Here is a 144,179-nt window from a genome sequence, read left to right as displayed (position 1 = left end):
ACTGTACTGTATTGAAGCTCGAGTCAGTATTCAAAATATTTTTAAATAAATAATTATTTTGAATGTTGTTTCTGATGGCCATTGTAAATGAATGTATAGTTTTAGTTGACACACTGCTAATATACTCTCTTTATTACATCAACATTTAATATTGCGCATGCGCATATATTAATGTATAACTTTATATAAGGTTAATGCACTTTAGATTATTAATTAGTTCAAAATGGAGACTAAGATAACAAACATATGTGCTAAATTTAGTACAAATTGTGAAATTAATTTAGAAAATATATTTAATAATGAGTTTTATTATATATTTACAAGCAAAAAATTTAATAAACATAAATTTAGTGGTCTAACAGCTAAATATGAGAAAACTAAACTAACATTTATGATATATAAAAGCGGTAATATTGTAATTACAGGAGGTAAATCAGAAAAGGAAATATCAGATGCGGTTTATGATTTTATTGTTTACCTTAATTTACTTGAATCAGATATAGGTATAGTTAAAGATTTAGTATTTACAAATTACTGCGTTTCATCAAAATTTGGTGAAAAACTGGATATAATAAAATTGGCAACAGAAAGACCTAAACTATGCTTTTATCATGTAGAGTTATTTGTAAATGCAAAATATTATTTTAGAGAAAAAACATTTACATTAACTAGAAATGCAAATGTTTTTACTACAGGCATTAAAAAACCGGATACAATAAATGATTTATTTAATAGTCTGTACATTGAACTCAAGCCATACATATTATAATGACATCATTGTTAAATAATGCGCATGTGTGACAAAGCATTATATATAGTCCATGATTGTAATAGTTATCATCAGTTACAATGTCTGAACAATGCGAACACGACTCTCTTTTCACATCCTTTTGTATTACATGTGTTAATAAAAATTTAGATTATTGGAAGAAAAAGCATAGAAATTATGAAAATTTTAGAATAAAATCATTTAAAAACTGGCCATTAAATATATCTAAAATAAAACAATTGACAAAAACAGGCTATTATTATACAGGCTTCGACTCAAAAATTAAATGCAATTTTTGTAGTGCTGAACATATAGTTACAGATTTATCATATTTATTTCTATTAGAACATGAAAAAGATTGTGATTTATCTGAAAATCACCCTGATAATATGCCCGATATGGAGTTAAATAGCCTATGTTGGGATCATTTAACTGCCGACATGAGTGATATTGGCGTTACTTCATCAATTAATTATATTCAACATTATTTTTATGAACTAAATAAAAGTAAAAATATACAAATGCATTATTTAATAGAAGAATTTGATGAATGGTTTAATTATGAACTGAGAAATAAACCTAAACCTAACAAAAAACAATCATATGACACTTGCCAAGTTCTCACGCTTGGTAAATATACTCCCCTTTCCTAAAGCCGGTGCATATTAATGCCGGATATCTTTCCTCCTGGTGCATAATGCCAGGCGTAAGAGTCATAAAACTCTACGAGTTGACTCTATAATTACTTTTTTAATGTATGTATGTGTGTGCGTTCTCTGCTATTTGGTTGACTGCACTCTATAATAAGCTTTTTTATGTTGACGTAACCGGCTTTTACTGCTTATTTAATTACTTTGTGTGCTGTGGTGTATCTCCGTACTGCATCTCCTCTCTAATACCCTCCGGATATTTGGTTGAATGCACTCTATAATTTCTTTTATGTTGACGAAACTGGCTTTTACTAGTTAATTACTTTAGTATTCATTGATGCGTGACTGTACTGACTCTCTATTACCCTCCGGCTATAAAATTGAATGATCTCTATAGCTGCTATTTTTGTGTGCTTTTAGTGGTATATGTGTTCAGTGATGCGTGACTGTTTCCCCTTTCTATTACCCTCCGGCTATATTGTTGTCTTTATATTTTTAATGAGTTTTTACTTTAATTGCTTTAGTATTTAGTGACGCCTGTACGACCTCTTTTCTCTATTATCCTCAGGATATTTGGTTGAATGAACTCTACATTTTTATGTTTAAGCAGTGTTAGTAACCGTTTTTTACTGGTTATTTAATTGCTTTAGTATTCATTGATGCGTGACTGTACTGACTCTCTATTACCTACAGGATATTTGGTTGAATGAACTCTACATTTTTATGTTTAAGCAGTGTTTGTAACCTTTTTTTTACTGGTTATTTAATAGCTTTAGTATTCATTGATGCGTGACTGTACTGACTCTCTATTACCTACAGGATATTTGGTTGAATGAACTCTACATTTTTATGTTTAAGCAATGTTTGTAACCGGTTTTTACTGGTTATTTAATTGCTTTAGTATTCAGTGATGCGTGACTGTACTGACTCTCTATTACCCTCCGGCTATAAGGTTGAATGTATTCTATAATTACTTTTAAGTTGACGTAACTGGCTTTTACTGGTTATTTAATAGCTTTAGTATTCATTGATGCGTGACTGTACTGACTCTCTATTACCTACAGGATATTTGGTTGAATGAACTCTACATTTTTATGTTTAAGCAATGTTTGTAACCGGTTTTTACTGGTTATTTAATTGCTTTAGTATTCAGTGATGCGTGACTGTACTGACTCTCTATTACCCTCCGGCTATAAGGTTGAATGTATTCTATAATTACTTTTAAGTTGACGTAACTGGCTTTTACTGGTTATTTAATTGCTTTAGTATTCAGTGATGCGTGACTGTACTGACTCTCTATTACCTACAGGATATTTGGTTGAATGAACTCTACATTTTTATGTTTAAGCAATGTTTGTAACCGGATTTTACTGGATTGTACTGCTTTTGTGTTTAGCGCGACTGTTTCTCCTCTCTATTACCAGCAAGATATTTAGTTGAACTCTATAATTAACTTGTTTTGTGAGAACATTGAGTCAACAGCCTATAATAGTTGGTTTCCAAAACTATATAAACTCATGATATTAAAAAACAAAAATCATTCTAAAGCTTTCATTCAAACAGACAACTACTAAAATGTCTCTCAATATGGATATTACCAATGAATGCTCTCTATGCTTTGAACAGGGGCTCGATGTTGAGTCTTTTGATCACTTGGTCCCAACAAATTGCTCCTACAAAGTCTGTTTTAATTGCTGGGATCAGGCAATAATCAGACAATTCGAAAATTATGTAAGTATATTATTATATTTTAAATAAATATTGATTATTAATTTTTATATTTTCTCTTTTTACAGAAAAACAGCAGTATATTTGAAGACGGCATCCGAAACTACAATTATTGCGAGTATTGTCAACAACGCTCGTACGCCTTGGATATGCCTCAAAGGGACCAGCCAATTTATCAAACATCTGGCCGACTAAATTATGGCGTAATCGAGGCTGAGGATGACGAGTGGGAGCAGTCTGTCTATGCCCCTATGCGAGAAGCAGCCGAACGCGATGAGTTGCGTTGGGCTGCCGAAGATAATGCTCCTCCGCGCTTTGCTGGTCCTATGGTTGACCCCTACGTTTATGATAGGATTATAAGTATCCTATCAAACAATTCGACATCAAATAATTTAACTTCTGATGGCGAAGAACCAATGGACTCTACTGACGAGTCCGATTCAGATGACGATGACATTACAATTATCGCCGAAGTAACTAACGGCGTCTACTATCCTTATTAATAATATTTATATAATCTTTTTTTATATAAACTTTTACACTTATATATATTTTATTTATATTACAATTTTTTATAAAACAATTTTTTATAATGTAATACTTTTATAATGTAATACTTTTATAATGTAATTTTTTAAATAAATATTTTTGAAAAAATACTTGTCTTTTATTTGTGTGTGTGTGTGTGTGTGTGTGCTTAACATATAAAAGTTTTTTATTTAGTTATATGGCTTTGAACATAGATATAATAGGGATTTTCGGTAGGTTCGGGTAGCCCGTCGGGTGATCTGCGGACAAGTTTGGTTGGTCAAATGTGTTCTTTGGATGTATCCTAACATATCTAAAGTGGCTCAAGTGTTTAATTACGTTGGCTTTTCTAGTTATAAGCGTTTGAATTTAGCTATAATAGGCATTTTCGGTAGGTTCGGGTGGCTCGTCAGGTGATCTGCGGACAAGTTTGGGTGGTCAAATGTGTTCTTTGGATACCTACTAACATATCTAAAGCAGTTTCAATGGTAATTACGTTGGCTTTTTTAGATATAAGGGTTTGAATTTAGCTATAATAGGCATTTTCGGTAGGTTCGGGTGGCTCGTCGGGTGATCTGCGGTCAGATTTTATTGGTCATATGTGTTCTATGGATGTCTTCTAACATATCTAAAGTTGTTTCAATAGTTAATTACGTTGGCTTTTCTAGTTATAAGCGTTTGAATTTAGCTATAATAGGCATTTTCGGTAGGTTCGGGTGGCTCGTCAGGTGATCTGCGGACAAGTTTGGTTTTTCAAATGTGTTCTATGGATGTCTACTAACATATCTAAAGTTGTTTCAATAGTTAATTACGTTGGCTTTTCTAGTTATAAGCGTTTGAATTTAGCTATAATAGGCATTTTCGTTAGGTTCGGGTGGCTCGTCGGGTGATCTGCGGTCAGATTTTATTGGTTATATGTGTTCTTTGGATACCTACTAACATATCTAAAGCAGTTTCAATGGTAATTACGTTGGCTTTTTTAGATATAAGGTTTTGAATTTAGCTATAATAGGCATTTTCGGTAGGTTCGGGTGGCTCGTCGGGTGATCTGCGGTCAGATTTTATTGGTCATATGTGTTCTATAGATGTCTTCTAACATATCTAAAGTGGTTCTAGTGTTTAATTACGTTGGCTTTTCTAGTTATAAGGGTTTGAATTTAGCTATAATAGGCATTTTCGGTAGGTTCGGGTGGCTCGTCGGGTGATCTGCGGTCAGATTTTATTGGTTATATGTGTTCTATGGATGTCTACTAACATATCTAAAGTTGTTTCAATAGTTAATTACGTTGGCTTTTCTAGTTATAAGCGTTTGAATTTAGCTATAATAGGCATTTTCGTTAGGTTCGGGTGGCTCGTCGGGTGATCTGCGGTCAGATTTTATTGGTCATATGTGTTCTATAGATGTCTTCTAACATATCTAAAGTGGTTCTAGTGTTTAATTACGTTGGCTTTTTTAGATATAAGGTTTTGAATTTAGCTATAATAGGCATTTTCGGTAGGTTCGGGTGGCCCGTCGGGGCATCTGCGGTCAGATTTTATTGGTCATATGTGTTCTATAGATGTCTTCTAACATATCTAAAGTGGTTCTAGTGTTTAATTACGTTGGCTTTTCTAGTTATAAGGGTTTGAATTTAGCTATAATAGGCATTTTCGGTAGGTTCGGGTGGCTCGTCGGGTGATCTGCGGTCAGATTTTATTGGTTATATGTGTTCTATGGATGTCTTCTAACATATCTAAAGTTGTTTCAATACTTAATTACGTTGGCTTTTCTAGTTATAAGGGTTTGAATATAGCTATAATAGAGCATTTTCGTTAGGTTCGGCCGGCTCGTCGGGTGATCTGCGGTCAGATTTTATTGGTTATATGTGTTCTATGGATGTATCCTAACATATTTAAGGAGGTTCTAGTGTATAATTACGTTGGCTTTTCTAGTTATAAGGTTTTGAATTTAGCTATAATAGAGCATTTTTATTTATTTTACCGAAGTTTGCAGAGGTCTAGTGGACTGAATGTTGGTTATTCACTTCGGGAGTTGATATGGAAAGTTTTATATGATACTCTAGAAGATAAATACAAATTATTAAGTGTCTGAAATCCCTGTTATTTAACCTATTAAACTTTTAAAAATATATTATATATATACCTGATGTCTATAATAGTATAGTATTTGTTATTAATTTTAATCAATAATGGATAATTTTTGTAGAAATTTAATTACAATATATGATTATATTTTGTTTAGTGCGTCATTATTACGTAATTTGTGTATTATTTGCGTAATTTGTGTTGTTTAACATTATTTGTTTGCGTAATTTATGTATTATTGCGTCATTGTATTATTGCGTCACTGTTATTGCGTCATTATTATTGCGTCACTGTTATTGCGTCATCTTTATTCCTATTGGTTGCAACTACGTTGCGTATACATATTAGGGAGGGGTTTATTTTTCCCATGTTAAAATCGTATACAGAATTATAAACCCATCATTCCTACTTATTATTATTTTTCAATTTTTATATATTTCAATAATAATTACAGTAAAATAATATATATATATATATTGTCGGCCAATAGGTCCGGCATTAACGGTGAATAATTGACCGCTTGTTTAGCGATTATTAAAACATTTATTTAGCGAAAAAGTTAATACAGTAGTCGTAGTAATCATAATAATAGTAATAATAATATACAGTATATATATATAGAGAGAGAGAGAAAAGAGAGACACCTATGAATCGGTCGACATTTCCCCGATATTTCAGGCGTCTGGCCAGCGATAATAGGCCGTCTCGACGCTGCGGACGCCATCTAAACCGGTCGCCATCCAAACGGCCGAATCTTCGGGCTTTAATAGCCACACAAAGGCCTCGTTTGACCGAATCTCGGCAAAGACGAAGGGCAGCTCCGCTTTTTCGAATCGGTCGATGACCTCTTCGGCCGCCGCAACCGAACTCAACGTAAAAACGAAACGAACGACGATCTTCGGCCACTCCTCGGGAGCCGAAAGGGGCGGATCTCGATTGCCGGCGCGCTCGACATAACAAAAATCGCCCGAAACACAGCCGTACACGGCGTAGATTTGACGCGGCGACACATATCGGGTGACGGACGGCGCTCTGGTCACAATTCGGTCCCGAATGGACATCCCTTTCACGCGTGAAAACGACTCCAAGAACGACATAATCGGCAGTTGTGTTGTTGTTGTTGTCGTCGTAATGGCGTTACACTTACGGTATGATTCGGTATTAAATGACGTTCGCTTGTAGTAACCGGGGGTCACACACAAAATGCGTGACGTTTTTACGACTTTTGCTATTTTCGTCATTTCTTTGCCTATTTTGACCGGACTTTCGCTGATATCAACCGTTTGACTTCGGGAGTCGTCCGTAAAGGACGTAATCGGTAATTTCGATACCGGGAAGCGATTTGTCGCTAACTTTCGTGTTTGACTACCGATTTCAACCGAATTTTCAATTTTTTCGATATTATCGATGTTTACTAACGACGTACAAGCGGTGTAAGCGATGTTAACGTAATTATTCGATGAATTAACGGATTCTTTCGGTTTTTCAGCAATTTCTTCGGTGTTTTCTATCGTATTTTCGTCTGAGAAGATGGTATCGGCTCTGCGATAGTATTTGCGGATCAGCGACGCGTGAGACGTGATTTTGCGGATCTCTTCGCCGGTGTTGACGTCCAGATGAGCGATAACATACGTTTCAACGCCTTTCTTCTCCAGTATAACGCAAGGGGCGATGAAACTATTCGTGAATTTGTCGCGAATCGGGTGATTGTCGGGTATCCGGTATTTGACGTAATCTCCGACTTCAAACGCTGACTCCCGATGTTTACCATCGTGTTTACGCTTATTAGACGTCTGAACACTTCGTGATCGTTCGGTCGATAGTCGTCTGGCCTCCTCAACGGTACAGTCAGGTGTGTCCACATAATCGGGAACAAAGCCGAACTGTAAATACCGTGGCGGGAAACCAGTTACCGAATGCGGTTGATTGTTGATGGCAGCCGTTGCTTCGCTTAAAGCTGAAGACCAACGAAGACGCGGCTTATCGTTTAACACTAAACGGATGTTCTGAGCGATGGCACCGTTGGCTCTTTCGCACAAACCGTTCGCCTGCGGGTGATAGGGAGCGGTTAGTAGTGGTCGAACACCTTTCGACTCCAAATACGATTTATAGCGATTAGACGTGTAATTCTTTCCGTTATCCGATAGTATCGCTTTCGGTTTGCCTACACTATCGAATAGTCGGGACAAGACGTTGATCACGGCTTCCGTGGTGTTCCTCTTGACGGCATTCGTCCAAACGAATCGCGAATGATGATCGACGACTGTGATTACGTATTTTGCGGCTGTATTGTCGGCGGCACGTCCTATGACGATGGTGTCGATAGCCCAGACATCGTTAGGTTGTGACGGTGTCTCAATAGGACGGCATGTTCCGAGAGTTGGTTCACTTTGCGGTTTGACGCACTAACACACGTGACATGACTTAACGTAAACAGAAACGTCTTTATCACGGTTTGGCCACCAATAGCGGGCTGCAATTATACGGACGGTTTTTTCGAGACCAGGATGATTCTGGCCGTCATGAGCTTCTCGTATAACTGCGGGAATTAAAGAGGACGGAACCACGAGCTTATCGAGGCCTTTATAGCGGACGATAGCGAGTCCATTGCGGTACTTGAGTTTACGAATATCGTAAACGGCTATCTCTGACTGACGGGTAACGAAGTGATCGACATCAACGACATTACAGTGCGGATAACGGGACAATGCGTCTGCGGCTTGATTTGTGACGCCTGGACGATATTTAACGGTGAAATCATAGGCGCCCAGCGATACACTCCATCGGTATAACATCGACGACGGGTTCTTGATCTCTAGCAACCACCGCAACGCCGAACAGTCTGACCACACTTCGAAGTGTTCGGACTCTAAGTATTGGCGGAAATGAGCGATAGCTTTGACAACAGCGAGGCATTCAAGAGCTGATGCGGAGTATTTCGATTCAGTATCGCTTGTCTTTGACGACCAATAAGCGATTACATGTAGCTTATTGTCGGCGTCCGGTTGCATCAGAATTCCGGCCAAGCCTTTAGCACTGGCATCGGTCTGTAAAACGATTTGACGGTTCGGATCGTATATTGCGAGAACCGGTGACGAACAGAGAGCGTGTTTTAACGATTCAAACGCTTCTTTTTGCGGTAAATCCCAGACAAACGTTATGTCTTTACGACTGAGTTGAGTCAACGGGCGAGCAATTTCGGAGAATTTCGGTATAAAGTTCCGGTAATAGTTAGCGAGTCCGACGAATCCTTGAACTGCCTTAACGTTGGTTGGCGTCGGAAACTCTTTGATAGCCTTTACTTTAGACTGTGATGGGCGCACAGCTCCGGCGGAAATTTCGTGTCCTAAGTATTCGATTGATTCGACGAAAAATCGGCATTTTTCACGTCGTAAACGTAGACCTTCGGCCTGAAGACGTTGTAATACGCGGTCTAAAGTGATGGCGTGTTCTTCACGTGTTTTGCTATAGATAACGATGTCGTCGAGGTATGTCTCGACTCCATTACCGATAAATTCGTACAAAACGCGTCTCAACTCTTGTTGACAAACGCTGGCGGCGTTTTTAAGACCAAACGGTAATACCGTAAATTCGAATAAACCGAAACTTGTAATAAACGCTGTCTTCTCGGCGGAATCCGGTGACAACTCTAGGTGCCAATAGCTCCACGCGACGTCTAGCGTTGTGAATACGGTTGCACCGGCCATTCGGTCGATAATATCCTGTATTAGGGGCAACGGCTCTCTTTCACCGATTGTTATAGCGTTTAAGGCACGATAGTCGACCACAGGACGGAACGTGCCGTCTTTTTTTGGTACTAAAAACATAGCCGAACTATACGAGGATCTGGAACGGCGTACGAGTCCTTTTTCAAGTAAACCGTTGATGTGTTCACGCATAATAGCTTCTCTTTTCGGTGCCAATCGGTAAAATCGGCTGTGAACAGGAGCAGAACCGGGTTTCAAACGAATTTCGTGTTTAGTATTGCGGATGCGTCCGATATCTTTGTCATCACGACAGAAGACGTCATATCGGTTGATAATCCCGGAGACTTCGGATTGAACGTCTAATACGGTATTTGTCGTGACTATTATAGCATTACACGAGTAATCGGTGACAGTTGAAGGTCCGGCTTTCGGCATCAGTCCAAACAAACGCCTGGCATCCTGTCCGATGAGGGCTTCGTGATTGCTGTCGTCTACCACGTGTAGCGTAAGATATTTCGATTTATTGGCGATAGTTACGGATATGTGAGCGCTTCCTATCGTATATACTGTTCCGACCAACTGTTTAATAGCGATGGCTTTTGACGGATCGGGACGTAGACCTAGTTTTCGCGCAAGTTGTCCAGAAACGATCGATACCGTACTACCTGAGTCAAGAAACGCCTTAAAGTGTATACCGTTTACCTTTACATCGAAATAGTCGTATTCTTTAACCATAGCGGTGTTGACATCAGCTGATGATGAATCGTTGTTTCGGCTTTGATTTCCCGATTGATTATCGGAACCGTTGCGGTTCTGTCTAAGCGGGCATTTCGAGTGCCAGTGGAACTCCCGTTTCCCTGCGGCCAAACAGTATCGGCACGGCTTATTGGGCGGAGTATCGGTGCGATCATCTTTCGGTCCGATTTTCTTACGATTTTTGCGTTTATCATCGGCACCGGTGACTACGTTTTCTCGTGCATTTGACGGCTGTCCATAGCGTCTCGACTTCGACGATTCGATACCCAAAGCGACCTCAAACCAATCGGCGGGTGTCTTGAGTCTCGAAGCGCCTAATAGCTGCCGATAGCTATCGGGCATACCGTTAGTTAGCATTGCGACGGCGTTGGCGTCTTTAAGACCGGCCTGTTGTATAAGGCGACGCATATCGTTGTAATACGTAGTTACGGTCTCATTCTTGTTTAGTGTGCGGCGGGTGGCCTCAATCAACGGGTTAGTTGACTGGCGGCTGAATCGAGTGATCATTAGAGTGCGGCAGCGATCCCACGTCATTGTTTGCCAATTGGGTTCCACTTCTTCGGCCATCCAGGACATGGCTTCACCCGAGAGATGTCTGGCGAGAGCTTTGAGTCTCTCTCTATCGCTGTCGGCATCGATGGTAAGGAGCGAAAACATGCGGAGCCACTCCTCTATCGTTATGTTTGCGTCGGGACCGCTATATTTGTCGCATACCAGGCCGACAATACGACCCGTCGGCTGATATACGTGTGGTATAGCGTTGTTGTCGTTACCGTAATCATACCGTATCATAGCTGATGCCTGTTGTCGGCCCGTTTCGTTTGAATTACGATTACTTCCGGTATTGCGTAATCTCTGCTGAACTCGTGATTGCGACGGTTGGATCTGATCGGCGGTTGACATCTGAGAGAACTGTTCGATAACAGTCTCAGTGTCCGATTGGTCGATCCAATCGCCCGTGTGATCGGTGCTCTGCGGAACTGTAATATGGCGACGATTGCGAACACGTGTCGTAGGTGTGCGAGGATTGCGACCTCGACTTCGGGTGTTGTAGGCGACCGGCATTGTAACGATAGATACGATAAGTGATTAGCGGTTGCGTAGGTTATCTGAGTCGACTGCGCCACTAAATGTCGGCCAATAGGTCCGGCATTAACGGTGAATAATTGACCGCTTGTTTAGCGATTATTAAAACGTTTATTTAGCGAAAAAGTTAATACAGTAGTCGTAGTAATCATAATAATAGTAATAATAATATACAGTATATATATATAGAGAGAGAGAGAAAAGAGAGACACCTATGAATCGGTCGACAATATTAATAATTTCTTAATAATTAAATTAAAAATAATATAACTGACATTATTATTATTATTGATATTAGAAATAATACATTAAAATAAAATTATTTATTAACTGTAAAACTATTAATTATATTTTAATTAAAAAATTTCGTGATATTTTTCTGAATTTATTATATAAATTTTTTATTATTATTTTATTATTAAACTTTCAAACTTTTCTAGTAATAGTATATATACTGTATAATAAAATCATTATTTAATATTTATTTAGACTACACTAAAAAATATTTATTAAATAAATTTTATACTAATAAATATTAATCAGTATTTATTTATTATTTTTAAAAAATTACTTAAAATATAAAATTATTTTATTTTATTAAAGATTAACTTTTTTTTTAACTTATAACAAAAACTTAAATACTATAGCTAGTTAATTATTTAAAAATATTTTATAATAATATAGTTTTAATGAATATTACAATAATATAATTAATTTTTTTCTAGTTTTTTATGATAAAATTTTATATAGATATTAGTTTAATATTAAAATCTGATTTTAAATATTTTTATTATATTTACTAATTAAATTAGAGTTATAAATATAGTATAATATTTTAATAGCAGTTAAATTTATATCATATTAAATTTTAAAAAAATATTTTATAAATTATTAGTTAAGTATATATATAAGCAGTAGACTGTAAATTATCTAAATTAAACTTATATACAGTATATTGATATTAATATTATATCAATATTAATTGATTTTTAATTAAAGAAACACTACATTTATAGACTTTTATAAAAAAAAATTAAATTTATTATTATAATATTTAATAAATAAAAAATAAATTATATCTACTTTCATATATTTAATATATAAATATAATAACTAAATAAATTTTATTTGTATAAGTTTGAAACTTTTAACTTGAATAATTTAAAAAGCATTTAAATCTTATAAATTTATTTAATCTAGCAATTAATAAATAAAATATATTACTCTAAATATTTATTAATTAAAATACAATAAATATTTGTAAAAAATAAATAATTAATTACTAGTTAGTAAAAAAACTAATGGCAAATATAATTAGAAATTTTATTTACTTTATACTAATGTTTCTAACATTAAGTTTATGTATTATACAGTATATAAATGATAATGTATTGACTAAAAAACCAATACACAAAAAAAAATTAAAAGAAACTAAATACTAAAAATTAATAAATAATTTTTATAAATATAGTAAAACTATATATAAAAAAAAAGTTTTATAAAACTTTTTATCATAAAATTCATTGAAAAAATAATCACGAAATTTTCTAATAAAAAGTTTATTATTAAACTTTTTATTTCATATTATTTCTAATTAATCACAAAAAAAACTTTACAAACAAAACAAAAACTTTATTTAATAATATTTATCTTTTATTTGATATTTTAATATTTATTAGTTAATCGTAACAAAAGTCAAAAACAATATCACGAAACTCTGTAATTATAATATAATTTATATTTTATATATATATATAAAAAAATCTATTATTGAAATTTTACTCAAATTATTTCCAACTTAATAATAATATTATTAATATTATTTAATATTATTTATAATTAATTATGTAAAACCTGTATAAAACCGGTATATTTTGAATAAACTCATGTATTAATAGATTTAATAAAAATATTATTTAAATTTAATAAAAATATTATTTAAATTTAATAAAAATATTATTTAAATTTAATAAAAATATTATTTAAATTTAATAAAAATGTTATTTAAATTTAATAAAAATATTATTTATAAACATAATAACTGAATAAATTTTGTTTACATTAGTAGAACGTATCTTTAGTTAAATAGACAACATTTGAAAAATTTTAATAAATCCTATAATAATTTAAATTAAAACTTTTTTAATCAAAAGTCAAATAATTATTTAGTTATAATATTAATATATTACTGTAAATATATTGTTATTAAATATATAAAAAAAATTAATAAATCTTAAATACTAATGGCAAATATAATTAGAAATTTTATTTACTTTATACTAATGTTTCTAACATTAAGTTTACGTTTAATACAGTATTTGAATGATAATGTATTGACTAAAACCTATACAGAATTACATGAAATGATTGAACAATTTAATCGTCAAAATTGGATATCTGTTTACAATACATACGATGACCTATACTATAGACGTCGACCATTGGATAGTCGTAAACGTATGGTTAGGGTAGTCCTAATCAAAGTCATACTATTGTTGAGTGCATTGAGATTTATGATAATCAGTCTAACAGATGATCGCCGGGTGCTGGCACTGGTAGGCGATTTTATTGGTTACTATGTCCAGGATAATCGTAATAGAAAATTAATTGGACTATTATTGGCTATAATTGTTTTATTTTGTTTATTTACTATAAACGATTGGCTAATGAAAGACCAAAATTTTGATAATCCCAAAACTCATCGATTTTGGATATATATGTATACATTGAAATACCCATCATTGAAGCAGCAGCACCATTACCTAAAATATCATCGGCTTAGTTATGCAATCAATAAATATTGGTTATTCATATTAAATCTAGTCATACCTATATTAGTAGTCCAACATTATATGAATTATCTATACTCTATAGTGTTATCAATTGGCGTACAAATTATAATACTTTGGCTAATTAAGCATGATGATGATAATTTATTTAAACAACAATGGCTATTGGCTACAATTATATGGACCCTGGTATCTATAATAGGCATWCAACATTATTTTGCAATATTTTTCTACTATTGTCAGCTATCGATTGTATCTATTKGCTATATATTAGTAAAATTTTGGGAGATTAGCCAAAAATTTAATAAATTAAAATTTCATCATGGTAGATTATCAATAACAACAATTAGCAAGCTAATGTCGTATATTGATGAGCATCAGTATGCTAGTAAATTACTAAAAGATACTAGCTCATATTATTCAACCGTATTACTTTGTATATATTATCTATGGTATACATTGTTAATGTTTGGCATTTATATTGTATCTAATCGTCAGATGCATGTAATTAATAGACTAATAATTTATTTTATAGTTAGTTCACAATTTTTGTTTGGCTTATTAGCAGCTGGTTTATTATGTTGGCTAAATCAGCTAGCACATAAACCTAGGAAATTAATATATTCAATGTTAATTAAATTGGATACTAGATTGTCGATTGTTGACAGATTGAAAATTACGAAATTTATTGAACGACTATCCGATGATTGTATTGGTTTTTATTGTGGCGATTGGTTTCCCATAACCGGTTTAATTGTATTTCAATATCTATTTGTTTTGGCCAACAATTATACATTGTTTTTAACAATTTTAGGCTAATTATATATATATATATATATATATTGTTTTTGAAAATATTTATACACTATATATTAATTTAATTGTTTTCTGCTAATCTACTAATATATATTAAATTAAATGTTAATTAAATTATATGTTATTTGCTAATATTCTAATGTATAATACAATACAATATAACTATATATATTTATATATATTTAAATATATATTAAATAATTTATTGATAAAAATTTCTAGTTATCTTTAAATTTCAAAAAATAAATTTTTATTATAATTATTATTTCACTTGAAATAATAATAATATTAACTTTAATTATTTTAGTGCATTATGAAATTATTACTTTATATTATAGTATTACAATTAAATATTATATAGAAATATAAAAGTATTTTTATCTACAGTAAAATAAAATATGCTAAACTATACTATACTATATTTATATATATATATATATATTATTAAATAATTTCATAATTATAAAATCTATATAAAAAAATATTAAGAAATACAGTAGAAGTCTATAATTGTTTTGTTTTTTTTTTGCTTAAGAATATTATAAAAATATAATAAAATAAAATAATTATTATTATTAAGTTGGAAGCAATTAGACTAAAATTTCAATAATAGATTTAAGTTATATGTTATAATTACATAACAAGTCTATTGCTTAATTAATTATTTTATACAGTAAAATAATATATATTTATATATTAATAATTTCTTAATAATTATAATAAATATAATATAACTGTCATTTATAATTTATTGATATTAGAAATTAAATTGAAATTAGTCTTAAATTAAACATTAAAATAAAAGTTTTATTTAACTATTATATTTTAATTAGAAAATTTTGTGATATTTTTCTAAATTTCTTAATTATTTTTTGTTTTATATAAAAACTTTCTAACTTTTCTAGTAGTAGTATATATGAAAAAAAATCATTATTTAATATTATTAGACTACAGTAGAAAATATTTTTAAAATAATTATCACTATAGAAAATTTTTACGCACATGAGTAACAAAATTTACTTTTACAGGGGAATTGTAGAGCTCTTTACCATAATTCGTGACCCAAAATAAGGCGTGCCAGTAACCATGGCACCATTAGTGTAACATAAAAAAGTCTAATTGTTACTTAACATTAAATTAAGTTAATCTTAAGTAACTAAGTAACTGTATTTGATAACAAGTAACAATAAAACTACAAACTAAATCAAAGTAACAATGTTCGATTAGTGAATTCATTGACATTCAAAGAAACAATGGTACTTGACTTTTAGTTAAGAAACAATAATACTCAGAAAACAATTGATACTCGCGCAAGAAACAATAATACTTACACTTAAGTAACGCTGTAGCTTAGAATTAGAAAGTAGTAATGTTGCTCAAAATCCAGTGTAGCTTCGGATCAAGCAACATTGCTACTTGTAGTCGGTGATTTGCTTTGCTAGTAACACTGTTTCTTACCAATACAGTTTAGTACTATTGTAGCTTAAGTTGCGTTTATTGTATACTGACGTAATTTATGAATATTATTTTTTATTATTGGTACAAAAAAATACGAAACCAAAGTAACATTAATTCTTAAATATATTCATAAGTAACAATATTTTTATAATAATAAAAAAAATTATGATTATGATAAATGTTTATAAGTTTATATTAAAAAACTAAATTACTTAACTTTAATTAGTAAAAAAATTTATTAATATCATTTAATAATAATAATAATTGATTAATTGTTAAATAGTAAATAGTATTTAAATACTAACTTAATTGTCGATACAGTTGATTAGTTTAAACAATCAATTTTTAAGCAATGGCCGGCCGTCTCAATGGTTTCATCGTAACTAATACTTCAAAACCTAACCAAAAGCCTCCAGTTTCGGGCGTATAGACKATTGTTTTGCGGAAGTCTTTATAAATAATATATTAATAACAAATTTCTTGTTTTTTAATTTTATATATCAATTTATTATTAATATCAGTAATTATCACTTATTACATACCATACACTTGTTGTTGTAATAGTCATGAATACCATAAAATTTGCATTACTTGGCCTTACGTGATGATCGGCGCCGACCAACAGTTTCTGGGGTTGTGTCAGACATATCCTGTGTTTCAAATGAAAAAAAAATTAAACTATTGAATTTAATACACAATTAAAATATTTTGATGAGATAACCAAATGGCCGATAAAATATATACAACTAATACATAATATTAGTGTTTTAAAAGAAACTGTTACGCAAAGTTTAAATTATGAATTTTGATTTTTTTGTTTTTACCTAAAATACTGTAATCTGATTGGTTAATGAATTATTACTATGCTAAACAGTCTAACCTATAAGTCAAATATAGATTATAACTATAATACATAAGTTGATATATATAATATGATATTAGCAGAGTATCCCATCAAATGAAGTTACATTGATACTGAATAATAACTTTGCTTAGCCTAGTCAGTGTTCCTATGTTTCTAAGAAACAGTTCATCGGCTGTCAAAATTTTATCCTTATTATCATCAGAGGTTACCCACTTAGGCGACAAATGACTGGCTAATGGTGACGATCCAACATTACTACTTCTACTAATCAAGTAAACAGCAACTGATGTGAAACAACGGCGGATGTTGTATTATAACCAAACCATTTGTGATATCTATTTCTATTTGTGACGGCGGCGGACTCTCAGAGCGGACATCTTTAGTCACACCCTAATAATTGTATTAATGTTTTAAGTTTTTATTAGTTAATTGCAATGAAATAAAAATAAATTAAAAAAATATATAAAATAATAACAAACCTTTTTGTTTAACAACACATTTGTTTAAATATAACGGTTAATGTTTTGTTTTGGTTGCGTCAACAATAATAAAATAATTTTGCTTAAAGTAATTATGTATTTATTTGTGCGCTTTTTTGTCAAATTAAACTCTTACTCTAATAAATACGTCACATATACATCACATGACATAATTTTATTGGCAAATAGTATATACATTGTTTCCTAGCTAAACATATTTTTAAGTCCACACACGTCATAGTCTATACAAGTGCCATCTGCAGTTGACAATTAGTATGAATATTTTATTGTACAGTAATAATATTACTTAATATTTATAGCAAAAGTAACAAAATTTCAACGAGAGTTGAACTAGTGAGTAATTTTATTGTTGTACAACTTTTTATTTCAGAAACATAATTACTTTATCAATATTTTTACAATAATTCAAGTAATTTTGTTACTTATTTTTGGTAAACTCCTACCCCTACGTCATGAGATACAAACAACTCTCCAATCTAGCGCTACATTACTGTTCTCTGATTGGTTGACTAGAAAAAATTCACAAATACATAACGATATGAAGTTACTTTCGCAGCGCCTCTGACGTGGGAGTAACCAACTACTGCATGTGAAGCAAATGTGCGTAAAAATTTTCTATAGTGTATATACTAATCAATACTTATCAGTATTTATTTATTATTTTCAAAAAAATTAATTAAAATATTAGATTATTTTAATTTATTTAAAATTAACTTTTTAAACAAAATTCAAAAAATTAAAATACTATGACTAGGTTTATTTTATTATTTAAAAATATTTTATAATACTATAGTTTTAATAAATATTACAATAATAAAATTCAAAAAAAAAATTAAAGTTTTTTTTAATAAAATTTTATAAAGATATTAACTTAATACATTAAATCTATATTTAAATATTTTTATTATATTTAGTAATTAAATTAGAGTTATAATATAGCATAATATTTTAATAGGAGTAAAATTTATTTCATATTTAATAATAAAATATTTAATAAAATATAAATTAATTAATTATAAGCAGTAGACTGTATATTAGATAAATTAAACTTATATTAAATAAATATTAATTGATTTTTTAATTAAAAATGCAGTATATTTATAGACTTCTATAAAAAAATTAAGTTTGATATTTAATAAATAAAAATAAATTATATTTAAAAAATCTACTTTCATATATTTGATATATAAATATAATAATTCAACAAAATTTTAATTGCATTAGTTGTTAGTTTTTACTTTAATTATTAGATTTAAAAGCATTTTATATGTAAATAATATATATTTAAATCTAACAATTAAAAAATATTTTATTATTAAAATACAATAAATATTTGTAAAAATAAATAATTAATTACTCTTTAGTTAAAAATTATGGCAAATATAATTAGAAATTTTATTTACTTTATACTAATGTATCTAACATTAAGTTTACGTTTAATACAGTATCTGAATGATAATGTATTGACTAAAACCTATACACAATTACATGAAATGATTGAACAATTTAATCGTCAAAATTGGATATCTGTTTACAATACATACGATGACCTATACTATAGACGTCGATCATTGGATAGTCGAAAACGTATGGTTAGGGTAGTCCTGATTAAAGCCATACTATTGTTGAATGCATTGAGATTTATGGTAATCGGTTTGATGACAGATGATCCCCGGGTGCTGGCACTGGTAGGCGATTTTATTGGTTACTATGTCTAGGATAATCGTAATAGGAAATTAATTGGACTAGTATTGGCTATAATAAGTATATTTTTTTATTTTGTATAAACAATTGGCTAATGAAAGACCAAAATATCGATAATCGACTAAATCATAGATTTTGGACATATATGTATCTATTGAAATACCCAGCATTCAATCAGCAGCAGCACCGGTACCTAAAATATCATCATCGGCTTACCTATGCAAACAATAAGTATTGGCTATTCATATTAAATTTAGTCATACCTATATTAGTAGTACAAAATTATCTAAATTATCTATACTCTATATTGTTTTCAATTGGCTTACAATTTTTACTACCTTGGTTAATTAATTATGATGATGATGATGATAATTTGTTATTTCAACAACAATGGCTATTGGCTACAACTATATGGACCCTGATATTTACAATTGGTTTGCATCATTTTTTTGCAATACTTATCTATTATTGTCTGGTATCAATTGTATCTATTGGCTATATATTTGTAAAATTTTGGCAAATTAACCAAAAATTTATTAACCATCATTATTATCATGGTAGATTATCAATAAAAACAATTAGCAAGCTAATTGCATACATTGACGAACATCAGTATGCTAGTAAATTATTAAAAGATACTAGCTCATATTATTCAACCGTATTGATTAGTATATATTATCTATGGTATACATTGTTAGTGTTTGGCCTATATATTGCATCCAATCATAATATGCCGATAATATCAAGACTAATAATTTATTATTTAATTTTTGTACAATTTTTGCTTGGCATATTAGCAGCATGGTTTTTTTTGCACATAGACCATTGAAATTATTGTATACAAAATTAATTCAATTGGATACTAGTTTGTCGATTGTTGACAGATTGAAAATTACGAAATTTATTGAACGTCTATCCGATGATTGTATTGCTTTTTATTGTGGCGATTGGTTTCCCATAACCGGGTTTATTGTATTTCAATATCTATTTGTTTTGGTCAATAATTATACAATGTTTCTAACAGTGTTTGGCTAAATAATATTAATTATAATTATTTTTTTTTTATAAAAAAATATTACTGTTTATTGATTTAATTGTTTACTAAATTGTTAAACAATAATTGTTAATTAAATTTTAATGTTATTTCTAATTAATTTTTTTCAAATACAATTATATATATATATGTATTTTTTGAATTGTTTACTAAATCTATTTATTTTGTTAATTAAATTAAATGTTATTTTAGTACATGTATATTTATTTCTACAATATTAATAAATACTTTTGACATTTAATACTAAATTTGTTATATTAATAAATATATAATAATATAATTTATTGACAATAATTTTCATAATAAAAAAAATTATTTATTATTAATTTTATTTTGAAATAATAATAGTAATAACATTAATTATTTTAATGCAGATAAACTTATTTAATCTATAGATATATATTAATATTTTATTTTTAATAATATATTAAATAATATTGATTAGCAAATTACTATATTGTATGTTAAATATTATTATTATTATTATTTTTCCACAGAAATAAAAATATAATTATAACAATAATATCACGAAAATTATTAATTTTTATTGAAATTTTATTATTAGTAAAAAAAATTAGTTTCCTAATAAAATACTTATAAATTTTTGTATTAATATACGCTTTATTAACAATATTATAGTTATAATATAAGCTATCTTTTTTAAACTTTGATAACATTTATTAAATCTATTCATAACTAGATTATTTAAATAATATATAAATAAATAAAAATATTTAATTTTATAATAGATAGCGAATATTTAAAAAAAATAATAATCATATTTATATAAAAAATAAAGACAAATAATATTAGAAATTTACTATTATTTTCGATTAATATTTATATTTAATTAAATTTACGATAAAACAATATCTGAATATTTAATTTAATTAATAAAATAATACAAATATAATACTAATAATATAAGACAAAATATAATTAGTAATTAGTAATGTATATTTTTAAAATATATATATATATTAAACAAACCATTGACTAGCATTTTTGTGTCTCATATTTTTTGTTTGTATATATATATATATAAATTATATATATTGATTAAGTTTATAAAATCATAAACTTTACATTTATATAATTTGCTATAAATTTCTATTAATATATAAATATATATAATTTTATTGCTTAATAATATTACTAAATAAAATATAATATTTGTTATTGAAAATAGACAAAAAATAAAACTAAGCAAGTTAAAATTAATTTTTAGTAATTTTTATTAGCATTTTTGTTTTAATTATTTTACAAATTTTTTATTTGTTTTTTTTTGTGTATTAATTCAATCCATCAAACATATTAACACACATTACATAAATATTGAACATAAAAATAGGAAATTCAATAATAGATTTACTATCAAAATAAAATAGTTGTCCACAGTATAGGCCAATCCAGGGTCCAGTAGACAATCGTTCAATCAATGACTGTATGCTTAGTCTATGCATAGGTGACATCCCTATAGGACGTCTGGCTGCCAAATAACCGTACAACAGGGGCAATGGACTGTAAACATGTTCAGTAAATTTACGCAATAATATAATACACAGTGTAGCCAGTAACAATTGATATATGAATATTACGTAGATGACCAATCTAAATACCAATCTAATCGATCGATATGTAAACCAATAGTATAGATAGACAATCATTGAAAACCATAGAAAATAGACCATCAACGTCCAGGTGCTCAGATATTGATTGCAACCATAGACTAGTTTAGTTAGATACTGGTGCTCATGTATGGCTTGAATTAATAGTTTAACTTGATGATTATTATGATTATTTTTATTTAAACAATTGACTACTAGTTTCGTATATTGTCGAAAGTTTCGGGAATTTTCCATAAATTTTACTATTAAATAGATCAATGAGATTACGATCATGATAAGTATATAACATGATATTGTACACGTATGTACTAGGCTAATTGCGACAATTATGTCCCAAAAAATTAGCATGCTAATCGATCCAATTGTTTCCATGATACAATTATTAGAATTCATAAATAATAGAAAACAATAGGCTACCATAGTTAGTAAAAAATAACCTAGACACAATATGAGATTAATTAGATAAATAATTGGCGATTGCATTAATAACCGGGTCAATAGCCGGGTACTTGATTGAAACGTTTTTTGACTTGATGATTTTAATGAAAATTTTAATCGGCCATTTTTCATTGCATACATGTACGACCACCAGTACCTATAGTAGCTACTGGTGCTACCATTATTAGTGATAGTATCCTGATATAGCCAATCGATAGCCAATAGACACATAAACCCGGGTATCATTATCATGATTATAGTTAACAACGATTCATAACCAAATTGATTGGTTATATTGCCAACTAGTTTAAGCACCCGTGGATTGTTTGACCACTCACTGGCTATGAATTTCGTGATCATTAACAGCGAAATCAGTTTCAATACCAGTGCCCTGAGTAGACGTTTCCCATGAACGGGTCGACCATAGTATTGGTCATCGATTGTTTCATAGGATGTTATATAATAGCGACGATTGAATTGTTCAATAATAGCAAACGTGTCGTACATTATATTATTATTACTGTTTTTATTATTGTTATTATTATTATTATTATTACTTTTATTATTATTATTAATTTTATTATTATTATTACTTTTATTACTTTTATTACTTTTATTATTATTATTACTTTTATTATTTTTATTATTAATGTCAAATATTGCCAATTTTATTAATTGTACAATTAATGTTGATGTAAATTTCATAATAATTTTTATATTTAATAATCTATTAACTAAAACCAATAAAAATTTAATAAAAGTTTTAATTATTGTTTTAACAATTTTAATCATTTTTTTAAATAAATAAAATATTTATAGAAAAATATTATTATTATGTTTTAAAAAGTTTATTTAGTACAATTTATATAATATATCCCATTAAGTATTATATGATTACTTAGTTTCTATTGTTATTATGACTATTTATTTTGATAATATTCAATATAAATTTAAATATGATTAATATAAAAATAATTGTAATATATTGTATATATTAAGTAATATTTATAATAATAATAATAATAATAATGTCAAATGCTAATTAATTATTGGCTATTATGCTTAATTTAGTTTAATAATTATTAATTAGCGTGATAAGTATTTACAAAAACAATTTTTTAAAAAAAAAAGTTTGTTTTTATAGAATCTATGTGTGTGTCTGTCTGTCGGTCTGTGTGTGGATTTCCGCAATATTTTTTTGAGGTTTTATTTTAAATAAAAAAATTCTCATTATTTTAGTTTATGATAAAACTATAAAAAAAGATACAAGTCTACTATGTTTAGAAATATAAACAAAATAGTGATCAAATTTTTTTATTAAAAGTGCAAGCTAAAATTTTAATTTTTTATAATAAATGGTATATATATAACTTTAGTTTTCAAATGTAAAATATGCTTGTTTAAATAATATATGTAAATTTTAACTTTTTAATCGTTATCATAATAAAAAGTGGTCGTCAAAAATTATTGAAACTTGAAACATTTTACATAATAAAAATTTTATACTTACATAATATAACTAACTAGTTTATATTAGATATATGATTAAAATAAAAATAAAATTTTAGTACTGTATTAATATATGCTACTATATAGTAAATAGTAGAACTAAAATTTTCTACTGTTTAAAAGTTTCTAACTGGCAATGCTATTTTATATTTGAAAACAAATACTAATATAAATAATTTTATTATCATATCTATATTTATTTAATAATAATTATATTTAATTATATATACCAATTTTACTATATTGTATTATATAAGTATTAGAAAACATATTTTAAATTATTTAAGTATTTAATATTAAAATTAAATTCATAAATTTATAATTAATTTGATAACAACGGAAAATTAATTTAATTAACATGTAGTATAAAAATTATAATAAAAATTTAAATAAATAAATAACAAATAAAAAATTAATCTAACTATTTATTAGTATACAAAAATTAGTATAAAAAATACTAAAATTATATTAAATTTTTTTATTATTATTTTTTTGATTAATATAATAATAATTACTAATAATAACAATAATTACTAATAATAATAATAATTACTAATTGTAACAATAATTACTAATAATAATAATAATTACTAATAATAATAATAATTATTAATAATAATTACTAATAATAATAATAATTACTAATAATAATAATAATTACTAATAATAATAATAATTACTAATAATAATAATAATTATTAATAATAATTACTAATAATAATAATAATAATTACTAATAATAATAATAATTACTAATAATAATAATTAAAAAAAGAAACATCATAATTAACTAAATCATTAATTATTAGTATTATTATTTTTAAAAAAAATTTAATAATTTAGCAAAACAAAAGTGAGCATGTTGAATTTAAAAAAAAAATACATTTTTTTATTATCCAAATCAATCAAACATATTAACAAACAGTACAAATATATTGAACATAAAACATGAAAATTCAATAATAGCATTGCTATCGATATAGAATTGTTGTCCACAATAGAAACCAATTTTCGGTCCAATAGTTAATCGTTCAATCATTGATTGTATCGATAGTCTATCTTTAGGTGACATCCGTATCGGACGTCTAGCAGCCAAATAACTGTACATCAGGGGCAATGGACTGTAAACCATATGGATAAATTTCCTCAACAATATAATAAACATTGTACCCAGTATCAATTGATAAGCAAATAGTATATAGATAACCATTCTCAATAGCCATGTAATCGATCGATATGTATACCAATAGACTAGATAGACATTCATGGAAAACCATAGAAAATATAGCATCATAGCCCAGTTAGATAAATATTCATTACAACCATAGACTAGTTTAGTTAGATACTGGTGCTCATTGATAGCTTGAATTAGTTTACCTGGATAATTGAAATTATTATGATTTATACGATTAGCTATTATACCAGTTGATGATTGGCGAAAGTTTCGGGAATTTTCTATAAATTTTACCATCAAATAGATAAGCGATATCAGCATTACTGTAACTATATATGTTGAAACTGTACATATTTGTATTATACTAATTGCAACAATCGGGTACCAAATAATTAGCATGCTAATCGATATGATTGTATTATCAATATTATTATTATTAGCTAGACTATTTATTATGGCTAGTATAGTTACTAGAAAATAACCTAGACACATTACTAGATAAACTAGATAGCTGATTGGCGATTGTATTAATACTAATGTCAATAGCCTGCTACTACTAGTAAACATAATTTGACTTGATGATTTTAATGGATATTTCAGTTGGCCATGTTTCATTGCATACAAGTATGACCACCAGTACCTATAGTAGTAACAGTAGCTACTGGTGCTACCATTACTACCAGTAGTGCTGATAGTGTCCTGATATAGCCAATCGGTAGCCAATAGCCACATAAAACCAAATGTTATTACTATTATTATATTAGCCAATAGTAATTGATAGTCAAATTGTATGGTTATATCGCCGACCAGTTCAAGCACCTGGCGATTGTTGTCAGTCAACCAGCAACTGATTATGAATTTCACGATCATTATAAGCCATATTAATTTCAATACCAGTGCCCTGAGTAGACGTTTCCCCTGAACGGGTCGACCATTGTATTGATCATCGATTGTTTCATAGGATGTTATATAATAGCGTCGATTGAATTGTTCAATAATAGCAAACGTATCGTACATTATATTATTATTATTACTGTTATTATTATTATTATTATTATTACTGTTATTATTATTATTATTATTATTACTGCTATCATAATTAATATCAATTATTGCCAATTGTATTAACTGTACGATTAATGTTAACGTAAATTTCAAAATAATTTTTATATCCAATAGCCTATCAACTAAAACCAATAGAAATTTGATACACGTATAAATTATTGTTTTTATAATTTTAATCATTTTTTTTGATAAATAATAATAAAATTTTTATTAAATAAATAAATAGTCTAATTAATTGATAATATAATATGATTTTTATTTTTAATAATTAATTGTTTTTTTTTATTATTATAATTTCATATATTTTTTCATATTTAACTACAACAACAACCAAAAAAATACAAAAAATCTAAATATATTTTATTAATAAAATTAATAACTTATATGTATTTATTAGTAAAATCTAGACTAATGTACAGTATTTATGGAAAATAACAAAAAAAAAACTATGATATAAATAATAAAACTAAAATTTTCATAAATAATTTCATACAATACCTGAATAATTAAGTAATTAATTTTTTTATTACTTAACTACTAATTCTAGCGTTTTTGTTATAATTATTATATAGCGTGAGTATTAGAATTTATTTAAACAAACTTTTTAAAAATATTTTTTTCTGGATTGTAAATGTGTGTGTGTATGTGTCGTGTGTCTGCAGCATTTTTTTTTTGTTATTAAGTTTTGAAAAAATTATTATTCTAGTTAAAATATAAAAAAAATACAGTACATTGAATAACCATAAAACAAAAATGATTAATAATATAGATAAAAATGGATAATGTATTGCAGTTAAATTTAATCAAAATGGCCGCCAAACTATTTATAAAAAAGTGATTAACTGATTATAAGTGTTGAACGTTTAATAATAACTAATGATTTTTATGATTATTATTAAACATTGATATATAGTTTCTAAAGTGTATTATTAATTTTTTCAATGGTTGCATTCAAATTTAATTTTTTTATCTTTAATATTTTCAATGTTAAATAATTTTTATATTATATTAATTATATAATTCTATTAATATGCTAATAAATAAAATTTTCAGGCTTTAAACGTTTTTAAACTGGCAATGCTATTTAGCATTGTCTCAGTTGGTTTTTATCAGTAATTAAATATTAATATATAATTCAATTATGATTTCAATATTTAGTTTTATAATAAATAAAATTGAATTATATATTGTATTATACACTCAAATAACAAAAAAAAAACTATATTTTCAATATTATTTGTTAATTTCAATAAATACATTTATATAAATTTTTATTATTAAAATAAAATCACAAATTTTTTACTTAATTATATATTTATAAATAATAATATATATATATATATATAAATCAAATTTAGCAAGCAATATAATGATCATTATACAAAAATAAAATAAAATAAATGTTTTGAAACTAACAATAATATTAATTACGATAGAATAATTAGTATGAAAAATAAATTAATAAATTACAATCAATTATTATATGTTATTGTTATTTAAAATAATAAATTAAATATTAATAATCTAATGAAAAAAACAAATAAAAGCAATAACAAATATTAATTATCTAATAATAATTAGGTATTATTTATTTTTATTTTTAAAAAATATGAAATAGTTTTTTTTATAGTGATATTGTTTTAAAATAAAAATTGAATAATAATAATAATAATAATAATAATTAGATATAGAAACTGAATTAAAAAAAACAAATTAGCTAAAAATATTTTACTAAAAAAAACTATTAATAGTAAATAATTTTTTTAAAAAAAAATACTTAAACAGTATAAACAAAAATTAAATAGTAGTAATAAAAACTTAAACAGCATTTTTCAACAACAAAAAAACAAATAAATTAATAATTAGCCAAACAATTGCAAAAACAATATATAATTGTTAGCCAAAACAAACAGATATTGAAATATAGCTAAACTGGTTATCGGAAACCAATCGCTACAATAGATAGCTATACAATCAGTGGATAACCGGGCAATAAATTCATCCACTATTATGCGATCCCTGAGCGACAACATAGTAGCCGGTGCTCCAGAAGTACTACCAATACTACTACTACTACTACTACTACTACTAGTAGTAGTAGTAGTAGTAGTGGTGGCCAGATATCGGTACATTGATTTAAGTGGCCGATGAGCCAGTTTGTTGAGCAATATAAACCATGCCGATGCCGACAAACCGATTGATAGTTGCGATAAAATAATACCAAACATAACTAAACGATAGGTTAGGCTAATATCTGGACGTCGGGTAGCACCGTATAGTGTCAATACAATAGCCGTATACCATAGATAGTAGGCAATGGATATACAGGTACCGAAATACTGGTTACACGAGCTAATCAATTGTCTAATATACTGGTGTTCGTGTATAGCATGGATTAGTTGTCTATTACTACTACTACTAGTAGTACTACCTGAGCTATAGAGGAGAGCCTGGTCAAATTTTTCATTAATATCCCATAGTTTAGACAACAAATAGACAATCGATAGGATTATCACCATAAACATATAGACCATTATGGACCATATATGTAGCATACCTATTACTAGTATGACTGTCCACAGTAGGATAGCCATTAGCGATAATAGACTACCAATAGTAGTAGTAGTAGTCGTGTTAGTATAGGCTCTAATTGTTAATACAATTGGTGTCATTATATAGGCTGGCCACCACCAATAAAATATACCCAGACCTATATGTATACCCCAGTTGAGCAAAATTTGATAATACTGTTGCCGATCATAACTTATGGGATATTTCAATCGCTGGTATTTCATGGCAAACATATAGCGCCAAAAATTATGATAACAACTATTATTATCCATTGATAAGCACTGGTAGTCCTGGACTAACCAATTCCCTATACATAGTAACCAAAATAGGAATAACATCGATAATAGTAGACCTAGTATTACACGATTTTTATCGCCAAAATAATAGCCAATAATACTATCGCCTACCAGTGCTAATACATGGGGACTATCTGTGAGTCCTATTACCATAAATCTCAAAACATTTAACATGACTATAGCTTTCATTATGAGCACCCGTACCATACGTTTCCTATCAAGTGATAATCGTCTCAGTTGTAGGTATTGGTCATCATATGTACCGAAAATTGTTATCAAGTTTTGCCTACAAAATCGTTCAATCATTTCATGCAAATCAGTCATCGATTTAGTCAATAGCCGATCGTTGATATACTGGGCTAATCGTAGACTAAATACTAGTAAATACATTAAATAACTAATAATTCCCATAATTTTTTGTTGTTGTTGTTATTATCAAATATTATACTAAATTACTATAAGTATTATTTTTATAAATTAAATTAAATTACTTAAACTTTTTTAGTTTTGAATAATAATAGAAATAATGTCTAATATTTATTAAATAAATTTATATAAAGATTTTCTATAATAATAAATAAATTGATAATAAATGCTAATTATATTTCGCTAGAAAATTACGAAATCATTATCAAAAAATAAATAAATAAGTGATTTAATAATTATTTTTATTTTGTTTTTAACTTATTTAATATATATATATATATATATATATACAATATATTACAGTACATACTATTTATAAATATAACGCAAAATATTAATTAATTATTACAAATAATTTTTTTTCAATAAAAACTATACAACAAAAATATTATGATTAATATTATTTTCAAATTAAATATTTGACATTTAAATAATATTAGTAATACAGTAATTAAACTTCAAGTTATGGGAAAATAATATATATATACAAAAAAATTATGAAAATATTTTTATATCAATTAATTTCATAATCAATAATAATTATTATAATTATTGCAATTAATATTTTTTAGATTAATTTATTTTTAACATTTACTGTAAGAATATTTAATTAAAAATAAATAAATAATTAAAATAAGTATAAAAATTATTTTTTTTTATTTATAGTATTTAATTACTAACCAAACAAATTGAAAAACAATAGATAAGTATTTGCCATAAAATATATAAATTCAAATATAACTAAACTAGTTATCGGAAACCAATCGGAACAATGAAAACCAATAAAATCATTGGATAGCCTATCGATAAACTTATCAATCATTAAGTGATCCCTGAGCCCTAACCTACTACTAATACCACTGTATTTAGTAGTAGTAGTAATACTACTACTACTACTACTACTACTACTACTAGTAGTAGTAGTATTAGTAGTTGTAGACATCATCAATAAATATCTATACATTAGTTTCCTGGGTCTATGCGCTAGCTTATGTAGCCATTTGAATGTACTAAATGCTACCAATCCTATCAGCAATTGATTGCCTACAAGTGCATACATGGTCAACCGATATATAGGTAATTGATTGCTACGTTTGGCACCGTATAGCGAAAACATCATAACCGTAAACCATAGATAATAGCCAATCGATATACATGTGCATAGATATCTATTGACTGCATTGCATAGATTACTTATATACTGGTGCTCATCGATTAGCATGATAATATTATAACTACCAGTGTCCATTTTATTAGTAGCATGATAAAATTTTTTATTTATTTCTATCAATTTACAAATCAAATAGCTAATAGATATGATAATCATATAAAACCAATAGTACATAACCGCTTGTATATGTATTATACCCATAACCAGTATAACCAGCCAAATGATTGTCCAATAAAATTGTTGGCTAACTATCCATTGATTAGTATTATTATTATTATTATTATTATTATTATTATATACATAAGCTATAATTGTTAAACATATTGGTATTAATACCATATATGGATAATTTAGTTTAAATATTAATTGTGAACCATTTATACCCCAATTCATTGAATATCTATAGGATTTTTGTTTGGGATAACTGAGCGGATATTTTAAACACTGATATTTCATTTCATACATATAATGCCAGAAATTATAGCTAAACTGATCATTAAGTTGATAATAGTAGTAGTAGTCCTGGACTAACCAATTGCCAATACATATGAACCAAAATAGATATATTAAGCCAAATATTGGTGCAATAATTTCGGGTATATCTGTATAATATATGATCAAATCATTGGCTACCAGTGCCCCAACCAATGGATTATTATTGCCTATCAGTCCTATAGGCAAAAATCTAATCGCATTCAACATGAGTATGACTTTCATTGCGAGCACCCGTACCATACGTTTCCGGTCCAGTGATCGGTGTTGTCGTTGGTATAGGTGGTCATCGTATGTACCGAACATTGTTATCCAGTTTTGCCGATTAAACTGTTCAATAGTTTCGTGTAATTCAGTAATTGTTTTATTATTATTAATATTATTGAATGCCTTATCGATAATATTCTGTAGAAATTGTAAACTTAATATAATAATCATTAATAGATAATACAATATATTTCTAATAATATAAGCCATTATTTAATTTATTTAATTAATTTTTTTTGTTGTAAAAAAATATTATGATTTATAATTCACTAAATAATATTACTAACTATTAATAATATATTTATATTATTTATTTTTTTTATTATATTTCAATTTACTTGTCACATAAATATATTAGTTTAATAATATATATATATATATATATATACTGTATTTATATATTTAATAATAACGCAAATAATAAATTAAATAATTATAATATGAATAAAAAAAATAATATTTATTACAATTTTTCTTTGAATTAGATATTAATGAACTAAAAATATATATTAATATTATTATTATTATATATATATATATATATATATATATATATATATATATATATATATATTGCTTATGTTATAATGATTACTATAATTACAAATAAAATTATAATAATTTATTAAATTTTATCCCACATATTATATATTGTTTTAATATATATATATATGAAACGGTTCCCAATCAACGCTTATATGTATTTTGTTTAATATTCTAGTAATTGTTTTTAAACGCTATTTATGCACAAAGTTTTGATACCAGTGCTGCCTTTTCACACGTGAGCTGAATAGTAATGGAGGACTGATACCAATGGTATAGTCAGAGTAGTGTTAGCTTTTGAAGTGCACAGTCGGTTGGCGGGTGAGTGTGTAAGACAGCTCGGGTTTAAGTCTATTATATTGATTTATGTTATAATTATACGCTTTATATTGATTGTGATATTTATTAACTATTAATAAAGTATTGTAAATATTATACACATTGTATGTGATATAGTAGTCATAGCTTATGGTGATTATAGTGATTGCAATAACAGAGTATGATAGCTAAGCCGCCGCAATACTAGTCTCTAAGCTCGGGTCCAAAGCTGGTCACTGTATAGGCCACACCTTTACCGCATCGCCCATAAGTGGTCGCTCATCTGAGGCTATAAGCCTACCTATTTAACGGGAGAAAACTAAGCGGTTCGGAGGCCAGATTCCCGAACCTATCGCAAGCTATCTGCTACAGGAGTGGGCGTACCGGTTGGTTACCACCGTAGCAGATATTACCGTTACATTTTTGGTGGAGGCGCCCGTTCTCCCTGTTTCGTGGACTGCAGTGACATCCGCATGAGTCAAGGGTTACGCAATAAACCGGATCTCGAGGAAAGACATCGCATAGCTGAAGAAAAGAAAAGGTTACGCAAAGAAGAAAGAGATAGACGTAAAGCTCAAGAGACCGCAAAACTTATTGAATTTAGTTCAAGTGATAGCGAAGAAGACAAATACACCGATTGTATACAAACGCTATTTGAAGACAAGATGGCAGATAAGGCCGCAATCGATGCCGCTGTCGCTAAAGCTATGGCAGATCTAAACGCTAGACATGAAGACACGATAAAACAGCTGATAAACAATATGAATACAAAGCATGAAAATGATATGAGAGAGTTGAAGAATGAAGTGCAAAGGATGGCACTAAACGCAGACGCCGTCAAAGCTCAGCCAACAGCCGTAAACTCATTGGATATGTCAGAGCTTATCAAATATTTAACCGAAAAGGAAGAAAAAGAGAGTCACCACAAGTCGCTGATGACAAAGATGCCAGTGTTTGATGGTATTCAAAGCAAAGCTCATGAGTGGTTAAATACATTCACATTGAAATCGGATAGCAGAAGCTTATCTAAGGAACTGCGTTTGAAAGGGGTTGGCGAGTGTATGAGTGGACCAGCTATTGATTGGTATTGTGATGCAATCAAAGACAATGATGACGTTAAAACATGGGATGACTTTGACAAAGCTTTCAGACGTCGGTACAATTTGGGAGATACAGCTGACATATTGCTGTTCATGCAAGCAAAGCGCCGATTGGATGAGTCGCCGTCAAACTTCGCTTCAAGAGTAAAAACATTAGCTAAAAATTCTTCTATAAAAGATAATAAAGTAATAATGGGAGTCATAATGGATAATATGAATGATATGGTCTATCGGGAAGCGATTGAAAATTTTGAAGACCCGGATAAAGCTGTGAATGCACTCCTAAATCGTGAATTAACAAGAAATTGGAAACCAATTGGTGATCAAAGCAGTGAAAGCTATGGTATTAAGTCGACATCAGATAGAAAGCGGGAATGTTATTACTGTAAAGGAGATCACTTCAGATCTAACTGTCCTCAGCTTCAGCGTAAAGATTTTTACAATACATGCTATAATTGTGAGCGCAGTGGACATCTCACTAGAGATTGTAGAGCACCGAGAGATGCCAATCGTATTAACGCTAACAGAGAACAACATAAGAAAATTATTGAACAACGCAGAGCTGACAGAGGTGATAGTGGTCGTAGAAACGATAATCGGGAATCAGATCAGCCGAAAGTGGACATTAAGTGGAAACCAAAGCCAACAATTGATGATCGCGAAGCTAATGAAGATCGAAGATATGAGTGGAGGACACCATCTAATGGAGGAAAGCTTTCATCGTTGTTATGGCACGGGAATCACGGAAAACAAGTCAACAAAAATGTGGACGACATTCAAAGCAAAATTAAACGCACAAACGCTATGATGAAAATGTATTTGGGAAGCGTTGTAACTTCAGTTGACATGACATCAAAAGCTGAGTCAGATATATATAAAGTTACGTCAGATGAAGAAGATAGCGAAAGCGACACCACAACAGCTAACAATGTAATCGATGACAGAAAGCATGAAGAGATCCATAAAGACGAAGAGAAAGGCGATCATAAGCTTAATGACAGTCGAAAGAATCGGAAGTCGTCACGAAAGCGAAGACCAAAGAAGCCTAAAGATTACGCTTTAATTAAAAATAATTCCTTAAATGAAAGTAAAAGCAAACCGGAAGATATCAAAGGTTCTGAAGCTTTAATTGTCGGAGAAATTAAAGCGAAGAAAAGGGGAAAAATTAAAGATAAAAACTAAATTATTTTGCATTTGTTGTGTTAAAGCCGTTAAAAGCGGAGTTTTATTGAATTAATTTTTAGTTTTTATTAAGCAAAGGAAAATAAGTGTTGAAAGCAAAACAAGAAAAGCTATGTCCAGGAAGTTATGAAAAAGTACCGCACAGTTGGCTGAAGAGAAGCTACTGTTAGAAGAAGCCTATAATTAGTATCTACTGCAGAGGTGTCAGTAGAATCACCGGAAAGCCCGTCGATTGGTTCGGCGATGATATAGATTTTATTCCAGTGGTTGACATCACCGAAGACCTCAGAGTAGGGGCAGCTTAAGGTTATTGCAAAGCCTTAATATAACGCATCGATGGGCCAAAGGGCAGAGGTCAAGTGGACGCACTTAACGCTAGACCCTATGGACGCAACCATTGATTAAGCGGATGCTAATACAAAGCTTTTAGACAACGATTTTATAGCAATTGAGAGGACAAGAGAAAGCTTTACAGACACGGAGGAAGTGGTTAGCCGTTTAAGTGAGTTGTCGAGCGTTTATTGGTTAGTCCAGGTGGACACGGGATTTATTTGCACCAATCAACAGGAAGCTGACGGAACTCAAAGCAATAGCAACGGTATCGCAGAGCAATAGCATATGTAAAGCTAAATGGGAGGACTTGGTCGAGGACGTCCAAGCGAAGAAGAGGGGGATGAAACGGTTCCCAATCAACGCTTATATGTATTTTGTTTAATATTCTAGTAATTGTTTTTAAACGCTATTTATGCACAAAGTTTTGATACCAGTGCTGCCTTTTCACACGTGAGCTGAATAGTAATGGAGGACTGATACCAATGGTATAGTCAGAGTAGTGTTAGCTTTTGAAGTGCACAGTCGGTTGGCGGGTGAGTGTGTAAGACAGCTCGGGTTTAAGTCTATTATATTGATTTATGTTATAATTATACGCTTTATATTGATTGTGATATTTATTAACTATTAATAAAGTATTGTAAATATTATACACATTGTATGTGATATAGTAGTCATAGCTTATGGTGATTATAGTGATTGCAATAACAGAGTATGATAGCTAAGCCGCCGCAATACTAGTCTCTAAGCTCGGGTCCAAAGCTGGTCACTGTATAGGCCACACCTTTACCGCATCGCCCATAAGTGGTCGCTCATCTGAGGCTATAAGCCTACCTATTTAACGGGAGAAAACTAAGCGGTTCGGAGGCCAGATTCCCGAACCTATCGCAAGCTATCTGCTACAGGAGTGGGCGTACCGGTTGGTTACCACCGTAGCAGATATTACCGTTACATATATATATAATTTAGTAATTTTTATTTAGTTTCATTATAACATATTTAATATATATTTATTTTTAACAACAACAAAAAAATACTAAAAAAATTTTATTAATAATAAAATAATATATTAAATAATAACTTAATTGTTAATAAATATTTTTCCACAAAATATTGTAGAAATATATATATATATATATATATATATATATTTATTATTATTATTATTAGTAGTAGTAATTAATTAATAATTTACGTTATATTTATCAATAGTATGTACTGTACTTGTATTTTAATATATAACTTAAGTAAGTTATATAAAAAAAAATAAAACAAAAACCATTATTAACAACATTTTTATTATAATGATTTCGTAAATTTATTGAGAAATATAATTAGCATTTATTTTTATCATTTGTTATAATTATTTATTGCTAATAATTTTATTTATTATTAAATTAAAATATTTTTTTTCAGATATCTATTAGACATTATTATACAATACTATTTTAATACTTTTTTTCTAAGATTTAATTATTTATTTTTTTAATAATAATTTATAATTATATGAAATAAAATATAGAAAAAATTATGGGAATTATTAGTTATTTAATGTATTTAATAGTATTTAGTTTACGATTAGTCCAGTATATCAACGATCGGCTATTGACTAAATCGATGACTGATTTGCATGAAATGATTGAACGATTTTGTAGGCAAAACTTGATAACAATTTTCGGTACATATGATGACCAATACCTACAACTGAGACAATCATCACTGGATAGGAAACGTATGGTACGGGTGCTCATAATGAAGGCTATAGTTATGTTAAATGTTTTGAGATTTATGGCTATAGGACTTACAGATAGTCCCTATGTATTAGCACTGGTAGCCGATATTATTGGCTATTATTTTGGCAATAAAAATCGTGTAATACTAGGTCTACTCTGATCAATGTTATTCCTATTTTGGTTATTATGTATTATGAATTGGTTAGTCCAGGACTACCGGTGCTTATCAATGGATAATAATAGTTGTTATCATAATTTTTGGCGCTATATGTTTGCCATGAAATACCAGCGATTGAAATATCCTCTAAGTTATGATCGGCAAATATATTATAAATTTTCGCTAAACTTGGTTATACCTATAGGTGTGGGTATATTTTATTGGTACTGTCCAGCCAATATAATAACAACAATAGTAGTGTCAACTATAGCCTATGCCAACACTACTACTACTACTATTGGTAGTCTATTATCGCTAATGGCTTATCTATTTTGGACAGTCATACTAGTAATAGGTATACTACATATATGGTATATAATGGTCTATATGTTTATGGTGATAATCCTATCTATTGTCTATTTGTTGGCTAAACTATGGGAGATTAATAAAAAATTTGACCAGGCTCTCCACTATAGCTCAGGTAGTATAAGTAGTAGTAGTAGTAGTAGTAGTAGTAGTAGTAGTAGTAGTAGTAGTAATAGACAACTAATCCATGCTATACACGAACACCAGTATATTAGACAACTGATTAGTTCGTGTAACCAGTATTTCGGTACCTGTATATCCATTGCCTACTATCTATGGTATACGGCTATTGTATTGACACTATACGGTGCTACCCGACGTCCAGATATTAGCCTAACCTATCGTTTAGTTATGTTTGGTATTATTTTATCGCAACTATTACTCGGTTTATTGGCATCGGTATGGTTTATATGGCTCAACAAACTGGCTCATCGGCCATATAAAGCAATGTACCGATATCTGGCCACTACTAGTAGTAGTAGTAGTATTGGTAGTACTACTGGAGCACCGGCTACTATGTTGTCGCTAAGGGATCGCCTAATAGTTGATGAATTTATTGCCCGGTTATCCACTGATTGTATAGCTATCTATTGTAGCGATTGGTTTCCGATAACCAGTTTAGCTATATTTCAATATATGTTTGTTTTGGCTAACAATTATATTATGTTTTTGCAATTGTTTGGCTAATTATTAATTTATTTGTTTTTAATTTGCTTTTAAATATTTTTTTATATAAATACTATTTAAGTTTTTGTTAACACTAATTAATCTTTTTTAAATATTGTTTAAGTTTTTTTTAAAAAAATAATTTACTTGTATTGTAAATATATTATAATTAATAAATAGATAATTTAAATAAAAACATAACATTATTAAAATTATTAACAAAAAATTTTACAACTATTACAATATTTATTATTTTTTTAAAAAAAATAAATACAAATAACGCAAAATATTAGTAATTAATAACTAAAAATAAGCTAAATATAAATATTTTGACATTTAAATAATATTTGAAATAAAAGTTTCTGAAATATAATTTAAATTAAAGAATATATAATTGAAAATTTTTGAATTATAAATTATAATTTAATTATTTATAATTATTAATGTAAACAATCTATTAAATACACAAGTAATTTTATTTCATTTTTTTTTTGAAAAAAAATTTATAAACTTAATTACTATATTGCATGATAAGTACATTATATTATATTTTATTATTTAATATAATAATTTATTATTGTCAATAAAAAAAAATTTACATTTAGGTAAAAATTTATTATTAAAAATAATTCAAATATTAACTATATTAAAGTATTGGTAGATTTAAAATTGAAAAGTTTAATAATTTTTTTATTAGTAAAAATAATCATATAAACAGTAATAATAAATATATTAATTATAAATATATTAACTGTAAAATTTTGCATAATTTAAAATTAAATACTATTTTTTTGACAAAAAAAATAATAATAATAACTAATAGCTATTAGAAATTTATTATTTATTATACATTATGTATAACTACTATTAACTATACAATACTATATTAAAAAAAACTATAAAAAAATTTTAATTTATAATATTAATACTAATAATTTATTTATGTATAATATTTGATAATATTTAATAATAACAACAACAAAAAATTATGGGAATTATTAGTTATTTAATGTATTTATTAGTAAAATTACGAAATCATTATCAAAAAATAAATAAATAAGTGATTTAATAATTATTTTTATTTTGTTTTTAGCTTATTTAATATATATATATATATACTGTATATATATTATAGTAACTATTTTAGTACATATTATTTCTAAATATAACGCAAAATATTAATTAATTATTATTAATAATTAATAAAAAAAAACTATACAAAAAATTAGTACAGAAAAAATACTGTAATTAATATTATTTGCTAATTCAATATTTGACATTTAAATAATATTAGTTGAAAATTAAATATTATTAGTACAGTAATTAAACTTCAAGTTATGGGAAAATAATATATACAGTATATATACAACAAAAAAATTATGAAAATATTTTTATTTCAATTAATTTCTTAATCAATAATAATTATTATAATTAGTGCAATTAATACTGTATTATTCTTTCATTGTGAGCACCCGTACCATACGTTTCCGGTCCAGTGATCGATGCTGTCCTGGATATCGGTGGTCATCGTATGTACTGAACATTGTTATCCAATTTTGCCGATTAAACTGTTCAATAGTTTCGTGTAATTCAGTAATTGTTTTATTATTATTAATATTATTATTGAATACTTTATCGATAATATTCTGTAGCAATTGTAAACTTAATATAATAATCATTAATAGATAATACAATAAATTTCTAATAATATTAGCCATTATTTATTTATTTTTTTTTTGGTTGTAAAAAATATTATATTTTTTTTGTAATTCAATGAATAATCTATTAATTACTATCTCTTATTAATAATAATTATATTATTTATTTATTTTTATTATATTTCAATTTACTTGTCAAATAAATGTATTAGTTTAATAATAGATATATATATATATATATATATATATATATACTGTATTTATATATTTAATAATAACGCAAATAATTAATTAAATAATTATAATATGAATAAAAAAAATAATATTTATTACAATTTTTCTTTGAATTAGATATTAATGAACTAAAAATATATATTAATATTATTATTATATATATATATTGCTTATGTTGTAATGATTATTATAATTACAAATAAAATTATAATAATTTATTAAATTTTATCCCACATATTATATATTGTTGTAATATATATATATATATATAATTTAGTAATTTTTATTTAGTTTCATTATAACATATTTAATATATATTTATTTTTAACAACAACAAAAAAAATACTAAAAAAAATTTATTATTGTATATTATTTTTCCTAAACTTTAGTTTCAATTAATGATTACATTAGATTAATAATATTTTTTTCAACTAATATTATTTAAATGTCAAATATTGACAAATAATAATAATTACAGTATTTTTTACTATTATTATTATTATTAGTAACTAATTAATAATTTGCGTTATATTTATCAACATTTTTATTATAATGATTTCGTAAATTTATTGAGAAATATAAGTAGCATTTATTTTTATCATTTGTTATAATTATTTATTGCTAATAATTTTATTTATTATTAAATTAAAATATATTTTTTTCAGATATCTATTAGACATTATTATACAATACTATTATTATATAATACTATAATTATAACTTTATTTCTAAGATTTAATTATTAGTTTTTTTATAATAATATATAATTATATGAAATAAAATATATGAAAAAATTATGGGAATTATTAGTTATTTAATGTATTTAATAGTATTTAGTCTACGATTAGTCCAGTATATCAACGATCGGCTATTGACTAAATCGATGACTGAATTGCATGAAATGATTGAACGATTTTGTAGGCAAAACTTGATAACATTTTTTGGTACATATGATGACCAATACCTACGACAACAACGGCATCGATCACTGGACAGGAAACGTATGGTACGGGTGCTCCTAATGAAAGCTATAGTCATGTTAAATGTTTTGAGATTTATGGCGATAGGAGTTACAGATAGTCCCCATGTATTAGCACTGGTAGGCGATAGTATTATTGGCTATTATTTTGGCGATAAAAATCGTGTAATACTAGGTCTACTATTATCGATGTTATTCCTATTTTGGTTACTATGTATAGGGAATTGGTTAGTCCAGGACTACCAGTGCTTATCAATGGATAATAATAGTTGTTATCATAATTTTTGGCGCTATATGTTTGCCATGAAATACCAGCGATTGAAATATCCACTAAGTTATGATCGGCAACAATATTATAAATTTTTGTTCAACTTGGGTATACTTTTAGGTATGGTTGTATTTTATTGGTACTGGCCATACAATATAGTAACAACAATAGTCGTGTCAACTATAGCCTATACCAACACTACTACTACTACTACTACTACTACTATTGGTAGTCTATTATCGCTAATGGTTTATCTATTTTGGACAGTCATATTGCTAATAGGTTTACTACATATGTGGTCCATAATGGTCTATATGTTTATGATGATAGTACTATCGATTGTCTATTTGTTGGCTAAACTATTGGATATTAATGAAAAATTTGACCAGGCTCTCCACTATAGCTCAGGTAGTACTAGTAGTAGTAGTAGTAATAGACAACTAATACATGCTATACACGAACACCAGTATATTAGACAATTGATTAGCTCGTGTAACCAGTATTTCGGTACCTGTATATCCATTGCCTACTATCTATGGTATACGGCTATTGTATTGACACTATACGGTGCTACCCGACGTCCAGATATTAGCCTAACCTATCGTTTAGTTATGTTTGTTATTATTATTTGGGAAATATTAATCGGTTTGTTGGCATCGGTACTGTTTATATGGCTTAATAAACTAGCTCATCGGCCACTTAAAGCAATGTACCGATATCTGGCCACTACTACTACTACTACTACTACTACTAGTAGTAGTAGTAGTAGAATTGGTAGTAGAAGTACTGGTAGATCACCGGCTACTATGTTGTCGCTCAGGGATCGCCTAATAGTGGATGAATTTATTGCCCGGTTATCCACTGATTGTATAGCTATCTATTGTAGCGATTGGTTTCCGATAACCAGTTTAGCTATATTTCAATATCTGTTTGTTTTGGCTAACAATTATATAATGTTTTTGCAATTATTTGACTAATTATTTATTTATTTGTTTTTTGAATACTATTTATAAGATTTTTTTTTTTGAAAAAAATAATTTACTTCTAATATTATTTTAGAAAAATAATTTTTTTTATCAATTATGTTTTTTTATTCAGTTATAATAATAATAATAATAATAATAATCGATTTCTAATATAAAGATTTTTATTATTGTAAATATATATATATATATATATAAATATCAAAAGTAGATAATTTTAATAAAAATAGAATTGAATTTTATTTAGTATTTTAATTTATTATTTATAGAAATATTTTTTTCAACTAATTAAATTTATTATATTATTATTAATATAGATAATATATAGAGAATTTAATAATTAATAAAATTATATATTTATAACATTAGTATATTTACTTATATATCTTTCTATTTATTTCAAAATATTTGTTTATTATTATTATATCTAATATTATTTAAATGTCAAAATATATATTATTTTCATAAAATAATTTATTTTTTGTGTACTAATATTCAGTTTATTTAATTGGTAAACCAATAAAAACATTATGGCTATCATATATGTAGTAGTATAGTCCATATGATTGTTGTCGGCGGCAATACAACTAATTGTTGGCTAACTGTTTCATGATTATTATTGAATACATAAGCTATGAATGATAGAACTATTGGTATGAATACATAATAGAAATAATTTAGATAATATATTATTTGTAAACCAATAATACAACAATTAATTGAAATTTATAAATAATTTTTGTTTCGTATAACTTTCAATCGGATAATTTAATCGCTGATAATTTCATTGAATACATATAATGCCAGAAATTATGGCTTAACTGTTGATCATAACTAGGATAGTAGTAGTCCTGGACTAACCAATTGACAATTAATACAAACCAAAACATATGCAATACCAATGCAAATATAGGTCCAATGATTTCAAGTTTATCTGTATAAAAACTTAGGATATCATTGGCTACCAGTGCCCCCAACTAATTGGTTATTATTATTATTGCCTATCAGTCCTATCAGCAAAAAATCCTAATCGCATTCAACAGTGAGTATGGCTTTCATTGTGAGCACCCGTACCATACGTTTCCGGTAGTCCAGTGATGTCCGCCGCTGTCCTGGGTATCGGTGGTCATCATATATATATATATATACCGAAAATTATTATCCAATTTTGCCGATCAAACTGTTCAATCAGTTTCGTGTAATTCATTAATTGTTTTATTGAATACCCGATCATTCAGATAATGTAATAATTGTTTACTTAATGTAATAATTAGTAATAAATAATATAATAAATTTCTAATAATATTAGCCATTATTTATGTATTTATTTATTTTTATTTATTTTTTTTTTGTAAAAATACTATATTTTATAATTTACTAAATAATATTTATATTAATTATTTTTCTATAACTTTTGATTTGAAATTTACTGTCACTTAAATGTATTAGTTATATAATATATATATATAAATATAGTTTTAATAATAACGCAAAAAATTAATTAAATAATTAAAATAACAATAAAAAAATATTTATTACAATATTTTATTTGAATTAAATATAAATGAACTAAAAATATATATTAATATTATTATTATATCAATATATACAGTATATTGTTTATGTCGTAATAATAATTATAATTACAAATAAAATTATAATAATTTATTAAAATTTTCCTCACATATTATATATTGTTGTAAAATATATAAATATAATTTTATTAATTTTTATTTAGTTTTATCATAATTATGAATATATATATATATAGCATAATATTTTTATTTTTTATAACAACAACATCAACAAAATTTATTAGTTAATTAAATAATATAAATATTATTAAATATATATATTTTAATTTTACAATTATTAGTGCAATTAATAGTTTTTTTTTATTATTTAATAATTTTTTGTTTTTAGATTTATAAAATATTTAATTTATATATATATTTTGTTAATTGATCTCACTACAATAATGTATTATTATTTAATTAACCAAGCAAATTCAAAAATAACATATAATTGTTTGCCATAAAATATATAAATTCAAATATAACTAAACTAGTTATTGGAAACCAATCGGAACAATGAAAACCAATAAAATCATTGGACAGCCTATCGATAAACTTATCAATCATTAGTAGATCCCTGAGCCTTAACCTACTAACTCTAGGCATAGTAGTAGTAGTTATAGTATTATAATTACTACTATGACTACTACTACTACTACTACTACTAGTAGTAGTAGTAGTACTAGTTGTCATCATTGTTAGATATTTATACATTAACTTTCTGGGTCTATGAGCTAGCTTATGTAGCCATATAAATAAGCTCAATGATTGTAGTCCTATACATACTTGACTGCCAACCAGTGCATACATGCTCAAACGATACAGGGGCAATAGTTGGCCACTGTGGGCACCGTATAATGTAAACATAATTGTCGTATACCATAGATAATAGGCAATCGATATACAGGTGCATAGATATCTATTTGTATGATTGCATAGATTACTTATATACTGGTGCTCTAGAATTAGCATGGTAATATTATTTATATTACGCTTATCTAGGGCATATTTGAATTTTCTACTAATTTCAAACATTTTAATTAGCAAATAGCCAGCAGATATTAAAAACATGGTAACCCCATAGTACATAATAGCTATCAAATGTATTATACCTATAACTAATAGTATAGTCCATATGATTGTTGTCGACAATAATACACCTAATTGTTGGCTAATAACTGTTTCATAATTATTATTATTATTATTATTGACATAAGCTATGAATGATAGACCTATTGGCAGGAATACATAATACGGATAATTTAGATAATATGATATCTGTGAACCAATAATACACCAATTCATTAAAATTATAAATGATTTTTGTTTCATATAACTTTCAATCGGATATTTTAATCGTTTGTATTTCATTTCATAAATATAATGCCAAAAATTATAGCTTAACTTATCATAACTATGATAGTAGTCCTGGACTAACCAATTGCCACCACATAGTAACCAAAACATGAATACCATTGATATAATTGGACCAATAATTTCTAGTTTATCTGTATAATAATCTAGGAAATCATTGGCTACCAGTGCCCCAACCAATGGTTTATTATTGCCTATCAGTCCTATCACCATAAATCTAATCGCATTCAACATGAGTATGGCTTTCATTGTGAGCACCCGTACCATACGTTTTCGGTCCACTAATCGCCGCTGTCCTCGGTATTGGTAGTCATCATATGTACCGTCAATTGTTATCCAATTTTGCCGATTAAACTGTTCAATCATTTGAAATAATTCACTGATTGTTTTATTGAATACCCGATCATTCAGATACTGTAATAATTGTAAATTTATTGTAATTATCATTAATATGAAATACAATAAATTTCTAATAATATTAGCCATTATTTATTTATTTAAAAAAAAAATAAACTATTATTTTAATTTCAAATATTATTAATTCAATTGATGTTTATTAATATATTTAAATCAAATATTTTTTTTTTAATTAATACACTATTACTTTATTATAATTTATTGGCATTAATTAATTTATTATATATAATATATAAATAAAGAGTAATTTATAATGAAAAGAGTGTTTTATGTATAAAATTTAAGTTTTAATAACGATATTACTTTTGTTTTTTATATAATTATAAAAAAATATTATTTATTTTACTTTTATATTGCCATAATATTTTTTATTTTACTGTAATTAATAAATACAAAAAAAATATTAATTATTATTATTATTATAATTATACAGTATTTTTAAAATAACAATCCAATAAATACTAATAATAATAACGCAATATATAAATTAAAGCATTATATCTAATTAATAATAATTAAAAATAATAATAATTAATAATAATATAATGAATTTAAATAGAAAATAATTAATTGATTTAAATAATTACTTTGCACTTAAATAAATGAAATGTTTTTATTAGTTTAATTTATTTCTAGACTAAAAAATTAAAAAATAAAATAAATTATTATTGAAAATATTTATAAAAAAAAATATTTTTTTTTTTAAATATGTTGTTTTCAAACTATACTATTATTAAATGTCGTTTAAATTTTTATATAATATAAAAATTTTATTTAATATGCTATTTATGTTGTTATTTTTGAAGCATTGAAAAATAAATGCTTTTAAAAAATATTTATTAACTAATAAACAAAATATTAAATTTAATATTAATTAAATTAGATATATATATAATTTTTATTATCAAAATTATTGCCAACTCATTTTTTTAATTGTAACAAACAATATACAATTAATAATACATTGACTTAATAATAATTATAATTTATAATAATATTATTATTAATACTACATGTATATTATGACATTAAAATAAAAATAATTTTTACCATTATATAATAGACTGTATACATATAGTTAATAGTATTTTTTCAAAAAAAATAAATAAAATAAATATTTAATATTTTAAATAATAATTATTGTTATATTTATTTATATAACTACAAAAAATAATTAACATGCTAAAATTACTTGTTAAATTGTTTGTTGCTACTATTATAGCTATGTCGATGATTTTATCTAGCTCAAATATTTCAATGTGTATGACTGTGCCCAACACTACTACTACTACTACTACTACTACTACTACTACAAGTAATCATACTGTCCAACAAAATAGTCTACTAATTGGTAACTGTCCGCCATGTTGTATGTATCAGAGCCCACCATGTTTTTTTGAATGCGATTGTCCATGATGAATTATTTATTATTTTAATTTTTACTAATTATAACTAACTAATTATAATTAATTAACTATAATAATACTAACATTATTTTTATTATTTTATATTTTCAAAATAATGTCAAAAATTAATTATTTTTATTTATGTTTTTAATTCAAATAAAATGTTAATGTAATTATCTTAAAATTAAAAAAAAATTATTTAAATTTAAAACTTATCTAATACTATATAATATTTTTTTTTGTTTAATAAGTTTTCATATATATAAAAATATAAATTTATTAAACTTGAAAAATTAAAATAAGCTGTTTATTAAAAATAATAAAAAATACAAAATTAATTAATACATTTTAACTTTAAACATATATTGTTAAATCAGCTAAATTATAACAATTATTTAATATAGATATACCAATAGATAAAATTTTAAATATAATTAAAACAATTTTTAGTTAACAAAAAAAATAATCCAGATCAATTTTGATTAATAATTATTTTATTTTTTAAAATTAATTTTATTATTATTTGTTAGAATCATATAAATATTTCAAAAAGTTTAATAAAATCATTAAAATATAATTATTGTCAAATCATTTACAACTAACTTATAATTATTACCTATAATTTATATCTAAATTATGAAATAAATAATTGGTTTTTTTCTAATAACTAATTAATTTTATAAAGTTAAGTAATTTAATAATATAGTAAACTTGTTTAAATGATAAAACTAATATTTGAATTATTACTTAAATAATAATTAAGTTATAGAAAATTTTTAATTATATTAGTTTATAAGCTACTATAAGCTACATCCAAAATTATTATTTTATTTAAATTTATTTTTAAAAAATTAATAATATATGATTAAAAATTTTAATTATGAATAATTATTTATTTATAATTATGATTATATAAACAATTTTTTATATAAAAGTAATTTTATTTTATTTAAATAAAATATTAATAAATTTAATGCTAAGTACTTTATATTATATATATATATTAAATTTATTATTGAAAATAAAATAATTTTACATTTACATAATAAAAATTAATATTAAAGTAATGGTAGATTTCAACTTAAAAAAAAGTTTAATAACTTTTTTTTAAGTAAAAATAATCAATAATCAGTAATACTATAATTTTCTGTAATGGGTCTAACCACCACCCATAGACCATCATGGCTATGGGCACTGGTAGGTTGGGGCAATTTAATCGGCCATTACCATAATACTAAACAATTAGCATCATCATCATCACATTTATTTATAATGATTGTTGGCTATATAACCATATTATTAGTTTATTGGCTAATATTACAACTACAGGATCTAAATCTAAGTGATAGTAATAATAATAATTATTGGCAACTATTAAGTAAATTGAAATTTAAAGATCGTTTAACTAATAATAATAATAATAATAATAGTTTTAAGTTAAATCGAAAAAATGAGAAAATTTATCATAAATTTCTAGAAAATTATCTTGGTAAACTATTTCCATTGCTTATAAATTTAACATTACCGCTATGGTATACAGGTAGTTTTATATTATCAATTATATTACCAATAACCAATAATAACAATTTACCAATATTATCATTATCATCATCATATTATTACTTATTATTATTATTATTACTACAATTATTACCATGGTACATTAATCTATTAATAACAATAAAACATTTAATAAATTTTATACACTATATTGTATTAATATTTTCCATACCATTTCTATATTTATTGTTAAAATTTCAGGAAATTAATGGAAAATTTTCGAGATTATTAAAATTTTCAACTAATAATAATAATAATAATAATAATAGTAAAAATAATTTCATAAATATTAGATTATTTAATATGGCTATCGATGAACATCGATATTCAAGTAAAACGGTTGAAATTGTTAGCAATTATTGGTGTCGACCTATATATCTGGCTTATACAACATGGTTTACAATGTTTATCTATGCATTTTATTTGATTGGTAACTATAGCCTTGATAAATGGTCCAAAATGATAATCATCAATATAACCTTGGTACAATTGTTAGGCTATCTAGTATTTATTAGAAAAATTATCTGGTTAGCCCAATTGGCTCATCGATCGCTACCCTGGGTATACAGTTACGTGCAATGCCTGACCAAACATTATAGGCAATCACCCAATAATCAACATCATCAGCACCGGCATCTGAGGACAGTTATGTATTTGTCGTCAATCAGACATCAATTGTTTGTACAAAATTTTATTGAACGACTAGGCAGTGGACCGACAATTGGTTTATATTGTTATAATTTGTTTCCGATAACTAGCTATGAATTAATTCAATATATATGTATTTGTTTCAATAATTATACGCTATTTATTGAAATGTTTAATAAATAAAATAAATAATTGTTAATAAATAAAATAAATAATTGTAAAATTAAAATAAATAATTGTAAAATTAAAATAAATAATTGTAAATAAATAAATAAATAACTATAAAAATAATTACTAGGTAAATAACTGTAAACAAAAAATAATAATAAAATTATTATTTAATTAATTAAATTTTATTTTATTTATTTAAATTTTTTGTTGGTGTCAATCATTCAACCAAATAATGTCATAAATAATACAAAATTATTAAACATAACAAACGTATAGTCAAACAGTGCTCGGCTATCGATAGGAAACAAATTTTGGCCACAATTCAGTCCAATGGTTGGCCCAGTAGTTAGCCGTTCAATCATCAGCTGAACGGTTAGCTTATCCCTGATGGACATACCTGAGGTACAGTTAGCTAATAGCCTGTAAAGTATAGGTAGTGAACCGTAAGCTAGTTTTGTAAACAGTTTGATAAATATGACAATAGCTATGATTAGACAAATTTGCCAGACAATCATTATGACCATGATCAATCTAAATACTATGGGTGTATCCAAACGTGTTGTACCATATAATAGTAGGGTAACCATAGTAAACCATAGATAATATAGTAGAAATATCCAGGTACTTAAATATCTATTGCAACCATTGATGGTCAATCTACATAGATAACTGTGCTCATGTATTGCATTGATTAGTATGTGTATTTTTTGAGTATAATTTAGACTATTATTATTATTAGATGATGATGATGATGATGATAATGCTACTAATACTACTAGACGAAACTTACGGTAATTTTCCCAAAATTTTAACAATAAATAACCCAGGGCTATTTGAATTATCAGGGCCATATAGACAACAATAGCGTACAATTGTCTAATTGCAACCAGTACAATTAGTTGCCATACAATTAGCATAGTAAATTGTAACAATATCATTGTTATTGTATTAGTGTAATAATAATAATAATATTGTTTTATAAATGCTATCAATGATAAATAAAAATGACCAAGTACAGTTACTATAGCTATTGAATTACTTAATATACTGTCCATCAATATACGTGTTAGTTGACTGGAAATATATTGATAATAATTCATTAATTGTCTATTGATTATGGGATATTTTAAGCTAGCATATTTTACAGCAAACATATATTGCCACCAGCACCTGTAGTATGTGGAGTAACTATGGTAACTAATTATAGTATCCTGGTAAAGCCAATTAATTGATACTAGCCATAGAAATGCTATGGCCAATGCTATCAATAAATAGGTAACAAATTGTTGACTATTGCCAAACAATTGCTGATTAAAATCAGTTAATACCAGTGCCAGCACCTGATGGTTATGGTATCCACTAGTATGACTAGTATAGCCAATTAGTATGAATCTTAAAATAACAAGCAAACATATTAATTTCAATACCAGTGCCCGATATAGACGTTTCCGATTAATTGGTTGTCCTGTATATAGTGCTATGTATTGATCATCAATTTTATCAAAACATGTTATATAATATTGACGATTAAATTGTTCAATCAATTCAAATGTTTTCAAAATTGATTGATTAGTATTGTTGTTGTTGTTGTTGTCAGTCTCTAGCGATAATAGTTTTGTAATAAAATTTTTATTATTGTTTTTACCGATAATTGTTTGCAGTTTGAAAATATTTTTAATAATTATAATTATATTTATTAATAATTGTTTAATTATTATTAGTTTTGAAAATAAATTCATAATAATTCTAATAATTAGCTTGATAATTAATTTGATAATGGTTTTTAATATATGCATTTTTTAAATTTTTTTATCAATATAATAATTTTTTTTAAATTAAAATTTACTTAATTGTTATTGAAAATAAATAATAATTATCAACTAATATTTTTAATATTAAATTATATATAAATTATTTATTACTGTATTTTAATTAAATAATAGATTAGATTTAATTATTTAATTATAAGATTAATAGTTTTTATTTAAATAAGAATTTATTATATTTAATATATTTTTAATAGATATAAATATAAATTTAATTGTCATATTTTTACTATTATTATTAGTAGTAATGAAATATAATATATAATTATTACATTTACCTTGATGTTAAAAAATATTTCTTTAAATAATATTTTTAAAGCTATAATTAAATTAATTTTAATAAACATATTATTTTGTTATAGTTTTTTCTCTAATAAAACTATAATTTTAATTAGAAAATTTCGTGATATTTTTTTATGTTATTTTGAAATTAATTAATTTTATAATTTTTATTTTAGAAATATTATATTATAATATAAAAGTAAAATAATATTAAAAAATACTGTATTTATTTATAGTTATGTTTTTTACAGTATATGATAGCTTAGTATTGAATTCAAGTAAATACTATCTATTGTTATCAATGAAAAAAATATTATAAAACTTTTAATTGTATTTTTAGTCATTAAAATATATTTACAAAAAAAATTATAACTAACAATCACTATTCATCATACATTTAAACTATATTTTGTAAAATTAAAAAAAACTAATTTTATCTATATTTTTTGATAATGTTTAATATTTTTATGTATTTTAAAAATAATTGATTTTAGATAGATAATTTTTTTTCACAATATTATTGAATATATTTATGTTTAGTATAATATAATTTAAAAAACAATATTATATTTGATATAATAATTTTTTTTATAAACATATTTATAAACTAAAAATATAAACAATTAAAACTTAATAGTATAACTTAATTAAAATATACAATTTATTTTTTTTTTGTTATTTATATTTAATTTATCCCCTAATCAAATAATTTTATAATTATAATTATCTTTTACTTTATTATTGTTTATAAATTTATTTTTTAATTTAGGAAATAATAATAATTTATGAATACATTTATGTGTCTCTAATTAGTGTTAATTTAATTAATAATATATTAATTACTAATATATTTTAAAAGTTTATATAGATTTTTATTGATTGAATATACTATTGCATCAAAAATAATATTTTTTTTTATAAAAACGTATGTATTATTAACATTAGACATAAAAGTCTATTTTATTTCATCACAAAAAAATTATTATCATTTTATATATATTTACAGCTAATCTAATTACAAGGTTATACAATATTATATTATATAAATATTTTATATATATATTACATGTTTTAAATGTAATCAAAAAAAATCACTGGATATGCGCTGTTGTTATATAATAATAATAATAATAATAATAATAATAAATGTCAAACAATTTATTTTGTTTGTAAATTACATTTATTTAATGTAATAAAATGTATTAAAAATATATAATGAAAAATACAGTATAAATACATGCATAAAATTTTTGTCTTATTATTATTATTAATATATATTTCTATTGTTTTAAATTAGAAAATTATATAATATTTTCCAATTAATAAATTAATAAATTAATTGTAATTATTTAATAATAAAAAAATATTTTGTGATTTATTATTATTATTATTTTCCCCCAAAAAAATATGTTATTCAAAAAAGAGCTTCGAGGTAATTTTTGTAAAAAAAATTAAAAATAACATTTTAATTATAAATTATTTTCATATAATTTTAAAAATTTTTAAAATTGAATAATTTTAATATTAACAATATTTAACAATAACATTTTTAAAAAAAAAATTAAACTATAGATCTTTATTTATCAATGGCACCTGGTGAAAGTCGACTACAATATTGTAACAATTTCCGTGCGGTAATTCACTAATATAGGTTGAGAGATAGTCCTCTGTTAAAGTCGCGCTTACTATCACCTTCTCCAGCGGTAAAGTTGACACAGAAGCTACACGGATCATCATCACCACGATGATGACACCCTCAACAACAGTGATCGCAACGCATTTGCATTTATATTCATAATTTATAATTCAAAAGTGCCTTATATGTACTAAAATTATCACTTACAAAGTAAACCTCACTTAGCTTTGATTATGTCGAGCCGTTACGATCCTGCCGTTTGTTCCGCTGTCTCGTTGTTTGACATCTCTTGTTTACTATCTATACTCACGATATACACTTATAATACATACCGATTACTTACTCTAACTTTATCATACTTAACCTATGTCCGACTCTTCAGTCAGAACTACTACTTAGATCTATGTTTTCATAGATCTAAACCCATTATTTGACTATTACAGTCTGCAAATATGTCTCGATCGGTGTTTCCACCGAGAGACAAACCTTAAGGTAACATTTCTGTTACCTACTAAATCTATGTCTCGATCGGTGTTTCCACCGAGAGACAAACCTTAAGGTAACATTACTGTTACCTACTAAATCTATGTCTCGATCGGTGTTTCCACCAAGAGACAAACCTTAAGGTAACATTACTGTTACCTACTAAATCTATGTCTCGATCGGTGTTTCCACCGAGAGACAAACCTTAAGGTAACATTTCTGTTACCTACTAAATCTATGTCTCGATCGGTGTTTCCACCGAGAGACAAACCTTAAGGTAACATTACTGTTACCTACTAAATCTATGTCTCGATCGGTGTTTCCACCGAGAGACAAACCTTAAGGTAACATTTCTGTTACCTACTAAATCTATGTCTCGATCGGTGTTTCCACCGAGAGACAAACCTTAAGGTAACATTACTGTTACCTACTAAATCTATGTCTCGATCGGTGTTTCCACCGAGAGACAAACCTTAAGGTAACATTTCTGTTACCTACTAAATCTATGTCTCGATCGGTGTTTCCACCGAGAGACACACCTTTGGATAACATTTATGTTATCAAATATACCTAAGACTGACTATTTCAGTCTGAAACTATGTCTCAATCGGTGTTTCCACCGAGAGACAAACCTTAAGGTAACATTACTGTTACCTACTAAATCTATGTCTCGATCGGTGTTTCCACCGAGAGACAAACCTTAAGGTAACATTACTGTTACCTACTAAATCTATGTCTCGATCGGTGTTTCCACCGAGAGACAAACCTTAAGGTAACATTACTGTTACCTACTAAATCTATGTCTCGATCGGTGTTTCCACCGAGAGACAAACCTATTATACCTAAGACTGACTATTTCAGTCTGAAACTATACCAGGATCCGAGGTTTGCCTCGGATCAAAGCCTGATCTGCACTCCTGCAGGTCGGCATACTCTACAGGTCCTTCCTATGCTCCCATAGGCAGACCTAGTACAAGCCAAATCTACGCTCCCGCAGATTGGCATACCTTAAACTAAAACTTACTTATGGTTGAATCCGTGCTGAGTTGCTGATGTAGTCCGCTCCTGTTTCCGTTTGATGATGACTTTATTATTAACACTAATACTTACATTATTAACTCTGATAATCATACTTACTTAATTAACCTTTAAATTACTTCGCTAGCTTACACTTTCTTAAGGGACTCAGGGCCAAAGGCCCGAGCCCCTCGAAACACTTACTCTTTAGTTGTGTTAAATCCCTTTATTTATGTGTTTCAAGTATAAAAAACAACTAGAGTACAACACTTCACGTCTATTCACTCTGAAGACTTGATGAGAACTCTCTGAGAGTTAGTAAAACACTCAACTCTCTTCACAGTGAAAACATAGCGATCACGCATGTATGCGCTGTCGACTTATTTTTCTATTACTGACTTTTCAATATGACGTGATTATACCTAATTGGCTATACATCTAGTTTCGTATATTTAATAGTTAAGCCCTATTTTACCTCTACACCCATTATTCTAAATGCAGTTTAACTCAAACTGAACCTATAATTGATATATCTTTATGGAACCTAAACTTATACTATTTTTCATATAACATTCTCGTTATATTTATAGTATTCAAATAAATCTAAGAGTACCTGTGATAATCATTAGGAGCCGACATCGGCCAAAACAAGATTAGCCCTCTCACCGCCTTAATCTTGACCTAATCCACGTGGTATATCACATTACCCATCCCATTAATAAAACTCGTGTCCTCACGAGTGAAAAGACGTTTACAAAAAATTATAAGATAAACCATTACCACTTATATAAATAAAAATAAAAGAATAATTAAAACTAAAGATAAACTAATTTAGTCCAACAGGCTCTTCATTTTTATCGATGTCCTTATCAGGTTTTTCTTCAATTTCTTCAAACTTATTTTCCCAAGTCCAGAACTCATCTTCCTCGTTAATATCCTGATAATACGGTCTAATACGATCAATTGTTGCTTTAATAACACTGCCAGTATTCACATCCTGAAGAGTATATGTTGTTCCAAATTTATCAATCACTTGCAAGGGCCCTTTGAAAGGATTGAGAAAGCGTTCACTTAGTCCTACTTTTCTTTCTTTTTTGTAAACTAAAACATAGTCCCCGACGTTAAACTCGTCAGACTTATGTTTTTTATCATAATTATACTTTTGCCTCAATTTGGCATTAAATAAATTTTGTTTAACAAATGCACGTGCTTCTTCAAATCTCATATGGATTTCTTCGGTTTCTCTGAACCGGGAAGGTAGGTCCATAGCAATATCAATAGGTAATCTTGGGTGTCTTCCGTAAAGTAAATAAAAAGGACTTTTCTGAGTGCTGGCTTGTTTAGCTGTATTTAAAGCAAATACCACATAGGGTAAAAATATATCCCAATCATTTTGCTTAACTGAACAATATAGCGCTATCATGTCAGTTAAAGTTTTACATTGCTTCTCAGCCAAACCATTGCACTGGGGATGATAAGGAGATGTAAACACGTGTTTACTTTGAAGAAGTAACATGACTTCTTGTATAAAATCTGAACAGAAACTTTGTGCTCTGTCTGTTAGTACTTTCGCTATAGCTCCATGTTTTAAAACTCCATAAGTTACAAAGAATTCAGCTATAACTTTTGCCGTCGAATGAGTTGTAGACATGGCTTCAACCCACTTCGTATAGTGGTCTACCATAATAATAATGTATTTGTTACCACTATCACTCTTCCTTAGAGGGCCTAAAAAATCTATTCCGACCAATTCAAACGGTTGTGTTGTGATAATTGGTGTTAAATACCCTCTTGGTAAACCAGGTTCTCTCTTTCTTGATTGACATTCTCTACAAGTGAGAACGTATTTACTTGTTACTTTCTTAATTTTAGGGAAATAAAATCGTGATATAACTTTTCCATATGTTTTATCAATACCCAAGTGTCCCGACATGGGATCTTTATGTAATTGATAAAGTATTTCATTCCACATTTCTCGTGGTAAACATAAAAGTTTGTGTTGTATACCATCTTCCAATGTATGCTTTCTATAAAGTATATCATTTTCAATAAGATAATGTATAGATTCAGTTATATTTTTATCTATAAGACTCTTAATAACGCCTTGACACCATCTGTCTTTTTTCTGTAGATCAGATATATTTGCTATTTCAGTTTGATAAAATTCCATATCTTTACCAATATCTGCTTCTTCATTTAATGGATATCGAGAGAGTGTGTCGACATTTTTTTGTTTAACTCCCGATTTATATTCTATTTCTAGTTGATTCATGAAAGGTTGTAATCTTAAAGCCCATCTTTGTAATCTACTATTTAAATCTTTTTTAGTCAATAACCAACATAGTCCATTATGATCAGTACGTATAGTAATCTTTTCGAAAGAGACATAAGTTTTAAATTTCTCTAATGCCCATATGATTGCATAACATTCTCTTTCGGTAGTCGAATAATTTCTTTGACATTGGTTAAGTGTTGCACTTGCATACTGCAATACTACTTCTTTATCTTCTTGTTTTTGGGCTAGTATCGCGCCAACACCATAACCACTTGCATCAACATATATGATTATAGGCTGGTTTTCTTTGTAATGTCCAAGAATAGGTGGATGAGTAAGTTTATACTTAATTTCTTCAAACGCTTCTTGACATTTTTCATCCCATTTAAATTCAACATTTTTAGACGTTAGAGTCGTAAGAGGTTTGACAATACTAGAAAAATTCTTAATAAATTTTCTGTAAAAATTAGCAGTTCCTAAAAATGATTGAATATCCTTGACTTTATTCGGAACTGGAAATTCATCTAATGTTTTGGTTAGAGCTGGATTCGGTTTTATTCCTTCTCTACTAATAATAAATCCAAGAAACTTCATTTCTTGACATACAAAAGTACTTTTTTCAGGATGAATTCTCAAATCATATTGATCTATACGCTCGAACACTATCCTTAGATGTTCAAGATGGGAGTCGAAATCTTTAGAAAATATAACCACGTCATCCAAATACACACAAACAAATTGATGTAAAATTCCTTTAAATACTTTTTGCATAAATCTCTGAAACGTCGAAGGTGCATTTACTAATCCAAACGGCATCACATTGAATTGATAACGATTATGATTAGCAGTAAAAGCTGTCTTTTCTTTATCTTCTTCTTTCATAGCTATTTGCCAATAACCTTTTGCCAAATCAAATACTGATAATATAGGTTTGCCTTCCATAAGATCTAATAAATCTTGTATTAGTGGTAAAGGAAAGACATCTTCTTTAGTAATCGAATTTAATTTTCTATAGTCTAAACAAAATCTTGATTTGTCTTTTTGATGTACTAAAACGATCGGGTTATTCCAACTCGATTGAGATTCTGATATAACACCATTTTCCAACATTTCTTGAACTTGTCTTTCAATTTCTTTCTTATCAACCCAACTATATTTATAATTTCTTAAATTTAAAGGTTTGGCGTCACCCGTGTCAATTTCATGCTCTATTCCTTTTGCGGTTTTTAGATCAGAAAATTTGAAGGCAAATATTTGCGAAAATTCTTCCAACAAAGTGGTAATTTTCTGTATCTCTTCATCTATTGTCGTTCCAATTTTAATAGTAGAGATAGGTTTATCAACATTCAGATTATAAAATGAAATATTACTACAATTATCCATTTCTTCAATTTTTATAAGATGTCCATGATCAACAGCGTTTATTTTATTAAAGAAATCCATTCCGAGTATAATTTCTTCGTTTAAATTTTCCATATATAAAAATTGTTGATAAAAAGTTATATTAAAAAATCTAATTTCTATGTTAGCCATTTTATTGATTATTATATTAGAACCATTCACCAGATATACAATAATTGGATCACATTCAGTGCTCTCAATATTCAAGCTATTAGCAAAAATTGGATTAATATATGTTTTCTTTGAACCTGTGTCGAATAAAGCATTGATTAAATGTCCTATAATAGTAATAGGATAATATAAGATATCTTTAGACGAATTTGTGAAATAAATTGCTTGTGATAGATGACCATCTTTATCATCTATCGCATACATTAGTTTTTTGGATTTTCTTGTCTTTTATTAGGACACTGTCTTGACATATGGCCTATTTTGTTGCATGTATAACATCTTGGACCGAGTTCAGACAATTTTCCTTCTGGTTGAATACTCTTAGGTTCAGTTTTAGCTTCTTGGTTAGTAATCGGTCGTGGTTGATTTTGATAATTATTTTGGGGTACATTTTGATAGTTATTTCTAGCAAAGTTTTGATTGTTTTGGTAATCACTTCTCGGTGAATAACTTCTGTTATTAAAATTACGTCTTGGTTGATCGATGTATTGATTTCTGTTACGATTGGGTCGGCTTTGATATTCAATACTCTCATAGTCACGATAAGAGCGACTCCAGTTATTGTTATCAAATCTTGAACGATTTTGCATATTAGGACCTGGACTCATATCAGCAAACCTTACTTGTCTATTAAAATTACCTCTCTGTTGTCTATTAAATGGGATATTGTCTTTCTTCTGATTAAATGTATTTTGCTTCATCGAGCGACTCATAATCTCATTCTGACTTTTTGTAGCACACTCAACATTATATATGTCTATTATGACATCTTGTAGTTCTTCCATATTTCTTGGATTTCTGTCCAAAACTTTTTGACAAATCTCTCTATAGAGATTTCCATGAAAACCATAAAGCAATTGATTCTTTTTAGCATCAAATGTCATGTTTTTGTCAACTTTTCTCATATATTCCAACTTATCGCAAATGTATTTTTGAATGTCTTCTTTTTGCGGATCGAACTTTCTAGATAGCATATTATGAAAATCCATTGGACTGTTCTTTGTACCACTGAACATCTTAGTCAGTTTTTCCTTCAAATCATTATAATTAATATCTGGATTCTCGTTAATAACTTCCAAACAATATCTCGCTGGATCCATGGCCATATAAAATAGTAAATGATTTCTTTTGTCATTTTCGTTAAACCCATTAGTTAATGCGAATATCTCATATTTAAGAAGCCAATTTTCAATCGGTATGGATTTATCATACTTTTCAATCTGTGGAGTCTTCTTTCGAGATACACTTACCTCAGTCGTGTTTATTCGAGGAAATTCACGAGCATCAGTTTGGATTTCGATGTCTGATCGATTATGACCAAAAGAGCTTCGATCCATTATACTCTGGTCGTCATCTACCGCATCTCTTCGTGGATTTCGATAGATTGGAGCGTTGGGATCTGCTCTATTAATATCTAACTCAGTATATGAGACTGACGGTCTTAGCGAAGTAGTCATAGTTTAACTTAACTCACAATTTTGTTTTTAAAATTAATTTTAGAAATAAACAACAAACGAATGAATGCTTAAAACTAAACTTTATTTCTCAAAAGTATCTACTTATATAGTCTTATAACTATTTCCCCTCCACCTTTATAATAATCATATAGTTTCTGCGCATTAGATTCTTAGTTAACACCGCTTATACTGTTATTAACCAAAGAAACATGCGCTATGCCATAATTGGAATTCATTTTGAATGCGAGAGGTTTTCCATCAAAAGGCTTATTTGGTCCATATTTCCAATTTATTTCTTTCGTTTTGATTCGGATTACTTTCCATTCTGAATCTTTGTTTACATTTTCTCCTTCATAAATGTGTATGTCTTCTGCGAACTTGAGAAGTCTTATACCATCGCGAACCACTAAAAACCAAGTAAATTTGTTTTCCACTAATTTCAAAGATTTGATTGGTTTTCCTCTAAATCCATGAATTGCATATTTAATCTGTATATTTTCAATTAGATTATAACATAATTTGTTTTGTTGTTGTATAATTTTTATAATCAATGTCCAGTTTGTATCAATTTCATGAGAATTTACAAAAGATCTGCCTATATGATTTGTTATATAGACTTTTCGAAACCATGTCATCTTAATTAAGATTATTAATGCCGATATCAATAAAACAATCAATACAATGTCGATAACTGTTTGCAGATCAACAGGAATAATTTCATATCTCATGTTGAATAACTGTATCGCATTTATTTTTCTCGTTGTAATCACCTGAATCGTTCCTACCGTAGACCAAATATTTGTTTTTGAAAATATACCAATTATCAAAAATAACGAAAAAAGTGTCTGAAACATTCCGCCAATTCCTCTGAACATACTTTTGAATGAATACTGATATCTTATCTTTCTCGCGTCATGTTCCATAACTTCAACAGCTTTCGATAAATTCAGATTCATGTTGTATAAGTAATTTGAAAATTTTGTAAGATAAGTAGTATTCCATTCAAGAAAAACATCATCTGCTTTTTCATCAAAGGCTCTTACAATTTTGTAGTTAAATTTGGATAAATTATATTTTGAATTTTATATTCTGACTCCTGAGCTGTTTTCTTGAAGGCGGTCATTAGTTCAGAATGAAATGTTATATTTTGTAGGTCAAGTGTCGCTCGTAATGTTTTTGAGAATGGTCCATGATAAAGTCTATTAAAGTTAGGCACACTAATTGTACATCCTTTTTGTAGATCTATAACTTCTGCAAAATTTTCTACTGTAAAACTTTTAGGATTACTGTCTTCACATATGAGTGTATATTCGGGTACCAAATCTTTATGAACAATATAGCGATCTCCCTGTATGTATATCAGCTGATATTCATTTCTAGTTCTAGGTTGATAACCACAAAATTGTACAATTTTAAGTTCATTCCATTCGAAGATTGCTTTATTACACTCTGTTGCTTGCGTGATTTGATTAACCCGAAATGTAAAACAAACATATTTATGACCAATGTATTGACATTCCATATCATTCCTATCAATTTCAGCCAAAATTTCGTCTTCTTTGGTATTTAATAACCAAACTTTTTCATTGGATTTTATCGAAATTGTTGGGTCAGTAGAACTAATATTTAAACAATTACTAGATAAACATGAAAATGGTAGGAAATGCGGTTTATATATCTTATATTTCCTTTGCGTACCTCACCTTACTAACGGTATCCTTAAGGAAACGTATACATAAGTTAAATTAGCGTTAAAATTCATTGCTACTAATGGTAGAGAGTAATATAATTCTTTCTCTTCATAGCTAATTGCAAAATTAAATTGGTTATCAGAAGCAATCATAATCTCACTTAAAATTGCATTTAGTTTCTTCCAGCTTAATAAACCAGGACTTAATTTTCCCTCATATAATGTTGAAAAAATATTCTCAAACGTTTGAATGCCATCTAATAACAAAATCATTTGGTTCTGTAATAAATTATTTTCCGAAAGTTGAAAGTCTCCATATAATGATAATAATGTTGACATATATAAAATATTCTTTATACCATTTAATGTATTATTAATGATACCAATTTGATTAACTGTATAAGTTTTTAATTTACTCAATTTAGCATCAAATTGTTCCATTGCTGATGCCACCTCTTTTCCAAATCCATCCAATTCATCTTTTAATATCTTAACTGTATCTGTAACGGTATCTAACTGTCTTTCCAAGGCTCCTATTTTTTCACCTAGTTCTTTTCTCTCGTGTTTTCCATTTATAATTTCGCTTACACCGTATACTCCAGCTGCTATCACGGCTCCTACCGCCATTTCGATAACTACTCGTTTTTTACGTATCTGTCTGGTCCTAAAATCTCTTAGTGCATTTACTATAGTCATTTGGATTTGAGACTCAAATTCTATCATATTGTTCATTATAGCATTGCAGGAATCGTTTAATGATGGTAGTAATTCTTTCAATTCTTGTCTAGTTTCACCATATTTATCTTCAGTATCTATCAAATCCCATAAGTTTTTGTTTTTAAATATTTCACATAATCCAGTTGGTTCAACTGAAGTCAATGCAAAGTTATTGAAAGGAAATGGGAACCGAAATATATGAATAAATTCGTCTGAAAACGCATAAAGCGTTCCAATTTCATCATATTGTATTCCATGCATTCCTGCTTTAATAAGATATGTTGTGTTTTCAAATCTTGATTGCATATAATTTTCACTAGGCTGTTGTGAACTATCGATCACTTGATCTTGAGAGTGTAGCAATAAGCTGGATGTTTGTTGTTTTAAATTTGCATAAGGTATTAAATACGGTGCTACAGATTTAGATAGTCTAGGTGTTGTCGAAATCTCTACGGCCTCAGTGTAAATTTCTTGAATTGATGGATCATCTATGTGAATTTCATTTGTTGGCTGCGATGCGTCAATCAATTTATCTCTAGGTGGTCTGCTGGTTATTGGAATAGGTTTAAAAGGAGAAGTAATTGAATATAATTCTATAATTTTTTGGTTAAGATCATAATAATCGGTAACATTAACCGTTTCATTGTTATCATTGGTAGCTATGTTAGAAATCTTTTGTGTTTGGACTTCTACGGCATCAGTAAAAATTTCTTGTAATTCTGATTTATCTAGGGTCGTATCATCCGAATCATTTAATGGATCTCCAGTAGTAATATTAAATTCAAGAGGATCGAATTCCTCTTCGATCAAAGCTTCCTCCCTCTTATCTAAAATTCGTTTGTCCTCAAACGAGAGTAGTTTTCTTGTTTTAATACTTGCTGTCTCACGTTTAATAATTTTCTCAGGGTGATCCAAATATACCGTTTGTCTAACCGTCGCTGTCTGACAGACAGTTGATTTGGGAGCTAATACCTTAGTAGAGGTAAAAACGATATTTATTTTTTCAGTTGTAGTATAAGTAACATTTATTGGTAATACACTAATTATACTCTCGATATTAGTAACGGTGTTATTAATATAAGATGTAGTAGTTTCAATATCTGTAACAGTTTCATTGATATAAAAAGTAGAAATAACAGTATCGGTTATAGTATTGTTAATGTAAGATGTAGTAGTTTTAACATCTGTAACGGTGTCATTAATATAGGAAGTTGAGATTAAAGTATCTGTTGAGATAATAGTCGAGTAATTAGTTATAGTTTCATAGATTTCTTTTATACTCGGTGTTACAACTATTTCCGTTAAAACTTCTGGGGTTAATGCAATTGTGACATTATTAGTTACCGTTTTGGGTTTAATAGTTGTTGTATAGTTATTTTGTACAGTTTCGGTGACAATTATGTTACTACAATTGGTAATTGTTTCCGTCTTACTGTGATATAAAGGCGTTGTAATAATACTAGTTTTGATAATTGGTTTCTCATATATCGTTCTATTAAATGTAACCGTTTCTGGTTTCATCTTAATAGTTTTTGTATGTGTTGAATTTATAGTAACGTACTTTTCAGGTAAAATTGAAGTTAATGTAATCGGCTCTATATTTTTAGTTTTAGTTGAAGTTATTGTAACTGGTCGTATTCTTTCTGTTTTAGTTGATGTAATTGTATCGGTTACCGTAGAGAAATTGAGTAAATAAGTGTAGGTTTCATGAATTATTGGTAATTTAAATTGTTTCGCTCGACAAGTTTCTTTGGTAATTGTCGTAGTAGTAGTCAAAGGTGGTAATGTGACAACACTGCTAACGATGTTATAAAAAGTATATTTTGATATATCGGTATAAGTCACATTAGAAAAACTATATGATGTTATTGTTGAATAATCGGTTACCGTGTTAACAAATTGTTTCCATGAGGTTACAGTTTGTAACCCAGTTGTAGTCGTTGTGGTCTGTGGTTTTTCTATTATAATCGATTTCTGTTGGATAACTGATGTCGGTTGATATTCGGTTTCTTTTATCGTTTCAAAACTAGGTTCAATATGAGAAGCGATACCTAAACGTCGTGTATTAAATTTTTCTGATATGTTGTTGCTTCGAAATTCAATTATACTCATAAGAGGGAAATAAAGAAAAACTTGTGAATCTTCATTCTTTTGTGTTTTTAAATTATGAAGAAATATAATCTTATCAATTTGTTTTATATTTTCACATTTATGTAAATTAGTACTAGACATAAATGCTGGCTGTACGATAACATTTTCATTTGGTATATCTATTAATTTGCAATATTCGTCGTAGATTTTTGTGAAAGTATCATTTATTTGATTAACATAAGGCATGTAAGCTTTGCCAGTTAATAGATTTTCATAACCTTTGTCTACGAAAACTTGTTCAGAAAGTGTTAGCACCCAGTTTGAATAAACTGAATTGTCTTTTCTGAATAATTCTTCTTTTGTCCAAATATTATACTCACAATTAAATGTTTGCGAAATGGGCACAGCTAAAGTATATTTGTTTTTTATTTCAGAGTTGGAAACGGTTCGTGTGTTACAATAATTATTTTGAATAACATAGCTGTCGTGATTTAAAACAGACTTTAGTTCGTATGCTCGATTAGGTGGAAACAATTCACTACTCGCTAATAAAGTTATTTCAACATAATCAACACGGAGACAAAAACTTAGTTTTATAATCAATAAAAATAAGATGATTAAATTATACATTGTGAACAGTAACTATAGCCACAATTAAAAATATTTACCATCCAATTTATTATTGCGTATATATCCTCCGTATGATATAAGTATACATATAACACAATATATAAGAAAATGATCATAGTGACACATAACATCTTTCTTAAAAACAAAATAACATTTACTTTTATAGTATATTTTTTTAAGAACATGCGCAATAAATTTGTTTAGAATTGACAAATAGGTTTATCTTAATAGATAAATTTATTATTTATTTGTTTACAGATAATAAAATTAAAACAAAACTTTATAAATAATTATCATTATAACTTTAAAAAATCTCTATTAATCTTTTGATTTATTCTAGTTTAACAAAAAGATCCGAAAACTTTTCGTAAAGTATATTCATCCATCGTTCAAATTTTCTGATATCTGTTGAGTCGTAACAACTACAGCGATAACAGATTCTTAAGTGTTCATCAGTATCTTTTAAGTCAACTTGGATAGTCTCTTCAAAATCATTTATTTTACTAATTAGTATATCCATATCAAGTAACGCTTTGTTTTGATCATTACATCTTGAAAGAATAGAATATTTAACATTGAAATACATACCAATACATTTAATAGCTCTTAATTTTTCGTTAACTACATTTCGGTCCCCACTATTAAGTCTTCTTTTCAGATTGTCATATTTTTCACGTATTGCATATCCCAGATGTATAAATTTATACGCAAAATTAATAGCTTTCTCATCGAAATTTTCTACTAAAATGATAGATTTCTTCGTTGAACTGTTATATCGTTGATTAAACAACTCACATACATTGAAAAAATGACTATAAAGTAATCTGTTTGTTCGATTACATATAGAGCATTTTATTAGATGTCGTTCAAAAATCACTATTTTATCGATAACTGGATATTCGATTATGTAGATTAAATCAAACAACTCGTTAACTAATCCATTAATAATAATGAAATGTTGTCTTTCAATCAATGCTTTAAGTATTTGATTATATTTGTGAATACACATTTGGAGTAATATTTTAACACGCACATTTTCGTCATTTATTATAAGTAATGAAACTCTATTATATTCATTAACTAAAGAAACTTTAAAATGAATAAATTCAAAAAACTGTTGAAAATTTCTTTCTAAACCACCTCCTGCCATGTCCAAAAGTAATAAAAAGATGTACGAGGTAGTAATCGATTAGGTTGCAAGAAAATATCGTGTGATTAAATGAGAAAATTTTGTCATGTTTACACTATTTTATACTATTTTTAATGGAAGTAAACCTGTTTGACAGCTTTCAGTAATTACATTTTGAAAAACTTTTTTATAAAACAGCTTTACATGTTTCTATACCATATTTGATTTCAATTAATATTTCAATGAAATTAACAAAATACTAGCATTACTAATAAATTAATTCTATATTACATCTTTGTAAAATCCTGATCATCTTGTCAAAAACTATAATAGATAGAAAAATGATGTAAATTTCATTTTATCTGTCTATTAATTCAGTACAAAGTACTGTCAGCAGAATATTAATTTTCTTAATATTTCCTCGATATTCCCTCGTGAATTACATATTTTTATGAAATTTTCTATTGTAATTTCTTAACTAAAAGAAATATAATTTTTTCAATATAGCCATTCATATTGAAATTAAAAATTACCTCGTGCGGCAAATTTTTTTTTTTTTTTTTTTTTTCATTTTTTAGTTTTTTGTAAATATCTCAAAAACTATAATAGATAGAAAAATGATGTAAATTTCATTTTATCTGTCTATTAATTCAGTACAAAGTACTGTCAGCAGAATATTAATTTTCTTAATATTTCATCGATATTCCCTCGTGAATTACATATTTTTATGAAATTTTCTATTATAATTTCTTAACTAAAAGAAATATAATTTTTTCAATATAGCCATTCATATTGAAATTAAAAATTACCTCGTGCGGCAAATTTTTTTTTTTTTTTTTTTTTCATTTTTTAGTTTTTTGTAAATATCTCAAAAACTATAATAGATAGAAAAATGATGTAAATTTCATTTTATCTGTCTATTAATTCAGTACAAAGTACTGTCAGCAGAATATTAATTTTCTTAATATTTCCTCGATATTCCCTCGTGAATTACATATTTTTATGAAATTTTCTATTATAATTTCTTAACTAAAAGAAATATAATTTTTTCAATATAGCCATTCATATTGAAATTAAAAATTACCTCGTGCGGCAAATTTTTTTTTTTTTTTTTTTTTTTCAATATAGCCATTCATATTGATTTTTTAGTTTTTTGTAAATATCTCAAAAACTATAATAGATAGAAAAATGATGTAAATTTCATTTTATCTGTCTATTAATTCAGTACAAAGTACTGTCAGCAGAATATTAATTTTCTTAATATTTCCTCGATATTCCCTCGTGAATTACATATTTTTATGAAATTTTCTATTGTAATTTCTTAACTAAAAGAAATATAATTTTTTCAATATAGCCATTCATAGTGAAATTAAAAATTACCTCGTGCGGCAATTTTTTTTTTTTTTTTTTTTCATTTTTTAGTTTTTTGTAAATATCTCAAAAACTATAATAGATAGAAAAATGATGTAAATTTCATTTTATCTGTCTATTAATTCAGTACAAAGTACTGTCAGCAGAATATTAATTTTCTTAATATTTCCTCGATATTCCCTCGTGAATTACATATTTTTATGAAATTTTCTATTATAATTTCTTAACTAAAAGAAATATAATTTTTTCAATATAGCCATTCATATTGAAATTAAAAATTACCTCGTGCGGCAAATTTTTTTTTTTTTTTTTCATTTTTTAGTTTTTTGTAAATATCTCAAAAACTATAATAGATAGAAAAATGATGTAAATTTCATTTTATCTGTCTATTAATTCAGTACAAAGTACCGTTAACAGAATATTAATTTTCTTAATATTTCATCGATATTCCCTCGTGAATTACATATTTTTATGAAATTTTCTATTATAATTTCTTAACTAAAAGAAATATAATTTTTTCAATATAGCCATTCATATTGAAATTAAAAATTACCTCGTGCGGCAATTTTTTTTTCTTTTTTACTTTTTTAGTTTTTTTGTAACCCGTTTAGCAACTTTTGTACTTAACAGGTCTAACAACTTTTATATTTAATTCCTTTATGCTTATTCAATTTTAGTACTGTATGATTCAGTTTTAAAATAACTTTTGAAGAGTCAACATGAGTGGAATAAAGAGAATTGTTGATATTCGAAGAGTCGGTGCGTCAAAAGAGTACTGTGTTTGTTATAATATCGAAACTTTAACTAATGGTGATTGGATTCAAGAAGTTGATTTCTTTTCTATTTTATCTGATAACCGTCTCATTGACCAATTATACCTAATTTTTATCCATTGGTATTTTTCCTACCGTCACGGTATCATCCCATATATCATGAATAATACCGTAATATATGATCGTGATATGAGCATTCCTAATTGGCAGACCACTATTCCGCCATATTATTCATGCTTATTAAATCAAAATGGAAGAGCTATGAAACTGTTATTCAAACGCCTTAAAAATTGCCTACTCTACGAGGCTTTTAATTTTACCATTGGATGGACAGATTATCACTATGGCGATTCCATTATGGATAAAAAGGTTGGCACAATAATGTTTTTTAAAGATGTCCATCAAGACTGGGGCAATAACTATCTGTACGATCGAATTGTCTTGTTTCGTCTCATTGTCGGAACAAATTGTATCAATCAAAAGGATACTAAACAATTGAACAAGACACTCGAAACATTGGATATGGAAGGACATCGTCTCACCAATATCAACGTTGTTGCAAATTATTATAAAGTACTTTTTCCTGATAAAGTCTTTGTATTTTTATATTGTTGTAAAAATGATTTGGTTTTTGATTATTTCCTCGTGGGAATTGTCCGTAAAAATCGTTGTCAAGTAAGCTATAAGTTATTTAATTAAACATTTTACTTGTAATAATTTGATTTTTTTTATAGTCATTATTAGATTTTGATTTTTGGTTGCCAGGCCATCCGTTACTTCCCAATGGTATAGAGCATCAATCCTTAGTATCTCTTTCAAACCGATTCAAATTGGCTTGTAAAGTACCTATTAACCTAAAGGTTCATTATTCGAATATTGTCTCAAAGGTTGATTCTTTAATTCAATGTACTGAGTTTGTCGCTAAATTACTTGATAAAGAGACAACTATTGTATCAATTGATTAATATATTATTTGATTTAATAAAATTTTTCAATTATGATTAATAAATATTTAATTTGTTATCACATCATTTAAAGTATGAATTTAGTAAGCCATAAACTAAGGTATGTATTTAGAAATAATTCGACTTAACATTAATCGTGATGTAGACATGTGACGTTAATCCCATAATGAATTTAGCATATCGTGACGTAAAATTCATCGTGAGATAAGTATATCCTCACGTAATATTCATCGTGAAATGAATGTTATGACGTAAAATTCATCGTGAAATAGGCGTTATGACGTAAAATTCACCGTGAATTAGACATATTGTGACGTAATATTCATCGTGAAATAGAAATTATGACGTAAAATTCATCGTGAAATAGACAAATTGTGACGTAATATTCATCGTGAAAAAGAAATTATGACGTAAAATTCATCGTGAAATAGACATATTGTGACGTAATATACATCGTGAAATAGACATCACGACGTAAAATTCATCGTGAATTAGACATTCTGACGTAATATTCATCATGCCGTAGACGTCACTACGTAAAATTCATTGTGTAGTAAACGTTGTGACGCAATATTCATTGTGACGTCATCTAAATGGTATATATAACTGGTTTTTAAAACAAGTTAACTGTTTGTTTTTCTCGTATACATATATATATTTCTTTTATACTCATTGTATAACTAACCGTTCATCAGTAAACATGGCTCTCATTACACAGTTTGTTGACAGACGGTATTTTGATGATGATTATGAGTATTATGTGGTAATAAATAATCTTAACATCAGAAGAGGAATATGGTTAAAAAAAGAAGAGTTTAAAGATGACCTGGATCGTAGTAGTCTCGTTAACGAATTATTTACTACATTTAATCACTGGTTTGCTAATCATCGATATGGTATGCGACCATATATCAATACCGATAATTTGATTGTCTACGAACATAATATTGATCAAGATGTCAATATCAACATGAATATACCTGACCATTACTTCCTCGACATATCAGCTGCTCATCGTGCCAATACTATCTTAAGACAACAAATACAGCAATATGTCACCGAAGAAGCCTTTAACTTCAGCGTGGGCTTCAACGATTGTCGAAGACTGCCTATAGATGAAAGACTTCTTGAGGGAGCCATTCCAGAAACACTGGACCGAAGAATAACATTGGTTGACTTCTTCAGAAGTGTCTATAGATTATGGAGGAATAGTGGTCTAAACAACCACTTCCTCTTGTTTCAACACATCATAGGCAGAAACTGTGTTGTCGCTAATGATAACATTCCGTTTAAAAATTGGATGCTTGATATCGGACTTCGTGGATATATTTTGGTCGAAATAAATATTGCAATAAATTACTTAGTTAACTCTCATCCGAATGAACCCGTTATCTTCTTATTTTGCAATAAGAATAATTTCGTATTTGATCACATAAGTGTTGGTGTCATCAGAAAACAGAAGCGATCAGTAAGTAAATCTATTATTATTTCTTGATTTATTTTATGAGTGAATTTATATATTCTTTCGTTTAACAGAATACACTTGATGTTGACTTCTGGATACCTGGTCATTTTCTGTTCTCAGATGGAAATGGTCAACAAGTTTACCGTGATTTGGCCAGTTATTTTGGAAGAGAAAGAGGTTTACCAGTAAATACCCTATTGCATTATTCAGGAAATATCAATCGCGTGGACTCCATGATGCAATCATTGCAATTCATTGCCAATCTCATTGACAATCGCCCTACTGAATTATTTTTTAACTAAATTTTATTTTTTGTTTGTTTATATTTGTATTCAAACAGGTTTTCCTTCTGAATACTGGTTTTGGGTTAAATAAAAATTTATTTTTCAATTTGTTTGTTATACAATTATTTCATTTGCAATTTGATTTGTGAAATATTCATTTAGCAACAGACTTTCACTATGGTAAATAATATAGTTAGGAAAGTTTTATGTTTTAATTATTTTATTTTATAGAGTATAATCTATGATTTGACCGAAATTGTTGATCATCGCTTTGCATTTGGTAATCATGAATTCTTGGTTTATCGCAGAGTCATAAGACCAAAAGCTTTATGGATCACACGAGATCAGCTTTTGATAACTTGTCGAAGAGGTCTAAGACGACGTCTATTACACGCTTTTTCGTACTGGTTTCTTAACACTAGGTACGGAGCTAGACCTGTGATCACTGATAGTGATCTTCTTCCTCTACCACGACCAATACCTCGTGACCGATCACTTCCACGCACTTTGCGGTATTTATTTGGAGAAGAAATTGGTATCGCTAAGGATAGATTGTGGTGTCATTTTCGCGATTATATAGTACTAGATCTGTTTGATTTTACAGTCGGTTTTAACGATTGTACGATTCAAGTCTTTGATCGTCGTGTCGTAATTGTTAAATTTATCTGCGAAGTGTTTACCTCATGGAATGAACAAAATCTGTTTAATGATTACCATTTTTCTTCATTCATACTCGGTCGTAATACTATTCAGGATATCGACCGTCGTTATCTAAATATTTTCCTGACTAACCACAATTTAGATATGTTTACTTTTATAAGACCCATCTCGGCAGCAGATCTTAATGTGGGCGAAAACAATCAAACAAGTATTATGCTTCTTTGCCGTGAAGACAATTTCATTCCAGATTTCTTCTCTGTTATCATTACTAAGCGAAATAATGGTATGTTTTTTTTAATATAATCTATTTGTTACTAAAAAATTTTTCTAGAGGGAAATCTTCATGTTTATCACTGGCTTCCAATAAGATATGTTTTTCGTGATGTCTATAATCCGAGTGTTTATTACTTTGATGGTTACTTACAGGAACTAAGACGTTTTTCAGCGAATAAATTAATTGTTGAAACTTTCTATGCCAACGTGAATGCAACTGTGGATTCACTTATATACTGCTTAGAAATGATTGCCCGCTTGTTAGACGGATACCCATTTCTTGATGTTTTAAACAACAACTATAATTAATTAATAATTTTTTTTTTGTTTTATTTTATAATTTTGTAAATTACATTATTCATTAATTACAATTGATTTTTATATTGAATAAAATCAATTTGATTTATATAATTTTACTTAGTGATTGTATTATTAATGAAATTTTTAATCAAAGTAATATACTTAAGATATCTCTTCTTAATGTTATCCGTAGCAAATCTGCAATGATCACATTTATTTAAGTGATCTATATAGTTTCCAATATCCATAACTATAGGATATTTAAATAGTTTAATCGAGTTGGATAATTCATTCAACAGAAACTGTATGCCCGCGGCAGTAGTCGGTTTCGATCCTAGAATGACGTAGTCAATAATTTTCACCGCGGCTTTTGCTCTGATAGTCAAGTCTACCTCAAAGTTACATAGGTCATTGATGCTGAAATTATCCCCACTCATTATCAGTCGGTTTAACTTTTCTTTAATCGTAATGTTGAGATGGATAAACGTATAAAACGCAACATTATCTTCGTTTGAAACCCTTATCTCAGGTACTCTTCTCATTCCTTGTAGTCGTTTATGGAATTCGTTTCTTGCTTTCATGAATTCAACAGCAAACTTGGAAGGTATCGTCTTGCAATGCCAACAAAACTTTATATGATCCACATAGGTTTCCACGGTATAGATCATTGGGTCTTTTAATAAATCGATTAATGAGAAAAACTTCCTGATGTTTCTTTCCCAATCCTTAACCAAATTAACTTCAGGCAACATTTTAAGCAACACACCATACTGTCTCATAACGTTTTTCACTTTTTCCTTCTCTCCTACCTCCTGCGTAAAAAAGTTTCTTCTTTTTAAGGCATAAGCAAAGTGAGCGAATTCACAAAACGATTGATAATCAACTACAACAACTTTATTTTTACGAGACATGTTTTGCAACTAAAAATATTTACTAAAATCGTCGAGCTTTTATAGCTCTTCATGGAAAACCGGTTATAATAAATTCAACGCATTTTCATTAATTCTATTTTTATTTTATTTCATTTTTCATTGAACCAAAATTACAAATTTATTCAATTTTAAAATAATAAGCACAAAAACAATATTCTCTTTCCCAAATAATTTCAAGTTTTCTTTTCATTTCTTCGGTTTTTTCGTCTTCATTATCCAATAAACCGAATGCAAATTCATATGGTGGTGTATTTTGCTTATATAACACAAATACCTTATCTTCGCTCTTGTTGGCCTCAATGCATTCTATGCAATTTTTTGAATATTCTTCTTCTCTTTTAGTCACTTCGGTGGATATAGCCATATGAATCAATTTTCTTCTATATAGATCCATATTAGCTTGTATCATAGGTAGCCATTTCATATATTCACGTTGAAGTGCGTCAGGGAAGAAATTACACTCTTTGCATTGTTTGCGGTGAATACTATAATTTTCAATTTCCAAAGTAATAGGATCTTTAAAGTTGGTTATACTCATAAAAAACACTCTGATTTTGCCTGCTACATATGTCTGGTCGTAGTCCTCTTTTGCCATTTCTTCTTCAATCTGAATAATTGAATTATACGCATTTAAAGCAAGTCGTCGTTCGATATCGTCTTCTTTATAAAGTTCAAGACATTCGGCTCTTTTCAATAATATTCTCCATTTCTTAAGTAGAGTTGTCTTTGAATGAAACATAAGATATATCATTTGCAATTGTGCATCACTTATCTTTTCTCCAGGCAATTTTACCATTATACTCAATAACCTTCTGAAGTCTTGCTCGATTTCTTCAAATTTACTCACTTTCCACAAAGCAGCCTTTGAACATACTACACAATGATGTTTATGTTCTTCTATTTTATCCACTTCATATTCTAGTGGTTTTTTCAGAGTATCAATTAGGGCAAACATTTGTATAAGGTAGAGATACAATTCCTCTCTACATTTTTCTTCAGCAATTGCATCATGAATTCTATTATAATAATAGCAGACACTAGCAAGTGTAGATCTTTCATGAATTTTTTGATAATCACCATTTTTAAAAGGAACTCCTTCATTAAGTCTTCTGATTATAGAAACCTTAAGATGAATAAAGTTATAAAAATTTTGAATATTTTTACTGACGACTCCAGCCATGTCACTTAGTTTGTTTTTTGCTTATAATAAGTCTTCTATATATACACTACGAAATGTGAAACATAATCTACGCATACTCAGTTAAATATTGTTCCTAATATAAGCTTTTATATGATATAAATTACAAAATGATTAATCAAGATTCATATCAAAAACATCTTTCAGTTCTTGCATTTTGCCGAAAATAATTTGTGTCCAACTATGAAACATCTGTAACTCTTTAGGGTTGAGTTGACAACATAACTCACATTTTCTCAAATGTTCTTTGTGGTTTCCGACATCAAATAGCATGGGATTTTCAAAGCTCTTTAAGGCGTTAAACAGTCGATTCAAATATATATCAATCGTATCAATATCGTAAACACTAATTAAAATCCCTGCATTCATGACGTCTAATGCATTCATTGCGTCTGCAGTACATTTCTTTTCTTTCAAATTTTCATAATTAATACCATACTCTCTAATAGTTTGATTAATCAATTCCATTTTGTTTCTCAAGAGGACATCAAGATGTATATGAAAATAGATAGTCCGTAATGCATTACAATTATAGCCAGGTACATCCTTTTCCGCTAGTTTTAAGCATGAGTCATACATAATTTTAAATTCGCTTTGTATAATAGAAAAATTCTGAGCGTATGTTTGATTGACATTAAAACACAATATACACCGATTGTTGTGATATTTATAAAACACAATTGATTTAATTAAAGGTCTATTTAATTTTTTGATCAAATTAAATAGTTCAAATAATACATTAAGTAATTCACCCTTTGGCAGATTGTTTATTATGCCCACTGTAAAAATTTGATATATTTCTTGAAGATATTCAAGCAATTTTAGTTCTTCCATTTTTTCTTCATGATCATCCCTTTGAAAAACCTTTTCATATCCTTTACAAATACTAATTTTTAAATGGGTATATTCATAGAATGTTTGGAAATCAACTGGTTTTGTATTATTATTTAGTACAACATTATGTTTTCTTAGTGACATTATTATACAGTCTAAGTTTATGTAACCTATAGAACTTTTATTTTATACTTCTCAAACACTTGAAAAACTGGTTTTATTCAATACAGTCAATTAATTTTTAATACTATAAAATAGAATGTTTTTATTTCATTTGTCCTATTGATAAATGACTCGCAGTTCTAATTAACTATAACTATATTTAAAAAAAAATAAATATGACTCTTATTAATAAGTTTGTCGACATCCGACTTTTTGATGAACATATATCTTATTTGATATATACTGATAATTATGAAAACGGCATATGGATAACTGAAGAACAAATGTGGGCTTATTTCGGTTATGATGACCGTAACTACCAGTTATTTCGTGCCTTTCGTTACTGGTATAAAAATCGTCGGGTTGGTGACTCTCCTAACCAGAATGACTCACTAATAGAATTAGGTACCGACGTACCTCGTGAATATAACATCCCACTGTTTTATACTTATTTGTTAAATCCTCATCTTCGTATCGCCGGTCAAATTGTACGCACCGCTTTAGACAGACTTATCCGACATAATGGCTTTGATTTCACAGTTGGATTTAGAAACATGATGTTTCACGGTGTGTTGTATGACAAAAGGAACGTCATGATGTTATTTTATCAATGGATTTTCAGTGATTGGAGACTTAATCGGCTTTTTACCGACTTCCATGTTTATCATCATTTAGTTGGTAAGAACACACCTCGAGATATTGACGTCCCAACGTTTAACTATAGAGTTGTTAATACTTTGGTCAAACCACACTGCTTTGTTAACATTTATTACGCCATTGAACACCATATAAGATTTAGACATCATGAAAATTCGATTGTTTTACTAAGCAAAACATATAATGGCGTCTTTGATCACACTGGAATCATACACATTAGAAAGGAACAATTAAACGATGAAAATGAGGTATTTAGTTGTATAGTTTATTTTAATTTTATTATTCATTATAAATGTTAATCCAAAAAATAGGCTGTCTTATCGTTTACTATCTGGCATCCTGAAAGATATGACCAAACTGTGGCTTACGACTGGGCTGATTATAATGACTTCTGTGAACTATATGCAAGCCGAATGAAACTACCTTATCAATTCACCATGCATTTTTCTGGTAGTAATCGTCTGGTTGACTCGTTTGTACAAAGTATGCAAATGATTTCAATACTGTTAGATAATGAACCGAACGAATTCGTTTTGTAAAAATTAATTTTTTATTTCAAAGATTAAATAATGATTATACATTAAGAATTTAATAAAATTTAAGATTAAAGTCTATTAAAACATTGTGTTTAATTGCCATCACCGCGTAACTAATTAATTAATTAATTTCTTGAAGTATTATTCATCGGTAATTTCGCATGTAATACACTCATTGATTATTTCCTCTAAAGGTGTAATGATTCGTCCATGTATTGTTTTCTATTGCCATATCTACTTCACGACTACTTGGGTTAATACATCCCATAATGTAATTGAAATAAAAATCTTTCAATTCAAGAAGTCCGACACGTATTATATCCCCGACCAATAAAACTTTAATCCGTTCATCAACCATTGCAAAGATTGTACAGTTCTGACAATCCTTAAGATGAGCAAAGCAATTACCGATATCAATTTCAATAGGCATTTCAAAAGTTTTAATAACACTGAATAATTCATGGATTAAATCTTCAATAAATTCGTATTTAAAGTTTAACGTTTTAAATCTCTTAATGATCATACAAAGTAGTCGAACTGTTAAGTTTGTTTTGTTTAACTCCAATTGTTGATCAAACTTTTCTCCCAGAATTATCTTTTCTTTTAGTAAATATATCCGCTTTCTTGTTATCGTCGTGTACATATGAGTAAACTCATAATAACTATGACTATCCAAAGGTTGTATTTCTTGTGACATAATTAAGTCACTTCTGTAACTGATCGATGTTATTCTCACAATGCACTATGATTGGCTTCAGAATATATATCTCATATTACTTGATTTTTAAAATATTCAAAAGGATTTTAAGCAACTCTATATAAAGGTCTAGTTTGTTGATTTATTAACTTATTAATTTTATTGGAAAGTTCTTCTGAAACGATAATAAAACAGATTATTTCTTCTCTCACTTGACTTTCACAACATAAGTTACAACAAGTTAAATGGCTTGAATAATCCCCAATATATGCATCAATAGGTTCTTCGAATGTATTTAAAATGTTGAACAATGCTTCTGAAGTATTTGAAATAAAATCCATTTTTGATTCACTTGATATAATACTACGATACAAAACATTATAAATAAATATTGAAACTTTTGTTCTAAACAACTCGTTGATTTTATTAAACGATAAACCATTAATTATTTGTTCTTTTAATAAATTATACCATTTCTCATTTAAGACTACTGATAAATGAACAAATTCATAGTAGGTCTGAGTATAAGTTTGAACAACTTTACTCATTTCTACAAATAATATTACATGAAATAACATTAAACAGTCTTTTATACTAAAATTTTATTAAATACGATTATAATTCAAACAGGTTTTACTACATTTACATAAATGCGAATTCAGAGTAAAACAAGGTTATCATAAGATAGAAAGTAAATCTTAATTAATAAAAATCCCATTACCACTAATTTAACATATTTCTTTAACATAACGTAAGTCTATTAGTTTAATTTTAAATTCTTTATGATGTCATCAACATTTTTACACATTTCTTCATTGTCGGAGAATTCGTCCACTGCGTAAACAGATTGAAATAAATCTTTATGTTGGTCATTCACTTTTTCCAGTCTGTTTTCATTATTAACTAAAGTATCAACCATCTCATTGATGATATTGTCTGCCGTCTGAATTGAGGATCCTTCATCAATTCCGATGGATTCTTCAATCTTTATTCTTATATAATCTTGAACGTAAATAAATCCCTTGACCGCAGTTGTTATCGTTCTCATTAAACAGTTGTTACATTTTTCTTGATGATCAATATAATATCCGATACCAACACGAATAGGTATATCAAATCCATTCAACTCTTTGAACAACGCATCGATTGTGTAGAAAGTCACCTCTATTGCTGAACCTTGTATTATATCGGCAACAATCGATTGATGGATTTGTAAAGCCAACCGGGTTTTAAATAGTTCAAGATGTTTATTAAATGTTAATCCCATTTCCTTTTGTTCATCCATTAGCTGAATAATCTTTTCAACCAATGTATCAGATAGGTGCATAAATTCATAAAAAATTTGATGATCAAAATATAAACTTTTAGACATTCTGAAAAAATCATTTGAGCTTTTAACTAATAACATTTTATAATTTACAAACATTTATATACATTTCATTCTGTTTATCGGGACTTTCTGCACTGTCGCATAACCTCCTTAATTCTCGTTATTTCGTAATTGCTTGATTCTTTTTCTCTTGTCCATTGATATGAGATACCCCCTGCGTCATCAATTTGAGGTTGTGTCCGTCCTTTTTTATGCTGTTTATAGATGTCAACAGTTAATTGAGAATCAATTAGCGGACTATGTCCTTTAGATTCGGTATCGTACTCTTGTATATATTTATTTTTAATACTATAGGATAATGTCTTCAAACCGATTTTGTCATTTTTACCATTTTTGCCGTGAAATATAGGTTGAATATCGGTTATTTTCTTAATGGACTTATAGTCACTTAATCCCATTACTTTAAGATCTTTTGAGATATCAGCTCCAAGAATGTGATATCTCTCCAGATAATAGATAACGTGATCTTTCGCTTCTTGAAGACTTATTCCCTGTGTCATTTGGCCATTAGTGACACCAGAGTATTTGGTCATTGGGTTTACATCTTTCGGGTTTTGATAAATAAAACAATGAAAAATACAATTACTTTTCAAGCCGTATTTAATCAATTGTCGAGTTCTTAATCTACTACAGATTGCGACACGTATAGGAACTAACCCATTGCTCTTTTTATTTTTCCCACATTCAATATCGAAGCCCAACTCAACGTCTAAAGGAGGATCCTTATCTTTATGTACCGACAAATTAATCAAATCTATTTTTGGAAGTTTCTTCTGCGTACCTCTCTTTGTTCTCCCGAACCTCTTATTAGATCGTGACGTATTTTTATATTTTACTTCATTATCCTTTAAATTACTTTTATCTACACTTTGAGAAATCATTCTGAGATCCTTAATTTGTTTACTATCAATCTGCACAATAATTTCATCGTGTTTCTGTGAAGTAATGCCATAATTCACTCTGTTATTTGGTTCCACGTCACTTGTATCGGACATTTTGTATTCACTTTTATATTTCCGATGTTCTTGAAATTCGTAACTTATTCTCTCGGCATTGTACTTTCCTAGATTGAAGTCTTCTGAAACACGAACACGACAGCATAGTATACAAACTACATCCGTCGGATGAATCGATGATTTATTACATGTTTCTTTACATTTATTAATGTAATTATAGTAATCATCCAGCTTTTTATAAAAAAGAACCTCTGAATCTTTTGTTTTCTTGATTGATATACGCAAAGAGTTACCAAACTTTCTTTTATACATAACTTGTTTAAATTTCGCTATCATTGATTGTAACGAAAACTTAAGAGATTCCACAACGACTAATTTTTCACATAATCTCTTTGAAATCATTGGGTTTCGATATATCATTTGATTAATATTCTTTATTTCCTCCAATATAATGTCATTCCACACCTTAAGTTTCGATCTATATTCCTCATCTCTTTCAAATTCTCCTGAAGTTATTTTATCTTTCGCGTCGTTGGGGTTTTTTCGGGTTACCATCACTGCATAAACATAACAGACGCATTATAAGCTTTTGGAACTGATTCCATGTGTTTAATGCAGCGCGGGACAGAAACTTTATAATCGGGTGCTCGCGACACGCTGGCACACCGTAGTCTCGTTGCTGTTTTGGGTGTTTCAGCTCACCGTCTGTTATATTTCTGGTGTACAGCACACCACTGTTTATTAAGATGTACAGCTCATCTCACAAATGTTGTCCATTGACCATTTCTCGTCTACCATCGAAATCGAAGGACCGGACGATTTGTTTTTTTTTTTTTTTATATTTATAATTTTTATTTTTTGGACAAAAGACAAACAATAAACGATGACAAACAACGTCGCATCCTGGTTGGCTCGCCAAAAATGTAGCAATTTCCGTGCGGTAATTCACTAATATAGGTTGAGAGATAGTCCTCTGTTAAAGTCGCGCTTACTATCACCTTCTCCAGCGGTAAAGTTGACACAGAAGCTACACGGATCATCATCACCACGATGATGACACCCTCAACAACAGTGATCGCAACGCATTTGCATTTATATTCATAATTTATAATTCAAAAGTGCCTTATATGTACTAAAATTATCACTTACAAAGTAAACCTCACTTAGCTTTGATTATGTCGAGCCGTTACGATCCTGCCGTTTGTTCCGCTGTCTCGTTGTTTGACATCTCTTGTTTACTATCTATACTCACGATATACACTTATAATACATACCGATTACTTACTCTAACTTTATCATACTTAACCTATGTCCGACTCTTCAGTCAGAACTACTACTTAGATCTATGTTTTCATAGATCTAAACCCATTATTTGACTATTACAGTCTGCAAATATGTCTCGATCGGTGTTTCCACCGAGAGACAAACCTTAAGGTAACATTTCTGTTACCTACTAAATCTATGTCTCGATCGGTGTTTCCACCGAGAGACAAACCTTAAGGTAACATTACTGTTACCTACTAAATCTATGTCTCGATCGGTGTTTCCACCGAGAGACAAACCTTAAGGTAACATTTCTGTTACCTACTAAATCTATGTCTCGATCGGTGTTTCCACCGAGAGACAAACCTTAAGGTAACATTACTGTTACCTACTAAATCTATGTCTCGATCGGTGTTTCCACCAAGAGACAAACCTTAAGGTAACATTACTGTTACCTACTAAATCTATGTCTCGATCGGTGTTTCCACCGAGAGACAAACCTTAAGGTAACATTTCTGTTACCTACTAAATCTATGTCTCGATCGGTGTTTCCACCGAGAGACAAACCTTAAGGTAACATTACTGTTACCTACTAAATCTATGTCTCGATCGGTGTTTCCACCGAGAGACAAACCTTAAGGTAACATTTCTGTTACCTACTAAATCTATGTCTCGATCGGTGTTTCCACCGAGAGACAAACCTTAAGGTAACATTACTGTTACCTACTAAATCTATGTCTCGATCGGTGTTTCCACCGAGAGACAAACCTTAAGGTAACATTTCTGTTACCTACTAAATCTATGTCTCGATCGGTGTTTCCACCGAGAGACACACCTTTGGATAACATTTATGTTATCAAATATACCTAAGACTGACTATTTCAGTCTGAAACTATGTCTCAATCGGTGTTTCCACCGAGAGACAAACCTTAAGGTAACATTACTGTTACCTACTAAATCTATGTCTCGATCGGTGTTTCCACCGAGAGACAAACATTAAGGTAACATTACTGTTACCTACTAAATCTATGTCTCGATCGGTGTTTCCACCGAGAGACAAACCTTAAGGTAACATTTCTGTTACCTACTAAATCTATGTCTCGATCGGTGTTTCCACCGAGAGACAAACCTTTGGATAACATTTATGTTATCTAATATACCTAAGACTGACTATTTCAGTCTGAAACTATACCATGATCCGAGGTTTGCCTCGGATCAAAGCCTGATCTACACTCCTGCAGGTCGGCATACTCTACATGTCCTACCTATGCTCCCATAGGCAGACATAATACATGCCGAATCTACGCTCCCGCAGATTGGCATACCTTAAACTAAAACTTACTTATAGTTGAATCCGTGCTGAGTTGCTGATGTAGTGCGCTCCTGTTTCCGTTTGATGATGACTTTATTAATAACACTAATACTTACATTATAAACTCTGATAATCATACTTACTTAATTAACCTTTAAATTACTTCGCTAGCTTACACTTTCTTAAGGGACTCAGGGCCAAAGGCCCGAGCCCCTCGAAACACTTACTCTTTAGTTGTGTTAAATCCCTTTATTTATGTGTTTCAAGTATAAAAAACAACTAGAGTACAACACTTCACGTCTATTCACTCTGAAGACTTGATGAGAACTCTCTGAGAGTTAGTAAAACACTAACTCTCTTCACAGTGAAAACATAGCGATCACGCATGTATGCGCTGTCGACTTATTTTTCTATTACTGACTTTTCAATATGACGTGATTATACCTAATTGGCTATACATCTAGTTTCGTATATTTAATAGTTAAGCCCTATTTTACCTCTACACCCATTATTCTAAATGCAGTTTAACTCAAACTGAACCTATAATTGATATATCTTTATGGAACCTAAACTTATACTATTTTTCATATAACATTCTCGTTATATTTATAGTATTCAAATAAATCTAAGAGTACCTGTGATAATCATTAGGAGCCGACATCGGCCAAAACAAGATTAGCCCTCTCACCGCCTTAATCTTGACCTAATCCACGTGGTATATCACAATATCAATGTAACAATCAGTACGTAACATTGGACTCGGTTAGCACGTGGCACGTGTATAATCGGGAAAATAAGCTAGCTAAAAATTGTCAACAAAGTCAATACCGGGTCAATGAGGAAATCAATGATAAAGTTTCCGTATATTTTGGTGACATAACAGCCCTTGAAGTCGATGCCATAGTTACGTCAGCCAACCGTCGACTGGCACCTGGAGGTGGAGGTATAGCCTATCTATTAATATATATATATATGACTATTGTTATTACACACATATACATACATACATATACATACATACATATACACACACATACATACACACACTCATACATTCACACACTTACACACATACATACACACACTCATACATACACACACACACATATACACACACAAACACACACATACACACACATACACACATACAAAGTCTAACTTATTTTGTTTAATTATTTAACAATTTTTTGTATTTTTTTATTAATTAATTTATCTTTCAAGTCGATCGGGCCATACGTACGGCTGCCGGCTATGATATGATTGATGCCGAGTGTCGGTCACTAAACGGCTGCCAAATGGGTATGTGTCGGGTGACGGGTGGCTATCGATTGCCAGCTAAATGTTAGTATAGTTAGCCCAACAAAAAAAATGTCATTAAAATTAATTTACTTCAAAATACTAAATACCTATTTATTTTTATTACTGTAGATGTTATACATGCTGTCGGACCAGTAGTCAACAGCACCGGTAGTACTTATAGTGGTGGATCACTACAGCAGCCACCTAACAATGATCATCTATTGGTTGGCTGTTATCAGCACCTGCTAGACCTGGTAGCCTACAGGGGCTGGAAATCGGTAGCCATACCATGTATATCGGCCGGTGCTAAAGGCTATCCACACGATAGGGCCGGACATATAGCTTTGAGGACAGTACGCCAATGGCTTGAATCGAATCCATATGCTAGTAGATTGGACAGGGTCATATTTTGTCTATACCAACAACAAGATCTAGATGTCTATACTAAGCTAATGATAGAGTATTTTCCAGTATTTATTAAAAGTAACCTTGCTAGTTTTTTTTATAAAAAAATATCTGTGTTTAATTTAAATATAATAAATTAATTAGTGTTACAACTACCATGGTTAATTAATTAAGTAATTAATTAATTTGTTTTTTTTATCTATAAATATTTATAAGTTATAGTTTTTATATTTAATTTTTTTTTAAATTAGTAATATTGTAATTAATTGGAAAAATAATAATTTCATATTAATCATTTTTGTTTTATTAAAATTAAATAATTTTATCAATTACTAAATATAATATTAATATAATTATTTTAAAAATATAATGTAATTTTATTTCTAAAAATTATTTATTTAACATAATTTTTTCTATTAAAAAATATTATATTTTATAATTATTTTTATATATAAAAAAATATATTTCATCACAAAAATATAATTATAAAATTTATTATCATTTATTTTTAATTACAACTGTATTAATCTGATTACAAGGTTGTACAAACATAATATAATATTTTATATGAATATTATGTGTGTATATGTATTACATGTTATATAATAATAATAATAATAATAAATATCAAACAATTTTAAGTAAAATGTATTTATAATAATTTTTAATAAACATTTTTTCTTTTAAAAAATACATTATAAAATTTTACAAACATTATTATTATGTTATGTATTGTATTTTTTTAAATGTAATATTAATCTAAAAAATTATAATAACTATTTTATTACAGTATATATATATTATATTAATAGTTAATTTATAAAATATTACAAAAATTATTAAATTTAATACTATTTTTTAACAACATTTAATTTTGAAAAATTTTTTAAAAAACTATTAAAAATATTTTAGTGATGACAAATATATTTAACTAATAACTATATAATATTATATATTTAACTACAGTAAATAACATTAAAATTATTATTATTATTATTTAATTTATTGATTGCTGAAAATAAAAAACAACTAAATGTAATGATTTTTATTTTATTTTTTGTTGAATTAAAATTCAACATAAATAATATATATACTAATTATTTTTTTTAATAAAAAAAACTATTACTGGGCAAACATTTATTAATTAATTAATTAAAATTTATTATTATTATTATTTTTAATTTTTAATAGACAACTATCCCCTACTATTACGCGATGACCTTGGTCTTTGGGGATTAGCATTACTTTTATAACGTATACGTTGCATAACAGTAGGCTGTCCTCCTCCATCACTACCGCCGGGCAATGATGATGACTGTTGGGTACCGTTATTAGCACCACCACTACCACCACCACCACCATGTCCTCCATGTCCACCATGACCACCGTGACCGCCATGTCCACCTCCGACAATATAATGATAACCATGGCCTAGCTTATAGCTACCGTGACATGCTGTAAATATAGTTAATTAATTTTATTATTAATATAATTAAAAAAAATTAGCATAAAAAATAATAGAATTATTATAATTAATATTATAATTTTTAAAAAATTAATAAAAATATAATTTAGTTTTAAAATTAATAAATAATATAATTTAGTTTTAAAATTAATAAAAAATATAATTTGTTTTAAAATTAATAAAAATATAATTTTTTTATAATTAATAAAAATACATTTTTTAAATATATTTTATTATTATTATTATTATTATTTATTAACTTACCAAATACATCATTGATAATGTATATTATTGAAATTAATATGATTGAAATAATTTTTAAATTTATTAAAAATAGCATGGTAATTTATATTTAAAAACTAAATGTTATAAGTTTTTTTTAGATAAAACAATTTAATTAAATAATTTTCATCTAAACTGATTTGTATGTCTGTAATAAAAATATTTTATTTATTTTATTATTTTTTTTTGAAAAACCAACTAATTATGTTAAAACAATTATTATAATAACAAAAAAAAAATAAAATAAAAACATGCAATCAATTAATCTAATTATTAAAACAGCTTAACAATAGTTAAACATATTTCTGTCTAATAATGCAATAATAATAATAATAATAATAATAATAATAATAATAATAATACATTAAAACAAACAGTTCAAGCACTATCACAAAGAATCAGAAGATATAAACAACAAAGCGAAAGACGAAAACAAAATACAATGTTCTATAATAACGAAAAAATGTTCTATAGAAATCAAAATAAAATAAATTCAAGCAATATTAACAATACACCACAAATAGATGAAATAGAAAACTACTGGAAAGAAATCTGGAGTAACCCAAAGGAATATAAAGAATCTAATTGGATAAATGATATTGAAGATGAAAATAAAGAAATACCACATATGACTTCAGTAAATATAATAAAAGATGACTTAACCGAAGCCCTCAAGAAATCCCACAATTGGAAAAGCCCAGGACAAGACAAAATACAAAACTTCTGGTACAAACACTTTACAACAATACATGAACCAATGGCAATAGCAATGGATAAAATAATACAAACAGGACAAACCGATGACTTCCTCACTTCCGGAATAACATATCTACTCCCAAAAACAGAAAATACATCAGATCCCAGCAAATATAGACCAATCACTTGCCTAACAACAATGTATAAAATCCTAACATCCATAATATCAACAAAAATATATAATCATTTAAGCAACAAAAACATAATAGCTGAAGAACAAAAAGGCTGTATAAAACACTCAATGGGCTGTAAAGAGCAATTAACAATAGACAATATCATAACAATAAGAGCTCGTCAAAAACATAGAAATCTTGAAATGGCATACATAGACTATAAGAAAGCATTTGATTCAGTCCCACATAAATGGTTATTAAGAGTGTTAAAACTATATAAAATTGACAACACACTGATAAACACACTAGAAAATATGATGAAAAAATGGAAAACTAAATTGTGTGTCAATATAAATAATGGAACAAAAATAAGTACAGAAATTAAAATAAACAGAGGAATATTTCAAGGCGACTCGCTCAGTCCTCTGTGGTTCTGCTTAGCCTTAAATCCACTGTCATCATTACTCAAAAAGTTAAAAGGCGTAAATCTAAAGTCAAATGATACAAAATATAATCTAACACATCTACTATATATGGACGATTTAAAACTATACGCCGAAAAAGAATCTGATTTAAATGCAATGTTAAAAACAACAGAAACTTTCTCCAATGACATAAATATGGAATTTGGATTAGATAAATGTGCTATAATGAAATTGAAAAGAGGTGTCTACTCAGAGAGACCTGAGTACGAAACTGATAATGGATATATAAAGGCACTAGAAAATGGAGATATATACAAATATTTAGGTATTAAACAAATGCATAAATCTAAAATGACAGCAGTTAAAGAAGAAATAAAGAAAACATTAAATCAAAGAATCATTAAAATACTAAAATCTCAACTAAACTCAAACAACAAATTCAAAGCCATAAACACTTGGGCAATACCTGTACTGACATACTCGTTCGGAATAATAAAATGGAGTAAAACAGAACTCGAGACCATCGAAAGACATATAAGGCGACAACTTACAATGTTTGGAGTACACCACCCTAGAAGTTCTGTAGCACGACTATGTGTTAGTAGAAAACATGGGGGTAGAGGGTTACTAAACATTGTAAGCCTTGAGGCCAAACAGCGAGAACTGTTGAGAAAATACCATCAACAAAAATGCTATGTCTCAGAGCTCCACAAAATAACATCAACACTCGATTACAACTACACACCTCTAAACCTCAGCAATATTGAACATCAAATAGGTATACAAAATGAAAAAGAGAGGATTAACACATGGGCCTCAAAAGAACTCCACGGAAGATACCGGGCAGAACTCAACCAAACACACGTAGACGAAGAAATGTCTACAAAATGGTTGAAGTACGCCGGTCTTCACGGAGAGACAGAGGGGTTCATGATGGCAATACAAGATCGAGTGGTTCCGACCCGTAACCATCAGAAATATATCCAAAAGCTAAACATACCAACAGACAAGTGCAGGATGTGTCATATGGAGTCCGAAACAATAGAACATATACTAAATGGGTGTAAAGTACTCACAAATACCGAGTACCTAAGCCGTCACAATCAAGTAGCCAAGATCATACATCAGGAACTGGCAATAAGATTCGGACTAATCAAAGACCCATTACCATACTATAGATACGAGCCACAAAGTGTAATGGAAAACAACAGTGCCAAGCTCTACTGGGATAAAGAAATAAGAACTGATAAGACTGTGGCCCACAACCGCCCAGATATAGTCATAGTAGACAAACATCAAGATAAGGCGTATATAATAGACATAGCGGTCCCACTAACACATAAATTACAGGACACGCATTGTGAGAAACGTCGGAAATATACAGACTTGGCCTATGAGATCAATAAGATGTGGCGCATTAAGAAAGTTGAAATAATACCTATAATACTGTCATCAATGGCCGTAATACCGAAAAATCTGGCCCTAAGTATGGAATCACTTCAAATAAGAAAAACTAAGATCTATGAAATGCAAAAAGCAGTGATACTTCAGAGTTGTAGAACAGTCAGAAAAGTACTAGACTTGAGTTGAGTCTAACCAGTCGTGTCTCTGCCACCAAAAGTGGCCGACACAACTGTGATCACACCGGAACAACCGTGATATACAAAGATAATAATAATAATAATAATAATAATAATAATAATAATAATAATAATAATAATAATAATAATAATAATAATAATAATAATAATAATAATAATAATAATAATAATAATAATAATAATAATAATAATAATAATAATAATAATAATAATAATAATAATAATAATAATAATAATAATAATAATAATAATAATAATAATAATAATAATAATAATAATAATAATAATAATAATAATAATAATAATAATAATAATAATAATAATAATAATAATAATAATAATAATAATAATAATAATAATAATAATAATAATAATAATAATAATAATAATAATAATAATAATAATAATAATAATAATAATAATAATAATAATAATAATAATAATAATAATAATAATAATAATAATAATAATAATAATAATAATAATAATAATAATAATAATAATAATAATAATAATAATAATAATAATAATAATAATAATAATAATAATAATAATAATAATAATAATAATAATAATAATAATAATAATAATAATAATAATAATAATAATAATAATAATAATAATAATAATAATAATAATAATAATAATAATAATAATAATAATAATAATAATAATAATAATAATAATAATAATAATAATAATAATAATAATAATAATAATAATAATAATAATAATAATAATAATAATAATAATAATAATAATAATAATAATAATAATAATAATAATAATAATAGATATTAATTTAAAAATTTAAATTATATTATTAGTTTGTTTTGTATTATATTTGATTTTATTTAATTCTGAAAAAATAATTTTTAAACATATTTTATTTAAAAATATTATTAGTATTTGATTTAATTTTCAAAAAAAATAAAAGTGTTTTTTTTGTTGTTGAGTGATATTTAGTCTAATTAATAATTATTTGGTTTTTATATAACAATAATAACAAATTTAATAAATAATTACTAATATAACTGAATTTATATTTAAATTAGAAAAAAATGTTTATTATTAATAATTAAGAAAAACAATAAACATATAATTAATTTTTTTGTGAATAAAATTATTATATATATAAAATTTTTTTGTTATATAAAACTAATTTTATTTATAGATATAAAAGATTTTTATTGTTTTTTTATTGTTAATAATAATAAACATTTTTTGTTATATAAAACTAATTTTATCTATAGATATAATACTGTATATAATATTTTATAAATTATGTTAATTTTTAAATGTTTTTTAATTTGTAGGACAACTATCCTGCTGACCTTGACCTTGACCTTGCAGGGGGTGGTCGGGCGCTATTTCTATACATATTGCGTACCCGTTGTATAATATTAGGCCGTTGTCTACGTCCTGGTGACTGTTGGGTACCGTTACCACCATCACCACCACCGCCACCCCCACCACCGGTAGTCCCGTTACCACGGTTACCGACAACAATTACAAAAAAACATGCTAGTTAAAATAATTTTTAAAAATTCAAAAATTAGTAGTGATAATTTAAGATAATTTATTATTTTAATTCAAATAAACAAATAAATATAAATATGTGAAAAAAAATTAATAAGTTTATTAACTTACAAAATACATTGTTGATAATATATATTGTTAAAATTATTGTTATTAAAATTAATTTAAAATTAATTAAATTAGACATATTATAGTATATTTTATATTAATTTTTAATTTTATATCAAATATTTTATTGTTATTGTACTAAAAATATAACTTTACTACAAATTAATACTTAATTATATAATAATATTTAAATTGTTTTTTAAGGAAACAATTATATTTATTAGTTTAAATTATTAATTTTTTTAACTATTAATTTTGTTAAAAAATTATATCAAATAATTTCTTAAAAACATTGTATTTTATAATAATTTTTTTATCAAAACAGCTTAACAATAGTCAAACATTTAGTACATTTTTAAATAGTAATAGTAATAATAATATTATTATTATTTAATAAAAAATTTCGCAATTTGAACTTATTTTTTTTTAATTTTAATTAACAAAAATACTTAATTAAATAACATAATAAATGAAAACATTATAAAATTTTTTTATTTTATAAAAATTTATTACATAAAATACAATTATATTTTTTATTTTTTATTTAATACAAATTAATTAATTAATATATATATTAATATATATATATATATATATATGAAATTTAAAAAAAAAAAATAACTACAAAATCAAATCATAAATGCATTTAAAGATATTTTTATTTTATTCAATTTTAACTGTTTTTTCAAATTATTTGTTTTTTAAATAATTAAATTAAATTAATTTTTTTTTTGTATTTATTTAAATAATTGAAAAAAATTATCCTTTTTTGCTCATGGCACTTTTAGCTTTATCAACTAAACCACTACTACTACCACCACCACCACTACTTGATCTATGTGCTACAAAATTATCTGAACCACCCCCACTGCCATGACCTCCACCACCACCTCCATGTCCTCCACCACCTCCTCCATGTCCACCACCGCCACCTCCATGTCCTCCTCCTCCGTGTCCACCGCCTCCATGACCGCCACCACCGCCGCAAGGTTTAGCTAAAGTTATAATTTTTTTTATACAAATAAATAATATTAATAATAATTATTAGCTTAAAAATAATAATAATTATTATCTTAAAAATAATAATAATTATTATCTTAAAAATAATAATAATTAGTATCTTAAAAATAATAATTATTATTATCTTAAAAATAATAATTATAATAATAATAAATATTATTATTATTTTTAAGATAATAATTATAAATAATTGAAAAACAACTTACAGTTTGACGGTATAATAATTATTGAAATTATTATAGTTATTAACAATATATATATTAAACAGATTTTCATTGTTTTATTTTCTTTTAAAATTAATTTAACAAATAATTTTCAAAAATTTAAACTAAAAAATATTATTTAGAAAATAACTTCCGTGTTTTTTGTTGGTAAAAATTTTTAGTATTTATACTCAAATTTTATTTGTTTACTTTATTTTTTTTAAAACAATTTTTAAACAATACTAATTACTTAATGATAAAATTTCATGTTATCTGGAAATTTTTTTTGTTAATAATTTTGTTTTATATGTAAATAAACTTGGTAAATATTAAGCTATTACATGATTTAATAAAAATTTAATGAAATTTATTAATTATTATTTTGTGTGTTTTAATGTTACAAATTAATAAAAAAAATAAATAAAACTTAATAGATCATAGTATAATTTATTAATAAAAATTTATAATTAATTTAATGATATAGTAGTTAATTTAAATATAAAAAATAATTAATATAATATAGTATTTAAAAATATAATTATAAAATATGTAAATGTTTAAAAAATAAATAATTAATTTAATTATATAAATTTCATTTAAAATATTTTAATTAATGAAATAATTTTATTATTATTATTTATAATCAATAATTATTTTTGTATAAATTATTGTTTTTTTTTAATTAATTACATTTACTAATACACAAAATTTTATTACAATATTATTTAATTAATTAGGCAATTGTTTTGGTTATTATTATTATTATTAATTACAAATTACCGGCCCTTATATTATCCCATTTTTTTGTCGTTGTTTTTGTAATGTTTGACCACCTCTACCACCACCACCACCACGACCACCACCACCAGCACCTGCCCGTCCTTTACGCTGACCGTTTTCCCCACCCCTACCCTGTTTTCGTGCACCACTACCTCCTACTGCCTGCTGACCGCCGCCACCGCCACCGCCGCCGCCGCCACCTTTACGACGTCCACCATTTTTTCGAGCCCTACCCCCACCCCCGCCACCGCCACCACCACCACCACCACGTCTACCAGCCCTTTGTGATGATTCGGGTGATTGTGTTGAACCACAATTGGAAACTAATAGTTAAATAATAGTTTTTTTTTTTTTAAAATAATAGTTTTTGAAACAACAACAAAAAAATATTAAATAATTTTTTATTGTTGTGTCTAATTTGTACCTGTATCAATTATTATTGATATTATTAATAGTATAGTAAAAATTTTAATTATAAAAATGTTTAGTTTCATTTAGAATAATTAATTTTATTTAATTATTATTATTAATTAATTAATTTTAATACAAACTTATATATTGTATTTAAAATTAATAAAATAATAGTAATAATGTTTTTTATGGAACAAAACGTAATTTAATTTATTTTTTATTTTATTTTCCAATTAAATAATAAAAACATTTTATATTTATAATTGCATAATTTTTTCAATACAATAGTGTATTATATTTATATTTAAATAGCTGATTTTATAAATTATATAATTATATACATGTTATAATTGTAAATTTACATATATAAAAACTGTATTATACAGTATTTTAAAAAATTATTATTAAAAAAACTATAAACTTTGTTAATGTTTTAAAATAAAGTTTATTTTAATTTTGATAATTTCATTTAAAATATTTTATAATTACAAAGATTTTATTATTATTATTATTATTATTATTATTATTTTATTTTATTTTCTAAACAACAAACGTAATTTAATTTATAATTATTTTTACAATTAAATAATGAAAATATTTTATATTTCAAATTTTACAATAGTTTTACAATTAAATAATGTAATTTGCTTTTTGTTTTTATTTTATCCATATTGACATAGCTGATTTATTAATTAATTAAACCAACTATATATATATATTTGTACATTGTATTAGTAATAAGTTTTTTAATAATAAAATAATTAAAATATATAAAAAATAATTAATTTATAATTCAAATTGATTATAATTGACTATTTTAAAAATATTATTTACTAATAATAAAATATATAATCAATAAAAATATATAGATATTATATTAACTTAACAAATTAAATAATAAGTTAAAATATTTACTAAAAAATTTAAAACAAAACAAAAATTTTAAATAAATTTTATTCATAATTTTAAATAAACCAAAAAAAAATTATACATAAAAAATTTATTTTGAAAACTATTTATTTATTTGTATAATAATAAATATTATTTATTTAAAAAAAAATTAATGCATGGAAAATTAATTTTGAATAAAATTTTAATTATTTTTATAATACTAAATATTATTTATTTATTTTTAAATAAAAAAATTACTCAAGGAAAGTTATGCATGATAAAAAAACAAATTTATTAGTTTTTTTCTCAGTTATTAATGGGCGCCTCCCTCTTTGGCGCCTCCCTTACCACCCTTATGGCCGCCATGTTCGCCTTTATGGTGTTTTTTGCCTTCGCCATGTTTGCCATGTTTTTTATCTCCATGAGCTGCTGCTGCACCGGCATCGGGTGCACCGGTAGTATCTGAATAAACTAAAATAAAAAATAGATTTATTTATTAAAAAAAATTAATTTATTTATTTTTGATTGATTTAGTAAAATCATTAAAAAAAAATTATAGACAATTATTAAACACTTACCCATTGATACCAAAAACATGGCCACCAATAGGACAGTTAGAAATTTTTGGTTCATTTTTTTTGGTTGAAATTATTAGTTAGTTATACAACTATTTTGAAGGAACGGTAGATAATAATAATAATAGTTTATTGAAAAAAAATTACAACTATTTATATACTGTCTCTCTCTCTCTCTCTCTCTATATATATATATATATATATATATATATATTTATAAACCAAAAAATATAATTAAATAATCATGCACATTTATGTATAAATAATAAAACTATTATTATACTGTAAATTAGTGTATAGTTAAGTACTATTGTACTAATTATTGTTTACTTTAAATATATATTTTTTTACTAAAAAAAATTAATTTATTTAATCAGCTAGATAATTAATACATTAAAAAGTAATTAGTTGCAAAAATAAGTAATTATTATTTTATTGTTTTTAAAATTATTGCTTAATATTAAATTTTATTTTTGGTTTATAATAATGTTTTTTTTATTCAATTAAACACTAATTAAATAATACTTAAAGTATTACTTAATTTTAAAACAAATTAAAAAACATTTTGCAATAAACTAAATAATATTTAGTTAATTAACAAATGTATAAATAAATAATATTTTTAGATTATTAATTACAAAAAAATACTTTTTTATTATAATATCATTAAATACTAATTTACTGTATAAATAATAGTTAATAAAAATATAATTTTTTTTTAAAAAAAGCTAACTAGATCAATCAATCAAAATAATAAAATAAATAAAATATTTAATTATAAGCATAAAAACTTTTAAAAATATTATTTATAATTTTTGTTAACAAACAAAATTATATTTATAAATAAAAAAAAATATTATTTTTAAAAAAAATACAATTTATTTATTTTGTTAATACAATATTATTATTTTATAATAAAATAATTTTTATTCAAATATAGTTATTTAGTCAACAATATAATAGGTATTTCCAAAATTATTTGTCTTATTTTTTGTTGTTGTTGGGTATCAATGGGCGCCTCCATCATCTTTGGCACCTCCCTTACCACCTTTATGATGTTTTTTGCCATCACCATGTTTTTTACCATCTCCATGAGCACCGGCACCGGCACTACCAGCACCGGCAGCATCACCGGATGCACCGGTAGTTTGGAAACAAACTAATAATAGATATTTTTAAAAAATAAATTAGTTTTGATTTGATTAGTAACATAAAAATAAAATATTATAATAATTAATAATAATTATTATAATTATTTAATTACCCATTGATACCAAAAACATGGCTACAATTAGGACAGTTAGAAATTTTTGGTTCATTTTTTTTTTGGTTGTTATTAATTAGTATTGATATACAACTATTTTTGAAGGACTGGTAGATAATAATAATAATAATAATAACTGAGTTATAATTAATAGATTAATTTTTTTTTTGATTTTACAACTATTTATATACTATCTGTCTATAGATAGGGTCATCAAAAACTATTGTTAATTAACAAAAAAAAATAATTATGTTTTTTATGTATACATTTAAAAGAAATATTATTATTATTATTATTATTATAAATTAATGTATAGTTAAGTACTTTAGTACTATTTTTGTTGTTGTTTAATTTAAATGTTTTTTCTAACTTAATATTATTTAATCAGCTAGCTAAATTAATATATTTAAAAAAATAATTATTAATTTTATTTATAAATTATTGCTTAATTTTATTTTAAATATATAATAGTTTTTTTTTCAATGACACAAATCATTCAATAATAATTATAATATTACTTAATTGAAATTAATTTCGAAATAAATTAAATAATATTTATAATTACAAATGTTTTTTTTTGAAATATTTTTAATTATTTACTTAAAAATATACTTCATCATATTTTTTTATTATAATGTCATTGAATACTAAACAATAATTATCAATAATAATATATAAAATTTTAATTTTAAAAAAATTGTTTATTAAAACTAAATAATGACATTTGATATAAGATTTCAAAAAATAAAATAATAATTATTTTTTTATAACTAAAAAACCAAGTATAAAATTATAGAAAACTTTTGATTATTATTAAAATTAATTTTTAAATTTGTTATCTGGTTAAATTACTACAAAAAAAATTAAACATGTTAACAAAAAACATATTAATAAAAAAACATTTTAATAGATTAAAACAACAATTTTTATTCATACATATTTAAAAAATATTGATTATTATTAATTGTTTACTTAAATAAAAAAAAATAATAATAAAAAAAAATTTTTGAAATAATTTTTTTGCATTTAATAATTATTAATATAATTATTATTTAATTGCTTTTTTAATGTTTATGATGAGCACCGGCCATTTTACCTTTAGCATGACCACCACCACCACCACCTCCCTGAGCTGGTACAGCATAACCATTAGCTATTGCACCATTAGATCCCTGTCCACCAACATTAGCACCACTGGCGCCAGTGTTTATTTTTGGTGTGGTTAGGCCGACAGCATCAATATCATTGACTATTTTTTTAATAATAAATTTTTCAAAAAAAAAAATAAATCAATAATTTTAATTATAATTTAAAAATATATTTAATATTATTATTTAATATTTTTTCTTTAAAAAACTATACTTTCAATAGTTGTCAAAATCATTGAAATTAATAAAAGATAATTAATTTTATTGAATGACATTATTATTATTTTCAGTTATATTAATAATACTAATTGTTTTTTTTTTAATTTATGATAATTACTGTTTAATTGATTTAAATAGAAATATTTTTTTTCAAAGTGTTTAATTTATATTCAAATAACAGTTCAAATATATATTTATTTAGTTTTATTAAATAAATTTTGTATTTTTTTATATTGTTTATTCATATTGTTTTAATTATTATAGCATAAACATAAAATTTTTTAATTTATTAAATTTAATTTAAACTTATTTAGTTTTATTATTATTAACATATACATCAATAGTATCAATACATTAGCATGTTTAAAATACACAAAAAAACATATTTATATATAGCATATTAATTACATATTTTTATTTTTAAAAAATAATAATATTATTATTTAATCTAAACAATAATTTTGTTAATTAATTAATTTTTTATTTTATTTAGTAATATTTAATTTATTAATTATTATTAGTAGTAGTATTTTGTATTTTATTTTTTAAAAATGTTATATATTAAAAAAGTTAAAATTTAATAAATTAATTAACTAATTAAATTAATGTTTTTGATGAGCACCGGCCATTTTTTCGCTACCCTTACCAGCGTGTCCTTGTGATGGACGTGCATAGGGTGTTAATTGTGAACCACTACTACCAGTATCACCTCCTCCACCTCCCTGTCCACCATCACTGTTGTTATGACAACTACTACCCGATCCATTATGTAGACCAGTAGTAGTAGTAGTAGCAGCACCGGTAGTTTTTATTGCTTCAATATTATAAACTAAATAAATAAATTAAAAAATAAAATTAATTAATTTAATTAGAAAAATTTATGATAGTAATTAATTAATTATTTATTTTATTATTACTTTCAATTATAGTTAATAATAATAATAGTAATGATAAACAAATATTTTTATTTAATGACATTTTTAATTAAAGTATTTTGTGTTTTAAATAAGTTATTAGTTTAACAAAATTTGTTAATTAATTTTTAAATATGTTTATTATATTTTTTAAAAATCTACTTTTAATTTATATTTAAATGACAAGGCTAATATTTTTTACCATTTTTTTTGTTTAGTTTTATTTTGTTTGTTCATATTTTTAATCAGTATTTAATTATTACAATTATAACTAAAATTTGTTAATTAATTAATCAATAATTTTATTTAAACATATTTATTATTATTATTATTATTATTAAACAAAAAAATTAACATTTATTAAATGATAAATAAAAAAATAATTAATTAATTATTTTAAAAATATACAGAATTAAAAATTTATTATATTTTAAAAAATTAATATTTTATATTAAAATTATATTTTATTTAATTGTTATCGAGATAATTAATAATTATATTTAAACATATCATTATTATTATAGTAAAAAAACACATATTACATGATTAATAAAAAATAATTAATTAATTATTTTAAAAATATACAGAATTAAAAATTTATTATATTTAAAAAAAATATAATATTTTAAAATTATATTTAATTGTTATCGTGATTTAATTAGTTTTAAATTTTTTTTAATGTTTTTGATGAGCACCGGCCATTTTACCTTTACTACCAGTATGTTCCCGGAATAAACGTTTAAATTTAAGGGGACTACCAGTGCTATTATTATTATTATTATTATTATTATTATTATTATAAGCTACTGGACTACCAGATCCTTGATGTCCAGCTCCTCCTCCTCCTACTGTTCCTCCATTAGCATCCATAGTAGTAGTAGTATGAGTAGTAGCACCGGTAGTTTTTATAGCATCAATATTGTTAACTAAATAAAAAAAATAAAATAACAATTAATTAATTAAAAACATAATAATTAATTAATTATCAATTAATTACCACTGATTATTGTAATTAATAGTAATAATATTGATAATAAACAAACTGTTTGATTGAATAACATTTTATTATTAGTTTGATTTGTTTTTTATTTATTTAGTATAAATTAAATTGTTTTTTGAATAAATTAAAAAATAATTAAAAGTATTTATGTTAATCATAAAAATTAATTAAAATTATTATTTTGAATAACATTAATAAATTTAGTTTTTTTTTAATTTAATTAATTAATTAATTAATTAAAATCTAACATCTATTTGTACACATTGTTTATTTTGTGCAAATTTTTTTTGTAACTTTAATATTATATTATTTTTTAATAATAATTGTTTTGTAATTTGTTTGTACATATTTGTTTAAATAAAAAAAATATTTAGTAAAAATTAAAAAATATTTTTTTTTAAATTCTAATTAGATGTGATAATTTTAATAATTTTTAAACTTTATAATTATGTATAATGAAAATCAAAAAAATTATTTCAAACTTTAGTTGTTAAAAAATATTTTATAATAATTTTGTAAATTATAAACAAGTTTTATATCGTGATTAAAATTATGTAAAAAAATAACTAAACATAATTATTGACTAAGTTAAATAAGATAAATAAAAAATAATTAAGCAATAATATTGAAATAATAAAATAAATTATCTACTACACTTTAATAATTAATATTTTTAATAGTTATTTTTTTAAATACATTATCAATTAATTAATTAGTTATTATATATATATATATAAATATTAATAAGCAATCAACAAATATTATATCAAGATTATTTTGTTTTTGCTTATTATGCACAATTTTTTCTACTAAAAATCAATTAAAAAATTTATCAATAACAAATATTTCGAAAAATATTAATATTAATATAAAAAAAACACTTAATTATTTAATCTTAAAAACTTAAAAGATACTAAATTTTCAATTTATTATAAATATACAAATTATGATTTATATTTTATTAAAATGAATTTATTTTTAATACAAAATGTATATAAAATACTTAAATAATAAATGATTTTTGAAAATATTATTTATAAAAATAACTATAATGAAAAAAATATTTGTTAACTTTAACTTGAAAATTGATTTATTTTCAATTTATAAAATATATTTAATAATTCAATTAAAAACTAAATAACATAAAATTAATCTTATATTTTTTATAACACTCATAAAAATATTTTTTTTTTACATGAACTTTGAAATTATCTATTTATATAATTTTATAAGTTTAGCTAAATCTATATAAATAGTAAACAATTATTATATTTTTATAATTAATTAGTAATAAAACTAATTAATTAAAAAATATTTCTATTAGATATTTTATTTTCATTAATTGCAAACTAAAATAATGTCTAATTTATATTTATTACTAATTAGCTTGCTAACAATTTTTAGCACAAATGTTAATGTGGTTATTTTGTTAGATGATAATAATTTATTTCATACTAATGGAACAATTGTATAAATTTTTTAAAAATAACTACTAAATTTTATTTTAATTTTTAACCGTTTATTTTAAAAATTTTTTAGTTAATAGATGATAATCCTATATCGAAAAATGTTATCTACATTTGTGGCGGTTTAGTAGGCGGTTCTAGTTATTCATCAAATTGTTATAAATATGATACACATCACGGAGTCTGGCAATCGATGCACTCAATGACTACATCGAGAAGTTATTACGGTTTGGTTTCGTTTAATAATAAACTCTATGCTTTAGGAGGTTATAATGTAAGTAATTAAATGCCTTAATTTACTAATTTTTTAAAAATTATTTTCAACTTTATTTATATACTTAAATATTTAGGGTTTATATTTGAATAGTGTTGAAACATACGATATCCTAAACAATACATGGACTACAATGTCATCGTTGAGAATAATAAGCGGGTATTATATTATTGATTTTTTTTAAAATTTTATATAAATTTTTTTTAATATTTTTAATAGATTTATTGATGCAGCTGTATTTAATGGCACAATATATGTTTGCGGTGGAAAAAATAGTAAAAAAAATAATTAGTTATTTAGAATATTATAAATTATTATGTTTATATTTATAATGTTGATAACACTATAATAATTAAATTTTATTTTTTTTCAAGATAAATATTACAAAACATGCGAATACTATGCGCCCGATTCGGATGAATGGTATATCGGTACACAAATGTCTACCGAACGGGACGGTCTGGCACTGGTAGCCCATAGCGATGGTTTCCTGTACGCTATTGCCGGTGAAAATTCAAACGGTTATCTATCGACAATGGAAAGATACGATCCTAAAACACTGCAATGGTTCGGTATGGGTAATATGCAACAAACAAGGTTAATTTATATATATAATATAAATAATAATAATAAAATATATAAATAATAATAAAATATATAAATAATAATAAAATATATAAATAATAATAAAATATATAAATAATAATAAAATATATAAATAATAATAAAATATATAAATAATAATAAAATATATAAATAATAATAAAATATATAAATAATAATAAAATATATAAATAATAATAAAATATATAAATAATAATAAAAATATATAAATAATAATCAAACTATATATCAATCGGTTTATCAATCAATATAATTATTAACTAATTAATTTATACTATTATATTTTTTTAGAAACTATTAATAGATATATTTATATATCTAAATATATTGGATTTATTTATTTTTGTAAATAATTCAATAATACTAATTTTTTTTTTAATTTTAACTTTTAATATTTAAAAAATAAATAATATTATTTATAAATTGTAGATGTCGTTTTGGTGCGGCATCATATATGGGTAAAATTTATGTTTGTGGCGGTGCGGGTAGTGGTGACGGAAAAACATGCGAAACATATGACCCGAAAACAAATATATGGTCACCTATTGGTAATTAATTAATTAGTTTTTTTTTCATAAATTTATTTATATATATATTTTTTTAATTAACATAATTAGCATCAATGACTGATAAACGTTTAGATTTTAAATTATTAGTTTTCGATGATATATTGTACGCTTTTGGTGGATCTTCAAGTAATTTATTTTATTTTTTAATATATTATTATCTAATTATTCTTTAATTATAAAAAATACTAATAATTATTTAATTATTAAATTATTTAAGATATTAGTACAGTGGAAATCTATGATTATAAATCAAATCAATGGTTTTATACGACATCAATGCCTACTAAACTTAATGGTTATGGGGTAATTGTATTTATTTTATTATTTTTTTAAATAAATAAATAGCTTAAATATTTTTTTTTAAATTATTTTTTTTTCTATATTTTAATTTTTTTCATTTTAGGTTGCTGTTTTAACAACTCCATAAATTATTTTTAAATAAAATTTTATCTTAAATTATATACTAATCAAGATTTATTATTATTCAACAATTTATTTTTTAATTTAGTTTTAATTATTTAAATTTTAAAATAAATATTAAAAATAATGTATTAAATAATAATTATATATTTATATATTATATTATATTGAAACAAATAAATTGATTTTGCAATTAATAACAATTATTAGAAATTATTTATTTAAGTATTTTAGTTGTTAATCAATATAACTTATTATTAATAATAAAAAAATATTATTAATTAAATACTAGTTAAAATAATTGTTGTTTTATAAAAATATATTTAATTAAACATGTAAATTTTTTTATTATTATTTATTATTATAATACTAGTCATAGAAAATAGATTATATAAAAAATATCTAAATAATTTAGTGAACATAACAGTCAATCGGTATCTATAATAATATTAATTAAGTTAAAAAAAATCAATAAATAGATATTAAATAAAATATATTTATCAAAAAAAAAAATATTTTATATATACCTTTACAAAGTTACTTAATATTTCACTTACTTTATCACTTAAATTATTATTATTATTATTATCAATATTATAGTGCAACTGCGCTTATGTAGACTTGAAATAGTTACTGTAGTTAAACTGTTAGTTAAAACATAAAGTGCAATAGTTTATGTACAATTAGTGCATTTTAAGTTAAACTAACTGAGCCAGTACAGTATATATAAATACTGTATACTAGTTGTAAAAAAATTAAAAAAAAATAATTTTTTTGATGTTTCAAATACTAAAAATCATTTGTAAACAGTTTTATTTATTTTTTTGAAAAGTTTTATTTTCTAAATAAAACAGTAAATCAAAAAAATAATCATAAAATAAATTGATTTTCTATTTTAATTTCAAACACAAATTGTTTTTTAAATTTATTATTATTATTATTATATTTGTATTAAAAATGTAAGTAAATTAAAAACTTATTTATAATTGTATAAACAGTATATTTTTAAAGTATTAAATATTTTTTAATACTTTTTATTTAAAATAAAAAAAATAATTTTTTTTTCTAACAATTAATAATATTTTTTTTAACTATTTTTATCTAAACTAATAACATATAGACTATATATCAGACAACATGAGTACTACTACTACTACTACTACTACTACTACCGATAACTTACGTGACTTTACCGGCAAAGTAGTAGTGATTACCGGTTCGAGTAGTTGTATCGGAGCCGCTGCTGCCCTAGAGTTTGCCACCGCTGGGGCACAGGTAGTAGTGGTCGGCCGTAATCGGGAACGGATAGCCTCAGTGGCCAAACAATGTGCGGATATATCACCCACCGGGTTGGCCGGTCTGGAAATAGTTGCCGATATTACCGATGACGAGGACTGCAAGCGATTGATTGATGAAACTATCGGTGCATTCAATCGTTTGGATGTATTGGTCAACAATGCTGGGTATGGTGTGTCCGCTGCGGTAACCGATGAGGATTTTACCCGAAAATTAGACCAAATGATTGGATTACATGTCCGATCGTTGATTCAATTAACCAGACTATCGGTACCCTATTTGACCAAAACTAACGGTAATATTGTTAACATTTCAAGTTTGGCAGCATTTCATTATGTAAGTCATATTGTTTTTTATTTATTTTTTTTTAAAATTAAAATATAATAAAATAAATATTTTATTAATAAATAAATAGTTTGAAAATTTTGTGATTTTTTTGTGTCATATATAAAATTATTTTTTTTATTTATTATTATAGTATTAATAATAATAATAATAATTAAATATTTTATATAATTTTTTTTTGTATAATTGCATTTGTTTTGTTGTTTTTGTTATTATTTTTATAAAACATTTATTTATTAACTAAATTTGTGTTTTAATATTTAAAAATTAATTAATTAATTAATTAATACTAATATATTTTTATTGTAGTATATCATCAATAAGTTTTTTGATAACTTTTATATATATATATATATATATATATATATATATATATTAGTATTTTACTAAACAGTATTCATATATTTATATTGCTATTAAATTATTTGCTATTAATATTTTTTTTAATATTTATTATTATTTTTTTTATAAATAATAGACCAAATCTTTTGGACCGTACTGTATAGCCAAGTGTGCGCAGGATATGTATAGCAAGTGTGCGGCCGTCGAACTGTCCAAACTGGGCATACGGGTCAACACAATCAAGTAAATTAAAAAAAAAATTAATTTAAAAAACTAAAATTAATTAATTAAAAACATTTCTAAAAAAATCTAGTCCCGGCCTAACCCGTACGGGTATTATGACTCAAGCAGGTGTACCGCAACTGGTGTCCGACCAGTTGTTTGACAAATGGGGCTCAAAGTTACCGCTCGGACGCCCGGGCGATGCCCGTGAAGTGGCCCGAGCTATACGTTTTCTGGCCTCAGGGGAGGCTTCGTTCATAACGGGTACCGGTTTGACGGTAGACGGCGGCCATTTGGCCGCTAATACTGACCTGACTGTCGACGAAGTTATTGCTAATAATTTGAAATAATTTTTTTGTTGTAATTTTAAAATTTTTTAAAATAGCAATTAATACTAAATATATTGTTTTTTTTATAAATTAATTTTATTAAGATATTCAATAAATTTTTACTACTATTATTATCAAATTAATATTCATAAAAATTATTATTATTATTTTTTAAATACTTTATAATTAAAAAATTTACAGATTTTATCTAAAAATTTATTATATTTGCATATTATTAACAAAAAACACTAAAAATTTTCAGCTATTATTTTATATAATATAATAATGTTTTAATGTGTTTTAAATAAATATTTTTTAAAAATTTTATTATTATTATTAATATTAAAAAATTATTATTAATTATTAATATTCGTAACAATTATAAAAAAATAGAAATTTTGATAAATTTATTTTTTTATATAATAAATAAATTTAGAAATAATTTTCTATACAAAATGCATACTTTTCAATTTGCAAACATTTTTTACTACACGTATCGTTTAGGGTGGCCAACTGTTGCTGTCGTTGATTGCATAAATAGATTGAACTAGGTGAACATTTTCCAATTAATGGTGCCACACTAGTACTGGTAGTGGTAGCATCCTCAATTTTATAATCTAGATCATTGACTGTATAGCCACAAAATTCACCTTGTACACCATTGCATCGACATTCATAATCTGAATTATCTAGATCTATAGTAAAAAAAAATAATAATTATAATAATTATTGAATATTTTTAATTTTATTTAAATAATTATTTAATTAATTTTTTTTGTAATAATATAATTATTTAATTAATTAATTTTTTGTAATAATATAATTATTGAAATTTTTTTGTAAATTATTTTGAATTACAATTTTCATTTAATATTTTTATGTATTTAAAAATTAAAAAATATACTTTTTCAATGTAATTTTAAATGAAAATTGTAAAACTTTTTAATAATAAAAAGTTTAAATTTTTTTTTATATAATTACCACACGATGCTTGACTAAAACCATTTTGAAAACATTTATTTGTACATGTTTCATTATATAATGCTTGTCCATAATTATCTTTAGTAATAAAATCATTGTCACAATAATATAGTCTATTTTTCTGACAATTACCACGCAATCTAATTTGACCATTAACTAAACGATTGGCAATATGGCCGCAAAATATACCATTAATATTGTTGCATAGACATTCGTGATTATGATCGACTAAAAATTTATAATAATATAAATTAATATATTTAAAATAAATTGTAAAATCTAAAAATTTATGTGTATGTGTATGTGTATGTGTATGTGTATGTGTATGTGTATGTGTATGTGTATGTGTATGTGTATGTGTATGTGTATGTGTATGTGTATGTGTATGTGTATGTGTATGTGTATGTGTATGTGTATGTGTATGTGTATGTGTATGTGTATGTGTATGTGTATGTGTATGTGTATGTGTATGTGTATGTGTATGTGTATGTGTATGTGTATGTGTGTACTATACCTTTAGTTGAACCATTATTACAGTATGCAGTAGTATAAGCATCCTTAATACAAATATTATTATCCGCACAATGAGTTTTTTTGGGTACAAAATTTTTCTTATCCCTATACTCTTTTGGATCGCAATAGTAGATAATATCGCGCCTACAGTTCCCCTTCAATAGATACCGGCCCTCTTTTATATCGGAATTGTAACCAATCACATTTGCTTCGTACCAACAAAATTGACTCATATATTCATGGCATCGACATGTATCCTCTAAAAATATTTTTTAGTCAAAATTTTAATAATAATAAATAAATAAAATTTTTAAAAAATAATGTAAATAATTTTTTTAAAAAAAGTTAATAATTTGTTTTAAAAATGTAAATATAATTTGTTTTAAAAATGTAAATATATTTTTTTTAAAAATGTAAATAAATTTTTTAAAAAAAAGTAAATAAAATTTTTCAAAAAATTTAAATAAAATATTTACCAAATTTAAAATCTCCGCTATTATCTATAGAACACATATATTTAAAATAAAAATAATTAAATTTTAGATTTTGTTTAAATATATAATTTGTTTATATATAGATTTTTTTATAGATTTTTTTTTTTAAATTTCTTAAAGTAACTAACGTTTAATCAAATCCATATCCACTTTTGAATAACAATCTGCTTGATAACCAAAATCCTTTGACCATTTTTGTTCGCAATGTTCGCAATTGGTTTTCCGTACGGCCAGTCCATTATCTCCATGTTTGCACTCGTATACAGAATTCCAATAACACATTGAACCGTTCAATACTTGTTTACCAGTTGTCAATACAGTTGTTAACCAATTATTATTATTATTATTATTATTATTATTGTTATTATAATGGCTGCCACAAAATGTACCAGCTACACCATTGCATCGACAAAAATCTACATAGATAAATTTTTATTTAAAAAATTATAAAATTATAATATTAGATAGTTTTATAGATTTTTAAAAAATAAATAAATTTATCATGCTTTACCATTGGGATTTTTATCTTTATTAATATTTTCATCAGGACCTAATTTAGAATTAATAAATTAAAATATAATTTATATAATATAATTATTATTATTTATAATATTATTATTATTTATAATAATATTATTATTATTTATAATAATATTATTATTATTTATAATATTATTATTTATATTATTATTTATATTAGTAATTATAATATTATTAAAAATTATAATATTATTTTTATTTAAAATGAAAAAAAACTATCAGTATATTTATTTATAATTATATTTATATAAAAAATAAAATATAATTTAATTTAAGTTTTATTTTTATGTTTATACTTTACCACAAACAACTGATTTTTCATCAATTTGATAACAATTATCAGTACACGATTTATTAAATTTAGCTAGATTACTATTATCAATGGTATCATCATTTTTATTATCATCATCATCATCATCATAGCATTTATAGCTATCTTGTTTAAAGCAATCGCCTTTTAGTAAATTTTTATAATTTTTCCAACCATGTTCAATTGTCGGATCAGTATAGTAGCCACAAAATTCACCCTTAACACCATTGCATTTACATGCTGAAGTTAGATAACCTAAATTTTTTTAGTTAAAAAATAAAATATATTTTTATAAAAAAAATCCAAAAAAAAATATATTATATTAAATCTAATAATTATTTTTTTAAATATATAATTAAATAGATTTTTTTTTTAATATATAATTTTAACCATTTGATGAGTTTGTTAGCATTGCCTCTTGTTTTAACTGCATGTTTCTATTATTATTATTATCATTATTATCATTATTATTATTATTATTATTATTATTATCATTATTATCATTATTATTTCTTGAATCTAATATAAAAACTTTTAAAATTTAAAAAATATATATTAATATATAATTTTATTTAATACAACATTTTTTTTTTAATTAAATAATTTGTTTATCTAATTACCTTGTTGAATATTATTAGCATGCTTGTTTTTGTTTTTGTTTCTGTTATTATTATTAATTCTTACGTTGTAATAGTTTCTTCTTACTAATAATTAAAAATAAAAACAACAAACAAAAAAAAATAAAAAGTTAAAATTAAAATTAATTAAAATAAGTATATACATAGATTTATAAATAAATAAAAAATGTTTGAATAAAAAAATATATATAAGTAATGCATGAAAACATACAAATGATACAAACAAAATGCTAATAATTTAATTTAACTTAAATATAAATATATAAAAATATTTAACTAACTTAACAGTAACTTAATGCTTGAAACAGTTTTTTTTTAATAAAAACATTTAATTAATTAATTGAATTTTAGTATTTTTATTATTATTATTAGAAAATTACAATTAAAAATACAAAAAAATAAATAAAAGTAATTAATAATTACCAAATTTTCGATAATTTTTTAGGTGATTGTTATTGTGTCTAACGATTACTAGAAAAAAAATAAATTAATAAAATTAAAAAAATAATAATAATAATAACAAACTTTAATTTTAATTACCGATTTTGTTTTTGGCTCTTTTGAATTGTTTACTATCAGTTATAAAATAAATTGATAAAATTACAAATACATATAAAATTAATAGATTATTATTCATATTGTTATTATTATTAAATGTTTTTATTAATAATTACAACACTATATATATATGAAAACTAATGGAGGCATAAATATAAAAAATATGTTCATATAACTATTTTTTTAAAAAATAAAATAATTTTAATAAAAAATAAACTATTAATATTATATAGCATATATAAGTTTTTAAAAACATATTTGATTTTAATATAATATATATATATACATGTATATATATATATATATATATATATATATTAAATATATTTACCATTTAAAATATTTATACTAGTACTATTATAAAAAAAACATTTATTGTTATAGCTAATAATTTCGATATTATATTATTAAATAGTTATTAACTAGTTTATAATATTTTATAATTAATTTATATTTTTTAGTTTTTTTTAAATTTTTAGTTAACTATCTTAATAGCTTATGTATGTATTTGTGTGCTGTAGAAAACTGTAGTTCAAATTATTATGTTTGATTTGATATGTATAAAAGTTACATCAATACAGGGTAATTATTACCCTGGTACATTTTTTATTTGATGTATAACTGTAACATAGGACATTATTTAAAAATTTATAATAATAATAATAAATATTATTATTATTATTTTATGGTGCATGTGTTCTTTTTATTATCTTAAAACCTAAAAAAAATTTACAATTTAATTTAAAACAGATTAAAAAACACTTGATAATTTTTTTTTATCATTTATTAAATTTTATTTATTAATAAACCAGTTGTGAATGCTATAAAGCATTTATAGATAAACTCAACTTAATATATGATTTTTGTTTTTAAATCATTAAAATATATTAATCTAAAATAAAAAATTTAATTTTGTTTGATAAAAAAAACACATTGATATGAATTCAAATACATATTGTTATGTAGGAGTTTGTAAATAAAAAAATTATTATCAAAATTTCAATAAAAATATGTAATAATTATTTCAATATAATTTTTCAAACTTTTTATCTAAATTATATAACACATGTATAACTATTATTTTAACCTTTGAGTTATTACTTTTATTATAAGTAAATAAATTTTATTTATTTATTTATTAATTATATAAATAGAAATTTTCTATTAATAATAATAATAACTTATTAGGACTTGATTTTTCTAAATAAAAGTTAGCTTGTTAAATTAATAATTTTTTTGTAATTTATTTTATTAAAAAAAATGTTACTAACATTTATAACAGGGTTTATAACATTAACAATAATATGTTTCAACAATGTATTGATGTTAAGCAATACTATAGCTAATAATAATCACAATAATAATATTGATTTTAATGTAATTAAAAATAGCAGAATTTTTTTATTAAACTAAAAAAAATTTAATTTTTCTAAATTTATTTATTTAAATTTTTTAATTATAGAATATTAATAACAATAGTAGTTCAATGATAATTTGTGGCGGCTATGATGGCGATTCAATTACACCAAATTGTTATCAATTGAAACCACGTACCAGTGTTTGGCAATCAATGAAATCAATGTCTACTGAACGCTATGGTTATGGTTTAGTCAACGATAATAAAAATCAATTGTTGTACGCAATCGGCGGACTTAATGGACAAACGGTAATAATTAAACAAAAATATATTATAAAATTAAAATATATTAAATTATTAAATAAGAAATAATTTTTTTTGAACAGGGTAAATATCTAGACAGTGTTGAAACATATAATCGACAAACAAATCAATGGCAATTTCAGGCACCACTTGGACAAGCTAGGAGGTTTTTTAATTTATTATTATTTTTTGTATTTTTTAACTAGTATATAATTTTTTTTAAAAATTAAATAATGTTTTTTCTAAGTTTTTTTGGCTCAACTATACTAAACAATACTCTATATGTTTGTGGTGGGGGTCGAAATGGTAAAATTATTATTATTTATTTATTTTTTAATTTTATTTTTTTATAATAAATTTTCTATAAATTTTAGGCCATTTTCTTAATGTATGCGAATATTACTTGTTTGATGAAAATAAATGGCATTTATTAACAGCACCGATGCCTAGTGAAAGGTGGGGTTTAGCACTGGTAGCTCATAGTAGTAGTAGTAGTGATGGCCAACTGTATGCTATCGGTGGTCAAAGTGATACCAAGTTTTTGAATACAATGGATAGATATGATCCCGAAACTAGACAATGGACACCAATGGCTAATATGCAATCAGCTAGGTTAGTTTATTATTAATATTTATATATAGTTACATAATTTTAGATATATATATATATTTTTAAAAATTGAAAATAAGGTTATTAATTAAATTAATACTAGACATAATTTTTCTTAATTAGCTAGCTTAATTAATTATTTATTATATATACATGATTATATATATATATTAAAATATAAATAATTATTAAAACTATTTGTTATTTAAAAATACTTTTTTAATTTTTTTATGATTGATTTGATTGGATAGATATTTATTTGCTTCGGCAGTATTTATGGACAAAATATATGTTTGCGGCGGTTTGGGTAATAGTGATGGAAAAACATGCGAATCGTATGATCCGATGACAAATCAATGGAAACCTATTGGTATTTTTATATCTAATTTTTTTATTAAATAATTTTTTTCATATATAAATATTTCACTTAAAAATTTATAATTAATTTTTTATTTTAATAAACAATAGCATCAATGACTGACCAGAGATCAAACTTTAAGCTAATTGTTTTTGACGATAGTCTATACGCTATGGGCGATGATAATCGTAATAATATTAATACAATTAATTAATTATATATTTATAAAATTATTTGAAAAAATCATATTATTAAAAATAATTTTTTATAGTAAACTAAATAATAATTATTATTTTTTTTATTTTTTTTTTAAAATACAGCTACTAATAAAATTGAAATCTATGATCATAAATCGGATAAATGGTATTATCTATTATCAGTAAGATTGCCAGTTAGTCTAAGTGGTTTTGGGGTAATTAATTAAATTAATTAAAATTTATTTATCAAATTCTAACTAAAGTCTATTATTTTATTATAATTATATTAATTAATTATTTATCTATTTTTTTATATTATATAAAGGCTGCCACAATAACATCAAATTAATATATGATATTATTAAAAAAGTAAATGATATTATCAAATTAAAAATTGTTTAATGAAATAAATTGGATTTTTTTTTGAAATATAAATGATTTATAAAATAATTTTTTTAGATTATTTCATATATATTTATTAAATATTTCTTAATGTTAATTGAAATTTATACAAAAAAAAAAGATTAATTTAATTATATAAGATAATAATAAATAAAATATTTAGTACTTAAATAATTAATATATATTTTTAAAAAATTATTAATACAGTACTTGAAATTTGACTTATTATTATTTTAAATGATATATTTTATGTGTATAATAGTTTAGTTCATTATTATTAAATAAATTGCAAGAAAATATCTATATAAAACTTTGAATAAATGTTATATTTAATTAAAATATCAATTTATTTGCAATAGAAAATAAATAAATTTATTATTTAACAGTATTATAATATTAATAATATTTTTTCACAATGTATTATATTATTAATTATTTAATAAAACAATTTATTTTTAAAAATAATATTTGCTAAACAAATACTAATTTTAAATTATAATAGTTTTTTTAGTTTTATTTATTTGTTTGTTTGTTTGTTTTCCAGCTTTGAATATCATTAGCAATTAATTTGTTGTTATTACTGCAGCCTTTAAAATATAAATAAAAAAAATGAAAAATGATTATTTATAAAATTATACAAATAATATTATTATTAATAATAATAAATTTAAAAAATTAAACAAAATTTTTACCCCAAAATTATCTAATTTAACTGGCAACGATATTGATGAATAATTCCATTGATTTAATTTATAATTGTATATTTCAATTTTATCAGTTACTTGAAAAAAATAAAAAAATAATAATTTATAATTATATTTAATTTAATTTTTCAAAAAAAAAATAAATAAAAAATAATATAAATCTTAATTACACGGATAACCGCCCATAGCGTACAGATTATCATTGAAAGCTATTAGTCTAAAATTATCTCTACGTGTATTCATTGATGCTTTTAGTAAAAATAAATAATTAATTAATTTAAAATAATAAAATTTAATTAAAATAATATAAAATAAATACCTATTTTTGTCCATTGATTAATTTTCGGGTCATACGATTCACATAAATTCCAATCTAGGTTACCCATACCGCCACAAACATATATTTTTTCCATAAATGATGCTGCACCAAATTCATATCTATAATTTTTATTTACATTTAAAATTTTTAATTAGTTTGTAATAATATAATTAAAATATAATTGCCTTAAGTATAATAACTAAAATTTTATTAATTTAAAAAAAAATATTATTATTATTATTAGCTAGCTAGCTAATTCTAATTATAAATAATTTAATATATTTTTGTTTATTATTATTATTATTATTTAAATATATCTATTAATTAGTTTTTTAATTAATCATAATTAATTATAAATATAAAATTATTTAAAATTTATTTATAAAATTTAAAAAACCTTTTAGTATACATATCAGCCATTTGTGTCCATTTTTGTGTTTTCGGATCAAATCTTTCCATTGTCTTCAATGAACTTGAATTTTTATAACTATTACCACCGATAGCATACATACACCCATCACTATGGGCTACCAGTTCTAGATTATGTCTATCTGTAAGCATAGGTTTTAGTGTTAAATACCATTCATTTCTATCTACAAAATATTGTTCGCAAGCTTCGTAACTGTGACCTAAAAAATTAAAAATTATTAAATAAATTATTAAATAAATTATTATATAAATTATTCTACAAATTTAATAAAAAAAATAATAATAAATAAATAATAATAATAAATAATAATAAATAATTAATGATAATAAATAAATAATAAAAATAGATAAATAATAATAATAAATAAATAATAATAAATAAATAATAATAAATAAATAATAATAAATAAATAATAATAAATATATAATAATAAATAAATAATAATAAATAAATAATAATAAATAAATAATAAATAAATAATAATAAATAAATAATAATAAATAAATAATAATAAATAAATAATAATAAATAAATAATAAATAAATAATAATAAATACATAATAATAAATAAATAATAATAAATAAATAATAATAAATAAATAATAATAAATAAATAATAATAAATAAATAATAATAAATAAATAATAATAAATAAATAATAATAAATAAATAATAATAAATAAATAATAATAAATAAATAATAATAAATAAATAATAATAAATAAATAATAATAAATAAATAATAATAAATAAATAATAATAAATAAATAATAATAAATAAATAATAAATAAATAATAATAAATAAATAATAATAAATAAATAATAATAATTACTATTTAAAAAATTATTACTAAATTTTTTATTTACCACTAGATGTACCACCACAAACATACAATGTATCATTAAGTACAGTAGCACCCATAGAGCTGTTTAAAAAAAACAATTTATATTAAATATAAATATACATATATATTTAAAAATGTTTTTAATTAATTATTTAGTTTATTTAAAAATAAAATAAAATAAAATGAACCTGGTAGGATAAGCAAGCAATCCAGCTGATTGCCATGAATTAGTTTTAACATTATATGATGCAACATTACGTGAAATCTTTAATTACACCCCCCCCCCAAAAAATTAACATGTTAATTTAAATTAATATAAAAAATATTATTATTATTATTATTTTCAATTAATATACATACCTCATAAGCTTCGCCCCCAATAGCGTACAATTGATTTCTATAGTTAACTAAACTAAAACTAGTCCTTTCCGATGACATTGATTTAATTGGTTGCCATTTATTACTTGGATTAGTATTTTGATTAAATTGATAGCATTTTGATTGGGTGTCCATACCGCTAAAACCGCCACAAATATAGAGTGTAGACTAAAATATTAAAAATTAAAAACCAAAATTATCAATATTTTTAAATTGAAAAAAAAATTATATATATTTTTAAATAAACAAAAAATTATATATTTTTTAAGTTAACAAAAATTATCAGTATTTTTAAATTAACAAATATATATATATTTTTTTTAAATTAACAAAATTACTATATTGTAGCGGAATAATAATAGATCACTTAAAACAATAGTAAATGTACTCAAATTATATATTTATTACAAATTATGTATTGCATAGTTGTATGTTTTGACAGCAGTGTTAAATACATAGTAATATATGAGATTTGTATTCCCATTGAAATAACATTAACGGCATATTTAGTAATAGAAAACACGGGTTTAGTATACCCATAGAAAATACATAAGCGGCACATTTACTATTATAATTATGCCATAGAAATAACATTAGCTATACTTTAACATACAAACATATAGGTTTAGTTTGTAACACGTATAGTGTCAGTAAATGTAGTGACGCACTTGCGTTTCAGTGAATACTATTTAACCATTGGTTTAAACATTTTATATACAGGGGTTAACAAGGGATTTTGTTTCATATACTTTAACATTAATGAATTAATTAATTTCTAAGCGCACTTGTGTATTGTATTTTAATGCAAATGAGAATTTGCCTTTAGGTGGTAGTGTGCGACTGATCAAAAATAGGCAGAGTTTGAATTAACCAATAAGAGCAAAGTAGTAGTATATGTAAAAGTTGTCATCAAATATGAATGCAGAGTTTAACAGTTTGCGCGCGCAATAGGCAGTGGCTTATGCAGCGATCAGACTGCTGAACTCTCAGTCGAGCGAAATGCTCGACACAAGTTGTCTTACTCTTGAACTGGTCGGTTGCCGTCACTTCACTCCGCAATACACTGTAGTGTATTGTAATACATTGTATTAGTATTATTTTATATGTTTTATTAATAAACTCGGTTTTGGTTATAAGTCCCGAGTAAGTCATTTGGGCCTTTGGCCCGTACTTTCTCTCTTCTCTCTCTCTCTATCTCTCTCTTGCTTTCTCTCTTCTCTTCATCTACGGGCTCCCTTGCCGTGTCAGTCGCGTGTCCCTTTCACGTGTCCATCACCACCACTACAACACTTTGGCCGACAGCACCGCTCAGCTCTTTGGCCGATACAGCACCGCTCAACACTTGGGCCGATACAGCACCGCTCAGCTCATTGACCGTCGCAGCACCGCTTATTGTTTGGCTCATCAAAGCCATCACCGCTCAACGCGAGATCCATACCGTGGTCGCTGATGTCCTCAACTACATAGGTGTTGGTGCCGACTCATCTCTAAGACCGACACACTTTGGTGCCGATAACGTCGAGTCAGCACCGGACACCTTAAGCAACCTATCCAACCGTTTCAATATATTTTTAAATTAACAAAAATTAAATATATTTTTAAATTGAAAAAAATATTTTTAAGATTTACATTTGAATTATTGCTTGAATTTTTTGTTGACAATAATACTACATTATTAAAACATATGGATAGTATAGCTAACACTGTTAGACATATTAAAAACTTTTTTTTTGTTTTTAGGTAGGTCAAATGTACAAAAAAAAATTTTAAAAATTAACAATTAATAATTATTTTTGTATCTTTTTTTTGTAATTAATTTCTATTTATATAGTTACAATGCAAAATCTAGTAATTGCTATATCTATTGATAATAGTAATCAAAAGTTTCAATTGTATTGTATTTACAATATATATATATATATATATATAGAAATTAATAACTTTTTTTTGCTATTAATCTATTTTATAACAATTATTGATAAGATAATATGAATCCTATTTTTTTTTAAAAAGTACAATATAGTGTAATATAGCTTATTTTTTTTGTTCCTGTATTCCCGGTACAGTACTAGCAGTTTACAGTGTTGTCCTGTTTTTATCATATAATTTGATACAAACCCTATAAAAATAAGAATATAAAATAAAATTTTAATATATATAATTTTTAATTAAATTTAAAGTTATTTTAGATATATTCAAATTTATTAATCATAACTTTACTTTAAATATAATTTTCAATTAAATTACATCTAAACTTGTATATTACAGAACAGATACGGGACAGAACAGGAATCTGAAATAATAACAACAACAAAAAGTTTATACTCTATTATGTACTTAAAATAACTGTTGATAGTTATTAATCTATAAGTACTATAGTTGAACCTAAAATAATTAATTAATTTTAATAAATAAAAATCTTTTATAAAAAATTATTTTATTTTATTAAGTTAATAGGTTTAGAATTTTAATAAATTAGATTATTTTTTGTTTATGATTGAAAAACATTAGTTTAATTTCAAATAATTATTTAGAGTTAAATATAAATATAATATAATTGTTTATAATAATTACATAAAGATTTTTTTAGCATTTTATATTTACTATTCATTTAAATTTTTTTCGTTTTTATAGCTATATAAATTATAAAAATTTCAATTTCAAATATTTTAGTATAAATTAATTATAATTATAATTTTTAAGATATTTATTTGGTTCAGCTATATATATATATATATATATATATATATATAGATTTTATATATATATATATATATATATATATATAGATTTTATATATATATATAAATATGCTGGTAAACAGTGATGGGAAAACATTTAAAAAATGTCACATAAAATATAAAAACAAAATAATAAATGAATTTAATTTAATTGTTAATTTTATTACAAAAATATATTTATTTAAAAAAATTAAAAATTAAATTTATTATTTTATATTAGATATAATGTTATATATTATACAGTGTTTTTTTAGATTATTTATTAAAAAATTTTTATATTATTCAAATATAATTTACTAATAAACAAATAGATTGTAATTTTTTAATTATTATTCTTATATGTTTTCCTGTTTGAAACTAATTTATAATTAATTTGTTGTTATTACGGCAGCCTTTAAAATACAAATGAAAAAAATAAAAAATAATTATTTATTAATAAAAAATAATAAATTTAATCAATTACTAAAAAATAATATTTATAAAATTATGACAATAATATTATTGTTAATAATAATAAATTTAAAAAACTAAAAATAAATTTTACCCCAAAATTTTCTAATTTAACCGGCAATGATATTGATGAATAATTCCATTGATTTAATTTATAATTGTATATTTCAATTTTATCAGTTACTTGAAAAAAATAAAAAAATATTAGCAAAATAATTATATAAAATTATATTTAATTACAAATTTTTACAAATAAATAAATAACAAATAAAAAAAATGTCAATTACCCGGATAACCGCCCATGGCGTACAGATTATCATTGAAAGATATTAGTCTAAAATCCCGTCTACGGTCATTCATTGATGCTTTAAAATTAATTAATTAATTTAATAGATTTTTATTTTTTAAAAAAAAATTAATATAAAAAATAAAATAAATACCTATTTTTGTCCATTGATTAGTTTTCGGGTCATACGATTCACATAAACTCCAATCTAAATTACCCAAACCGCCGCAAACATATATTTTGTCCATAAATGATGCTGCACCAAAATCATATCTATAATTTTATTTATTTTTAAAAATTTTAATTAGTTGATAAATTTTAAGTAAATATAATTTCATTTAGTATAATTTAAAAAAATATATTAATTAATTAAAAAAATAACTATTAGCTAGCTAACACATTATATCATATATTAGATAATCCTAATTATAGATAACTTAATTTATTTTTTTAGTTAATTATTATTAGTATTTAAATTTATCTATTAATTAGATTTTTTCAATTAAACAGAAATATTTAAAAAAATAAATAACTATAATTTTAAAATTATTTTTAACCTTTTTGTATGCATATCAGCCATTTGTGTCCATTTTTGTATTTTCGGATCAAATCTTTCCATTGTATTTAAATCACCAGAATTTTTATAACTATAGCCACCGATAGCATACATATACCCATCACTATGGGCTACCAGTTCTAGATTATGTCTATCCGTAAGCATCGGTTGTAATGTTAAATACCATTTATCTCTATCTACTAAATAATGCTCGCAATCTTCGTAACTGTGACCTAAAAATAATTCAAAATTCAAAAAATATATATAAATTATTTAATAGATTTAGTAAATTAATAATAATAATAATAGTTTAGATAAGTATATGTAAAATATATAATAAGATATTTGAATTCGATTTTTTTTTATATAATATTACACAATAAAATTAAGTTTTCTTTAAAAAAATAAAATATTTTAATTGAATAATAATTATTTATTTAAAAAATGATTCTTTATTAAATTAAGTTTATTTAAAAAAAAAAATATTTACCACTAGATATTCCACCACAAATATACATTGTGTCATTAAGTACAGTAGCACCCATATAGCTGTAAAAAATTATATATATATAAATATATATTTAAAAATTTGTTAAATTATTAAATTTTAAAAAAAGTAAACCTAGTAGGTAAACTAAGTGATCCAACTTGATGCCATGAATTAGTTTTAATATCATATGATTCAACATTATTTTCAATCTAATTACCAAAATAAATGTGATTTAATTTAATATAAAAATTATTATTACACACACATACACACACATACATACACATACACACACATACACACACATACACACATACGCACATACACACACACACACACACACACACATACACACACATACACACACATACACACACATACACACACACACACACACACACACACACACATACACACACATACACACACATACACACACATACACACACATACACACACATACACACACATACACACACACATACACACACATACACACACATACACACACACACACACACACACACATACACACACATACACACACATACACACACATACACACACATACACATACATACAATATATATATACATATATATATACATATATATATATATAATTTATACTTGTATATATACATACCCAAGCAGGTTCGCCACCAATAGCGTACAATTGATTTCTATAGGCAACTAAACTAAAACTGTCCCTTTCGGTAGACATTGATTCAATTGGTTGCCATTTATTACTTAAATTAGTATTTTGATTAAATTGATAGCATTTTGATTGGACATACATATCGCTAATACCGCCACAAATATAAAGTGTAGACTAAAATATAATAAAAACAAAAATTATATATATTTTTAAATTTTTAAAAAAAATATATTTTTATATTTACATTTGGATTATTGCTTGAATTTTTTGTTAACAATAATACTACATTATTAAAACATATGGATAGTATAGTTAACACTGTTAGATATAATACAAACATTTTTTTTTTAGTTTTTAGGTAGTTCAAATGTACAAAAATAAAAATTTTAAAAATAAAAATTAATAATTATTTTTGTATCTTATATAAAAATTTTTTGTAATTACTTTCTATTTATATAGTTACCTTGCAAAATCTATTAATCGCTATATCTATTTATATCAATCGATAATAATAATAATCAATATTTTCAAGTGTTAGTATATTTACAATATATATATATATATATAAAATATCTATTTTACAACAATTATTGATAAGATAATATATATCCTAATTTTTAAAAGTACAATATTATAGTCTATACATTTTTTGTAGTGTTTTTTTTTTGCATTATACAGTGTTGTCCTGTTTTTTTCCTGTAAACCATGTTATATCATACATATACTATAAAATAAGATTATAATATAAATTAAAAATTTTGTTAAAATTAAATTTATGATTGTTTAGGTATATATATATATATAAAAAAATTTACTATACTTTACTTTAGATATAAATTACAACTAAATAAACTTAATTTATATAACAGGAACATCGGGACAGAACAGGAGACTGAAATTACATCAACAAAAAAAATTTATACTCTATTATGTACTATAAATACCTATATATATACATTAATTTTTTTTTAAAAATAAAAATAATACAATAGATTACTAGAATTGTGCTTAAAAATTATTAAAACAAAAAATTTGTTTTTTTAAGTGTAACTTTCCTTAAAAATATTTAATAATTTCATTATTTAATAAATTCACCACACTTAAACTTTGAGTTATTATTATTATTACAATAAGAAAAATAATTATATAAATAGAATATAGAATATATATATATAATAAATTAATTATTAAAAATTATTTTAATAATTAAATTATTGTTGTTGTTTATTATTTTTCTATTATTGTTAAAAAAAATATGATAGTTTTATTTTTAACAGTTTTAACTATATTATTATGTTGTAGTAATAGTGCAGTATTGCTAAACAACAATATTACTACTAATACTAATAATACTACTTTTATGAAAAATCTAAATGTAAATTAAATTTATAAATAAATTAAATAATTTGATAAAAATAATATAAAACTATTTTACGGTTTAGTTTCCAATAAAAATCAATTGTATGCAATCGGTGGTTGGGATGTATGTATAATAAATAATAATTAAATAAATTAAAAAAAAATTTTTTAATTAACATGATACATAATTATTATTTTTTTGTTTATTTCAACGGGGTTCAAAAATTGTTGAACACTGTTGAAACATATAATCAACAAACAAATCAATGGCAATCAGTTGCATCACTGAGAATAACAAGCAGGTTTTTAATTTTATATATTAAAAAAATTAATTTTTTTAATAATTTTAAAAATATATTTATTTTTTTAATCAAAAAAAATATATTTAGAGATATTGGTGCTGCTGTACTTAATGATACTATATATGTTTGTGGTGGTAATAGCGGTAAAAATTATTTTTTTTTAAATTAATATATTAAAATTAAATTAGATTTTTTAATAAAATCAAAAATAATAAAACTATAACAATAATTAGTATGTTAAAAAAATTATGAACCTAATATTATAATTTTTAAAAAATTAATATCTAACTTAAATTAGATTTTCAATAAAATCAAAAATAATAAAACTATAACAATAATTAGTATGTTAAAAAAATTATGAACCTAATATTAAAATTTTTTAAAAAATTAAAAATTTGTTGTATTTTTTATAATTTTTATTTATAGGTTTTTATCTGAAATCCTGCGAATATTATCCCTCGGATATTATGGGTGAATGGATGTATTTAACACAACAAATGTCTACTGAAAGAGACGATCCGGAACTGATAGCCCATAGTAGTGGTGATGGCGGCTATCTGTATGCTATTGGAGGTAAAATTAATACAATGGTGCTCAAAATACAATGGAAAGATATGATACACAAACTAAACAATGGACACCAATGGGTAATATGCAAACATCTAGGTCAGCTATTGTCGTAGTTATTTTCACGAACTCCTGAAAGGAGTACGTACATGCATTCTAAAAGTCTGTCTGTCTTTCTGTCTTTCTATCTGTCTTTCTGTCTTTCTGTCTTTCTATCTGTCTTTCTGTCTTTCTATCTGTCTTTCTGTCTGTCTATTTGTCTGTCTATTTGTCTTTCTATCTGTCTTTCTATATGTCTTTCTGTCTGTCTGTCTGTCTTTCTATCAGTCTTTCAGTCTGTCTATTTGTACAGATAGAACAGATAGAAAGACAGATAGAAAGACAAACAGACAGACAGAAAGACATATAGAAAGACAGATAGACAGACTGAAAGACAGATAGAAAGACAGAAAAACATATAGAAATACAGATAGAAAGACAGATAGAAAGACAAACAGACAGACAGAAAGACATATAGAAAGACAGATAGAAAGACATATAGAAAGACAGATAGAAAGACAAACAGACAGACAGAAAGACATATAGAAAGACAGATAGAAAGACAAACAGACAGACAGAAAGACATATAGAAAGACAGACAAATAGACAGACAGAAAGACATATAGAAAGAGAGATAGACAGACAAATAGACAGACTGAAAGACAGATAGAAAGACAGACAGATAGACATATAGAAAGACAGATAGACAGACAAATAGACAGACTGAAAGACAGATAGAAAGACAGACAGACAGACAGAAAGACAGATAGAAAGACAGAAAAACATATAGAAATACAGATAGAAATACAGAAAAACATATAGAAATACAGATAGAAAGACAGATAGAAAGACAAACAGACATCTGTCTTTCTATATGTCTTTCTGTCTATCTATTTGTCTTTCTATCTGTCTTTCTATATGTCTTTCTGTCTGTCTATTTGTCTTTCTATCTGTCTTTCTATATGTCTTTCTGTCTATCTTTTTGTCTTTCTATCTGTCTTTCTATATGTCTTTCTGTCTATCTATTTGTCTTTCTATCTGTCTTTCAATATGTCTTTCTGTCTATCTATTTGTCTTTCTATCTGTCTTTCTATCTGTCTTTCTATATGTCTTTCTGTCTGTCTGTCTGTCTTTCTATCTGTCTTTCAGTCTGTCTATTTGTCTGTCTATCTGTCTTTCTATATGTCTTTCTGTCTATCTATTTGTCTTTCTATCTGTCTTTCTATATGTCTTTCTGTCTGTCTGTTTGTCTTTCTATCTGTCTTTCTATATGTCTTTCTGTTTGTCTTTCTATCTGTATTTCTATCTGTATTTCTATATGTTTTTCTGTCTTTCTATCTGTCTTTCAGTCTGCCTATCTGTCTTTCTATATGTCTTTCTGTCTGTCTGTCTTTCTATCTGTCTTTCAGTCTGTCTATTTGTCTGTCTATCTGTCTTTCTATATGTCTATCTGTCTGTCTTTCTATCTGTCTTTCAGTCTGTCTATTTGTCTGTCTATCTGTCTTTCTATATGTCTATCTGTCTGTCTTTCTATCTGTCTTTCAGTCTGTCTATTTGTCTGTCTATCTGTCTTTCTATATGTCTTTCTGTCTGTCTATTTGTCTGTCTATTTGTCTGTCTATCTGTCTTTCTATATGTCTTTCTGTCTGTCTGTTTGTCTTTCTATCTGTATTTCTATATGTTTTTATGGGCGGCTATCCGGGTAATTTAGTTAAAAAATTTTGTAATTTTTATTAAAATAATTTTTTTAATAGCTATTGATTCAGTGGAAATATATATTATCAAATAGCTGATCAATGGTATCATTCAATGCAATTACCTGTAAAACTATATTTTGGTTTTGGGGTAAATATTAATTAATTATAATTTTTTAATAAATAATTTGTATAAAATTTAATAAAAAATAATTTTCCAATCTTTTCCAAAAAAAAGGCTGCTGTAATAACAACATAATTATCCTGGGATATTATTGAAAACAGATTTTATAATAATAATAAAAAATAAAAAACATTCATTAAAAAAATATTTAAAATAATAAATGTGTTTTTTTTTGAAAATCAATATTATATTTTCTATAATTATTTTTTTTTAATTATTAAAAAAACAAAGAAAATAACTTTTAATTATTACTTAACAAATTAATCAAGAAAATGTTTTTATGTGTTTTTCAATTAAAAATATTGTTATAATAGATAATTATTATCAGGGTCATGGGTTCGAGGCCAATATATTTATCTTATATTACATTGTTTTATAGTGAAACAAGGTTTACTTATAAGTATTATTTTTTTTATTAATTTTAACTATAAACAATACTTGAAAATATTTTTTATTTAATTACAGATAAATTTAATTTTTGATATAATTTATAAAAAATAATATAAATAATAATTAAAAAAAAAACAAATTATTAATAATAGTTTGATTATAGTAATTTATCTTATCTAATGTGAAATTGATTAATAATAGAAAATTTTTTATAAATTAATTAAAACAATTAAACATTAAATTAATATCAATTTCATTAATTAAGCTTAACTTAAATCAATTTTGTGTTATTATTTCAATAATATATATATAACGATATAAATTTTTTTAAAAAAGTATATAAATACAAAATTAAACATAATAATAAATTAATAACAATATTTTCTAGTTAAAATCCTAGTTGTACATTGTTATTAACATTTCACTAAAATAATAATAATAATATGTTAGTTACATTAATAAAACTTTTAACTATATTATTATGTTTCAATAGTGTAGTATTGCTAAACAACAATATTACTGCAACTTTTATGAAAAATCCAAATGTATATTTTAAATTTAAAAATTTAAGAATTTTACAAAATTATTAAAAAACTTTTTAAATTTTTTATTTTTTTTTCTACAAATATTAGTCGACAACTAATAGTACAATTTATATTTGTGGCGGTAGTAGTGATGATAGTACTGGATATTTATCAAATTGTTATCAATATAACCAGCAAACAGGTGTTTGGCTAACAATTAAATCAATGTCTACTCCACGCTATGAATATCGTTTAGTATCCAATAAAAATCAATTGTATGCAATCGGTGGTTATGGTGTATGTATTTTTAAAAAATATTAATAATTAAATAACTCAACTAATACATATCCTCTATATTTGATATATATAATTTATTTTTTTTTTAATAAAAATTATCAGGGTACAAAATATTTAAACACTGTTGAAACATATAATCAACAAACAAATCAATGGCAATCATTGGCATCATTAAGAATAACAAGGAGGTTTTTGTTTTTAAAAAAAAAAATTATTTTTATAAATATTAATTTTTTAATAAAAATAATATATATTTAGTAATATAGGTGCTGCTTTAATTAATGATACTATATATGTATGTGGCGGTGAAAACGGTATAAATTAATTATTTAAAATAAAATCATTTATTAATTTTTAAAATAAAATTAATGTTTAGGTGATTATTTTTTTTTGGTAAATAATTTAAATAAGATTAATCAATGTTAAACTAAAAAATATGTTATTAAAAATAATTAAAATATATTAATATAATTTTTTTTTTAAAATATAAATAATTTTTTTTAAAAATATATTAATTTTTTAAAAAATATATATAATTTTTTTAAAAATATATACCATTATTTTAAAAAATATACAATTTTTTATAATAGAAATTTCACTTAAAGATCGCTTACTTAAATCATGCGAATATTATTCCGCAAATATTATGGATAATTGGTATTTAACACAACAAATGTTGACTGAAAGAGAGAGCCTAGAACTGGTAGCTCATAGTGATGGCTATCTGTATGCTATTGGAGGCTATAGTAATACAGGTACTGAAAGTACAATGGATAGATATGATACACAAACTAGACAATGGACTCAAATGGCACCAATGCAATCATCTAGGTAAGTTTTATTACCAAATTATCATGAACAAACTTATTTATTAAAAAAAATTTTTTTATGAAAATTAAGATTATTATTTTTAATCAACAGTTTATAACTAATATGTTTTAATTTTATCATCAAGTTTTTGTCAAGGTTCTTTAATTTATTATTATTATTATTTAAAAATTAATTTTTTATAGCTAAATTAAGTATATCTATATTTAATAATTAAGCTTGATTTTTAATTTATTAATAATTATAACTAAGTTTTATTATTATTTAAATCTTTAAAATAAAAATAAATAATTTTTAGGATACTTATATATTATATTATAAACTTATAAAAAATATCAATTATAAGTTATTACTAAACATAATGCTATAATTTTTTTATTATGGTTATTTTTTTAATTTATAAATTATTATTATTTTTGTATATTTTTATTTTACAATTTGTTATCTAGATTTATATAAACAGTTGATATATCTTTTTTTTGTATTAATTAAACTGGTTATTAATTAAATTTATTTTAAAAAATTATATTTAATTTTTTAGATATAATTTTGGTTCGGTATCATTTATGGGTAAAATATATGTTTGCGGCGGCGATGGTAGTAGTGATGGTAAAGCATGTGAATCGTATGACCCGAAAACAAATCAATGGACAAAAATTGGTATTTTTTTATTTTTTTTTTTAAAAAAATAATTAATAATTTTTGAATATATATATGAATAATATTTAAATTTTAGTTGATATTTTTTTTTAATTATATAAATATATAATTAGAATAATAAATTAATAATTAATAATTATTGATATTTTTTTTTAATTATATAAATATATAATAATAATAAATTAATAATTAATAATTATTGATATTTTTTTTTAATTATATAAATATATAATAATAATAATAAATTAATAATTAATAATTATTGATATTTTTTTTTAATTAATAATAGTTTTTAATTATTATAATTAATTAATTATGTTTTATTATTATTTGATAATAATTAATGCATTTTAATTAACAATTTTATCAAGCAGCATCAATGAATAGACCAAGATTTCAATTTAAACTAATAGTTTTTGATGATTTATTATATGCTATGGGCGGCACTCCAGGTAATTAATATAATAATAATTTATAAATTTTAAATATTTAAATAATTAAAAAATAAAATAAATATATTTTATATGTTATGTGCGTTCGCAATACTGATAATACTGATAATTTTTTTTTATACAAATTTAATTACAAAAACTTGTTAGAAAACATTTTAATTATTATTTTTTTTAAAATATTTTATTTTAATAGTTACTGATTCAGTGGAAATATACGATGAAAAAGCAGATCAATGGTATTATTCAATGCAATTACCGATAAAACTATATGGTTTTGGGGTAAATGTTAATTAATTATTATTATTTTTTGTTTTTGTAAAATTAATATAATATTTAAATAAATTTTTTTTAAATAATTTTTATTATTATAAAAAGGCTGCTGTAATAACTACATAATTATCCTATGGATATAATATTGGAAATTGGAATTTATAACTAAAAATTAAATATATAATAAAACATATTTTTAATTATTTTTTATTTTTAAAAATAAATTATTATTTATTTTCTTTATATATTTTTTATTATTATTAATTAACAAACTAAAATTAAAATGTTGATAATAATAATTAATTATCATCAGGGTAGAGGGTTCGAGGCTATTATAGATATATATTTATCTTGTATTTATTTATTGTAAAGTTAGATTTACTGTAATCAACATTTTTTTTATTGATTTTTAGTATAATATAATATTATTATAATTATTATAATTATTATTATAATTAATATAATGTTAATAAGATTATGATATAATTTATACTAGTATTAGTTAATAGTAATTATTAATTTTAAGTTAGTAAACATAAATTAATAATAATATTTTGGTTAATTTGATTATCTGATGGGAAATTAATTAATAGAAGAATTATATACTGTATATATATTATAAACATTATTAAGAAGTATATAAATTAAAATAAAATAAAATATTAATACTAATAATAATATATTTTCTATTTGAAAAATATAGTTGCAAAAATATTTACAATTTAATTAAAAGTTTTAACTATATTTCATATGTTATATTCACAATGTAATTTAAAACTAAATGAAAAATTAGTTAATAGATTACATGTATTGCTAATTACAGTATATTAAACATAATAATAATAATAATTAATTTAACTTATTTAAAATAATAATAATAAATTATAAATCATTTCAATCAAGTAAACATAATCTTTAGTAATACTAAATAAATACAAAAATGGTAAGAATATTAAATATAGATAATTAAAATAAATTTTTTTATACAGTACAGTACAGTAAAACTTATACATAAAGAAACATATAGAATAACACAGTTATATATATATATAAAAAGTAATTTATTTATTTATTTATAATAGTTAATATTAATTTAGTTTCTAAATAAACTATTATAAGTAAATTAGATAAAAAGTATAAAAATTTTATTTGTTTTGCAATTAAAAATACTGCTTACTAATTAATTATTATCAGGGTCGTGGTTTTTAGGGCCAATATAATAATATATAATTTTATTTTATAGACAATTGTTTTATAGTAAAAAAAGCTATACTGTTAATAAAATTTTTTATATTAATTTAAGTACTTTAATCTAATCTATAACTTATAGGTTATAAGTTAAAAAAAACTGTTTGTTATATATTTGATTTTGTATTTCATAGTAAATGATAGTAAAAAAAATAGTATATAAAAAGATTACGATTTTATAAATATTAAATATAAAAATTTAATATTTAATATAAGTAATCACAAAAATATACAATATATTTGTTATATTTTTGAAAATTGTTTGAAAAATGTTTGTTTTATTTATTTTAACAACAATAATAATAATAATAATAATAAATCTCAATAGTGCATTAATGTTAAATGAAACTATAACCAATGGAAAAAATTATTCAAATGTAAATCAAATTATTTTTATTAAATAAATAAAAATATTTTTATTTTTTTTAATTGAATTTTTTTTACTACTAGAATACAATTGATAATAGTTCATTAATTGTAATTTGTGTCGATGATGCGTTATATACAACAAATTGCTATCAACTTGATAATCAGCAACGTAAATGGCAATCAATTGAATCATTGACAACTCAGCGAGCAAATTTTGGTTTTGTATCTAGCAAAAATCAATTGTATGCAATCGGTGGCTGGAATGTATGTATAAAATAATTAATAAATTAAAAAATTTAAAATAAATTATTGCTATATTTTTTTTAGAAATATTATTATTAAAATTCTAAATAATTTACTACTTGCGTAAAATACAGAATTATATAATAAAAGTAACCGTATTTAATATACTGTATTTTTTAATACTAAAAACTTTTAGTAAGCAGTATATATTTCAATATATACACAAATACTGTATATATTTATCTTAGATTATTTTATCAAGGTTAATCGATTTGGAATTTTAGACGATGTTGAACAATACAATTACCAAACAAAAACATGGAAATCAATTGCATCTCTAAATAATCCTAACAAGTATTTATATAAAAAGATATTTAAGATTTTCATTTTAAATTTTAAATTTTGTTTTTTGTTTTGTATTTTTTTACATATATGCTAACATGGTTCTTTGTTCATTTAGTTATTTAGCTGCTGCTGTACTTAATGATACTATATATGTTTGTGGTGGTGGAAACGGTAAAAATAATTTAGAATAGTTTTTAAAATTAATAAACATTGTATTATTATTATATTACAGAATTATTATATTTAAATAAAATACGTTTATTTATTTATATTTTAACTTATAGATCGCATACTTAAAGACTGTGAATATTATTCAACAGTTATTATGGATAAATGGCATATTGCAACACCGATGTCTATTAAACGGTTTGGTCTGGAACTGGTAGCCCATAGTGATGGTTATCTGTATGCTATTGGAGGTAGAGTAGACAATACAGGTGTTGAAAGTTCAATGGAAAGATATGATCCGAAAACTAAACAATGGACACAAGTGGCTAATATGAAATCATCTAGGTTAATTGTCATATTATTTTCATGGACTAGTGTTTTTAGTAATTTAGTAATTAGTAATTAGTAATTAGTAATTTAGTAATTTAGTAATTAGTAATTAGTAATTAGTAATTAGTAATTAGTAATTAGTAATTAGTAATTAGTAATTAGTAATTAGTAATTAGTAATTTAGTAATTAGTAATTAGTAATTAGTAATTAGTAATTAGTAAAATTTCTTAATTATTATTTTTATTGTAAAAATTCAAAATTTTATAGATACACATTTGGTTCGGCATCATATATGGACAAAATATATGTTTGCGGCGGTTCGGGTAATAGTGATAGCAGTGAATGTGAAGCATATGATCCGATAACAAATCAATGGAGAAAAATAGGTTTTTTTTTAAAAAAAATTATTATAACTTTATTTAACAAATTTATTATTTAAAACTATCAATTATTAAATTAGTAAACTTTATTTAATTATCTATTATCAGCTTTTTTTTGGTGAATTTTCGAATTTATTAGTGGTAGGGGGCGGTCGAGCTATAGGGGTAGGTAAAATGGTTAAAAAAAATTTGTTAGGGAATTGGAGGTGAACAATTTGTATTGCATTAAAAAAAATAAATTTACAAAATTATTGAGTAATTTTTCTAAACAAATTTGCAATAAATTCCCAATAAATTTACATTAAATTTCCAATAAATTTACAATAAAAATTATTCATAAAATGTCCATCTCAGGGGGCGAGGGGTAAGTTGTCCTATACCTAACCTATCCCATAGCAATTCCATTAAATATATAAGCATTATATAACAAGTAATGACCGTTTTAGTACATCAATTTTTACGTTATTATTATGATGCAACTAATAAAGATAAAAATGTGATTCTTTTTAAATAAAAAAGGTCAATTATTTATATTTACATTTTACAATTATTTGAATTTAGTTTTTCTATATTTTACCAATTATTATCATTTTAGTAAAAGACATTCAAATTTGACTAAACAAATTTTTTAATTATAGTGATTATTTAAATGTTATAATAATAAATTCCAATGTGATAATATTTCATTAAATAATATTAGCCTAGATGATTGTTCAGAAAAGTTTTCAAAATTTTAATATTAATATTTAAAATTTTATAATAAAATAATTGTCAGAACTAAAGCTAAATTGTTTAGCATTATATTGTTACATATAATTGTTAAAAATCTAAAGTTATCATGTTATCCGTCTAACAATATACTTGACTTTAAATGCCACACTGTTAGAGCTAGCTTGTTTCTTCTTAATGACAAATATATAAAAATAAATATAATGACTTTTTGTAATTTGCTGAATCATGTACTATATCTTATAAAATTATGTCTAACTTTTTCTTTAAGTGAGATATATTTAATTTTCTTTCATGAATAGTATGTATATAAGTATCTACTAATGATAAGTAGAATTATAAAAAACAAATTTATATTTAAGTAGATAATTTTATCTTAAAACTAAAAAATTTTCGTTATGTGTGATAATTTCAACATATTTTATTATTTGATTGAAAATATCTATCAATTTTATAATTATTATATCAAATGACATATATACTAATATATAATAAATAGTTTATATTTAATATTTAAATTTTAATAAAAAAACAATTGAATTAATCTATGATGCTTATTTTATTTAAAAGTATGTGATTTAAAGAATTTAAAAAACAATAAAAGAGTCTGAATATAAAGTTATTGTTAGTTGTAAATATAGTCCTGTTAGTGTACTTTAAGATTAATTTTAAATTGTATTTTTAAATATTTGTTTAAACAAATTACAATTAAAACTATAACATGATGTAAAAAATGTCATTTTTACTTTTTTGCAAAAAATACATATGAAAAATTTTTTAAAATGACATTGTTTATTTACCTAAATATTAGGCGATAATCAATGAAACAGATGTAAATTTTATGATTTTTTATCATTTGTAGTTTTCGAATAAATTAACTTTAAAATTTGTTTTAATTTCGGACAGTTTCAATTGTAGAATACTTATATATATATATATATATATATATATATGTATATTATGATATGTTTTAACTTAATGATTAAATTTTTACTAATGTAAAATATATGTTTTGTTTTTTTTATCTTGTATTACTCACCAAAAAAATAATAAAAATAAAAGCACCAATGAATACTAAAAGAAATAATTTTAAGCTATTAGTTTTCAACAATTTAATATATGCAATGGGTGGCTATCCAGGTAACTAAATCAAATTTATTATTATTATTTAAATTATATTGTTTTAAAACTATTTAATATAATTATTGTTATTTTTTTAAATTAAAAAAAATAAGGTATTGATACAGTTGAAATATATGATGTAAAATCAGATAAATGGTATTATACACAATCAATGCCAGTTAAAGGTTATGGTTTTGGGGTATAAATTATTTTAATTATTTTTGATGATTCTTTTTTATAAAAAACTAAATTATTAAAATTAAATTTTTTATTTTTATTATTAAGGCTACAGTAATAACAACAACTACCACATAATATATTATGGTTTAATATTTAATAAATAAAATTCAACAAATTATCAATGTAAACTGATTTTGTTATAATCTTAATAAAATTAATTAAAAGCAAATAATGTTTAAATATAACAATAAAAAATATTATTTTATATTTTTAAAAAATTTTATCAAATTATAAATTTTGAAATTTTAATAATCAAATTATTATAATATAATTTTTACTTATTTATGAATAAGTTTAAAAATTTTATATTAGATATTAACTTAGTAATGAATTTGTAAACTGAAAAATATTTTTTCAAATATACCTTATTATTATTATTATTATTACATTTAAATCTATTGTCTTTATTACTAATTTTACTTGAATAATAATTTAAATAGTTTATTATTATTTATGATTTTTAAAATTATTATTCAATTATCAAAGAGCAAAATGTATTTATTTTATTTTTTTTAAAGTAAATAAGTTCAACAACAACAACAAAAATAAAATAGAAAGTTAGAAAATTAATTATCATCAGGGTCATGTGTTCGAGGCCATTATAGATATATATATATTTGTATTGTATTGTATTTGTATCGTCAAGTTAGATTTACTGTAAATAGTTTTCTTATTATTAATTTTAACTATTAAAAAGTACTTGAGTACTTGAATAATATTATTAGTTTTTTTTTTAAATTAAATGTCAATTTGATTATTGATATAATTTATACTAGTATTAATTACTAGTAAATAGTTAGTAAAAATAAATTATTAATAATAGTTTGATTAAATTAATTTATCTTATCTTATGTGAAATTGATAATTATAAAAGTTTTATATATATTAATATATATATATAGGAGTTTATATATAAGTTATTATTTCAATAATATATAATAAAATTTATAAAAAAAATTAAGTGTATAAATTGAAATTAAATATAATAAATATATAATAATAATAATAATAATAATAATATATTTTCAAGTTAAAATATTGTTGCAAAATTTTTTACTATTTTAAATTAAAATGTTAGTTTCATTATTAAAAGTTTTAACTATATTATTATGTTTGAAAAATGTAATATTGTTACATAAAAATCTAACTACTACTACTACTGTTATGAAAAATGCAAAGGTAAATTTTTTTAAAAATAATAATTAAATATTTTTTTTTAAAAATTGAAATATATAAAAAATAATTAATTTATTTCTAATATTAGTCTACAAATAATCAAAATAATTTACTATATATTTGTGGCGGTATTGATGACGGCTATGGATATCAATCAAATTGTTATCAATATAATCAACGTACAGGTGTTTGGCTAACAATTAAATCAATGTCTACTGTACGGGCAAACTATGGTTTAGTATCCTATGAAAATCAATTGTATGCAATCGGTGGTTTGATTGTATGTTTAAAAAAAATAATTATTATTAAATAAAATTATATATATATATATATATATTGTTGATATAATTTTTATTTTTTTATGTAAACAAGGATACAAAAACTTTAAACACTGTTGAAAAATATAATCAACAAACAAATCAATGGCAATCAGTAGCATCATTAAAAATAACAAGCGGGTTTTTATTAAAAATATTTATTTTCTAAAAATTAATTTTAAATAATTACTTTAAAAATATTTATTTAAAAAAAATTATTTTTAGTTTTACAGGTACTGCTGTACTAAATGATACGATTTATGTTTGTGGCGGTTTTAACGGTAAATTTATTTATTTATTACTAATTTTTTTTATTAAATATTTTTAATTAAAATAATTGGAAAATAAAAATATATATAAAAAGTATAGGAAAAATAAATTATAATATTTAGTAGTAATATTATTATATATAAAATATTTTTATTTATAAAGTATTATAATTAAATTCAAAAAAAAAATAACTCAAAAAATTATTAAATTTTTAGATATAGATAACTATCTTAATGTATGTGAATATTATTCCGCAAATATTATGGATAAATGGTTTACAACAACAACACATATGTTGACTAATAGATCGGCACTGGAATTGGTAGCCCATAGTAGTAGTAGTAGTACTGGCGATGGCGGCTATCTGTATGCTATTGGTGGGGCAAATGATACAGGTGCTCAAAATATAATGGAAAGATATGATCCCGTAGCTAAACAATGGCAACCAATGGCTAATATGCAATCATCTAGGTAAGATGATTTTAGGTCAATCTAGACTACTAGTTAACAGTGATAAGCTTTTTTTGATTTATTTAACTTTTAAAAATAAATAAATGTCTTTTTAATTTTAATCAAGCTACCTATACAATTAAGCTACCTATACAAGTATGTTTAATTTTATCAAGGTTCTTTACATACAAACTTAAAACAATGATATTTATTTTTTTTATCTAAATAAATTTTTATTTTATTTAATTGCATTACTAGTTTTAATTTTAGTATGTTTTAATTTTAATCAAAGTTCATTGCATAAATTATATATATTTTTTGCATATTGATACTTGATCACATTATCATAATTACCAATTTTCTTTATTATATTTTAAAATTAAAACGTTAGTTATTTATTAAGCTACATTTGTAAATATTTTTGTAACTATACTAATGTTTATGCTAGTGTATGCTCTAAAAGGTATCAAGTTTAATGATATATTTGATTATGATTGTTGTTTTATTTTGATTTTTTTTTTGTTTTTCAATTATTCATCTAGGTTAATAATTTTGTTGTTGTTGGATATTTATACATTATATTATACACTCATATAAATTAGCTAGCTAGATATTAATTGATAATTTATTAATAAAACATAATGCTAATAAATTTATTTTTATCAAGATTCTTTATATAAATTATTAATATTTTTTTCAAATTTTTATTTTACAATTTACCAATAACTAGATATTATTTTGGTTCAGCATCATTTTTGGGCAAAATATATGTATGCGGAGGTTTGGGTAGTAGTGATGCGGGAAAAACATGTGAATCTTATGAACCGAAAACAAATCAATGGACACCAATTGGTTTGTTATATAAGAATATAATAATTTTTTTTTAAAAAAAATTATGTTTTTTATTATTATATCAATAATTATTACAATTTTTTTTTTAATAATAACAAATTCATCAAAAAAAAAATAAAGCATCAATGAATCACCAGAGATATCAATTTAAACTAATAGTTTTTAATGATATTTTATACGCTATGGGAGGAGGTTATCCGGGTATTAATTATAATTAAAAAATAATAATTAAGTTTTAGTTAATTAATTTGTAATTAATTTTATTTTAAAAATATATAGCTACTGATACAATAGAAATTTATGATCAGGTAGTAAATGAATGGTATAATTTAATGCACCTACCAGTAAAACTAATTGGACTTGGGGTAAATTTTATTTTATTTTTTATTTTTTATTTTTTATTTATATATTATTAGTATTATATTAAATAAATATTTATTTTATTTTTGTTTTTATAAAAATAGGCTGCTGTAATAACAACATAATTATTTAATTGGATATTATTGGAAATTTATAGTTTATAACTAAATTAAAACTATATATACAATATATAATAAATTATTGACTATTTTAGTCATTTAATAATTTTAAAAATATTTACTATATATTATTAATGAAAGTACTAATAATAATTAAGTTAAAAATTTATGATTAATTCAATATTATTATTTACTTTGAATAACAATTATATATTAATCATAGTTAAAATTTTATGAAAATTTAATGACTATGTATTAAAAAATTTAATTTTATATAATTTTTTAAATTAAAAAAAAATATAATAAAACAATTTATTAAATGTTGTTTTGTTTGTGTATATTTGTGTTAGTGTGCGGTTACAGTATTGATAATCCAATCAATGTGTTTAGATATGCGTACAAATATATTACCAGAGTCGGCAACTTTAGGCGGACAGCCACTTGATTTGTCTGCCGGCCAATACCTTATACTTAAACCTATAAGTACTGCCCGTTGACTATCAAACTCATACTGAATCAATGGTCCACCCGAGTCACCCTAATTTTTATGAAAATATTAATATAATTCAAATTGAATTAAAATATTATTGTTTATTAATAATAGAGATAAAAATCAAACACCACACATAACTACACATAAACACACATACACAAGCATACACACACATACACAAACATACACAAACATACACACACATATACACATACACAAAAATATACACACATACACTCACACACAAATATAAACACATACACACACATACACACACATACACACACATACACACACATACACACACATACACACACATACACAAACATACACAAACATACATACACACACATACATACAAATAAATACGCACTCACACACATACACACAAATATACACACATACACATACATAACAACACAAAAAAATATACTTTTATTAGTAATTTATTATAGACTAACCGAACAGAGACCTAAGCCATCATTTAAAGGATATCTATTGCTTTTAATTAAATGATACCAAAGATCTGATACGTTATTAGTCGGTTCATTCATACGCAGCCAACCCGTACGCAATGGACCCAAATTTATGACATAATTTTCATCAATATTACCGAAACCGGCAAACAATGCCAACTCTTTATCGGTGTTAACACTGTCTCTATCGGGCAAACAAATAGCATTAACTGTCGGATATCTTCCAACCGTTGACTCTGTTGTTGTTGTTTTAGTAGTCATCGATATATTTGACGACAATTTCAATAATGCAATATCGTATGCAAGATCTAAACCGGGTATTGTTTTCATGAATTCCGTATAATTGGGATTAATTACATACATATCCACACCGTATGATTGACTATCGTATTGACTATAATCGTGAACTAGTCGTACACTTATTGTATTATCGATACTTAAATAATTAAAATACATAGTTTTTAAATAATATCTATTAATAAATATATATATATTGTTAAATATGTTTTAGTTTGGTTAACTAATAAAAGTTATTTATAAAACACATTTAATAATTATTATTTAAAAAAAATATTTTAATTACAATATACAATGCGCTGCTGTTATAATCCAATTGTTATTTAGTATAACTCCTGTACACCGTTTGCTGTTTAAAATTATTTATGAGATAAATTTTTTTAATTAATATTTAAAAAATATATAATTAATTTAAATATAAATATATATATATATGAAAATACTTGTCATATTTGAAACCCCAAAATGTTTTGTATATATCAATGATTGCAATCCAAGGCCACTCTCCCGGTAGAGCTAACCGTCCGTTTTGGACATTTGTGGTCACATTATTATTTGATGACCACTTGAAACAGTGGTTTACGCCGTTCATCAACAATGACTGCCGACTGATACCACAGTTGTTCTCAGTTACCGACGGGTAGTGTTTGATATTAATTGAATGCAAACCATTGGTTACAAACACAACAATAAAACCGAATATTATATAAGATTTCATATTTTTAACAAAAAAAACTAATAATAATATTAATACTTATATTTTGAAAATTATTTAATATTAATTTAATCAAAAATAAAATAAAATTATTGAAAATAAATACATAACATATAATACTTTATATTACATAAAAATATGATATTATAAGTTAAAAAGTATTTATTTTTTTTCTATTCAGTAATGCTTAATTTTAAAAATAATAAAATAAAATATGATATTTTCAAATATTGTTTTTTATAAATAATATGTAATATTAATCAATTAATACAAATACTATATAAAGATATTTAATTTAAAAAATAAAAGAAAAAATTAAAAAATATTATATTTATTTATTTTCATATAAAATATAATTGTTTAAAAATTTTTATTTATATTAATAATTTTTAACAATATATTAATGTTAGATAAAACAATAATTATTTTTTTTAAAAATATATTCAAATGTAGATAAAAAATTTAAATAATTTAAAAATAAAATATTAAAGTATAATAAGCAACACTATAATTAATGATTAAGTATTTAATATACACAAAAATAATTACAAATATTTTTTAAAAAAATACTAAATAATATATCATATAATGTTAATAATTATTAATTAAAAGTTTAAATATTTGCAAAAATAAATTTAAATATAGATTTACTGTATTAATACAATAAACATAAATTTTGTAATATCTTGAATAAAATATATATAAATCAATTTTTTTCAAAAAAAACTAGTTTATTATAATTAATAACTTTTTATATTACGATTAAAATATTGTTTTAGGCATTAAATGATTTAAATCTAAATGCATAATAATTAATGATTAAGTAAATTATTTTTATAAAAAAATAAAATTCTAGAAAATTAAAGATTTTTAAATTTTTAATTATGTATATTTTTATCAATTACAATTAAAATAATGATTAGTAAAATTAGTAATTAATTATGTTATAGTAAATATAGTGCAATATTAGTACTATAATATATATATTTATTACTAGTTGATAATTATTATAATTATTTTTTTCAAATGAAACTATTATTGATAATATTAAATTTAAAAAAAATATGATTACTAATAAAATTATAGCTAAAAATAATATCAGATCTATATATTTTATAAAAGTAATAATTAATATTAATTTTTTTTTTACTTAAATAAATAATATATTTAAATATCAATGATAATAAATATAGATTAATAGTTAACTTAAATTTTAGTAAAATATAGTTCAAATAATAAATTGATAAACATTTCAACTTTAATTTTACTTTAATTACTAATAATTTTTGTTTGTTTTATATTTTCAATTGATAATTAAATAAGATTTATTAAATCAAAATTTTTTTTTTATCAATTTCATGTTTACAGATACTTCAATTTTTTTTCTAAAAATGTTAACTAATTGTAAAGATAACTTATTTTTAAAAAATACTAAAATAACTTTTAAATTAAGTATTAAAATACAGTATATATATATAATACTATGCTAAATAGCAAATTTTAAAAATTTCATTATTATAAAAAAAATTTATTAAAAAAAATTTATTTTAAAATCTTTATCAAAACAATAAAATTAATAATTATTTAAAATGTATAAATATATTGCTTTTAATAAAGTAATAATAGATTGAAAAATAATTTAATCAATTTCAACATACTTAAATTAAAACTGATTTTTTTTAATCAATTTCAACTTGTTAGATTAATAATAATTCAACTTAAATTAGATTTTTATCTAGATAAAATTTATGCAATAAATATATCTGTATACAATGTATCTATATATATATATATATATATATATATATACTGTACACGCATAATATAGTCTATATAAAATTTATAGTATATAAATAAGTTTCAAAAACTTAAATTGATTTAATTAATAAAGTTATTATTAATACTTTAATTAAGAATATTTTTAAAAATAATTTTCAAACAAAATAAAAAAAAATGTTTGCAATTATATATACTTTAGTTTTGTTGAATACAATTATTGGCAATTTTAATGTTTACGGATCATTCATAACTAAACTACCCGCTAATGCTAACGTATTTTAATAATTAATTAATTATTTATTTATTTTTAATTTAATTATTAATTAAGATTATATTAATTTTATTAATTTTTTATTATTATTTAGACTACCAGTGCTATCTATCTGTGCGGCGGTTACGATGGATCTGTCTATCAGACCGGTTGCTATAAATACGATACCCGATCGGGTGATTGGCCACCAATGCAACCAATGGACACTAGTCGGGCATATTTCGGGTTTGTTGCGGCCAATAAAAAATTGTATGCAATTAATGGCTGGAATGTAAGTATACTAATAGTTTAGTTGTAATTATTTTATTTTGTTTAAACTAAAAAAAATATTAAAAATAATATTTTTAATTATTTTTTTTAATATTATTATTATTTTTATTATCAGGGTAAGGAAATTGTTAATACAGTTGAATCATACAATACGCAAACAAATCAATGGAAATTAGTGGCATCGTTGAAAAATAGCCGAGAGTATATTTTTTATAATTAATTATTTATTTATTTTAATTACAGAAAATTAAAATTAAAATTTAGATATTAATTAATTAACTATTTTTTTCTATTTTATTTAATCCCTCTGTAGTAAGTTTGATGCAGCAGTTATTAACAATACTATCTATGTTTGTGGCGGTGAAAATGGTAAATTAAATTTAATTTTAATATTTAAATTTTTAACATTATATTTTTTAAAAATAGTAAAACTAATAAATAATAAATAATTTAAATTATATTTTATGAACTAAAAAATTCTATATATTTTTTCTATTTAGAGGATACATGCGAATACTATTTGGATAAAAATTTATGGGAATTTAGTACACCTATGGGCGAAAAACGGGAGGGTCTGGCACTGGTATCTAACGGTGCGTACTTGTATGCCATTGGCGGCTACGATGGTTACAATTATCTATCATCGATGGAAAGGTATGATCCAACATCTAGACAATGGGTACCAATGAAATCAATGCATTCAACAAGGTTAGTTAGTTATTATTATAATTAATTAATTAATTATTTTTTTTTAATAATTAATCATGTTACATTTATTAGGGCATTTTTTGGTGCAGCATCATTTAAAGATAAAATTTTTGTATGTGGTGGTCACGGCACCGGTACAGCCATTTGTGAATCGTATGATCCTAAACTAAATCAATGGACACCAATAGGTTAGTGATGTAATTAATTAGTAATTAAAAATAATAATAATTTTTTTTTTGATTTAATTAAAAGTAGGATTAATTAATTTAATTATTAATTATTTAACTAGTATAACTTCTTAGTTAAATAATTAATAATTAAAATAATTAACCTAATCCAATTATTTCTATCTTAGTCTAATTATTATTATTATTATTATTATACTATATTTCTACTTGCTAACAATTTATTTTTTTGAAAAAATCAATTAGCATCAATTAAAGATAAACGATTTGATTTTAAATTGATTGCATTTGAAGATGAATTGTATGCATTTGGTGGCTATTCAGGTATTTTCTATTTTATTCAATTAATTAATTAAATATTTAATTATTATTTTTTATTAAAAAAAATTAAAATACAATCTATTATATCAATAGATTACGAGATAAGCGATACGGTTGAAGTATACAATTATTTAGCCGATAAATGGGCTAAATCTAAACCATTGCCACACAAACTAATGGATTACGGGGTATATTATTATATAATACTAATGTAGTTATTATTTATTTTTTAAAAAAATAAATAATTATATTTATTTTTTTTCAATTAATAGGTTGCTGTTCTTTAAACTGAAATTGAATTAAATTGTTATTTACTAAAAAATTAATATTAAAATTTTTTAATATGTTTATTAAACAAGAATATAATTACTATTTTATAATTTTCTTATTTTATTAATATTTTGTCAAAAAAACTTTTCAAATTAAATTTAATAAAAAAAATTTGTACTGCATTAATTTTTTTGTATTGTTAATTTAATTAATTTGTTTAATAAAATATTAAATAATATGTCATATAATGTTAATAATTACTCATTAAAAATTTAAAAATAATAAAATAATATTTGCAAATTTATGTACAAATGTACAAATAAACAAAAATGCAATATTAGTATTTAGAAAAATAAACTTGCTTTATTAATTATTTTTTAAAAAACAATAATTTTAAATAATAATAAAAAAATTATTGAAAATGTTTTTTCTTTAAATTAAATTACCATATCAATTATATCGCCCGATTTTAAACCAAGTTCACTTAATATTGTCGATTTAAAGCTTAAAGGGTCTACAACTAAATTTTTACCCAAACGTATGGCTGTACCATATTTTATGGTTACTTTACTACTATTATTAGTTTTTTGTTGAACAATACGATCAATTTGATGAAATAAATCAATGATTAGTGTATTATCAAGTGCTACTAAATGATCAAAATTATTGGTTTTATGGTTAGTATGTCCGACAATACGTATGGTTAGATATTCTTGACATTTATCCTTATTATTATTATTTGTATTATCACTAATTATACAATTTTTTACGCATTTTTCTATTAGTTTTACTTTTTTTTATAATTTTTATCGCACTCATAGATAGCCCCATCAATACATTGCGATTGAAATATAGCTCTATTATTGGGATTGTTTGGGGTTTTCTTGATGTTGTTGTTGTTTTTGATGTTAAAACAATATTGACCTTTAATTTTGCTTTTACATAGACAAGTTCCTTAAATTTTCCAAAAAAAATAAAAATAAATAAAATGATTAAAAATTAAATTAAAAAATTATTAATAGAAACTAATAATTTATTAATCTTTGAACATTTAATTTATATATATAATTATAATTTGATTACATATAACAATGTGAATTTTTTTTAAATAGACAATTAATTATATATAATAAACTTAATAATTTAAATAAAACTATTACTACTTTGTAATTATTTTATATTATTATATAATAATAAGTGGTTTTGTTTATATAAAATATATTTAAAAATTAATTAAATATATTTTTTTTTAAATTTTTAATTAAAACAAAATGGTTTTATAATAACAAAAAACATATTTGATTTTTTTTGTTATAATAAGAGATATATATTTTACAATAATTATACTTATTAAAATTATATATATATTTTTTGATTATTTTTTAGATTATTTAGTGTTTTTTTATAAATAAATAAATATATATATATATATATTTAATTATATAATTACCTTGAAAAATCTCCCCCATATTTAGTTCACTATAAATACAATTAAATGATAAAATAGCGATAATTGCATTAATAATAAATAATTTATTCATAATTATATTTATAGATTTTTTTTCGACTTTAATATAACAATCGGTATATAATTAATGACTAAATAAAAATTAATTAATTTTTAGCTAAAAAAAATAAAGTTAATTACTTTTTTAATTAAATCATAATTAATTCTATTAATTGTTTAAGTAATAATTTTTTTTTAAAAAATCATCAATATTTTTTTCGAAATATAATAAAATCTCTAATTTATTGTTAATATTACATAATATATATTTAAAATACTAACAATTTAAAAAAATATTTATATAAAATAATTATACTGAAAAACACTACTAAAAAACTAAAAAATTATATTTTTTTAATAAATAAACTAAAAAATAACTATAGTTAAACTGTAAAACTTTAAATAAACTTTTTTTTATTACTAATCAAATATGATGTTATTTTAATTGACCAGTGTACAATAATTAGATTTAAGTAATATTTTTTAGTTATCATATAAAAAAAATATATAATTACAATAGAATATAATTTGATATTTTATCATGTATGATTTTTTACAGATAAATAAAATATTTAACAATATAATAATAAAATTATAACAAAAAATTTTTTATCATGTATGATTTTTATGATCATGTTATGCTTATGTTTTTAACTTTGTGTACATATGGGTGTGTATATATTAGTATATTTAACAATGTATCTATCAGCTTTATTTTTAACCAATTATAATTAATTAGTAATTAAAATAATAATAATATAACTAAGATAGAATTTTTTTTTAAATTTAATTAAAAGTATGTTAACAATTTGTATTATTTTTTTTTGTAATAATTTTATTACTTTATTGTTAAATATTTTATTTATCTGTAAAAAATAAACAACAATATTAAATTAAAAATTAATTATTATATTTTTACTTTATTGCAGTAATCTATTTTATTTCCAACATGAACTTTGATATTTTTAATTAGTTTTAATTATTTATTAATCAATATAAATCTATATTTTATCATTAATTAAACTTATTATTTTTATGAAATATTTTTGTAAAATTATCAATAATTCAATTAATACATTTAGTTATTGAAAGTAATTATTTATTTAAGTTTTTTTAATCTCAAATTAGATTTTATTAAAAAAATATTA

At 24.4% G+C, this 144,179-nt stretch overlaps 12 protein-coding genes across 12 annotated transcripts; 7 read left to right on the top strand and 5 right to left on the bottom strand.

Annotated features, from left to right (window-relative positions):
- Positions 1 to 82,764: 82,764 nt before the first annotated feature.
- LOC128965235 (ADP-ribose glycohydrolase MACROD2-like) lies at positions 82,765 to 84,290 on the top strand. Its single transcript, XM_054311886.1, has 4 exons — positions 82,765 to 82,975; positions 83,254 to 83,331; positions 83,461 to 83,801; positions 84,276 to 84,290. The coding sequence occupies exons 2-4, from the start codon at positions 83,289 to 83,291 to the stop codon at positions 84,288 to 84,290; spliced, it is 399 nt and encodes a 132-aa protein (XP_054167861.1). The 5' UTR covers positions 82,765 to 82,975; positions 83,254 to 83,288.
- A 6,382-nt stretch (positions 84,291 to 90,672) lies between these two features.
- On the bottom strand, positions 90,673 to 91,401 carry LOC128965148 (uncharacterized). The gene is made up of 2 exons (XM_054311804.1): positions 91,252 to 91,401; positions 90,673 to 91,020 (listed from the first exon to the last, which is right to left on the bottom strand). The coding sequence occupies exons 1-2, from the start codon at positions 91,319 to 91,321 to the stop codon at positions 90,785 to 90,787; spliced, it is 306 nt and encodes a 101-aa protein (XP_054167779.1). The 5' UTR covers positions 91,322 to 91,401; the 3' UTR covers positions 90,673 to 90,784.
- Positions 91,402 to 92,034: 633 nt separating this feature from the next.
- LOC128965234 (rRNA 2'-O-methyltransferase fibrillarin-like) lies at positions 92,035 to 93,109 on the bottom strand. The gene is made up of 2 exons (XM_054311885.1): positions 93,088 to 93,109; positions 92,035 to 92,351 (listed from the first exon to the last, which is right to left on the bottom strand). Exons 1-2 carry the CDS (start codon positions 93,107 to 93,109, stop codon positions 92,035 to 92,037), a joined length of 339 nt encoding a protein of 112 aa, XP_054167860.1.
- Positions 93,110 to 99,796: 6,687 nt separating this feature from the next.
- On the top strand, positions 99,797 to 101,810 carry LOC128965233 (kelch-like protein 18). Its single transcript, XM_054311884.1, has 9 exons — positions 99,797 to 99,918; positions 99,990 to 100,190; positions 100,267 to 100,349; positions 100,410 to 100,465; positions 100,565 to 100,787; positions 101,244 to 101,362; positions 101,432 to 101,509; positions 101,601 to 101,686; positions 101,787 to 101,810. Exons 1-9 carry the CDS (start codon positions 99,808 to 99,810, stop codon positions 101,808 to 101,810), a joined length of 981 nt encoding a protein of 326 aa, XP_054167859.1. The 5' UTR covers positions 99,797 to 99,807.
- A 1,130-nt stretch (positions 101,811 to 102,940) lies between these two features.
- On the top strand, positions 102,941 to 104,358 carry LOC128965232 (3-oxoacyl-[acyl-carrier-protein] reductase FabG-like). The gene is made up of 3 exons (XM_054311883.1): positions 102,941 to 103,435; positions 103,923 to 104,029; positions 104,100 to 104,358. Exons 1-3 carry the CDS (start codon positions 102,941 to 102,943, stop codon positions 104,356 to 104,358), a joined length of 861 nt encoding a protein of 286 aa, XP_054167858.1.
- A 411-nt stretch (positions 104,359 to 104,769) lies between these two features.
- Positions 104,770 to 108,406, bottom strand: LOC128965231 (probable serine/threonine-protein kinase clkA). Its single transcript, XM_054311880.1, has 11 exons — positions 108,354 to 108,406; positions 108,237 to 108,284; positions 107,796 to 107,879; positions 107,566 to 107,706; positions 107,167 to 107,430; positions 106,837 to 106,875; positions 106,454 to 106,741; positions 106,308 to 106,331; positions 105,833 to 106,090; positions 105,319 to 105,546; positions 104,770 to 105,032 (listed from the first exon to the last, which is right to left on the bottom strand). Exons 4-11 carry the CDS (start codon positions 107,606 to 107,608, stop codon positions 104,770 to 104,772), a joined length of 1,407 nt encoding a protein of 468 aa, XP_054167855.1. The 5' UTR covers positions 107,609 to 107,706; positions 107,796 to 107,879; positions 108,237 to 108,284; positions 108,354 to 108,406.
- A 1,544-nt stretch (positions 108,407 to 109,950) lies between these two features.
- LOC128965230 (kelch-like protein diablo) lies at positions 109,951 to 111,544 on the top strand. Its single transcript, XM_054311879.1, has 8 exons — positions 109,951 to 110,037; positions 110,115 to 110,197; positions 110,279 to 110,337; positions 110,406 to 110,643; positions 110,892 to 111,010; positions 111,109 to 111,186; positions 111,319 to 111,410; positions 111,521 to 111,544. Exons 1-8 carry the CDS (start codon positions 109,951 to 109,953, stop codon positions 111,542 to 111,544), a joined length of 780 nt encoding a protein of 259 aa, XP_054167854.1.
- A 919-nt stretch (positions 111,545 to 112,463) lies between these two features.
- Positions 112,464 to 115,688, bottom strand: LOC128965229 (kelch-like protein 20). Its single transcript, XM_054311878.1, has 7 exons — positions 115,560 to 115,688; positions 114,257 to 114,442; positions 114,085 to 114,161; positions 113,919 to 113,977; positions 113,018 to 113,249; positions 112,621 to 112,739; positions 112,464 to 112,549 (listed from the first exon to the last, which is right to left on the bottom strand). Exons 1-7 carry the CDS (start codon positions 115,686 to 115,688, stop codon positions 112,464 to 112,466), a joined length of 888 nt encoding a protein of 295 aa, XP_054167853.1.
- Positions 115,689 to 117,744: 2,056 nt separating this feature from the next.
- On the bottom strand, positions 117,745 to 119,520 carry LOC128965227 (kelch-like protein diablo). Its single transcript, XM_054311877.1, has 6 exons — positions 119,443 to 119,520; positions 118,930 to 119,006; positions 118,798 to 118,856; positions 118,309 to 118,540; positions 117,906 to 118,024; positions 117,745 to 117,830 (listed from the first exon to the last, which is right to left on the bottom strand). The coding sequence occupies exons 1-6, from the start codon at positions 119,518 to 119,520 to the stop codon at positions 117,745 to 117,747; spliced, it is 651 nt and encodes a 216-aa protein (XP_054167852.1).
- Positions 119,521 to 124,365: 4,845 nt separating this feature from the next.
- Positions 124,366 to 132,305, top strand: LOC128965226 (kelch-like protein 3). Its single transcript, XM_054311876.1, has 17 exons — positions 124,366 to 124,534; positions 124,622 to 124,810; positions 124,913 to 124,998; positions 125,069 to 125,124; positions 125,401 to 125,641; positions 126,180 to 126,298; positions 126,673 to 126,750; positions 126,944 to 127,029; positions 127,334 to 127,341; positions 128,736 to 128,901; positions 129,143 to 129,234; positions 129,341 to 129,396; positions 129,510 to 129,738; positions 129,992 to 130,110; positions 131,896 to 131,973; positions 132,069 to 132,154; positions 132,241 to 132,305. The coding sequence occupies exons 1-17, from the start codon at positions 124,433 to 124,435 to the stop codon at positions 132,268 to 132,270; spliced, it is 1,821 nt and encodes a 606-aa protein (XP_054167851.1). The 5' UTR covers positions 124,366 to 124,432; the 3' UTR covers positions 132,271 to 132,305.
- A 973-nt stretch (positions 132,306 to 133,278) lies between these two features.
- On the top strand, positions 133,279 to 135,767 carry LOC128965151 (kelch-like protein 5). The gene is made up of 9 exons (XM_054311807.1): positions 133,279 to 133,374; positions 133,460 to 133,651; positions 133,744 to 133,829; positions 133,914 to 133,969; positions 134,174 to 134,429; positions 135,139 to 135,260; positions 135,381 to 135,461; positions 135,540 to 135,625; positions 135,725 to 135,767. Exons 1-9 carry the CDS (start codon positions 133,360 to 133,362, stop codon positions 135,743 to 135,745), a joined length of 915 nt encoding a protein of 304 aa, XP_054167782.1. The 5' UTR covers positions 133,279 to 133,359; the 3' UTR covers positions 135,746 to 135,767.
- A 3,869-nt stretch (positions 135,768 to 139,636) lies between these two features.
- LOC128965225 (kelch-like protein diablo) lies at positions 139,637 to 141,541 on the top strand. Its single transcript, XM_054311875.1, has 9 exons — positions 139,637 to 139,772; positions 139,865 to 140,041; positions 140,156 to 140,241; positions 140,354 to 140,409; positions 140,541 to 140,748; positions 140,821 to 140,936; positions 141,180 to 141,257; positions 141,348 to 141,442; positions 141,527 to 141,541. Exons 1-9 carry the CDS (start codon positions 139,674 to 139,676, stop codon positions 141,539 to 141,541), a joined length of 930 nt encoding a protein of 309 aa, XP_054167850.1. The 5' UTR covers positions 139,637 to 139,673.
- Positions 141,542 to 144,179: the final 2,638 nt, after the last annotated feature.

The sequence above is a fragment of the Oppia nitens genome, unplaced genomic scaffold (assembly GCF_028296485.1).
Source record: "Oppia nitens isolate AA-2021 unplaced genomic scaffold, nextdenovo-longstitch-racon4-pilon3 scaffold16_pilon_pilon_pilon, whole genome shotgun sequence".
Classification (NCBI taxonomy): Eukaryota; Metazoa; Arthropoda; class Arachnida; order Sarcoptiformes; family Oppiidae; genus Oppia; species Oppia nitens.
This window is presented reverse-complemented; position numbering and strand designations above follow the sequence as displayed.

Bases quoted from the DNA above. Each gene is read 5' to 3' on its own strand.
- LOC128965148 (XM_054311804.1), bottom strand. From the start codon at position 91,321: ATGAAAATCTGTTTAATATATATATTGTTAATAACTATAATAATTTCA. The intron at 91,021-91,251 runs GTAAGTTGTTTT...TTATAACTTTAG, and splicing joins AATTATTATACCGTCAAACT to CTAAACCTTGCGGCGGTGGT.
- LOC128965226 (XM_054311876.1), top strand. From the start codon at position 124,433: ATGTTAGTTACATTAATAAAACTTTTAACTATATTATTATGTTTCAAT. The intron at 124,999-125,068 runs GTTTTTGTTTTT...ATATATATTTAG, and splicing joins TCATTAAGAATAACAAGGAG to TAATATAGGTGCTGCTTTAA. The intron at 125,125-125,400 runs GTATAAATTAAT...TTTTTATAATAG, and splicing joins TGTATGTGGCGGTGAAAACG to AAATTTCACTTAAAGATCGC.
- LOC128965230 (XM_054311879.1), top strand. From the start codon at position 109,951: ATGTCTACTGAACGCTATGGTTATGGTTTAGTCAACGATAATAAAAAT. The intron at 110,338-110,405 runs GTAAAATTATTA...TATAAATTTTAG, and splicing joins TTGTGGTGGGGGTCGAAATG to GCCATTTTCTTAATGTATGC. The intron at 111,187-111,318 runs GTAATAATATTA...TTTAAAATACAG, and splicing joins CGCTATGGGCGATGATAATC to CTACTAATAAAATTGAAATC.
- LOC128965225 (XM_054311875.1), top strand. From the start codon at position 139,674: ATGTTTGCAATTATATATACTTTAGTTTTGTTGAATACAATTATTGGC. The intron at 140,042-140,155 runs GTAAGTATACTA...TTTTATTATCAG, and splicing joins ATGCAATTAATGGCTGGAAT to GGTAAGGAAATTGTTAATAC. The intron at 140,749-140,820 runs GTTAGTTAGTTA...TACATTTATTAG, and splicing joins AAATCAATGCATTCAACAAG to GGCATTTTTTGGTGCAGCAT.
- LOC128965227 (XM_054311877.1), bottom strand. From the start codon at position 119,520: ATGTCTACCGAAAGGGACAGTTTTAGTTTAGTTGCCTATAGAAATCAA. The intron at 118,857-118,929 runs GTTTACTTTTTT...AATTTTTTACAG, and splicing joins TCACTTAGTTTACCTACTAG to CTATATGGGTGCTACTGTAC. The intron at 118,025-118,308 runs GTTAAAAATAAT...ATAAAATTATAG, and splicing joins GCTGATATGCATACAAAAAG to ATATGATTTTGGTGCAGCAT.
- LOC128965151 (XM_054311807.1), top strand. The intron at 133,830-133,913 runs GTTTTTATTAAA...AATTATTTTTAG, and splicing joins TCATTAAAAATAACAAGCGG to TTTTACAGGTACTGCTGTAC. The intron at 135,462-135,539 runs GTATTAATTATA...AAAAATATATAG, and splicing joins TATGGGAGGAGGTTATCCGG to CTACTGATACAATAGAAATT.
- LOC128965234 (XM_054311885.1), bottom strand. From the start codon at position 93,109: ATGGATAAAATAAAAACAAAAA. The intron at 92,352-93,087 runs GCAAATTACATT...TTTAACTATTAG, and splicing joins GGATAAAATAAAAACAAAAA to TTTCCAATTGTGGTTCAACA.
- LOC128965232 (XM_054311883.1), top strand. From the start codon at position 102,941: ATGAGTACTACTACTACTACTACTACTACTACTACCGATAACTTACGT. The intron at 103,436-103,922 runs GTAAGTCATATT...TATAAATAATAG, and splicing joins GTTTGGCAGCATTTCATTAT to ACCAAATCTTTTGGACCGTA. The intron at 104,030-104,099 runs GTAAATTAAAAA...AAAAAAATCTAG, and splicing joins ATACGGGTCAACACAATCAA to TCCCGGCCTAACCCGTACGG.
- LOC128965231 (XM_054311880.1), bottom strand. From the start codon at position 107,608: ATGCAGTTAAAACAAGAGGCAATGCTAACAAACTCATCAAATG. The intron at 106,091-106,307 runs GTAAATATTTTA...AAATATTTTTAG, and splicing joins TAGCGGAGATTTTAAATTTG to AGGATACATGTCGATGCCAT. The intron at 105,547-105,832 runs GTATAGTACACA...ATAAATTTTTAG, and splicing joins TAATAATGGTTCAACTAAAG to TCGATCATAATCACGAATGT.
- LOC128965233 (XM_054311884.1), top strand. From the start codon at position 99,808: ATGTCTAATTTATATTTATTACTAATTAGCTTGCTAACAATTTTTAGC. The intron at 100,466-100,564 runs GTAAAAAAAATA...TTTTTTTTCAAG, and splicing joins TGTTTGCGGTGGAAAAAATA to ATAAATATTACAAAACATGC. The intron at 101,510-101,600 runs GTAATTTATTTT...AAATTATTTAAG, and splicing joins CGCTTTTGGTGGATCTTCAA to ATATTAGTACAGTGGAAATC.
- LOC128965229 (XM_054311878.1), bottom strand. From the start codon at position 115,688: ATGGCTTTGATGAGCCAAACAATAAGCGGTGCTGCGACGGTCAATGAG. The intron at 114,443-115,559 runs GTAGTGGTGGTG...TTAATATTTTAG, and splicing joins GTGCTGTCGGCCAAAGTGTT to TCTACACTCTATATTTGTGG. The intron at 114,162-114,256 runs GTATGTATATTA...GTGTAATTAAAG, and splicing joins TTGGGGGCGAAGCTTATGAG to ATTTCACGTAATGTTGCATC.
- LOC128965235 (XM_054311886.1), top strand. From the start codon at position 83,289: ATGATTGATGCCGAGTGTCGGTCACTAAACGGCTGCCAAATGG. The intron at 83,332-83,460 runs GTATGTGTCGGG...TTATTACTGTAG, and splicing joins ACTAAACGGCTGCCAAATGG to ATGTTATACATGCTGTCGGA.